This window comes from Adiantum capillus-veneris, chromosome 9, assembly GCF_014529385.1.
Source record: "Adiantum capillus-veneris isolate H3 chromosome 9, ASM1452938v2, whole genome shotgun sequence".
Taxonomy (NCBI): domain Eukaryota; kingdom Viridiplantae; phylum Streptophyta; class Polypodiopsida; order Polypodiales; family Pteridaceae; genus Adiantum; species Adiantum capillus-veneris.
Window position 1 is genome coordinate 39647735 of NC_140939.1, and position 126877 is coordinate 39774611.

Here is a 126877-nt window from a genome sequence, read left to right on the forward strand (position 1 = left end):
CCTTGACTCTCTAGGGGGTGCAAATAATTAGGTTAGGGTTCTTGATGATTTGATTGTGTTCAATAAAGGTTAGTGCCTCTTCCCACTGATGTGCCTCCTAGAGGTATTCCTTGTGTTTTCTAGTGTGTACAAGAACGCATGCCAGTAATTGCGACTTTGAACTTCATGGAATTCTTGTCTCGTTCGCTCTTTGAATCGAGCGCGATCATCAACACGAATAGGTGTTTCTTGATTATTAGCATTGCCTCTTGTTTTTTTTAGCATCCATGTTTGTCTGCTTTAACTGTGATTGGTAGCATAATATTCAGCACCTTGGCTTAGAATTAAACATTAGATTCAATATTATCTTATTTCATAATCCCTTGTCTAGGTTTAAGAATCAAGCAGTCACTAAGCTAGTTTGACCAAGATAGGCGTTAGAGATCTTCTCTTAATACCATACGAAATGCCTTCCTAATTTTCAAAGGTTATTTTAGGTTCTTAATCCAATAGGCACCATTGTGTGCAATGCAGTAGTGCTTTCTAGTGTCTTAATCCATATTGTCCTTTAATTTAACTATTATAAAGGGAGTTTACTATTGTGGTGAGCCGGGGGAGGGTAACAGTGCAATATGACCCCCCAAAGTTACAAAATTAAAAGCCAATGAAAAACAAACATACAAAAAACAAAAGTGCCAACAATGTAAAATCTTAATTTGGTACTTCACTCACATGTATTGCCTATGGTACTAGAGCCCAGAGGTTCCCAGTGTGGGCGCTTTTCCTTGAAAAACAAAAAGCCCAGGGCATAAAAAATAAGCACACACATCAAAAATTGAATCAATGTAAAAAAACTTTGGGGGGGTCAAACAAAGGGAATAATTCAAGTGATGATTTCATAAGAAATTCTTTTTAGCGTAGCTTAACTACAAGGTCTTTTAGGTATAGCTCTAGTCAGCCCTCGGACATGAAATACTTTGCTCTCGCGATTAAACAGCTTAATTGACAGAGAGAATTGAGAAGCTTGTCCATGGTATTAATAGTTGCCTCTAGTGCCTCTCGATCGATAAATTAGCGATTCCAGACTTGTTTATTTTTTGACCTTTACAACTACTTATGCGTTTGATTATATTATAGTTGAATGTTTACTGCTGACAAATTGTTTAATATTTTGTTACCAATCAATTTGTGTGCCTATTTGACGAAAGCTAAAGACATTCAACCTCAGATGCTCTTCCACCTCGACGAACGAGCTTCATCTCAATAGCTTCCAAGGATGAAATCTACATCAAGAAAGGGGGCATGTTAACCCTCATAGATACCGTATCACCTTCGACGAATGCCTTATTATTTATTTGATTGAGTCATGGATTGGGCTTGTCAATCCAATAGGTGTGTAGGTGATCGCCAATGAGAGATGCACCACTTATCTTATTTTACAATATTTTTGCAACTATCGGCCACTGTAGGCACCCATGTGTGAATGGATCAAACTCATATAAAAAGGTTTATTTTGACCTAAAATCCTCATTCTTTGAGGTGCAAGCTAAGAAGTGCTCTTGCTCTACCTCTGTCTTCTCCTCCTTTGTGTGCTCACGTATGTGTGTGTTTGTGTGTGTGTGTGTGTGTGTGCGCGCGCGCGCGCACGTATCTGTCACACGTGTCAATGCAAGGGACTTGCTGATACACTGTGTGCGAGCCACAAATGGCTCCAAGCACACAACTAGCCTAAACTAGTAAGCTCAAAGATGGCGATGGTGTGTCACTCACCTCTCTACGCTTGCTGTCGTGGAGGATTCCTCGCCGTGAAGAAGAAGGAGCCACCGCTGTGCCGCACTCAACCGCTTCGCCGTTGTCACAATGCTTGATCGTGCTCTCTCTCTCTCTCTCTCTCTCTCTCTCTCTCTCATACACACACACACACACAAGGAGATGAAGAAGAAGAAAATGGAGATGGAGCAACAACACTCTTTAATTGCACAAATGAGAGAATGAGAGATTTTTAGGTTTAGGTGACTTTTATATGAACTCGCCCCATTCACACTTGGGCGCCCATACTTAGCCAACTAACCCTTGAATGTTCTTGTTAGAGTGCACCTCTCATCGGCAATCACTCTACCCTTTTTCTATTGGACCGACAAGCCCGGTACCTAACTCAACCAAATAAATAAGCGTCTGTCGTAGGTGATAGGAATGTGCGTGATGGTTAACATGCCCCCATTCCTGATGTAGATTCCATCCTCGGAAGCTATTGAGTTGAAGTTCGTTCGTCAAGGTGGAAGAGCATTTGAGATGAATGTCCTTAGCCTTCTTCAATCACTGCAAAATCAAACAACATTGGCACAATAATTTCATTCTCATATACAATTAAAAAGCATATGCAGTTGTAGGCAGACAAATTACAAAATTTTAAACCATTCGTCAGTAATACACATTAAATTGTAATATAATCAAATGCATAAACAATTGTAAAGGTAAAACACTAAACAAGTTCTGGGTTGCTAATTCAACGGTCGAAAGGAACTAAAGATCGACTATTAATACCATGGGCAAGCTTCTCAATTTTCTCCGGTCAATTAAGTTGTTTAATCGCGGGAGCCAAGTATTTCATGTCCGAGGGCTGACTAAAGGCTATACCTAGAAGACCTTGTAGTTAAGCTACGATAAAAGGAATTGCTCATGAAATCATCGCCTGACTTATTTCCTTTTCTTTGACCCCCCAAAGTCTTTTCACATTGTTTCAATTTTGATGTGTGTGCTTATTTTGTATGCCTTGGGTTTTTTGCTTTTCAAGGAAAAGCACCCACATTGGGAACCTCTAGGGCTCTAGTACCATAGGTGATACATGTGAGTGGAGTACCAAATCAAGCTGAGGTTTCTCTTCCAGCTTAAGATTTTACATTGTGGCACTTTGATTTTTTTGTTTGTTCGTTTTTAGCATTTTAATTTTGTAACCTTAGGGGGTCATATAACATTGTTACCCTCCCCACGTTCATCACACTATTAAACTCCCTTTATAATACTTAAGCTAAAGGTCAATAGGGACTAAGCCCACTAGAAAGCCCTAGTACATTGCACACAATGCTGCCTAAATGGGATTAAGAACCTAAGTAACCATAGATTATTAGGAAGGCATTCCCCATGGTATTAAGAGAAGATCTGTAACGCCTAGCTTGGTCAAACTAGCTTAGTTGGACTGCTTGATTTTTAAACGTAGACAAGTGATTATGACAAAAAATTACATTGAATTTAATGTTTGATACTAAGCAAATGTGTTGAATATTATGCTACCAATCACAATTAAAGCAGACAAACATAGATGCAAAAAAGATAAGGGGAAATGCTAAATGGACAAGAAACACCTATTTGTGTTGATGGTTTCACTTGATTTGAAGTGTGAACGAGAGAAAGATTCGATGAAGGTCCAAATCCTAACAACAGCAATTGTTCCTTTACACACTATGAAACACAAACAATACCTCTAGGAGGCACATCAGTGGGAAGAAAGAACTTTGCTAATCACTAAACTCTAAAACAGAAACACTCCTATCCTACTAATCCTCCCTACCCTCCGTCACTCGAGTGATGAGGATCAAAGGTGCTTGATGACATAGGTTTTTGTTTCAGTGTACCGGATGTGAATGTGTAGGTTTGGGTCAATGTTTTGACTTTTATTGTGCATACTCGTTTGCTAATTGCTCTTGCTCTTTACTATTTTTTGTTTTTTGTGAGTATAAGGCTTTATATATACATTCCCTAAGATTGAGAGTTTAAGAGGTCAGGGAGGAAGGTTGAGAGGGGAGTAATTCAATAGGCTGACGTGAATGAAGACTTCTCCCCTTCCTTGGGTACGTCATACTGTTTGAAATGTGCTCGTCACCCTTTGAAACCAATTGTTCCAGTTGGTAATAGGTGAGGATTTTTGCCAATACCTTGTCCTCATGTCGAATACTAGCTCCCGATCCAGTGCATAGTGTTCTATGATTTTTCCTTTCCCACGATCTTTTCATCGGATTTGTCGTCACAAGGTTTGACTCACATGGGTCAGGTGACAGGTAAGAACACAATCTACGTTTTGGCACCCAGATTTGATCATTTCCTTGATAGTAGCCTTGGGCTTCCAATAGTCATTTAGGAATCCAATGCCACATTTCCTTACATTTCTTGGAGTGAGTGGAACGTTTCTTACAAGGCTTCTGTTTTTTAGCACTAGCTATGGTTTCTAAAGAAGCTTTAGGGACCCACTTGTATGTTTTCTTTGCTATATTAGGATGAGTCTTGTCAGAAGCTATATGCATTGCTTCTAGCATTCAAGGGTACGAGTGGTGGCATTTCATCCCCCTCAGGTGTTACCCAGGTCGTCCCCCTGTCTCCCCAAGTGTTTATGGTTGCTGCTAGGTGGACCCAATCCACATTGTATGACTCAGTCATCCCAAGTAGTACATCGATATAAGGAGAATCTTCCCCAACATTAGTGTCCGCTTTACAGGTGTAACAATACTGCAATGGGGCCAAGTGAACTGTGGTGTCAGATCTATGATCAATTATAAACCTGTTTCTTAGGGGATGTGCTCGACCAGTTACAAGATCCACTTGAATGACAGAATCTTGGAACTGCAGGTAGACATGGTTTTTAAACTAGTCATGTACCATTTTTGCTTCCCTCATAAAAGGACGTCCTAAGATCATTTTCGATGCCATAGTGTGCTTGGAGAAATCCATAACAATGAAGGTAGCTCTTATTTAATGTCCAAAGACCTTGATCTTCAGATCTTCTAGCATCCTAATAGGTTTAACAATAGACCCATTGGCCATCTTCACTACTATGGTTGTGGTCGCAAGGTGAGGTCTTCCCATAGTTTTCCAACAATTTTTAGTCACAATGCTAACCCTAGCACCACCATCAAGGATTCCCTTCACAGTTAATCCCTTAGTAGTGATTGGTATGGTCGCATTGGATTCATCACCCTCAAAGTATTGTCCCAACTTGTTCACAGGTATTTCTATAACAAGATTCTCATCTAGGTTGGGTTGTGGATCTAAGTGTTCCTCCTCTATTGGCATCTCCGCAGCTCCATCCATCTGTGCAAATTGTGGTAGCCCAAACTTAAGTTCTCCATTGAGGAAGGCTCGAAGAGTTGAGAATAGCTTAGGGTCTTTATGTAGTGTGGACATGATGGTGGTTCTAACTTTTGAAGACATGAAATCCAACAATTTGGCAATGTTTAACGGCACCTTTTGGGCTTCAGCCCCTTTACGTGGGGAAGATGGGATCTCCATTTCTTCTATAGGATCAGGTAGTCCCTCTGTAAACATTCTTTCCATCAAGAAGTGAGTACGCCCACTTTCCCATGACTTTAAGTCACTTTCTTCTTGGATAACACTAGGTATGGCTAAGGGTCTATGGACTTGGTGACATTGTTGTTGTGTAGGGAACACGGTGTCTATAATCTGGATCTGTCTAGCTGCTGGTTCTAGATCCCTTTGGGTATCTTCTACCAAACTCCTTAATTGCTTGACCCGCTTGATCTCCTTTGTAGGGTTTGGATAAGTTCCTATCTTCTTCTTGGATCCTAGCCATTGTGGCTCATGAAGATCTTCCTTGTTGGTTTCTATTTTAGTGGTCATTTTGGTCTCCATGGTTTCCCCTGAATCAGAATCCTCTTCAGCGTCGTTCATATATACGGGGTCATCACCAGTCCCTATGTTGGTCTTTGCACTGGGGTCTGACTTCGCTGCTTTTTGCGACCTCTTCCTTCGTGTTTTCTTCTTTTTTTGAGATTGGGCAATTGATGTCGTGTCTCTTTTCTCAAGAATATAATTTTGTCTTTGGAGCATCGATCGTGTGAGTACATTTACTGGTACCACAGGTGTACTTTGTGATGGCTCCTTGGTAACCTCAATCAATTTTAATGTCGTGATCTTCGGTGCATTTGGATTATTTGGACATTGGGCAATCAAATGATCTATGCCACATCGATTACACATGAGTATCGGCATTGTAGACATGCTCGCTTGATTGGTTTGCATAAGTGTGGCATTTTTTTGTAGCCTAATAGGACACACGGCCACATGATGCAAACCTCCACACTCATAGCATTGAAGAGGTGGTCTCTTAGCATTGTAATTGATAGTTTGGCCTCTTGCAGCAAGAGCAGCTACTTGATAGACAGGTTTGGCTTGTCTCAATAGTCCTCCATATAGTATTGTGGACTTTATTCAAGCACATCCATCCTATAGGCAATATTAGGATCTATATCTTCCTCACAGCCTTCCAAACACGCAATAGATTACTCACAACCCACTTAATTCACAGAAGTGATTCTCGTATGTGGTGGTTGCGGTCCTACCACTGGCGGTGGTAAGGGTGTTGTTTGAACAACATTTTGGGCCCTAGGGACCATGTGTTGTGATGTTTGTTCAAGAGGTGGGGACGACATCAATGTAGGCACTCGAGGTGTGTCTGTCCATGCTAAGGTTGGTCTATTGGCCATCGCGCACTTAAATACTATGCAATCCTTAGGTTGATGACCATACCTCCCACATGCATTGCAATTCCCGTTTTACTCTAAAAGTAGGGCATTCACTGGTACTATGCGGTCCATAGCATACTCAGCACCATTGTTGCTCCATTCTTGGATACATATGATTGTTTTGCAAAGCACAATTGTCTCTAAGACTCTCTTGAATAGCCTTGGTGAGATCTGCTAAAGTCATCTCGGATATCTTTGGCTCCTTAGAAATACGCTTTAGTGTCATTGGCTGATGCCCTGATGCTTGCGAGCTAATAGATTTAGGCTCAACAGACACTCTTTCTCCTTGAACCACTAAATTATCCACCAATTGGATCGCATTGGTGGTGACTGCTTCCCAAGTGGTGATACCTCTAATGATTAGGCCATTGTAGATATCCTCATGTCGTAAATTCCTAATGAATCTATCAAGCAATTGATTATTATTGAAGCGCTCATTTGGACTTCCTCATAGCCTAGAAAGATGCACTTTCTACTCTTTGGCTCAAGTTTGTTCCTAAATTCCTTTGGAACGTGAGCATATGCCTCACAGCCAAAGACTCTGAGATGTTTGTATGAGGGCATTTTGCCTGACCATACCATCTCTGGCACTGAATCCTTCTGAAAAACCTTGCTAGGAGATCTATTTACAAGATGAACAGCTGTTGATACAGCTTCAGCCCAAAACCCATTCGGCAGTTGTGCATTAGACAACATACTTCTGACCTTCTCTTGTATGGTCCTATTCATCCTCTCAGCAACACCATTTTGAGGAGGATTGTAAGGAGCAGTAAGTTCATGTTTTATATCTTTTGACTCACAAAAGTCCTGAAAGGCCTTTGAAACATACTCTCCACCATTGTCAGTGCATAAGCATTTAAGCTTCCTGCCACTCTGATTCTCCACAAGTGTCACAAACGTTTTGAAAACACTAAATGCTTCATCCTTGTGCTTGAGAAAGTAAACCCATACTTTCCTCGAGTAATAATCTATAAATGTCATAAAGTAAGAAGCTCCCCCTAGAGATAGGTTAGGCATAGGTCCACACAAATCACTATGAACAAGTGCCAACTGTGTATCTCTTCTACTGCTTCTATGCTTATGTGGCTGCTGTGTTTGCTTACCATACAGACAATGTTCACAGAATTCAAAATCATTAAATGAAAAGCCAGGCAAATAACCAGAACGAGACAAGATTTCCATTCCCTTCTTGGACATATGTCCTAACCGGCTATGCCACAAAGAAATGTTCGGCTGCTCGGTTACATTGATTACATTTTTAGAGACATTTGATACATAAATCATGTAAAGTCCTCCAGACTTTACTCCATGTGCTACTGTCATAGAGCCCTTGGATATCTTCCACATGTTCTGTCCAAAAGTGGTGACGTAGCCAGCATCATCAAGTAAACCTGTGCTGATCAAGCTCTTTGTAATTGCGGGAACATGTCTCACATTCTTCAGCGTGAAAGAAGAGCCATTCTGAAACTTCAATTGAACATCTCCAACACCTAAGATCTCACATGTCTGCCCATTGCCTAGCCGAACATGATCTTTAGTGGTCACATAAGAAGTAAACCACTCCTTGTTTGGAGACACATGAAGTGATGCCCCTGAGTCTATAATCCAGTCACTCATTGCATTTCCATCAGATGCTGTAAGAAGAGCTGAGTCCATTGTATTCTTCAAGAAGTAGATGTCTCCTAACACTAGAGTGTCATCCTCTGCAACAGTGTTTGTCACATTTATTTCTTGAATCTTCACTGAGGACTTGTTCTTCTCACCATGGTCTTCAGCTTTCTCTTTGCCTTTTTCTGCTTTCCATTCTCTGCAGTCTCTTTTCATGTGACCCTTCTTGCCACAATGGTAGCATTCTATGTCACTCTTGCCTTTAGCACTGCGGGACTTGCTACGAGACTGATTCCTCTTTCCACCTTTGTACTTTTCTTTGGTCCTTCCCCTGACAACTAAGGCTGTTCCTTTGCCTTTGTCCATTGTGAAGGGGATCGGGGAGCACCACAGATGGAGAGTGAGAGAGAGAGGGAAGGAGACACACACGATGTGGGTGGGGAGACTCAAAGAGTGAGCAGCCCCCTATACACTTATGCTATGTATAAGGTATACAAGTCAGTGGGCGCCCAGACTCTGGGCGGCCGGGCAAGGCACAGGTGCCTATACCCCAACAACCTCCCACTTAAAGGCGACTGTGCCTTTAAGCAAGAGAACCTAGTCTAAAGACTACAAAAGGCGAGAGAAAACCGCTCTCAATCGATGCCCACTGGCTGGCTGTGATCGTGTGCATCCGGATGTCCTGCTCCCGTGTAAGTTCATACACCACCAGACGTACCGCACACGTACTGCAAGTATGTACGCAATACCTGCATATCTCCCTCGTGCACTATGCCATCATCAGTCAACAGACGACTGACAACCCCAACTGCAAATGCTCCCACTACAGCTGCAATATCCGGTCTCAAGATCACCATCTCATACATGAGACCACCGAATGCCGATGCAATGCTAGCGGGCCCTGCTAGCTCTACGGAGCATGCATCAACATATATATCCCTGGCAATAGGCATCTCTGACTGACAAGGCGTGTCAGCCACATGCATCTCCTAACTGTCCGCAAAAGACGCATCAACCTGTCGTGCAACCTCAGAGCAAACCAGCTGCTCTAGGTGTCTGCTGGAAGACATATCCTGCACAACTATATCCCCATGCTCACTTTCGAGAATAGAAAGGAATGATTGCATAATCGCTGACATCTCAGCCTCCTCTGCAATCATCCACTGCAAACATGACCACTCAATCTGCTGTGACTCACTAGAGCTCTCATGCTCTAACTCCGTATGCATATACTCTTGCACAACATCCTCCTGACATGACTCACTAGAGCAAGACCGCTCTACCTGTCTATCCTGCATAGAAGTATCTCGCACAACTGACTCTCTGCTTTGCTCAGTCACTAACAAAGCATGCATGTCTGACTCTGTCACCTCTCTGTGTGACTGCTCAAGTCGTGCCCCAACTGTGTGCACAACGAGCTCACTACTCTACACTCCATGCAAAGTACCCTGCAACCCATGAGCAAAAGAGACTCGCCTGCTCTCTCGCTCTCTACCTGGCTGCATGATCACAGAGACAACACCGTCTCTCGCGTGATCCACATGCAATGGGTAACCTGTACCACTCCTGGCACCTCTCGCAATCACTAGCGAACCCAAATGCATCACAAAATCTCGCTCTCGTAGCGAAATCTGACATCCACTATCCCATAACTGTCTGACTGAGATCAAATCCCGTCTCAGATTTGGCACATAACGCACATGACGTAGGGTAAATCTCATACTACTGGGCAAGGACAAACATACGTCTCCTGTACCCTCAATGTCATACGCAGCACCATCAGCCATGTGCACACAACCAAGTCTTCCACTAGAAAACGTGCTAAACCACTCACGATGCGACGTGACATGGAAAGTAGCATCTGAATCTAGTAACCAATGTGAAGACAATGTGCAATCCGATATGCAATCCATAGACATAAGATCGTCTGAAGACAAGCTAGATGTAAATGTGACATCGTCGTCACAATCGTACTCAGTAACCACCATATTGATCTCACTAGCATTTGTCATGCCCAAATCTGCATCACGCATCTGTCGCCTCCGTTGTCTCAAACGCCTGAAACATTGACGCCTAATGTGCCCTCTATGTCCACAATGCCAACATGTCAAGTCTCTATGCCGTCGAGACTTGCGTGTGGGACCAATCTCTCCCATGGACATAGAAGTGGGACTAGACTCCCCTATAGACATGGATGTCTTGCTAACTCATCAAGATCCTGCCAATCATCATCACGCATAGACTTGGGCTTAGCCGATAAACCATGCAAGGGTTTATCCTGCCCCAAATTCGCCAATGCAACAAGCATATGCTCCTTCCAAGCAACAAAATCTGCACCATCAAACTGTGTCATATCATAACGCTGGAAGTCAAATGAAAGTTCAGCCATAATGCTCGCAAAAGAGCAACCAACAATGAGTAGCAAATGTCAACCAAATCAGTCCTAAAGTGGCTCGAATCGCATCAAAAAAAGTCTGCGAATATGGTTGTAAAATATGGCTGCAAATCAGCCCCAAAACAGCCCCAAAATTCAGCTCTTAAGCAACTGCATAAACAAGTCACAAACGTGTCCCAGATCAGCCTACAACTGAGTCATACATGGACACCTGCAAAGAGGAAACAATGGCTGGAAATTTAGCACCCAAATAAGCCCTCAAACCTACCTGTAAACTTGGAAACCTGTAGTTGAAACCTGCTGAAAAACCTCAAGCCATTAGTGCTCGAATTTTGCTACCTAGCTCATAGCCACACAAGCATACATCACAATACTCACTCCTGTGAGTGTGCCAAGATAGCTGTACGCCTGTCAAACCCGTGAGCTAATCACCAAGCCCACAATGTGAGGTATCGATGCATACACACGCACAAATCTCCCACCTGCAGAGAACACCGCACGCAAATGCTGAGTGCAACCTGCAATCTCTACCTAGATCACATAAATGATACGCATAAAACTCCTGGGAAAATTTCGCCAGAGTTTCGTTAGTAAAACAGCCACAAAACCAGTAACCAAACTGACTGCACGCTCAAAACCATGAGCAACCAAAGCGCATCAAACCGCACTCCAAATGCATGCACCAATCTCCACACTTTGCATACATCATTGCAAACACCTGCAAATCTAGTACACAAATATATGCTCTACCTGTGACTGCCAAAAAACATGCTCGAGGCATACATTGCCGAGCTCAAAATGCAATCACATTAGTCTCCCTGAGCATCAAACCACATAAAGCATACATCGTATCCTCCCACCTGTGAGGAAACTTGCAGCAAATACCACTCTCACATCTGAGAGCAAACCATGTGTGGAATCCTCGACACACAATAAACAACTGCTGCTGCAGAAAATTCAGCGTTCAGAATTTTAAAATTCTGATATGACGAGCGCGTCTGGAGCATGCCAAAATCCCAAGGTAGACTCCTGGATCACATGTATCCGAGTCCGGGTGTGAAAGCTATGCCAAAAAACGCTGTTTTCGGCCCAAAAACGCAGCATAAACTGCCAAAAGAGGGCTGAAAAATGCAGCTCCTCAATCGTAGCTCGAATGAGGTTTCTGATGGCTCGAATGGCTTCAAAAGGGGGGTAAAACGCAGGACACCTGCTGGAAACACTCTCGGAAAGCTGAATTTGCCGATGCCGAAGTCGAAACCCTGTTTGCACTCTTGAAAGTGCGCGCGCGGACGCGATTTCGGGAATGAAACTGGCTCTCCGCTGTCGTCGTGACTATGCACACACACGCTCCCTCCGCACCTACGCTCTAATACCAATTGAAGGGGATCGGGGAGCACCACAGACGGAGAGTGAGAGAGAGAGAGAGAAGGAGACACACACGATGTGGGTGGGGATACTCAAAGAGTGAGCAGCCCCCTATACACTTATGCTATGTATAAGGTATACAAGTCAGTGGTCGCCCAGACTCTGGGCGGCCGGGCAAGGCACAGGCGCCTATACCCCAACACATTGTCTTTCTATTGGTTTCTTCAGTAAGCAGACTTCCTTCTACACCTGCTATGTTCAAACCATCTGGAGGTGCAGAATTACTCAAAGCTGTGCGAAAAGTGTCCCAACTTTCCGCCAATGTGATCAACAGGAACATAGTGCTAAGAGGTTCATCAAACTTGACACCTTGAGCTTACAACTGACTGTAGATTGTGTTGAATTCATTCAGATGATTGGACATAGGTGTCCCTTCTTTCATCTTCAAGTCAACAAGCTTCTTAAGCCAGTATACCTGTGAAGCTGCACTCTGCTTCTCATAAAGATCACTCAGCTTTAACCATGCTTGATAAGCCAACATCTCGTCTGCTACATTGAAGTAAACGCTTTCTGCCAAAGTCAGCATAATGGTAGAAAGTGCCAATTCATCCATTTTGCTCCATTCATCTTCGTCCATATCTTTTGGTTTTATCCCCTTGAGCTTTATAGGTTTTATCTGCTTCTTTTGTACCAACACGTACCAAATCTGCTTCTTCCACAATGGGAAATTGGTTCCATCCAGCTTCTTGATATTGTAAAGAGCAGTGTCCTGTGATCCAGCCATAGCTACGCTTCACAGTGGTTTACTTTCCTGGGAAAAATTCAGCAGAGTTTCCCCTGTAAATTGACCTCTGAACCAATATCAACCTGTCAAATGAACCAAGAAAGCTTCAGATTCTGCATAAATTTCGGCAGAGTCTCCTTTGTAAAATGGCTCTGGTGTACTCAAAAAACAGACCAAAAAACAGCTCAAAAAACACTATCTCATTGACACTGTAAGCTGTGGGTAAACCTGTCCTGCACCTGTACTGTCTCTGACTGTCCTGTCACTGTCCTGTAAGCATAGACTGCGACAATGCCTCAATGGCAGTAAAGCAAAGATGCAATCCCAACTGTCTAACTCACAGTCAATACATCCTAGCTGCCTATCTAAGGGTGCTCGAGGGATCGCTCCAAGACCTGTATCACCGAAAGGATCTCAACATTCGAGAATCCCCCAGCTCAATAAAACCTCACTCGACCCTCAACAAAGACTGCAGTAAATCTGACAGTACATAGACTTCCCACAAATTCATACATCCACAAATTTCCCACTGTATGTTGTAACTGCTGCGGCGGTTGTTTGCTGCGTGACTCACAGCCAGCAAACCCTCAACAGACATACATCATCTCTGACAATACGTCCCATGTGGAAGTACCTGCAATGTCAGGATGAAATCTGGAATATCAAGCAGCAAACACAAGCTACCTGATGAACTAGTGGATGTCGCCTACAGTCTATGTGTAGATGCGCCCGTGTCGTATGTGACACGCCTCCAAGAACTGTGAGCCATCCTTCGATGTGTAGACAGCCACAAATCAACACTCTGGGAGTGTCGATATCCTCAGCACCTGCAGTCGTAGGCCGAAAACCCCAAATTTGCAGAGTCGGATATGCACCCGTCGAGACCACGTAGTTGAAAATGGCCTGCGCAGACCTTTGTCGAAGCCGAACGGTGGCCGAGATGACCTCAGAATGAAATTCTGACAACACCGAGTCCTTCGGGCCTTCCCACGAGATTTGGGGCCGTGTTGAAAACACACACACCTTCCTTCTCTACCTTTCCTACAATTGAAATTGCACCACAAAGACGCATAGAGTGCCATTCAAGCTTAGTGTATGGCTTTCCCCGGCAGCGGCGCCAAAAATGTGCGCGTCTGTCGCACATGTTAATGCAATGGACTTGCCGATACACTGTGTGCGAGCCACAAATGGCTTCAAGCACACAACTAGCCTAAACTAGTAAACTCAAAGATGGCGATGGTGTGTCACTCGCCGCTCTACGCTTGCTGTCGTGGAGGATTCCTCATCACGAAGAAGAAGGAGCCGTCGCTGCACCGCGCTCAACCGATTTTCCATCGTAGTCTTCACAATGCTCGATCTCTCTCTCTCTCTCTCTCTCTCTCCCTCTCTCACTCATACACAAACACACACACAAGGAGATGAAGAAGAAGAAGATGGAGATGGAGCAAGAGCACTCTTCAATTGCACAAAGGAGAGAATGAAAGATTTTTAGGTTTAGGTGACTTTTATATGAACTCGCCCCATTGACACCTGGGCGCCCATACTTAGCCAACTAACCCTTGAATGTTCATGTTAGAGTGCGCTTCTCATTGATGATCACTCTACCCTTTTCCTATTGGACCGACAAGCCCGGTACCTGACTCTACCAAATAAATAAGCGTCTGTTGTCGTAGGTGATAGGAATGTACGTGAGGGTTAATAGTGTGTGTGTGTGTGTGTGTGTGTGTGTGTGTGCGCGCGCGCTTGAGAGAGAGAGAGAGAGAGAGAGAGAGTGATCAAGCATTGCGGCCACATCAGTGGCAATGAGGCGGTTGAGTGCGGGGGCAGTGGTAGCTCCTTCTTCTTCGCGGAACAGGATCCTTCACAGCGGAAGCATTGAGCGGTGAGTGACACACCATTGCCCCTTTGACCTTGCTAGGACTGTCTAGTTGTGTGCTTGCAGCCATTCGTGGCTGGCACACGGTGTTTTGGCAAGTTCCTAGCCTCCGGTACGTGCGGCAAAGCGCACAAATATGGTCTAGGAACTCATCTTCTATTTAGCTAGTGTGGAGCAAGGTTCCTCTCACTCCTATTGTTGAATATTCATGGTTACCTCCACACGTGAGTACATCTCGTACTTGATGAATGTCATATTTCTTGACATAAAAAATGAGACATACTCCACATTTGGAGAATACGAGTCTCTGGGATTGACCACTGACACCTGTTTTTCCAATTATGTGTCACGACAAAGTCCCTAGAGGTGTTGGTCCAATCCATTTATTGGACCGTTTTGAGCACATAGTATCAAGAACAATTTTAGTGGCTAGAAATTGTCAAATACTGAGTAAGACCTGTTCAGGTTATATTAAACAATATCAATGAGTGGTTATTTACACATATAGCAAGGCTTTGTTTTATTAATGAAATGTTTCATTGTTTGTACCTAGATGTGATTTGTTTTCACATTCTATTATCATCCAAATGTGGTAGCAAGGATTCCAAGTAATTGCAGTGGGGAGTATTTAGTTGCTTTCCATAGAGAAATTTACACTTATTTTTTCCTCCTCTTCCATGTGTGATATGAGTATAACATCCTCCATAAGCATTGTCAACTATAGTCATGAAAATGAAGGTTCGGATCAATTTTTGCTAAATGCATGCACACTAGGTGTTATGGGTCCTAGTGTTTAGCAAAGGTAGATTTGGAGCGGCATGCACATTCATGAAATTGATAACTTATGAAGCATTTTGCACCGCAGGTGCAATGTCTCTATGAAATTTACTGAGGGTCTACCAATCACCATACAATATTTGATGGCTCGATATGGGTTCTTATAGATAGGTTGACTAAATGAGTTGAAGTTTCAAGGGAGCTTTTTTCAAATTTTTACTCAACTGAGCAATTAGAAAAAAAAAGCTCGCTTTGCTCCAAAACCAGTTTTTAGAGCAAGCATTTTTTCTTAATCCCTCTCTCACTCTTTCGCTCTCTCTCTCTCTCTCTCTCTCTCTCTCTCTCTCTCTCTCCATATGTGTATGTGTGTGTGTGTGTGTGTATTCCTCTCTACCCCCCCTTCTCTCTCTCTCTCTCTCTCTCTCTCTCTCTCTCTCTCTCTCTCTCTCTCTCTCTCTCTCGTGCGCGCTCATGTACTAGCGCCCACTTGTACATGAGAGAGAGAGAGAGAGAGAGAGAGAGAGAGAGAGAGAGAGAGAGAGAGAGAGAGAAGGGGGGAGAGAGGTATACACACACAGACACACACACACACACAAATCTGAGAAGACAGAGAAAGATATATATATATACATATCAAAGCTCCTTCCATTCCCATCCCGTTACTAAATTTTGTAAAGTTTATTCACTTCACTATTCACTCTCTAAATTTAACCAAGTTGGTCATTCATAATTTGTAACGATTACATCAATTACTTAGAAATATTGGGTGTAATTGTGATCCACGTTTACCAATCTTTTCTGAAGAACTGTTTGTAAATGGTTAGGGACACAACTCAACATCAGTCATGTCAATCATCTAGAAACACATATGTAGTTTTCAAGTGTTAATCTTGTGCTAGAGGATATGCTAAGATTATACATTAGCAAGAAACAATCCAATTGGAAATATTACCTCTCTACTTTGGAGTTTGCTTATCATGATGCAAAGCATGTGTTAACCCTCACGCACATTCTTGTCACTTATGACAAACGCCGTATTATTTATTTGGTAGAGTCAGGTACCGGGCTTGTTGGTCCAAGAGAAAAAGGCTAAGAGTGATCATCGATGAGAGGTGCACTCTAACAGGAACAATCAAGGGTTAGTTGGCTACGTATGGGCGCCCAAGTGTGAATGGGGCGAGCTCATATAAAAGTCACCTAAACCTAAAAAACACTCATTCTCTCATTTGTGCGATTGAAGAGTGCTATTGCTCCATCTCCATCTTCTTCTTCTTCATCTCCTTGTGTGTGTGTGTGTGTGTGTGTGTGTGTGTGTGTGTGTGTGTGTGTATGCGTGAGAGAGAGAGAGAGAGTGCGATCGAGCATTGCGAAGACGGCACGGCGGCGGCGAAGCGGTTGAGCGCGACGCAGCGGCGGCTCCTTCTTCTTCGCAGCGAGCAATCCTCCACAACAGCAAGCGTAGAGTGGTGAGTGACACACCATCGCCATTTTGAGTTTATTAGTTTAGGCTAGTTGCGTGCTTGGAGCCATTTGTGGCTCGCACACAGTGTATCGGAAAGTCCCTTGCATTCACACGTGCAACAAACACGCACATTTTTTGCGCCGATGCTAGGGAAATGCCATGCACTAAGCTCAAGAGGCACTCTGTGCTGCGTTGTGGTGCAACTTTAAAGGTAGGAAAGGTAGCGAAGGAAGGTGTGTGTGTTGAGAAGGAGTTTGTTTTGTTGTTGTGTATTGTTTTGTTAATAAAGTATTGAAAGGTACTGTCTTTTTTCTGTTCATAAGGTGTTTTCTTTGTGATAAGGTATTTAGATTAAGGTAGTAGATCCATAATGTTAGTTCTGTGTAAAGTACAGTAAGTAGTTCTACTAGCTAATGAGTTGCTGTAGTAGTGTGTTAGTAGTGTGTTAGTTGTTGTAGTAGTCCCTGAACCTAAGGTACAAACCAAGACCCAAACGTAGCGGCTAGTGACTCTTCCTCTGACGACGATGTCATGGAGGGTTACCCAATGCCTAATCCTGATAGCTCAATCCAAGACATGCATGCCATGGGCCCACAATCTGGGCCGAGCGTGCTTAGCCGCTTGAAGGAAACCTTTAATAGAGCCACTCGCTCCGAACATGGAGCTAACGATATAAATGAGGGGAGTGGGGAAGTAAATTCTCCATTCATGACCAACATAGACCCTATGTCTTTAGAGAGTGTGCACGTGAATACTCCACTCACTGCACCCCCTGACTCTTCAGAGTTATTCCCCTCCGATGTTATATTACCTGATGGTAGATGTCTTGCCGAAGTGCAAGAGCTTGAGCGGTATATCCTTGTAGCGAGGGAAAAAGAAATCGAGAGCTTACGCAAGGCGGAGCAATGAAGAGAGTTAAAAGGGAAAGCCCCTATGTCAATATCCTTGCTAGGAGAGCAAACAAGTGCTCCTGAATTAGCGACCACTAAGGGTCAACCCATAGAGAGCCACATTGCATCTAGTTCAAAGGACACCTCTAGCACCTCAAGCCTAGATAGAGCGTTCCTAAATGAGAACTAGAGTACGAACTACAAACGAAAACTCTAACCGACCTATACACAGGTCACACCTATCATGTGGGTTGGTTAGATGTCCTACGATCCACAACGGGTGCTACTAGTGTGGAGGATCAACAACAAAGAGTTTGTGAGGTCATGCATAGGGTCATTGAGTTAGAGAGACAGAACAAGGGGATCAACATGCCTTCAACGGATCCCATGATATTCTTGGATACAGAAAAGGCTAAACAACCGACCTTATCGCAAATGGAGACTCCCTCGGTAAGTCCGATGGATCCTCCATATGTTGTTTCGCCAGGGGTCTCAGTGCAATCTGAGCCCACAAGTGATAGCTTTACCTTTCCAAGTCTATTCTTTCCCTTGATGACACCATGGCTACCATGCCTACCCCAATGATGGGCATGCCGAGAAACACGCCATGGACCTTATTTGTTAGTAAAGCACCGCTACATGGTAGCTCAATGCCTACAACAGTACCTACAAGTGTGTACCAATCGTATACACCCATAAGTCCTCGTACTCATGTAGTTCCTACCCCTCCCATTGTTTCAACTACCTATGCTCCACAACCACAACACCCAAGCTCTTATTTCCATGGGACCATACCGGCTAGCATTAGCATGTCACATCCGACGTTTGCTATGCCTAGGGCCACACATATGAACTTTGGACCGCCACATGGCACAACACCGTACCAAACGTTGAACCCAAGGGCTTCCTATACGCCAAGCCCAATGCCAATACCTACTCCACATGTAGTCTCTGGAGCGCCTTCACCCACGGTACCTGCTCACTTAGGTGACTTGGCAACATTTGCTCAAGCTATCGGTCGATCTATTGCTGGAAATATGCATAACACGCCTGATAGAGAGCCTAGAAGTAAGGCAGTACAAATAGCCAAGCTCACACAAAAATTTAGTGGAGACGGGGATGTGAGAAAGCATATCGAAGTGTTTGAACAAATAAGCGATTCTCTAGGAGAGCACAATGACCTGCATAAGAGTAATGCTTTAAGCCTAACCTTAAGTGGGAAGGCTGGGGATTGGTATAGAACCCTAAGGGTGGAAGAAAAAACGATTTACCTTACTCTTAGGAGACTGTTCTTGAAAGAATACATACGAGAGGGAGTGCTCTGGGGTGTAGCCTCTCAGCTCCAGAAAGCCCAACGAGAGGAAGGAGAGTCGGTGAGAGACTTTACTAGTCACTTAAAGCATTTGAATTCTCGTTGTAATCCAAATGAGCACTTCAATAATAATCAATTGCTTGATAGATTCATTAGGGGATTACGACATGAGGATATCTACAAAGGCCTAATCATTAGAGGTATCACCACTTGGGAAGTGGTCACCACCAATGCGATCCAATTGGAGGATAATTTAATGATTCAAGGAGAAAGAGTGTCTGTTGAGCCTAAATCTATTAGCTCGCAAGCATCGGGGCATCAGTCAATGACCCTAAAGCCTATTTCTAAGGAGCCAAAGATATCTGAGACGACTTTAGCAGACCTCACCAAGGCCATTCAAGAGAGTCTTAGAGACAATCGTGCTCCGCAAAACAATCATATGTATCCAAGAAGGGAACAACAATGGTGCTCAGTATGCTATGGACCGCATAGTACCAATGAATGCCCTACTTTTAGAGTAAAATTCAATGGGAACTGCAATGCCTATGAGAGGTATGGTCATCAACCTAAGGATTGCATAGTATTTAAGCACGCGATGGCCAATAGACTAACCTTAGCATGGACAGACACACCTCGAGTGCCTGCATTGATGTTGGCCCCACCTCTTGAACAAACAGCACAACACATGGTCCCTAGGGCCCAAAATGTTGTTCAAACAACACCCTTACCACCTCCAGTTCTAGGACCGCAACCACCACATTCGAAAATTACATCTGTGAATCAAGTGGGTTGTGAGTCATCTATTGCTTGTTTGGAAGGTTGTGAGGAAGATATAGACCCTAATATTGCCCATGGGATTGATGCGCTTGAAGAAAGTCCACAATACTACATGGAGGACTATTGGGGACAAGTCAAACATGTCTATCAAGTAGCTGCTCTTGCTGCAAGAGGCCAAAATATCAATTACACTTCAAAGAGACCACCTCTTCAATGCTATGAGTGTGGAGGTCCACATCATGTGGCCAAGTGTCCTATTAGGCTACAAAAGAATGCCACACTCATGCAAACCAATCAAGGGAGCACATCTAAAATGCCAATACTCATGTGTAATCGATGTGGCATAGATCATTTGATTGCCCAATGTCCGAATAATCCAAATGTACTGAAGATCACGCCATTAAACTTGATTGAGGTTACGAAGGAGCCATCACAAAGTACACCGGTGGTACCAGTAAACGTACTCACACGATCGATGCTCCAAAAACAAAAATTATATTCTTGAAGAAAGAGACACGGCATCAATTGCCCAATCTCAAAAAAAGAAGAAAACACGAAGGAAGAGATCGCAAAAAGCAGTGAAGTCAGACCCTAGTTCAAAGACCAACATAGGGATTGGTGGCGACCCCGTATATATTAACGACCCTGAAGAGGATTCTGATTCAAGTGAAACCATGGAGACCAAAACGACCACTAGAAAAGAAACCAACAAGGAAGATCGTCATGAGCCACAATGGCCAGGATCCAAGAAAAAGGTAGGAACTTATCCAAACCCTACAGAGGAAATTGAGCGAGTCAAGCAATTAATGAGTTTGGTAGAAGATACACAAAGGGATCTAGAGCCAGCACCTAGGTAGATCCAGATTACAGACACAGTGTTCCCTACGCAACAACAACCTCAAAAAGTCCATAGACCCCTAGCCATACCTAGTGTCATCCAAGAAGAAAGTGACTTAAAGTCATGGGAAAGTGGACGTACTCACTTCTTGATGGAAATAATGTTTACAAAGGGACTACCTGACCCTATTGAAGAAATGGAGATCCCATCTTTCCCACGTCAAGGGATTGAAGCCCAAAAGGTGCCGTTAAATATTTCCAAATTAATGGATTTCATGGCTTCCAAAGTCAGAACCACCATCATGTCCAAACTATATGGAGACCCTGAGCTATTCTTAGCTCTTCGAGCTGTCCTCAATGGATAGTTGAAGGTCGGGCTACCACAATTTGCACACATGGATGGAGTTAGGGAGATGCCAATAGAGGAGGAACACTTAGATCCACAACCCAACCTAGATGAGAACCTTGTTGTAGAAATACTTGTTAACAAGTTGGGACAATACTTTGAGGGAGACAAATCCAATGCAACCATACCAACCACTACTAAGGGATTAACTGTGAAGGGAATCTTTGATGGTGGCGTTGGGATTAGCATTGTGACTAAAAATTTCTAGGAAACTATGGGAAGACTTCACCTTGTGACCACAACCATAGTAGTAAAGATGGCCAATGGGTCTATTGTTAAACCTATTGGGATGCTAGAAGATCTCAAGATCAGGGTCTTTGGACATAAAATAAGAATTACCTTCATTGTTATGGATTTCTCCAAGCACACTATGGCATCAGAGACGATCTTAGGACGTCCTTTCATCAGGGAAGCAAAAATGGTGCATGACTGGTCTAAAAACCATGTCTACTTGCAGTTCCAAGATTCTGTCATTCGAGTAGATCTTGTGACTGGTTGAGCACATCCTCTAGGAAACAGATTTATAATTGATCATAGATCTGACACCACAGTTCACTCGGCCCCCTTGCAGTATTGTTACACATGTAAAGCAAACACTGATGTTAGGGAAGATTCTCCTTATATGGATGTACTACCTGGGATGACTGAGTCGGACAATGTGGATTGGGTCCACCTAGAAACAACCATAGACATTTGGAGAAACAGGGGGACGACCTGGGTAACACCTGAGGGGGATGAAATGCCACCACTCGTACCTTTAAATATGCTAAAAGCAATGCAAATAGCTTCTGACAAGACTCATCCTAATATAACAAAGAAAACATACAAGTCGGTCCCTAAAACTTCTTTACGGACCATAGCTAGTGCTAAAAAACAGAAGCCTTGTAAGAAACGTCCCACTTGCTCCAAGAAATGTAAGGAAACGTGGCGGTGGATTCCTAAACGACTATTGGAAGCCCAAGGCTACTATCAAGGAAATGATCAAATCTGGGTGCCAAAACGTAGATTGTGTTCTTACTTGTCACCTGACCCATGTGAGCCCAATCCCGTAGCTCCAAAACGAATCAACAATCATGGAAACAAAAAAATTACAGAATGCTACACACCCGCTCCAAAGCTAGTTTGGGTACCAAAGAAAGAACGATTTGTTCCACCTAGCTCAGGAAGGGGGGAGTCCCATGAAGCTTCTAGCTCCTCATGTAATGCATCCATAGAGGTAAAAGTTTCTCCACAGCTTCCACCTACAATAGTAGACCTCCATGAAGCTACAAAGGAATCCACACCTCCCAGTGTTCAAGAATCACTTGATGAACCACTTCAAGTTTGATCCTGGGAGAGTACCTTACCACCCTTGCAACTCGACGAGGCACCTAAGGTAATAGAAAACTACTGGCAAAAATCCTCACCTATTACCAATTGGAATAACTGGTTCCAAAAGGTGATGAAATCCTTTTAAAGTATGATCTACCCAAGGAAGGGGGGAGTCTTCATTCACGTCAGCCTATTGGTTTATTTCCCTCTTACCCTTCTTTCCCTGACCCTTGAGCTTTCCGATCTTAGGGATTGTATATATAAAGCCTTATACTCACAAAAAACAAAAAATAGTAAAGAGCAAGAGAAATTAGCAAACGAGTGTGCACAATAAAAGTCAAAACATTGACCCAAACCTACACATTCACGTCCGGTACACTAAACAGAAACCTATGTCATCAAACACCTTTGATCCTCATCACTTGAGTGATGGAGGGTAGGTAGGATTAGTACGATAGGAGTGTTTCTGTTTTAGAGTTTAAGTGATTAGCAAAGTTATTTCTTCCCACTGATGTGCCTTCTAGAGGTATTCTTTGTGTTTCCTCGTGTGTACAGGAACGTGTTGTTGTTGTTAGGATTTAGACCTTCATAGAATCTTTCTCTCGCCCACTCTTCAAATCAAGCACGATTATCAACACAAACAGGTGTTTCTTGTCCATTAGCGTTGCCCCTTGTCTTTTTCGCATACATGTTTGTCTGCTTTAATTGTAATTGGTAGCATAATATTCAGCGCATTTGCTTAGTATCAAACATTAAATTCAATGTAATTTTTTTTTCATAATCACTTGTCTAGGTTTAAAAATCAAGCAGTCCGACTAAGCTAGTTTGACCAAGCTAGGCGTTAGAGATCTTCTCTTAATACCATGGGGAATGCCTTCCTAATAATCAATGGTTACTTAGGTTCATAATCCGATTTAGGCAGCATTGTGTGCAATGTACGAGGGCTTTCTAGTGGGCTTGGTCCCTATTGACTTTTAGCTTAAGTATTATAAAGGGATTTTACTAATGTTATGAGCTTGGGGAGGCTAAAGGTGTTATATGACCCCCCAAAGTTACAAAATCAAAATGCTAAAAACATACAAACAAAAAAAATCAAAGTGCCACAATGTAAAATCTTAAGGTGGAAGAGAAATCTCAACTTGATTTGGTACTTCACTCGCATGTATTGCCTATGGTACTAGAGCCCTAGAGGTTCCCAGTGTGGGCGCTTTTCCTTGAAAAGCAAAAAACCCAAGGCATACAAAATAAGCACACGCATCAAAATTGAAACAATGTGAAAAGACTTTGGGGGGTCAAAGAAAAGGAAATAAGCCAGGCGATGATTTCATGAGCAATTACTTTTATCGTAGCTTAACTACAAGGTCTTCTAGGTATAGCCTCTAGTCAGCCCTCGGACATGAAATACTTGGCTCTCGTGATTAAACAACTTAATTGACCAAAGAAAATTGAGAAGCTTGCCCATGGTATTAATAGTTAATCTCTAGTGTCTTTCGACCGTTAAATTAGCGACCCCATACTTGTTTAGTTTTTTATCTTCATAATTGTTTATGCATCTGATTATATTACAATTTAATGTTTATTGTTGTCAAATGGTTTAAAATTATGTTACCAATCAATTTGTCTATCTACAATTGCATATGATTTTTAATTGTTTATGAGAATGCAATTACTGTGCCAATGTTGTTTGATTTTGCAGTGATTGACGAAGGCTAAGGACATTCATCTCAAATGCTCTTCCACCTTGACGAACAAGCTTTAACTCAATAGCTTCCGAGGACGAAATCTACATCAGGAAGGGGGGCTTCAACTTCAATAGCTTCTGAGGACGAAATCTACATCAGGAAGGGGGGCATGTTAACCCTCAAGCACATTCCTATCACCTACAACAGACACCGTATTATTATTTGGTAGAGTCAGGTACCGGGCTTGTTGGTCCAATAGGAAAAGGGTAAGAGTGATCGCCGATGAGAGGTGCACTCTAACATGAACAATCAAGGGTTAGTTGGCTAAGTATGGGCGCCCAAGTGTGAATGGGGCGAGTTCATATAAAAGTCACCTAAACCTAAAAAACACTCATCTCTCATTTGTGCAATAGAAAAATGCTCTTGCTCCATCTCCATCTTCTTCTTCTTCATCTCCTTGTGTGTGTGTGTGTATGCATGAGAGAGAGAGAGAGAGAGAGAGAGAGTGAGAGAGTGTGTGCGATCGAGCATTGCGACGACGACACGGCGGCAGCAAAGCGGTTGAGTGCAGCGCAATGGCGGGTCCTTCTTCTTCGGGGCGAGGAATCCTCCGTGACAGCAAGCGTAGAGCGGTGAGTGACACACCATCACCATCTTTGAGCTTACTAGTTTAGGCTAGTTGCGTGCTTGGAGCCATTTGTGGCTCGCACACAGTGTATCAGCAAGTCCCTTGCATTGACATGTGCGACAGACGCGCATAGCATGTTACGACTAGGTTTAGTCCCTTCATCTTTATGCCAAATTTTCAATCTCGATCACCTGTTATGGTGGGGTTGGTTACTGATGATAAATGATAGTAAGCCAAGGACTTAATTTATGCTGATGAAATATGTCGGCATGTTACTTTCATGGAAAGTTGAGAAGAGGTAGTCTTATATGTTTCAGCACCTTCAGAAAGTTTGAACATTGTTCATTCATTTAGTCATGTCTTAGTTGTGGCAACTCATTTAAAATACTCAAGTGAGGTATAAATCAAGCCTACACAATATCGTAGATATAAGCCATTCATACAAACGTTTGTAAAGGGATAACAATGTAGAAAATCAAGATGTTTTTCTTGGTTTCATTGAACCTCCAACCTGTGAGGGGTACATACAACTATGGAAACCATTAGTGTTCTTAAGAAGATATCACCACTTTGTTTTCAAGGACAAAAAAGTCTTCTCCAAGGGGGGAGTAATTTCAACGAAGGACTAGGACGCACGTGGTTAAGGGTTCTATATATAGCTAGGGTCAAGGGCCTATATATAGGATGGTTGGGGGGTTATGAATATGTGGTTCTCCCCTACACAGTCCATGGCATTGTGCAGCCATCATAGACTCATGAATGATGATAATATCTTAAAATCTTTATGGTAACACATTAATGGTCACTTTTCCAATCTAAAGGCATATCATGTAGTGCAATGCTTCTGTTTTGCATCATCATATCAAGCAAGCCACTTTTGCATTGCTGGATTGTGAAGCATGTAGAATTGATTGATCTTTACTTCCAAGTCCGTGGTTATTTTCTTCTCGACACCCAAGACCAATATCACAATTGTAGTCAAGCATTCATCCCCAATTTTTTGTCAAATCATGTCATCTACACGGTCTGTCCAAGAGAGTCACTCTCACCAATGTGCGCTAGTGACACTAAAACTAGAAAACCATTTGTTGTGCTTTCCTCTAAGTATGCCCTTTGATGCACATATCCCTTAAGCATTTTCATGAAGCACTCTAGGAAAAACATCCATCTGGAATGCACAATAGCTGCTACTTTCACATCATCAACTATGTGAACAAGGAGATGTACTTGAATAGTAAGCACGGTGGTGGAAAAATGTGTTTCAATCATGCATACACACTCAGCAACATTCTACTTCATGAAAGGTATGGAGGCAATGTCGATTTTCTTTTGGAAAATCCAATGAACCAACGTAGCAAGTTTGTAGAATGTTACACAGATGGTGGAGAACAAAGAATCCTCAGCTACCATGGACATAATAAACTAAAAAATACATTACAAGTCTTACATAGGTAAAGCATGCACTTTACTATGATTTAGGGTCATCAATTTGAAGCATGCTTGACACATTTTGTACCAATCATGTGCTTCACTCCAGTGAGCTTTTCTTTCTTCATGAATGCCATCTTGAATAAATTTGCACGATTTGTATGATCTTTTTCACCTTGCATTCATGTTCCATTGTCAAAATCCAAGGCAATTTTGGCAACTTTATTGACCCGTCATTTACAATTTGTCGCTAGTACTACTCCAAATGGCCAATTTCTCTCAGTCCAACCCTAGCGGTAAGCATATCTTTCTTTTCAATGAGATTGTCCCACAATAAAGATCCCACATTCTTGAATATGTGCATCAGATCAAGCAAGTGATTGATTCTCAACCTTGTCAAATAAGGCAACTCATACCATATTGAGAATCTCTTTGTCCTTGGCGGAAAACACCAAACCTCTCCTTTTGCTCTAACAATTCTCAAGTGGACATCCTTTTTGGCTCCCTTCCTAAGAAACCCTCTCGCATCTCCTGGTTCTCTAGAAGATGTGCTTCATGACCTTCATACAATTTTTTTTCAATGTTGTCGATCGCTGTGATACTAGCCCTGGATCACATGTGATGCCAGCATTGTAGTCACTTTATTTAAGCCCTCCTAACAGCACAAATTACTTCACACATCATAAACTAACATGCGAAAACCATACTTCATGGGGTGAAGGGGTTTTAAGATTACTAAAGTATTCTTCACAAACCAAGATAGTAATGTGCATTGTCTACATTAGAATGTCTCTAATGTTTGCATTGTGTTGACCTATATGTCGGTTCATGTCCTTGACTTCTATGCATGTCCATAGTTGTTAATAAATTTTTAATTAAGGGATGAAGATATACATCCAAATTCTTCACTTTGTATCAACCCAACTCGATAAAACTTAAGAATAAATGTCCTTTCTTAGTTGCTAGACATGGTGGAATATTGTAGTTTTGACAATGATAACTAGCCATATATTGTAAGATGTTGATTGTTTTCAATATGGATTTACGCCATCCATATCCAAGACCAGGCGTAAATTCCTCGGATCTTATGCAAAATTTGGCCATGTTTCATCGATGTGCTTCCAAGCCGCACTATCCGCATGAATCATTAGCACACCATCTGAAGATTGATTCTCCTTATGCCATGATGCTAGAGCGGCCATTGATTTACATTGAAAGAAGTGCTTGATCTTTCAATGGCCTCTCTAGCATCATGGGATAAGGAGAAGCAACGTGTGTCAGCCTCACGTTACATATCATCATAAATGAGCCGTTTTGAGTTGTTTCAATCATTTTGTCAATTTATGGTTGATATATCTCTTGATCAGGATGGTGCTCTAAGTCATCACCGTTCGAGCTTGATGACACTTCAGACATAGTCGTGTTTTTTGCTTGATTGCATCTCACACAAACACACCTTGTAGATTGCAAGATTGTTGCATGATATTCATCATCTGAATCCTAAAGAATTGAGAACTTAGAACTTTTAGTACAAAGTAAGTCCAATAAGTAAGAAAGACTTCTTTTACTACTCTCATTTGTAATATAAGTAAGAAAGACATCTTTTAGTACTCTTGTTCACACTTACCGATAAATTGCAATTGGTAATAATTTGATCTATAACTGATGGATCGAACTTTCCATATTGTGAGACATATTAGGCAACACACCATGTTTGATGCACATTCCATTTGCATTGATTACAAGGATATGAAACCCTAGTTGAGAGATATGCATTTTGATCAGATGGTCCCACACTCTCGTCGCTACTCAAAATGCTTGTGAACACAACCGTAAACATAAAGTTAATTTCAAATCTATACTTGACTCGAAAAACAGTACATAACCCTAAACATTAACATAATTTTATAAACAATACAAGCAGGCTTAAAAAATGATTAGCAAAAATGTAAAAAACTTGTCAAATCATCAATACACAAGTTCACAAGCCATATGCAAAGAGACAAGTAGAAAAGGTAAGTACGCAAGCCATTTTTGTCGTCCAATTATCTTTTTTCTCTTAAAAATGCAAATAGACTTCAAAAGAGCTTACATACTTGCTATTTTTACTTGCCTCTTTACACATGGATTGCCCTTGTCCCTATTGATGAATTTAATAAGCTGTATGCAAAGAGACAAACACAAATGGCAAGGGAAAAAGTTGTTTCTAAAGTCTATTTGCATTTCTATGAGAAAAATACAATTGAATCTCCAAAAACAGCTTGCTTCCTTGGCATTTACTCTTGCCACTTAATACACGGCTTACCCTTGTGCCTATTGATGGTTTCGGTAAGCCAAATATAAATTTCATGCAGATTCAACAAGAGGGCAAGCCGTTTTTGGATTTTCCTTGTGTTTTTTCTCTTAAAATCACAAACAAATTTTAGAAATGGCTTGTATACTTGTCATTTTTTCTTACACTTTGTACACGGCTAACCCCTTGTCATTTATACTAACAAAAATAAATATAGCTTGTTCAAATAACCAATTTTCAAACTGATCGTCGCTCTCAAGAAGCTTTGCAACGACAATGAAGGAGAATATGTTTCTTGAGAGTTTGCGAGTAACTTTGTTGATAGTGGTATTCATCATGAATACACCATTCCATACCAGCTTCAATAGAATGGTGTTGTTGAATGAAAGAATCACACTTTTCTCAATGTTGTGAGATGTATGCTGATTTATTTTGAATTATCTTGTGTTTTTCTGGATTGAAGCTACTTTGACCACAATATTTGTTTAGAATCATCTTTCTACTATTACTCTTTCTGATAAGATATCTGTCACATCATGGATAGGTGAAATCTCTTTTATATCTGGTTTTCAAACCTTTGGATGTATTGCTTGTATTCATGTTCCCAAAGAAATACGAGCAAAGCTTGATGCTCCTAGTCTTAGAGTTATTTTTATTGGATATTCTAACACTTTCAAAGGCTACAAATTCTATGTCTCTTCCTCCAAGAAAGTAATCATTTGAATCATGATGCTACTTTTAATAAACAGCTTATGGGAGGCTCATGGTCCATGGATGATATTGATGATACTAAATCTTTGCTTCAAGCTTTTCCATTTCTTTTAGATGAAAAACCTCTTTCTAAAGAGTAGCTTCCCACTTCACAACCATCAATTTCAAATGTTACCAATGATGATGTTGACATTTTTGTTGATCTACCTACTGATTTTGAGCATGGATCTTGTCATGTTTATGATGACGATATTGTTGATAATGCTTGCTCCACTTCTGAAGATCTTGTCACTTATAGTGAAGGTATCTTTTTTTCACAAAGGTATCGATGGAAAGAGGCTATGGACAATTTTCTTATCTCTAAAGGCACATGGATACTGATTAAATTGCCTCTTGATCATACAACTATCAAGTGTAAGTGGTGTAGATGGTTCTATTGACAAATTTAAGACATGTTTAGTTGCTAGAGGTTATTCTCAAGTTGTTGGTGTTGATTATCAAGAGACCTTTTCATCAGTCGTTTGCATTACAAGTGTTTGAATCTTATTGGCATTTTTTGTTCAATTACATTTTTTGACTTTCCAAATGGACATGTCAAGTGTTTTTTGAATGGTGATTTGAATGAGGAAATATATATAGAGAAGCCAAAACGGTTTGTTGTTCCAAGTAAGGAAGGCCTTGTTGCTCAACTTCACAAGGCATTTTATGATATCCTAAACAAGATTTACGGGTCTACTATATAAAGTTTGATCTTCTTCTCACCTCCCACAGATTTATCTCTTGCTCTTTGGACTCCAACTTATATATAAAACACCAAAATGGTAGTTTTGTGATCCTTTCTCTTTATGGGATGATACCATCCTTGTTTTCAATAATTTGGGATTTCTTCAGTAAGTCAAAAAGTTGTTGTCTTCAACGTTTGATATGGTGGATCTTGGAGAGCTTTACTTGTGTCTTGGAATTTAGATTCAAAGAAAGCGTACGAAAGGTATTTTGTTACTTTGACAGTCAAAGTTTATTGTAGATACTATTCAAAAATTTGGTTTGGAATTTCCACATTCGGTCCATACTCCTTGTCTTGCAAGCTCTACAAAAAAAAATCTGAAAGTGGCGGTCAGCTTCTTATAAACAAATCTTATGCTAACTTGATCGGATGTCTTTAGTTTGTTGGCATGAACACTCATCTTGGTATTTTGTTTGTTGCTAATTATCTTGGGTAATATCTTGCACATTCTTCTCCTAAGCCTTGGTCTTAGCAAAACACATGTTGAAATACTTAAATGGCACTACAGATTTTGGTTTGGTCTATCGATGACAATTGACATCGGACTCTATAAAATCTCTCTCTCTTTTGGGTTACACACATGTACATTGGGTGAGCTTGCATTTATATATGCGATCTACTAGCGGCACTTGATTGTTCATTAATGGTTGTTTTGTTTCTTGGACCAACAAGAAACAACATTGTGTTGCAATTTCTACCAGTGAGAATGATATATGTTGCCACATCACTTATAGCTCGTGAGTTGATCTGGATTTGACAAATGTTGGTTGATATTTATCATTCTCCTCTTTCTAGCACACCCTTGCCATGTGATAATCATAGTACTATTAGTCTTGCAAAAGACTACGTTCAACATAAAAAGTCATAGCATATTGTTGTCCATTATCATTATGTCCAATATGAAGTATGCAAAGACACTATCATGATTGAACATTGTCCGAGTGACCAGATGGTTGCAGATATTCTTACCAAAGTCCTTAACGAGTCACACTTCATTCTCTTGGGATTGGAGCTTGGAGTTTCTTTTGCTTCACTCTTTCTACATTAGAATCTCTATTGTTATGATAGCTTTGTACATATGACATTGTAATCCTATAGGTACCATACATTATGCACACTCCACACTTGCACACTCTGACCTCTCAACACAAACTAACAATAGAAAATTGGGCAAACCATATATAAAGTGGCAAGCACAAATAGTGAACTTGTGCACAATCCATTTTCTAAAGTCTGTTTGAATTTCTTCTCTAAAAAATACAAATAGGCTTCAAAAATGGCTTGTGTACTTGCCATTTCTATTTGTAGCTTTGTACCTGGCTTGTCATTTTGCACACAGCTTGTCATATGTACTTGTGAATTTCCATACAACTCTATTATTTTTCTATTGATGGTTAGGGCAAGCCGTGTGCATTCTTGTTAGCTTAAACAGCTAGAGAGCAAGCTGTTTCTGAAGTTCGTTTGCGATTTTAAGAGAAAAAATACAAATGGACTTCAAGAACGGCTTTCCATTTCCAACTTACCATTTGTGCTAGCCACTTTGCATACAGTTTTTCCAAACCATCAATAAGTAATTGGGTAAGCCATATGCAAAGCATCAAGCACAACTGGTAAGAGGGAAATCTCTATTCAAAGTCTGTTCACTTTTTCAAGAGAAAAAACATAAACGGACTTCAAAAACGGGTTGCACACTTGTCGTTTGTGCTTGCCACTTTGCATTTTGCTTACCCACTATTCTATTGATAGTTTGGGCAAGTCGTATACATTCTTGTTAGCATAAACAAAAAGAGAGCAAGCCTATTTTTGATTTTGATTTGTATATTTAAGAAAAAAAACACAAACAGACTTTAAGAATGGATTTCCATCTTGCCATTTGTGCTAACAACTTTACGTATGGTTTTTCCAACTTATCGATAAGTTACTAGGTTAGCCATATGCAAAGCATCAAGAAAAGTGCAAGCAATATGCCGCGAAGTCTTTTTACATTTTTAAGAGAAAAAATAAAAATATACCTTTTGAAATTGCTTGCACACTTTCCGTGTGTGCTTGCCACTTTGCATATTGCTTGCCCACTTGCCTATTGATAGTTTAATAACGTAACAAGACATAAAAGTGTCATTTTAGGGTTTGAGGAAAAAATTCAATACATGTTTATGTGTGAAGTTTCGAGAGTTCTTACATGAGCTTGATGCTAAGAACCCATTCTACATAGGAAAAATAAGTATCATACATATTTCTTGATTGTTAGGTCATGACAAGATTTCAAAGGCGATGTAGTGCTGCATTTCATTAAAAACAACATATTTTCACGATTAACCCCATGCTACACCACATAGAGAAATTTTCATGCAACCAATCTATTTTTCCCATTAACTTTCAATGGGTTCCTAATGTAAGGATAAGGTTGCTATACCCCCATATTTTTTAAATTGTGCATACACTTAAGTACAAAAAAGTTGCATTTTTTGTATTCTACATACCTATCATTGGTGTTTGCATGACTACATCCATATTTACTCGTTTATATCAGGCAGAGGGATGGGGTAGCCAACAGGCTCTCTATGCTGTAGTTGAGGGGACAATGGATAGAGAAAATTTTGGGTCGTTATAGTGCAAACAGGCTAAGGGGCCCTAGGGGCAAGGATGGGGTCAATGTGGCTCAGCACTATATTGTAGCGGATGTGGAAGGAAAAATTAGCCACAAATGCACTTGCTTCATCTCATCTCCTTGCTTCGGTGTCTCCTGTCCTCATGCAAGACAAAGAGAAGAACAAGAAGTGAAGAGAAGTGAGCATGCAAGAGAGAGAGAGAGAGAGAGAGAGAGAGAGAGAGAGAGAGAGAGAGAGAGAGAGAGAGAGAGAGAGAGAGAGAGACATCTTCCTAGATTCTCTTTTATTTTGTATTTTCAAAATGTGTGTGCATCAAATTCCAAAGGGCCCTCCTATTGTTGAAGGCCCCTCCAATTTGGAGGGCCTATGGGGAGGCCCCCTTAGGAGCATATGTGATATGTGACAAAAGTAGATATACTTAGTCTTGCTTCCCTTACTCAGGAATGCGAAAAGCCTTTGACACTGACGCTACTTACAAGCTGCTTTTTCTGTCTGCCCCCTGCGAGCTTCCTGATTACCTTCAGTAGCTCCACGAGAACTCTAAAATCTTGTATCTGTGCATATCTCATATCGCCCACGAGCGGATAGTGTCTTGAGAGCTCGGATTTTATGGAGCACACCGATAGAATGCATCATCTATGGTTTTCTGCTCCGATTTCGTCTCTAGATACTGAATTGGAGAAGTAGAGGAGCTTGATATTGGATCTTCAAGGGGAGCCACAGTACTGAAGCATCCATTCTTGTGTTTTATGGCCTCATGGTGGACATCATGCTTACTTCTGCAGCTTTCTCACCAGGTGCCAATCTGATGGGTGTTTGAGTTTCAATAGCCTATGTTTTCAATTCATGGACATACGTTCCCACTCACTGATGGGTTCACATGAATCAATCCTCACATAATGTCCTACAGGCCACAATAGCAAATGCCTTGATAATAACGTGGTGGCGTCAATGCACAGAATAAGATCTCATGACTGAATTTTTCGAGCTCTCTAGCTCGTGAGAAAGCTTGAAAAATAGCAGTGTAAATAGGTTCAACATCTAATGTTCAGACCCTTACTTAAAAATGAAGTTTTTTCAGATATTTACTTGTCAAATCTGGTGTACGGTCTTCATTACCATAAAAAAGTCTCAGGTTCTGGTCCGATTTCATCGTGAACTTACGGTTAAGACTTCTATAAAAAGCTTTTGATCCAGATCAAATGAGGAAACTTATTGGTTTTCTCCTGGTGTTGACTTGTAGTGTATTAAATCATCAATCCATTCATGGCCTATAAAAAGACAACATTACTGTTGATTGACTACTATAAAAGTGGATTTCAGACCTCCTAACTTGCAAACTGCAACAAGTCATCTACCCCCCCCCCCCCCCCCCCCCCCCCCCCCTCCCTCCCTCCCCCCCGCGGTCCTTTCCCTCCCCGGCGCCGAAGTGAGGAGGTAGACAGCGATGAGCATTATGTGTGCAGATGCAAAGTATTCACTCCCATTGAAGAGAGACATCCCACTCTTTTTGGGCAGAAATGCTCTATTTTCCAGCTCCTACAGTCAACAGAGCAGTGCATAGTAGAGCTGTTTCTACTAGATATTCAGTGCCAGTCGGAGACCTACTTACAAGCCCTGACAACATGGGGGGCAGGACAACAGTTGCAGATCCTTGACTTTCTTCAAAGGTCTACCCCTGGGCCCCCATGTGTACCAACATAGGGCGGAGTTACACTCTGGCAGGTAGAGAGCGTTTGAGCAAGCACGAGACATGGTCCTAGGACTTTATCATAGAGACAATACTGAGATCCGAGCACCACACTGTTGAGAGTTGGAAGAGACTGGGTCAGCTCTATTCAAATCTAGACATCTTTTGCAAAGAGCTCTTTACGCCCCCTCATTGATATATAACAATTTACACCTCTACTATGGAACAGGACGGAGTGTATGCTCCAATGGTCAATCTTTGCAAATTTAGCTTTAGTTTTGTTCATTTTACTTTAGGGATATTAGAGGATATTGTTAAGAGTTTTATCTTATGTCGAGTGGTGGCTCCAGTATCTCCCAGGAGTAGATTAGGGAGGGAAGGCTGTTTTGTGGTTGAGCTCGGCCGTATTTGAGGTAAACATACTGTCACTAGGAGGTGTATTTTTCCTGTTGTGTTCTTTAAATATGTACTATATATTATTATTTATTTTATTTTTGCTTGTTTCCCTAAAACCCTTGAAGAGGTGCAAGTGGACATTGCATGGCCAGTGTGAAATAGTTGCAGCCAAACGGGTTTCTCACATCGGGAATCTAGGTTGGTTAGTCGGGGACTGGTTGTGTAACGGGGAGAGGCACCACGTGCCAATGGAAAGAAACAGATTGAACAACATTAAGCACTTCAAATAATAATTGAATTGAAAGAGATGCACGACATACGAGATGGGGAATGGCGGAGCTCAACCCCAAGAGAGCATTGGCCCCAAACCTTGGCGTCCCCTTTCGGTATTTCTTTATATTGCTTCAACTCAGTACAATGCCGGTACTCGCGCTCTACACCTTCACCCGCAAGAGTGCCAAAGTATGAGCCCTCTGCACATATTTAAAGGCCCTTGGCCTATGAAACGCAGCTACATGAAAAGCATCAAACTCTAAAAGCATTTGGCCCAAAAGCTGGCGCTGAAAATCAGCGAGCACAAATTATCCGTATAGGTGCCATGTCAGCAAAGTCAACGTAAAACGCGGAATTCTGTACTGTCTGCCACGTTAGCAATCCAACACGAATTGCGGGGTGTCTGTACAGTTGCTATGTTAGGTGCAACGGAAGTGTTTATGGATTTAGCTATGATCTAGTACACTGCATACAAACACAAGGGACACTTTACTTCACTTGAAGGGACTGAAGTGAACTGAACTGAAAGAAAGAGAGAGACAAGAGAGAGAAAAGAGACGACATAGGAATGTCGGGTCCCAACCCTCGAGGGCCCCCTTGCTCTGCTGTCAGAGTAAGTACTTTCTTTATTCTTGCACAAATGCTCATACAATGACAGGATGATGATGCTAATGGGTACTGATGCTGTGGTACTTGACGACGCGACGACAATGATGACGATGACGATGGTGTCGAAGACGTGGTCAAGGCTGAAATCTGAAATCTGCAACCGCCAATGCATGCGAAGCTGAGATGCAAAAACGCTTGCTGATCTGGGCTGAATCTGCAAAGTGGTGGCTGCTTTGGGCTGAAGCCAAAAACGCTAGGCCGATCTGGGTGCTCATGGTTGATGCGGCGAGGATCTGCAACCAGGAAGGGTGCGGTACGGCAAGGTTCTGGGATGATTTGAAAACACAGGTTCTATGGGCTGAAAACATTGGTCCTCTGATGCTGAAAACACTGGGCCGATCTTGAGAGAAACGGAAGCCTGAGCTGCTGTCGATCGGGTGCCTGCCTCCTTGTGTCTATGCATTCATCTGCTCTCTACTGGCGCCCCATGTTTCCCTTTATAGTTTCTTTAGCCATTTGCCCTACCTACATTCCAACAAGGGTAAATGAAAAGTCACTTATTAATAAATGACCTATAAGAGGTGGGTCACACGGTAAAATGCCTGCATGATGAGATGTTGTCCTGTGCAAGAGAGGGTATGCAAGTGTGACCGGCTTGGACATGCTTGTCCTGCTAGAGGCTCACAAAGGTGCCAGGCTCAGTCCTAAGCTATTGGATCATGCTAGACTGTGGCAGAACATGTCCACGCAGCCACGTGAAGTGCGCACGTGACATCCCCCCCTGTTAAAGGCGAGGCACAAGTGCCGAACTTCTATTTGTACTTCTGATGCTGACTGATTCTGATGCATGTGGATGCATAACCAATGAAGCTTCAAACGGGTGGATACTGCGGATGTAGATAGGGCGCGATGTAAACACCTACCATACGAGTTCCTAGGTAGCCTTACTACTGTCGCAGAATACCAGCCTTCGTGCTGACTCTACCTTGCGAGAAAACATTGCGGGTGAAAACATTGCGGGTCGTGAATAGTCTTGTCGTGAAAACATTGCGGGTGAAGCTGAAAGGTAAGGGTGCTCAGAGGTATTTCCAAGGGTTTCTTGTCGACATAGGTGGATGTATGCTACATGCGAATGCGAATGCAGAAGAGGTTTAGGGATCTTGTCTCCAACTCCTTCCATATCTACATAAGAGGCAAGTAGATCTTGGTACTCAAGATCCGGGTTGTCGTGAATGCGATGTCGATCTTCCTTCAAAGACATGGTAATGATGATGGGATCTGTTAAGTCCATGGTCGGGACTCTAAGATTCTTTCAGGGAAAAAAAATTGGGAGAGGTTCTTTGGCTCTTGGGTTCTTGGTGGTTCTTGATGGTTCTTCCCTTGAGTTCACGAAGCCGAAGCACGCACAGAGCTCTGATACCAATGTCAGGTGCAGCGGAAGTGTTTACGGATTTGAAAGGGGGGATGTCACGTGCACATCTAACCCTATGTGTATGTGGACAAGCTGTTCCTACTGCTAGGGTTTAGGAAGCCTAGGAAGTGTTCTGGCACCTTTGTGAGCCTGTGTGCAAGCCGTGCATGTCCAGGTACTTAGAGTAGCTGCATACCCTCTGATTGCACACAACATGAGCATTAGCATGACATTCAGTACCCATCATGAGCATTTTCCAGAGCATAGAACCCTTTTTCCCAAAATACACATTTTTCACTTATTATTTAATAAGTGACTTTTGTTGGAAAAGTAAGTAGGGCAATTTTCTAAAGAACTATAAAAGAAACCATTGGGTACTCAGTAGAAGTAGAAGAAGCAGGGACACAAGGAGGCAGGCACCCAACAGTCAGGGAGCACCTAAGCAGGAGCCCTAGCGTTTTCTCAAGAAGAAGAAGATCAGTGTTTTGAGCCACCACCACCAGCGTTTTCAGTTTTCGGCCTTAGCCTCGCGAGAACCTGCATCCTCTGGATGCAGATTCTCGCCAGATTCCCCATCTAGTACCAGATCAGCCTAGCGTTTCCAGAATTCAGCAGATCAGTCCAGCGTTTTCAGAATTCAGCAGTTCAGCCAGCATTTTTGCATTTCAGCCAGTTCAGCCAGCATTTTTGCATTTCAGCCCTAGTCCGGTGAAGCAGTTGCAGATTCAGGCCACAGTACTGCCACAACAATAGATTCCCAATAGAGCATCTAGCATTTTCAGTTTTCAGCCTTGATGCCGTGGTCATCGACACCATCGCCGTCGTCGACATCGTCGTCGTTATCGCAATCCCTATCTTGACGACGACACATTCGTCGCCATCCCGAACTTGACAACAACACCGTCGTCGTCATCGTCATAGTCTCCATGGTCGTCGTCGACATCGTCATGATCGCGTTCATCTAGACCATTGTACCAGATTTGTGCAATCCATAGCATAGACCTCTCTCGCCATAGAGAGGGAGGCCCTTGGAGGGGGTTTTGAGAACCATCTGGTGTCGTATCTCTCTCTCTCTCTCTCCCTCTCTCATTCTCCGCACTTCCATTCACAGTAGCATTCACTTTGTTTGTGATCATTGCACTTGCACTCTCTCTCTAAGAAGAACGGAAGGCTCTCCCTTCCGTAAGTAAAAGGAACCCTTGAGCACAGTTCGAAGCACTCATCTTGAGCACTTTTAACATTCACTTCCACTGCACCTTCAATTGTGGCTTCTTGATTCTGTCCAAAACCTTTTGGACAGCTGGCAAAAAAATAAGCTGCTGCAATTCTGCGAGTTGAGCTCGCACTTGCTGAAGTTCGTCTTCAGCGGTTCTTCCGTTGTTGTCATGGTTCTTCCCGTTCCTCCTTGGAATCGTCCTCCTTTGCAGAGAAAGAGAGGAATCCGAGCTCTGATACCACTCACAAACGGGAGCGCACATGAATAATCAACAAGCTGAAAATAAATAAACTTTCAACTAAAAGAGTCGAGGGAGAAGATCGACACAGTATTTGGGACCAGAAGATGGTCTGGTCCCCCCCTCCCCAAAGAGAATCTTTATTAGGGAGAATCTTTTTACAAGCACAAGAACCGGAGTGACCCACCTCCGTTCTAGACCTTCTAACTCGATGGTCAATTGCCTTCTTGTGTGGGAATTTTAGACGAGCTCTCAGATCTGTTTCCGTCTGCTCCCAGAGGCCTTGTTGCTTCTTCTCCATGATGGAGTACCGGCAAACACACAAACACGAGACAACAATTCGTATTGCGAATTCATAATTGATACCTGTCGCTCCTTGCACGGAAAAACGACCTCCGTGCTCCGTAATCCCGCGATCACTTGCATCTCCTTTCAAACAGGATCTCTTCCAAACTAGCGTTGGCAAAATTTGTCTGCAGAAATGAAGGAGGTGGAGGCTACGGGCTGTTTTTGCAAGCACTGAGGGAGAGAGAGAAATCATACGTTGCTTCTTCTTTTCAGCCAGCGCTGATTTGATTGTTAGGCCTTCCTTTAATTTTAGAGGGGTATTAAGTGGGCGGCCGGTCACTCTAAAAAAACATGTGAACCTGGACAAAACTCCATAAAACTTAGTGAGCTGAAAATTGATGCTATGCACTCACATTCCAGGTGTCCCCGCGTGCAGTTCTCAGGCATAGATGCAATGCAAGCACAGATTCCTCGCGGGAAAGGATTTGTGCTTCGTAGAAAATACTTAAAAATATTCCGCTTTTTCAGAAAAAGCGGATCAAAACCCATCTTTATTCTTGTGCTTGCGTCTTTACCCTTGTTCCCTTTTCCAGTTCGGGTTTCCTACCAAACCAATGAAATATTCCCTTTTCGATGCTCTCGTCACCCCATCACGTGACGCATCAGGATTATTCGTTTCCTGGTAACGGTACAACCCCTTCGTGATGCTTAATGTCACCCATCATATGACACATCAGAGTTGTCCGTTCCTGATGGATTTTAATAATTCCCGTAGATATATAATTCCTAACCTTACGGTTCAAGTGCACACATTCAATATCCTAATTTCAATAAAAAGAAATTACTCAAAAAAATAAGAAAATAGTCCATTTAGCAACATCTACGTCAAATACCCATCAATATCCTAGCAGTACCACACATCTGCATCAAGTTCCTGTCAGCATTCTAGCATTTAGCCATTGTATCAACATTTGTGGCATGTGCAAGTAATAAAGCAAGTACTTGCTCTGGCAACAGAGCAAGGGGGCCTTTGAGGATGGTTGGGATCCGACATGCGGTGTCGTCTCTTTTCTCTCTCTCCTTCATTGTTTTCAGTTCAGTTTCTCTTTTACAACTTGTCCATATGCACATAGGGTTAGGTGTGCACACTGCATGTGACATCCCTTCTTTTCAAGGTGAGGTATCGATAGTGAGCTGCATGGCTTCCTTGTAGTCTACCAACAACTCTGGGTAATCTATGAAGAATTCTTTGTTGACCCTTGGGTTCTGCGATCCTTGGACTTCAAAATGTACTGCCGTTCTTCAAGACTTAATCATCTTCCTACTATTTCTTTAGCAGATTTTTCATGGGCCGGGGGTCAACACAAGGGTTGCTTGAGTTTTAGCCTTTCCTTTGTTATCACTGTTAGGTGAAGACATCTGTGTTTTAGGTGTAGTGGAAGCTTGAGAAGAAGAAGAGTTGCCGTTGTTCTTAATATCGATCTTACCATTCTGTTGGTTCGGAGGGTCTGCGGGGTACTTGTAGTTGCTTTGTTCCTCTCCTTGGGCTTACCTTTGTTGCGCTTTATTTCTTGCTCATAGCAATCTTGACGTTGTCATTGTAGTCAATAGGGCGTAAGACTTTCACGTCGTATTTGATATACTCGTCCATACCAAAAATGAAAGTCTCCTTGCAATCCTCGTTCGACTTATACAATTGAATGCCAATATGCAAAATACAAGTAGAGAAAGACACAACAGGAGTCGCATTATGCTTGAGATCTTGCCAATCCTCTTTCAATCGATCTAGGTATTGTGGTGGCATTAAGCGGCCCAGCTGTAAGATAGTGGAACATCATCTTCGACCTGCTCAAGGTGTTCGGCCATTTGTGCCTCGTGCCAGGATTGATACCAATTAATGGCATCACCGACAAATACATGGCAGCTGTCAAAACTTTACTGTTACTTCTTTTCTTGCTAGAAGCAAAGTAAGCATTAAATTGATGTAACCAAGAATAAATCACGAAGCATCCATCTTACCATCATACTTATCAAAAGCCAACTTCTCAGTGACTGAATTGTTGGAGTCATCATCTCTACCCGGTCTGCTTGATGATGACTCAACGACTGTCCTTGGTGGATCGTCCTTCGAGGAGAGAGACCTGCAGACCAACTCTTGCATACGCACGTCTCTGAGTGCCTCATGCTCTAGCTTCATAGCTACCCTCTTTTCTTCATTAGCTATCCTTTGAGCTTCGTGCTCCCTCTCTAGAGCCAATCTTTCCCTTTCAATTGCGGCCCGCTGAGCCTCCTGCTATAGCATCACCTCCACCATTGACTTCATCAAAACCTCCATAGAGTTTGTGCAATACATGGGGACCGAGGAGCAGCTGTAAACAACCCTCCTAGTTACGAACTTCTTCTCCAACTTCAGACACATCACGTTCAGGCGAAGTATCCATTCTGCTTTGGGTGATGACCATGCAATGAATACTAAGGTACTTGGGTACTTGGGAGAGAGAGAGAGAGAGAGAGAGAGAGAGAGAGAGAGAGAGAGAGAGAGATATTGTGAGAAGGTTGTGTGAGTGATAGAGAGAGAAAGAAGACTTAAGACTGGTTGGGGTCCCAAACCCCACCTCCAAGGGTCTCTCACCCTAGTACTAGAGTGGTATTTGCTTTATATTGTACAAATGCTGGTACAATGGATCTAGATGCTAAGATGCTGATGGACCTGATAATGAATGCTTGGACTCGACGATATGGAGAGGCTAAGGTCTGAAATCTGAAAACGCTACTGTGACTGACTCGGATCTGCGACTGCGACGAATAGGCTATGGCTGAAATCTGCCGCGGGCTGATCTGCTACCAAAACACTAAGGAGCTGATTCCTTGCTGGCTGAAAATGGAAGTGCTAGGCTGATCTGAGGCAAGAGCTGCAGATCTGCAGAGCGCTGGTATATTTATTGCCTGAGGGCGATGAAAATGGTGATGGCTAATGCTCGGCAAAAACGCCAGGCTGATGGAAAACGCTGGTGGAAGATGCTATTGCCCATGAGGTGCTGGGTACTGAGTTGGTTGTTGAAGTGGAGAGCCTTGATACTGAAATGAGGGTGGGTCATGCAGGAGAAGTGCCAGCTTTAGCCTAGGCCAGATAGCTAATGAACCCTCCCTAGTGCCTACACCTAGCAGACACTGGAAGATGCTCATGTGCAATCAGAAGGTATGCAACTAACTAAAGTGCCTGGTCATGCACGCCCTACGAACAGGCTCACAAAGGTGCCAGGGCCCAGAACACTTCCTAGGTTGTCCTAAACCCTAGAAGTAGTGCACATAGGGTTAGATGTGCACGTGACATCGACACAAACTAGTTTGACTTTAAGATAATTTTTTAAATATACTATCTTACTAAATTGCTAAGTGCATAGTGGGACTCGGAGTAAAAAACATACCTTTTTCTAACACATCTCGATAAGAAATCCAAATATGTTTCTTACTTCATACTTTTTCCCAAAATTTACAAGAAGCTCGTTCTTCGTTCTTCCTTTAGCTCATACCTTGAGTTTTGTGACCTCTTAAGGGCAGAAATGTAGCCAGTTTTTCAGGAGGCTTGTAGCTTTTAACATGCTTATATGATCTTTCAAAATCACATTATATGGAAAAAGAAAGTTGAATTGTACTATTTTTCGATGTGTTTTTATGCCACTAATCCATCATGGGTACAGAATGAATGATGTCACTTTTTTTTTTTCTCTATGTGCTGTGAATGAAGTGGCAAGACAAACTGTTGTGTTATCACATGTAGTACTTACAAGTAGGACATTTTGGATGATTTCTTGGTAGATCTAGCTAGAAACTCACACACGATATTGTGATATTACAGGTGGCAGCAAGTGAGACTGATGGCACCCATTGAAGGACTCTTATTTCATTTTCAAATCTTTTGCATTGCAACTTCAGGTTATTTTCAGGTGCTCAAGAAGAACACTTGATGGATGGGCACACATGTTTCAATTTGACTGTGAATGAAGCATTTAAATGCATTCAACTTTTTAATGTTTGGAGGAATATGATCTGTACAGATTACGGGGGGTTAGATTCCCCTGCTTGGACAGTGGGCTAAGTTAATAGTTTAGAAGAATACAAAGCATCAGCAAGGAAATAGTTGACTAGTTAAAGAAAGATAATGAAAGTTGATATCAGTTACTGATTGATTCTTTGCACAAGCAGTTCAAACATGTGGCTCTTAACGAGTGGAATTACAGTGAAGGGAATGTCATATTACCAGACTCAAGTGGTCACTGCATTAGCTGTTTGTTAGTGAGGGACTTGAAAGGTGGATCTTTAACAGCAACAAGTGGATCTTTAACATCAAAGAGGGGGCAGGAACAACTCTTAAAAGAAGCATGGATGTGGAAGAGCATGATATGCTTGTAGAACGGGTATCTCTTTTGTCTATGGGCATGTATTGCAGGGCTGTATTGTAGTTATTGTTTAAAACTGGTGATCAAAACATGTAGGTCACTACAACTTGGTTCTTTCAGCATCATGAATTACCACTGGAAGGCATCCAGAATATATCAGTAGCAGATGTTGATACATCACGGCATCACATTGATGATTTTTTGACGAGCCATACTGTGTACGAAATACTGCCCAACTCTGGAAAGGTAGCTTTGTGCATTTTAGTATCGTAACACTCAAGGTGGTGCTTCCAGCGAGGGCAGGTTCACATCGTTTAATTGTTGCAGGTTGTGGTGCTCGATCTTTCTATGCCAATCAAGCGGGCATTTCATCTGCTACATGAGCAGGTTATATGCTTTTATCATACAAATGGGTTGTTTTTGGTCAAGTATATTCTCTGGCCTCTAACACAAAATGCATTAGTGCAGGGGATCCCTTTGGCTCCCTTATGGGATTCCAACAGACAACAGTTTGTAGGGATGTTGACACCATCAGATTTCATATCAATCATAATGCAGGTAAATGAGTTTCTTGCTTTCCTTGAATTATCCAGATAGTCTAGGTGTGAAATTATTTATGAACAACCCCTTAGCTTCAACTATATATTGAAACGGAGTGGTTGATCCCCACCATAGGTAGCGTCATAGAGCTGAGTGGGCTTCTTGAAATTTGAATATGCGGTTCAAGGTAAGGTCATCCAACGAGGTACCAAAATCCCCATCCATCATGGTCCAAGTCCTAAAAATTGCAATCGAATAGTTTAAATAGGTTTCCCTAAGGTCTAACAACACTCTCCTATGGTCAAAATGTTAAAAAACAACCATTTAGGCACTCAAATTTGCGGATATAGCTTATAGACACATAGTCGCGAACCACAACAAAACTAGGAATAATTATACTTAATTGAAAGAGCAAGAGACAAAGAACACATTGCACTTCACGAAAGTGGATTTTGATTACCAGATCATGAGAAAGATTGATTACAAGTTGCTATTTGAGTAGCCGCTCACAGTCATACGTACAAAATCTCTTCAAAATCTTGAGATAATGTTACAATGTTTGTTCAAACTAAGGGTTTTTTTGAGCTTTATACCTAGGGCATTTCATTTGGCCAATGGCCGGCTTACAAGGCTTTGAGCTCATGACAAAAGAAAACAACTCAGAGTGTACAATATTTGACTCAAAAATCATAAAGACTCTTCTGCAATGCTTCTCGTAAAATAAAATGAACTACTTCAAAATTTGTGACTTGGGTAAGGTGTGGTTGTCTAGGAGGGTTCCCATCAACTGCATCAACCAAGCACTCCCCCTTCTCACCGCTACACGTCCTCGTGCAAGTCTTTGTTGTTGTTGCCTCCCGTTGCTCTTTCGTAGTGAAACTGCCTTTTCTCCAATTTCTTGGCGATTTGGTTGAACCTTGCAGCTCTAGAAATTGCATTGGCCTTGACTGATAGATCTTTGAATGGGTTATTTAGCAGTGTACTTTGGTAGGCTATGTGTTAGGCCTGCTAATCCTTGGTGAAAGGGTTGAAGATGATTGAATCCATCTCAAAGAACCCTGTCATGAAGGCCTACTCAAATGTTTGCATGCAATGAGAGGGGAGGAACATCGGCCTAGCATAGATCCCCATGAGTATGTTCCTTGAGGGGGACTTTGGTTTCTAGGTTCTAGTTGATGCCCTCAGTGCCTTCAAGGAACACCTACAAGGGGTGTTCCATCGTGTTGATATCTTCAAATGCTTGGATGCAAGAGATGATCACCTTTGCAATCTTTATCAACATTTAGCATGTAGGATCTGGTACATCTCTCATGCGAGCGACTACTCCCTTCATTGTGCGGATTATATATGCTTTAGTGGAGATTATATATGAAATTCAAGAAACGCGGACGAATGTGATGTTGCACCTGTACGGACAAGACGCGAAACGTGGAAGTTGGATTTTGGGCTATCTTTTTGGTTTCTGAATCTTTTAGCAATAGAGCATTTTCATGTTGTATGCTTTTAGGCCAAGGGCCATCAAATACGTCTCTGGGAAACTCACTCTTGCATTCCAGTGTGTGGAAGCAGAGGACAAGTGCCCCGGCTATTGTACCTTTGTGAAGAAATAAAGAAAGAAACATTGAAAGGGGCGCCAGACTTTGGGGCCAGTACATTTGGAAAAGAAACTCTGCTGCTTCATGTCGACTTTCCTCTTCTCTCTCTCTATTTTCAAGTTCTATTGTAGCAGTCTCTCACGTGTTTCTATTGATTTTCTTGCTTGGAGTGTCCCAACCGTTTACAGTGATATTAGAGCCCAGACGATTCTTCTCCTACGAAATCTTCTGCAGCACGCACAGGTTCTAGCAATGAATCTGCTAGCGAGGACAATGTTCCACCAACAACCGGACTCTGAGAAGATGAAGAGCACTCCAATCGCAGCGAGGGAACGGAGAGAACCAATGGGGATTCCAATGGAGAAAGCCTCCTTTCGAGGAATCGAGAGAAGATTAGGGAAAGTTTTTGGCGAGAGATCTCGACAAAACGGAGTACTTACATCAACTGCAGCTTGACACATGTGCCAAATGAATGATCAAGTATTCCGAGGACCCGAAATATGTGAAGTATCTGAAGAATCACCCGCTTGACGAGGTTCTTTCTTGATGGCAAGATGCCGTCTACTCGCCTCTCAAATTGGCCATGAAGACTAACGCAAAGCCGGGTGTAGAAAAGCAAAAATTGTACTCGCAAGAAGAGTTTGACGATGCTCTTGAAGTTAAAGTCAATAAGTTAATGAAAACCAAAAAGCACCCTCAAAAGAAAGGCAAATTAAAGGATTACCCAAGTTGCTAAATGGACTATTTTCTTATTTTTCTAAGTAATTTCTATTTAATGAATTTAGGATATTTAAATGTGTACACTTGAGCTATTACAGTTAGGAATTGTAGATCTATTGGAACTGATAAAAGCCATGAGGAACGGACAACTCTAATCTGTCGTATGATGGGTGACTTCGAAGGAGTTGTTCCGTAAGTTCGGTGGAAGAGACGGTGGAATGGGTGAGTGACGGGAGCATTGGATAGGGAATATTCCATTAGTTTGGGAGGAAATCTGAAGTGGATAAAGGATTATGCATAAAGACACAGGCACAAGAATAAAGATGGGTTCTTCTGCTTTTGATAAAAAATATAATAATTTAAAGTGCTTTCCGAGAAACCAAATGCTTTCCCGTGAGGAAATCTATGTGTGCATTGCATTTCTGCATCGAGGTTGCATCCAGGGACGCCTGGGTAGTTGCTGTGTAGCAAAAAGTTTTCAGCTCACTGAGCTTTTCTAACAGGTTTACATTTTCTAATTAAGTGACCGACCGCCCGCTTAATAAGTGGGCAGCCACTTAATAAAAATAAAGCAAACTAAGAAGTGCTCCCAAATCTGCCAAAATCAGCCAAGGGCAGCGTGATCTCTCTCTCTCTCTCTCTCTCTCTCTCTCTCTCTGTGTGTGTGGCAATTCCAACGCTCCATGGGCTTTGCTATTGTCGTGGGAAGCTCTCTCTCTTCCGAGAATAGCCAGCACGACCTAAAGGATATTCTGCCTTTGGGAAGTCGAAAGTGATCATGAGAAGTCGGAGTACGTAGGTTGCTTTTCCGTACTAGGAGTGACATGTGAAGCTTATGGATACGCTCTATGAGTTGTTGCTTTTGTGTTTGTGCTTGTTGCATGTACTTTATCCTGGCAAAGGAACGAGGAGGTTCGGCCTACGCTTAGGGATTTTGGAAACGGAATCTGGAACGGTCTCTGGAGTTTTATGCTTCGAGTACAAACAGGAAAAGAACTGTCACAAATCGGTGACGTGGCATGACCGGATACACCCCTAGAATGTGCAGCAGGACAGCCTCGTGAAACGCGGAACAATTGTTGACGTGGCACCTCCCGAAAATTGCGGAAATCTGCTGACGTGGCAAAGGAGAAACCCACCGCTGTGTCCAAGGCCTCACTGCCTCTAGCTGCAAGAAAGAGGACGTGGACTCGAAAGCTGGCCTCCTCCAAGTCGGGAGAGGAATCACCCAGAAACCGAGTGAAGTCGTAGTTGAAGAAATTCCAACGTCTGCGAATGTCGAAGCTGGTCAGACCTCTGGGGACCGTTGCATAGGGAGAAGTGAGCACCAAAAAAGGCGGCCTCAAGTGGGCTGTCCCTCTCGAGCCACACGGCTCCTAGCGAGAGCAGTACCAAGAGAACGCCTCGCGGTAGAAGCGTGTCCAGTACCCTGCGTCTGAGGAGGAGCGACGGAAGGGTCGGGAGACGAGGCTGTGGGCCCCATTGGGGATAGAGGAGGGGCAGGGGGCGAAGGTGGAGGTTTGGGGTGGGGGGGGGGGGGGGGGGGGGGGGGGGGAGGTAGGGGAGGCGGGGCAGCAGCGGACGAGGCCTCCTCAGACAGGCCCTGCTGAAGGGGGTCAAAACGATTACCAGTCGAAACCCAGTGCTGCTGAGCTGCAAAAGGTCGGCCACCAGGAGGAGCCAGCACGACCTAAAGGATATTCTGCCTTCGGGAAGTCGCAAGTGATCATGAGAAGTCGGAGTACGTAGGTTGCTTTTCCGTACTAGGAGTGACATGTGAAGCTTATGGATACGCTCTATGAGTTGTTGCTTTTGTGTTTGTGCTTGTTGCATGTACTTTATCCTGGCAAAGGAACGAGGAGGTTCGGCCTACGCTTAGGGATTTTGGAAACAGAATCTGGAACGGTCTCTAGAGTTTTATGCTTCGAGTACAAACAGGAAAAGAACTGTCACAAATCGGTGACGTGGCATGACCGGATACACCCCTAGAATGTGCAGCAGGACAGCCTCGTGAAATGCGGAACAATTGTTGACGTGGCACCTCCCGAAAATTGCGGAAATCTGCTGACGTGGCAAAGGAGAAACCCACCGCTGTGTCCAAGGCCTCACTGCCTCTAGCTGCAAGAAAGAGGACGTGGACTCGAAAGCTGGCCTCCTCCAAGTCGGGAGAGGAATCACCCAGAAACCGAGTGAAGTCGTAGTTGAAGAAATTCCAACGTCTGCGAATGTCGAAGCTGGTCAGACCTCTGGGGACCGTTGCATAGGGAGAAGTGAGCACCAAAAAAGGCGGCCTCAAGTGGGCTGTCCCTCTCGAGCCACACGGCTCCTAGCGAGAGCAGTACCAAGAGAACGCCTCGCGGTAGAAGCGTGTCCAGTACCCTGCGTCTGAGGAGGAGCGACGGAAGGGTCGGGAGACGAGGCTGTGGGCCCCATTGGGGATAGAGGAGGGGCAGGGGGCGAAGGTGGAGGTTTGGGGGGGGGGGGGGGGGGGGGAGGTAGGGGAGGCGGGGCAGCAGCGGACGAGGCCTCCTCAGACAGGCCCTGCTGAAGGGGGTCAAAACGATTACCAATCGAAACCCAGTGCTGCTGAGCTGCAAAAGGTCGGCCACCAGCAGGAGCCAGCACGACCTAAAGGATATTCTGCCTTCGGGAAGTCGCAAGTGATCATGAGAAGTCGGAGTACGTAGGTTGCTTTTCCGTACTAGGAGTGACATGTGAAGCTTATGGATACGCTCTATGAGTTGTTGCTTTTGTGTTTGTGCTTGTTGCATGTACTTTATCCTGGCAAAGGAACGAGGAGGTTCGGCCTACGCTTAGGGATTTTGGAAACGGAATCTGGAACGGTCTCTGGAATTTTATGCTTCGAGTACAAACAGGAAAAGAACTGTCACAAATCGGTGACGTGGCATGACCGAATACACCCCTAGAATGTGCAGCAGGACAGCCTCGTGAAACGCGGAACAATTGTTGACGTGGCACCTCCCGAAAATTGCGGAAATCTGCTGACGTGGCAAAGGAGAAACCCACCGCTGTGTCCAAGGCCTCACTGCCTCTAGCTGCAAGAAAGAGGACGTGGACTCGAAAGCTGGCCTCCTCCAAGTCGGGAGAGGAATCACCCAGAAACCGAGTGAAGTCGTAGTTGAAGAAATTCCAACGTCTGCGAATGTCGAAGCTGGTCAGACCTCTGGGGACCGTTGCATAGGGAGAAGTGAGCACCAAAAAAGGCGGCCTCAAGTGGGTTGTCCCTCTCGAGCCACACGGCTCCTAGCGAGAGCAGTACCAAGAGAACGCCTCGCGGTAGAAGCGTGTCCAGTACCCTGCGTCTGAGGAGGAGCGACGGAAGGGTCGGGAGACGAGGCTGTGGGCCCCATTGGGGATAGAGGAGGGGCAGGGGGCGAAGGTGGAGGTTTGGGGTGGGGGGGGGGGGGGGGGGGGGAGGTAGGGGAGGCGGGGCAGCAGCGGACGAGGCCTCCTCAGACAGGCCCTGTTGAAGGGGGTCAAAACGATTACCAGTCGAAACCCAGTGCTGCTGAGCTGCAAAAGGTCGGCCACCAGGAGGAGCCAGCACGACCTAAAGGATATTCTGCCTTCGGAAAGTCGCAAGTGATCATGAGAAGTCGGAGTACGTAGGTTGCTTTTCCGTACTAGGAGTGACATGTGAAGCTTATGGATACGCTCTATGAGTTGTTGCTTTTGTGTTTGTGCTTGTTGCATGTACTTTATCCTGGCAAAGGAACGAGGAGGTTCGGCCTACGCTTAGGGATTTTGGAAACGGAATCTGGAACGGTCTCTGGAGTTTTATGCTTCGAGTACAAACAGGAAAAGAACTGTCACAAATCGGTGACGTGGCATGACCGGATACACCCCTAGAATGTGCAGCAGGACAGCCTCGTGAAATGCGGAACAATTGTTGACGTGGCACCTCCCGAAAATTGCGGAAATCTGCTGACGTGGCAAAGGAGAAACCCACCGCTGTGTCCAAGGCCTCACTGCCTCTAGCTGCAAGAAAGAGGACGTGGACTCGAAAGCTGGCCTCCTCCAAGTCGGGAGAGGAATCACCCAGAAACCGAGTGAAGTCGTAGTTGAAGAAATTCCAACGTCTGCGAATGTCGAAGCTGGTCAGACCTCTGGGGACCGCTGCATAGGGAGAAGTGAGCACCAAAAACGGCGGCCTCAAGTGGGCTGTCCCTCTCGAGACACACGGCTCCTAGCGAGAGCAATACCAAGAGAACGCCTCGCGGTAGAAGCGTGTCCAGTACCCTGCGTCTGAGGAGGAGCGACGGAAGGGTCGGGAGACGAGGCTGTGGGCCCCATTGGGGATAGAGGAGGGGCAGGGGGCGAAGGTGGAGGTTTGGGGTGGGGGGGGGGGGGGGGAGGTAGGGGAGGCGGGGCAGCAGCGGACGAGGCCTCCTCAGACAGGCCCTGCTGAAGGGGGTCAAAACGATTACCAGTCGAAACCCAGTGCTGCTGAGCTGCAAAAGGTCGGCCACCAGGAGGAGCCAGCACGACCTAAAGGATATTCTGCCTTCGGGAAGTCGCAAGTGATCATGAGAAGTCTGAGTACGTAGGTTGCTTTTCCGTACTAGGAGTGACATGTGAAGCTTATGGATACGCTCTATGAGTTGTTGCTTTTGTGTTTGTGCTTGTTGCATGTACTTTATCCTGGCAAAGGAACGAGGAGGTTCGGCCTACGCTTAGGGATTTTGGAAACGGAATCTGGAACGGTCTCTGGAGTTTTATGCTTCGAGTACAAACAGGAAAAGAACTGTCACAAATCGGTGACGTGGCATGACCGAATACACCCCTAGAATGTGCAGCAGGACAGCCTCGTGAAACGCGGAACAATTGTTGACGTGGCACCTCCCGAAAATTGCGGAAATCTGCTGACGTGGCAAAGGAGAAACCCACCGCTGTGTCCAAGGCCTCACTGCCTCTAGCTGCAAGAAAGAGGACGTGGACTCGAAAGCTGGCCTCCTCCAAGTCGGGAGAGGAATCACCCAGAAACCGAGTGAAGTCGTAGTTGAAGAAATTCCAACGTCTGCGAATGTCGAAGCTGGTCAGACCTCTGGGGACCGTTGCATAGGGAGAAGTGAGCACCAAAAAAGGCGGCCTCAAGTGGGTTGTCCCTCTCGAGCCACACGGCTCCTAGCGAGAGCAGTACCAAGAGAACGCCTCGCGGTAGAAGCGTGTCCAGTACCCTGCGTCTGAGGAGGAGCGACGGAAGGGTCGGGAGACGAGGCTGTGGGCCCCATTGGGGATAGAGGAGGGGCAGGGGGCGAAGGTGGAGGTTTGGGGTGGGGGGGGGGGGGGGGGGGGGGAGGTAGGGGAGGCGGGGCAGCAGCGGACGAGGCCTCCTCAGACAGGCCCTGCTGAAGGGGGTCAAAACGATTACCAGTCGAAACCCAGTGCTGCTGAGCTGCAAAAGGTCGGCCACCAGGAGGAGCAGTGGGGTGAGCTCTCCCCTGACGGCAGCGGCTGGGCACCTGCTGCCAACCATCAGCTAGCTGGTCACTGGTCTCTGTCGAAGTACAAGCCTATGCATCCTGTGTACCTGGCTCCTTGGCACGCTCAGCCTTGGGAGGCTGCGCATGTGCTGTGGGTCGAGGTCTCCTGCGAGGACAGGCCTTTGCCATATGGCCCATCTGCCTGCATATGAAACACTAGTTCGAGAGACTCGAATACTCCACACTCTGTCTGATCCATCCCCCACTTACCCTAGGCAACAGTACCACCTTGGGGAGGGAGTGCGTGTCAGGAACGAGAACCCGCATAGTAGGTAGACCTGCGGGCTTGGCCACAACTGAAGCTGCCGTGCGTGGAGACTCCAGAACTGTCCCGAACATGGAACCAATCGTAGGTAGGAGTGGATGGTACTCAGTACTCTCGCCTTGGCCAGGGAAACAGACCGAAATCGGTAAGTCTACCTCCTCCTTGAGCACGTCTGTAGTCGGAAGTAAGCTGGAGCTGCTTTGATTCCGAGTGGGCTCATCGAAATCACCTTGGTCGTCATATCTGCAGACTCGAACTCGACCTGGTAGTACCCTCTCCCGAGGATCTGGACATCGGTGATCTTGCCCACATCGGAGAGAAGACGGGCCTGTAGTAAATCCCGAACCTCACCCCGACTGGGCCGAGTGCCAATGATCTTACAGATAACCGAAGTGGCTTGCAAGCGCTCCACTTCGGCCATCAAGCTCGCTTGCTCTTCTGGCGAAAGAGCAAGTCGAAGGATCGGCTCCGCGGTGTCGAGCGAGGGGGCTTCAGTGGAGTCCCTCTGAGGTGGAGCAGAAGCCGCCATTCTGTGTTTGCTACTGAGTCGAGGAAGGCGAAAAGGACGCGAAGCTCCTAGAAGGTCGTGGGGACAGATTCCTGCGAGCGAAGGGGGGGGGGGGGGGGGGGGGGGGGCAATGTATGCGGAAATGCAAGGGGCAGGCGAGCGGGGGGGTTGAGGCGCAGAGGTCGGCTGAAGGCGGGAGAGCTAGGGGCCGGCAGGCTGAGGCGGGCTGGGGCTGGCTGAAGCGGGATGGGGGCTGAGGCAGGCAGAGGCAGCGGGCTGGGCTGGATGCGCGCTGGCAAGCGTGGAGTGAAGGGTAGGGCAGCGCGAAGGCAACCGGGGGGGGGGCATGGGGGGGGGGAGGGGGGGGGGGGCGATGGCAAGTGAGAGGGGCTGAGGGAGCGTGCGCAAGAAAATGGGGGAAGGCAGTGGCAGCGAGCTCGTCAAATCCACCGAAGTTTGCAGATTCAGCCCAGAAAGCAGATTTCAGCATTTGCATTTTCAGCGCAGCGTCGTCGCATCGTCGTCATCGCCGTCATCACCGACATAGAGTCAAAATTCAGTAGATACAAGATTTGCAGATTTCGTTGTCTTCCTCATCGTCATCGACAGGGCAAGTCCATAGCATTGTAGAGATTTGTGCAATCAATAGTAGACCGCTCTCGCCATAGAGCGTGGGGCCTTCGGAGGAGGGTTTGACAACATTCTGGTGTCATATTCTTCTCTCTCTATCTCTCAGTTTCAGCACCTTCATTCAGAGTGTTTATCCACTTTGTTTGTGACCACTTGCACTCTCTCACTAAAAGAACGGAAGGCTCTCCCTTCCGTAAGTAAAAGGAACCCTTGAGCACAGTTCGGAGCACTCATCCTGAGCAAAGTTCAACATTCACTTCCGCTGCACCTTACATTGGTATTACAGCTTTGGCTGTGTTCTGTATGACTCAAGGAAAGAACCACATAAATTTTTTTTGCTTGTTGCGGTCGCATGTAACCCAAGTCCTCTTGGGCGTGTAGATTCCTAATCGTGTTTTTGAAGAGTGACAAGAATCTCAACAAAGAAGGGCTTGTCCAACCTCCCCTTGTTTCTCTTTTCGCTCATTGAGAGCGGACTGTGCACTTAGTGGCCGGCCAATCGACGTGAGGTGGGAAAAAGCAACCTTGGTGTGAGCGCAAGGCCGCCAAGGAGTGTGCCCGCGGGAAAGAGAAGAGCTCGGGTAAGAGAAGATCCTTCTCTAACACAAATTGCAAGCTTAAGAAGAACCTCAAGACTCAAGGCCCTCAAGAACCTCAAGAACCAAGAACCACAAGACCCCAAAGTTCCTCCTGAACTTAAGAACCAAAGATCTCAGTGTATGGTCATCACCCGAAGCGGAATGGATACTTTGCATGAAGCTGATGAGCATGAAGAAGGTGAAGAAGAATTTTCCCCACCAATAGGTTTTTCCGACCCTCCCTCTTCCCCATCTACGCCAAGGATTGCACTAACTCCGATGGAGGCTTTCGACAAGATGATGATGGACAGGAATTAGAACGCGAAGCAAGAAAGGCAGAATTGGCTCGTGAACGCGAAGAAAGAAAAGCAAAACGGGATCGTGAGCACAAAGAAAGAATGGCAGCCATATAGCGTGTGCGGGAGCAAGCACGCTTGGCGGCCGAAGAAAGAATGGCAGCCCTAGAGCGTGAGCGCGAGCAAGCGCGCTTGGTAGTCGAAGACAGAAGGGTAGCCTTGGAGCGTGAGCGTGAGCAAGCGCACTTGGTGGCCGAAGACAAAATGGTAGCCTTGGAGCGTGAGCGTGAGCAAGCGCACTTGGCGGCCGAACAGAGAAACCAACACATGCAAGAGTTGGTGCTACTATTTTCTAATGTGCAGGCGCAGATTAAAGAGATCCAAGAGAAGGAGACTCTCTTAGTCTTGTCTTCTCCAAAGCACGACACACATGATTTGCATGATAATGATAAGCATGATGATTTGCATGATCAAGATGTGATTACTCACGAGCATGATGATTTGCATGATCAAGAAGTGATTATTCACGAGCATGATGATTTGCAAGATAAAGATGTGATTGTTCACAAGGATGATGGTTTGGTTGATGCTTTTTCTAATGAAGCTAACCTCGTTGCAGATCCGATCAATCACGAAGAACTGATCTTGGCTCTCGAGTCGAGGTCCAAAGAACCCCCACAGGAAGATTCGATCAATCACGAAGAACCGTTCTTGGCTCTCGAGTCGAGGTCCAAAGAACCCCCCCCCCCCCCCCCCCCCCCCAGGAAGTATTACGTGTTCGAATGATTAGTCAGCACGCATTGTTCGAGTGTTTCATTCGTGATGCTTTCCTGTATTTTAGTCACCGTCCGTATGTGATCCCTTTTCATAGGCATGACATATTGCACGATGAACATGAGTCACTCATGAATGAGCACGGATGTATGTGGATTACTCATGAAAAGATGAAATGTTTGCACCCAAGGAATTCACATTCCATGTCTCTTCCTTGGCATGACACAATCTCAGAAAGAGCACAAGAAGGATTGAGCATCAAGCATTGGCATTTCCATTGTGATTTGCCACAGTTCATTGATTTAGATCAAAAAGTCAAGATTCGATTCCATTGTTTCCGTATGTTTGATGAACGGTTTGGCACTCCATCTATATGTTTATCTGTATTGCATGCACAGTCTTTAAAGAATACTAGAATTTTTCCAATCACTTTACATGGAATGGATATATTCATGTTTTTGTGTTGGAAGTGGTTTCAGGAATTTTCATCCTTGGAGATTCTTGAAGAAGGTAGACACATGACTATAGACGAAGTCGAAGCATTGAAGGTGTAACAGACTTGGACACTCCAAGTCAAGAATCTACCGCGACACCACAAATATTTGCTTCAAAACAGTTCACAGTTCACAATTGATTCGACACTGGCCCAGCGGAGTTTCGTATTTAGAGATATTGGCCCCAAAGATTGGCGCCCCTTTCGGTATTTCTTTTTGTATTAATCTGTTGCAAAGTACAAGCGAGTAGCCGGGACTCACTCTCAGACTCTGCGTCCAGATGCTCTGAGAAGTGAGAGCCCAACTACTAATTAAAGGTTTACAAGGGATGCTAAAAGCAGAGCCCCAAAAGCTAAAAATCAAAAGCTTGGTAAAATAAAGCATGTACAATCTTTCTCTCTCTCAAGCCATACTTGGCAAGATAAAGCAAGCTTTTAAATATTAAAGCTCCCTCCCTCTATCTCCTTGCGTAAAATAAAGCAAAGCCAAAAAGCTGTCCTGGGCTATCGTAAACAACGCCGCAAAACGCGGACGTCCGAACAGCCTGCCACGTGTCCACCCGTGAAATGCGCCGCAGATTCCGAAAGTCCGTACAGTCATGCCACGTGTCAGCAAGCCAGCCGGGGGTCATTTCCTGCAGGGTGTGTGTATCTATTGGAGCCACGTCACCAGTTTGTGACATACCGCCCTCTTGAAAGCACTGTAATCGCCCTTGATTACGCCTGCAAAAGAGACAGAAGCCATAAACTGCCTTAGCAAACATTGACTGTTAATACCGACGCACTAGGAACACACACCTAGCACATGTACCAATCGACAGTCACATCACATGACATCACAGGACAGCACATGACAAATCACATTCAACATCATTCATTCGGATCTTAGACCATGATTTATCGGCAATGCAGTTAGCAATCGCATCTAGATCCACTCAGGACCTCATAGATGCCCGATTGACTAACCTTTATTGCAACCATGTCTATTTGAGATCATTTAGACCAAAATGCTGCAGTCATTTCGTCTATCAGTTCCTGCACTTAAAAACAAGTCAAGAACAAATCAGTTTCATATTTGAGAATTCCATTTCATTAAGTCATTACAGTAGAATACTGTCAGCTCTCAGTATCCCTGAAGCTCATGGAGACATCAGTGACTCTAGTATCAAAAAACTCGTGGCATCTGTTGACAATAGGAGTGGAGTAACTCCCCTCTTGTGCATACCCACTGCACCAGATTTCCGGCCAAGCTGAATACGAGGTTCCAATTGGAATAGACTATGCTAAACCAAAAGCTTCAAGGTAAAGTTTCACAATCTGAGGAGTATCTGCTAGGTCCTTCTCCTCCATCCACTTCGCATCCAATGCAAGATAGTTCTTGAATTTAACCAAAAACCGCCTTATCACTTTACCCTTAACCTTTCTGTCTTTATGTGCCAATATCTGTTCTGGAACAAGGATCTCCTCGTTTTCTTCCACTTCGGGTTGCTGATCAGGCTCCCCATCTTCCAGTACATCACCTTTAAAAGGCCGCAGGAGACTCACATGAAAAGCATTGTGAATCCTCCAAATTTCAGGCAGCTTCAGTCGGAAGGTGTCACGTGACACATCCAACCCTATGTGTCCGTGGACAAGCTACACCATAACAAGGTTTCCATCAAGTCCAGTCGGTTTAGATTAGAAGTGATTTGGCACTTTTGTGAGTCTATTCGTAGACCGTGCATGCCCAGTCACTCAGTGTAGATGCATATCCTCTGGTTGCACACTGCATAAGCATAAGCATTTCCATTAGATTCCATCAGAGTCAGTTTGGGAATTTTTCAAGTGACTTTATCCTATTTTTCCCTATTTTTGACATTTTTCACTTATTTATTAAGTGACTTTTGTTGGGAACTAAGTAGGGCAAATTGGGTAAGTTAATATATAAGCAAACCCAAGTTAGCACAATTGGGCAGATGAGCAAGGAGCACAGCAGGCTTTTCAAGCAACATGTACTCCCTCCCTCTCTCAACAAGATCCTCCCCAAGCCATCCTTGGTGAGCCATCCCCATCCAAGACCTAGCGCCACATCAAGTGCTCCCTCCTTCTCCTTGACGTTTCCGCCAACAGCCCATCGCCAGCAAAGCCAGTACCATTGGCGTTTTTCCCTACTATAGGCAGCCCAACCATCAGCGTTTTTGGATCGCCAGACAACTGCTGAATTCAGCGTTTTTGACCTCAGTATTTTCAGCATTGCAAAACGCAGCAGTACAGCGTTTTATAGCAGGTATAGCAGTGATCAAATTCAGCCTCAAAACCTGCAAAGCTTCAGCGTTTTCAGCCTACAACAGCAGCAATAAAACGAAGCCAGAGACTTGCTTTCTCAGCGTTTTTTATCAGCCCTAATACCCTCGACAAAACCAGGGATTTTCAGCCATATGAAGCAGCCCCAAGTTCTCCCAGATTCTCAGCCTTTACCCCCTTGTGAACAGCAGATAGAAGAGAACCAAAGTCAGCCCTAAAGTCATCATCGTCGTCATCGACATAGTCCCTGTTTGCATCAGTCCATGCATCATCATTGCACACCTTTGTGCAATCAAAAGTAGACCACTCTGGCCGACGAGAGTGGGGCCTTCGGAGGAGGGTTTTACAACCTCTCGGGTGTCGTATCTCTTTTCTCTCCTTCTCTCAGTCTCATACACTTGCACGCACAATATCCACTCACTTGTTCATGATTATAGCATTCTCCATTAGGACGGAAGGCTCTCTCCTTCCCTAAGAACTAAAAGGAACCTTGAGCAAATATAGATCACTAATCTTGAGAAAATACAAATTCATTTTGCTGCACCTTACATTGGTATCAGAGCTTTGGAAGTGTTCTGTATTACTCAAGGAAAGAACCACAAGAGCCACAAGTTTTTTTTTTGCTTGTTGCGGTCGCACGAACCCAAGTTTACTTGGGCGTGTCAATTTCTAATCGTGTTTTGTTGAAGAGTGACAGGAATCCCAAGAAAGAAGGGCTTGTCCAGCCTCCCCTTGTGTCTCTTTTCACTCATTGAGAGCGGACCGTGCACTTAGCGGCCGGCCAATCGACGTGAGGTGGAAAAAAGCAACCTTGGTGTGAGCGCAAGGCCGCCAAGGGGTGCGCCCACAGAAAAGAGTAGAACTCGGGTGAAGAGAAGATCCTTCTCCAACGCGATTTGCAAGCAAAAGAAAACCTTAAGAACTTCAAGAACCTCAAGAACCTCAAGACCCTCAAGAACCAAGTTCCTCGTGAACTTCAGAACCAAAGATCCTAGTGCATGGTCGTCATCCGAAGCGGAATGGATACTTCGCATACAGGTGATGAGCATGAGAGAGGCGACAAAGGATTCTCCCCACCAGGAGATTTTTCCAACCCTCCCCCTTCGCCATCTATGCCACGAGTTGTTCTAACTCCTATGGAGATGATGTTCAAGTCAATGATGGACATGATGCTGGCACAACAAGAAGCGACTCGCGTCACTTTAGAAGCGAATCGCGTTGCGTTGGCACAACAAGAAACCAATCGCTTTGCTTTCGAACGCGAGCACGATGAACGAAATGAACGAAAAGCAGAAAGGGAGGCCGAGCGTGAAGCTCAAAGAGAGCTATGCACTCAAGCATTTATTTCCCAAGTGCTAGCCTCGAAGACCGAACCACCTAAAGATCGTGGGAGTTCCTCTAGTGATGCAAGCCACGATGCGGATTCCAACAACCCAGTCACCAAAAAGTTGACTTTCAGTAAGTATGATGGTAAGATGGATGCTACGGTGATTCATTCTTGGTTGCATCAATTTAATGCTTATTTTGCGACAACTAAGAGAACAGGAAATAGCAAAGTTTTGACGGCAGCTATGTACCTTGCCGGTGATGCCATCAATTGGTACCACGCATAGCAAGAGGCACAGCTAGCCGCGCACCTAGAGGAAGCCGACAGATTCATGCCCCTCTTTTAGTTTGGCTGATTTTGTGCGCGTATGTCGCACGTGTCAATGCAAGGAACTTGCCGATACACCGTGTGCGAGCCACAAATGGCTCCAAGCACACAACAAGCCTAAACTAGTAAGCTCAAGAAGGCGATGGTGTGTCACTCACCGCTCTACGCTTGCTTCGTGGAGGATTCCTCGCCGCGAAGAAGAAGGAGCCGTCGCTTCGCCACGCTCAACCGCTTCGCCGCCGCCGTGCCGTCGTCGCAATGCTCGATCGCTCTCTCTCTCTCACGCATACACACACACACAAGGAGATGAAGAAGAAGAAGATGGAGATGGAGCAAGAGAACTCTTCTATTGCACAAATGAAAGAATGAGTGAATTTTAGGTTTAGTTGACTTTTATATGAGCTCACCCCATTCACACTTGGGCGCCCATGCTTAGCCAACTAATCCCTTGAATGTTCCAGTTAGAGTGCGCCTCTCATCGGCGATCACTCTTATCCTTTTCCTATTGGACCGACAAGCCCGGTACCTGACTGTATAAGTAAATAATACAACGTTCGTCGTAGGTGATAGGGTGTCCATGAGCCGTGAGGGTTAACATGTCCCCCCTTCTTGATGTAGATTCTGTCCTCGGAAGCTATTGAGTTGAAGCTCGTTCGTCGAGGTGGAAGAGCATTTGAGATTAATGTCCTTAGCCTTCTTCAGTCACTGCAAAATCAAACAACATTGGCACAGTAATTGCATTCTTATATAGAATTAAAAAGCATATGCAGTTGTAGGCAGACAATGTGATTGGTAACAAAATTTTAAACCATTTGTTAACAATAAACATTAAATTGCAATATAATCAAATGCATAAACAGATGTAAAGGTAAAAAAAAATTTCAAGTCTGGGGTCGCTAATTTAACGGTCGAAAGGCACTAGAGATCGACTATTAATACCATGGGTAAGCTTCTTAATTTTCTCTGGTCAATTAAGTTGTTTAATCGCGAGAACCAAGTATTTCATGTTCGAGGGCTGACTAGAGGATATACCTAGAAGACCTTGTAGTTAAGCTACGATAAAAGAAATTTCTCATGAAATCATCGCCTGACTGATTACTTTTTCTTTGACCCCCCAAAAGCTTTTCACAGTGATTCAATTTTGATGTGTGTGCTTATTTTGTATGCCTTGGGTTTCTGGTCAATTAAGTTGTTTAATCGCGAGAACCAAGTATTTCATGTTCGAGGGCTGACTAGAGGCTATACCTAGAAGACCTTGTAGTTAAGCTACGATAAAAGGAATTTCTCATGAAATCATCGCCTGACTGATTACTTTTCTTTGACCCCCCAAAGCGTTTTCACAGTGATTCAATTTTGATGTGTGTGCTTATTTTATATGCCTTGGGTTTTTTGCTTTTCATGGAAAAGCGCCTACACTAGGAATCTCTAGGGCTCTAGTACCATAGGCGATACATGTGAGTGAAGTACCAAATCAAGCTGAGATTTCTCTTTCAATTTAAGATTTTACGTTGTGGCACTTCGAATTTTTGTTTGTTCGTTTTCAGCATTTTAATTTTATATCTTTGGGGGGTCATATGACACTGTTACACCTCCCAAGGCTCATCACACTAGTAAACTCCCTTTATAATACTTAAGCTAAAGGTCAATAGGGACTAAGCCCACTAGAAAGCCCTAGTACATTTCACACAATGTTGCCTCAATCGGATTAAGAACCTAAGTAACCATTGATTATTAGGAAGGCATTCCCCATGGTATTAAGAGAAGATCTCTAACGCCTAACTTGGTCAAACTAGCTTAGTCGGACTGCTTGATTTTTAAATCTTGACAAGTGATTATAACAAAAAATTACATTGAATTTAATGTTCGGTACTAAGCAAATGCGATGAATATTATGCTACCAATCACAATCAAAGTAGACAAACATAGATGCAAAAAAGATAAGGGGCAATGCTAATGGACAACAAACACCTGTTTGCGTTGATAATTGCACTTGATTTGAAGTGTGAACGAGAGAAGGATTCTATGAAGGTCCAAATCCAACCACAGCAACACGTTCCTGTACACACGAGGAAACACAAAGAATACCTCTAGGAGGCACATCAATGGGAAAAAGGAACTTTGCTAATCACTCAACTCTAAAAGAGAAACACTCCTATCGTACTAATTCTACCTACCCTCCATCACTCGAGTGATGAGGATCAAAGGTGTTTTATGGCATAGGTTTCTGTTTCAGTGTACCGGATGCGAATGTGTAGGTCTGGGTCAATGTTTTGACTTTTATTGTGCATACTCGTTTGCTAATTGCTCTTGCTCTTTATTTTTTATTTCTTTTGTGAGTATAGCCTGCTTTATATATACATTCCCTAAGATTGGGAGATTAAGAGATCAGGGAGGAAGGTTGAGAGGGAAATAATTCAATAGGCTGACATGAATGAAGACTTCTCCCCTTCCTTGGGTAGGTCATACTGTTTGAAATGTGGTCGCCTTTTGAAACCAATTGTTTCAGTTGGTAATAGGTGAGAATTTTTGCCAGTAGTTTTCTATTACTTTAGGTGCCTCATCGAGTTGCAAGGGTTGTAAGGTACTCTCCCAGGATCGAACTTGAAGTGGTTCATCGGGTGATTCTTTAACACAGGGAGGTGTGGATTCCTTTGTAGCTTCATGGAGGTCCACTATTGTAGGTGGAGGTTGTGGAAAAGCTTTTACCTCTATGGATGCATTACATGAGGAGGTAGAAGCTTCATGGGACTCCACCCTTCCTAAGCTAGGTGGAACAAATCGTTCTTTCTTCAGCACCCAAACTAGCTCTGAAGCGGGTGTATAGCATTCTGTGATTTTTTTCTTTCCACGATCATCAATTTGTTTTGGAGCTATAGGATTGGGTGCACATAGGTCAGATGACAGGTAAGAACAAAATCTACGTTTTGGCACCCAGATTTGATCATTTCCTTGATAGTAGCCTTGGGCTTCCAATAATCGTTTAGGAATCCAACGCAACATTTTCTTACTTTTCTTGGAGCGAGTGGTACGTTTCTTATAAGGCTTCTGTTTTTTAGTACTAGCCATGGTCGCTAAAGAAGCTTTAGGGACTCACTTGTATGTTTTCTTCGTTATATTAGGATGAATCTTGTCATAAGCTATATGCATTGCTTGTAGCATATTTAAGGGTACGGGCATTTCATCCCTCTCAGGTGTTACCCAGGTCGTCCCTCTGTTTTCCCAAGTGTCTATGATTGCTGCTAGGTGGACCCTATCCACATTGTCCGACTCAGTCATCCCAGGTAGTACATCCATATAAGGAGAATCTTTCCTAACATCAGTGTCCGCTTTACACATGTAACAATACTGCAATGGGGCCAAGTGAACTGTTGTGTCAGATCTATGATCAATTATAAACCTGTTTCCTAGGGGATGTGCTCGACCAATAACAAGATCCACTCGAATGATTGAATCTTGGAACTGCAAGTAGACATGGTATTTAAACCAGTCATGCAACATTTTTGCTTCCCTCATGAAAGGACGTCCTAAGATCATCTCTGATGCCATAGTGTGTTTGGAGAAATCCATAACAATGAAGGTAATCCTTATTTTATGTCCAAAGACCTTGATCTTGAGATCTTCTAGCATCCCAATAGGTTTAACAATAGACCCATTGGCCATCTTCACTACTATGGTTGTGGTCGCAAGGTGAGGTCTTCCCATAGTTTCCGAGCAATTTTTAGTCACAATGCTAACCCCAGCGTCACCATCAAGGATTCCCTTCACAGTTAATCCCTTAGTAGTGATTGGTATGGTCGCATTGGATTCATCACCCTCAAAGTATTGTCCCAACTTGTTAACAGGTATTTCTATAACAAGGTTCTCATCTAGGTTGGGTTGTGGATCTAAGTGTTCCTCCTCTATTGGCATCTCCCCAACTCCATCCATCCATCTGGGCAAATTGTGGTAGCCCAAAATTTAGTTCTCCATTGAGGAAGGCTCGAAGAACTGAGACTAGCTCAGGGTCTTTATATAGTTTGGACATAATGGTGGTTCTAACTTCTGAAGACATGAAATCCATCAATTTGGCAATGTTTAACGCTACCTTTTGGCCTTGAGTCCCTTGACGTGGGGAAGATGGGATCTCCATTTCTTCGATAGGATCAGGTAGTCCCTCTGTAAACATCTTTCCATCAAGAAGTGAGTACGTCCACTTTCCCATGACTTTAAGTAACTTTCTTCTTGGATGACACTAGGTATGTCTAAGAGTCTATGGACTTGGTGAGGTTGTTGTTGCGTAGGGAACACGGTGTCTGTAATCTGGACCTTCCTAGGTGCTGGTTCTAGATTCCTTTGGGTATCTTCTACCAAACTCCTTAATTGCTTGACTCGCTCAATCTCCTCTGTAGGGTTTGGGTAAGTTCCTATCTTCTTTTTGGATCCTGGCCATTGTGGCTCATGAAGATCTTCCTTGTTGGTTTTTATGTTAGTGGTCGTTTTGGTCTCCATGGTTTCACCTGAATCAGAATCTTCTTCAGTGGCGTTCATATTTACGGGGTCGTCACCAGTCCCAATGTTGGTCTTTGAACAGGGGTCTAACTTGGCTGCTTTTTGCGATCTCTTTCTTCGTGTTTTCTTCTTTTTCTGAGATTGGGCAATTGATGCCGTGTCTCTTTCCTCAAGAATATAATTTTGTTTTTGGAGCATCGATCGTGTGAGTACATTTACGGGTACCACATGTGTACTTTGTGATGGCTCCTCGGTAACTTCAATCAAGTTTAATGGCGTGATTTTCGGTGCATTTGGATTATTTGGACATTGGGCAATCAAATGATCTATGCCACATCGATTACACATGAGTATCGGCATTGTAGACGTGCTTGCTTGATTGGTTTGCATTAGTGTGGCAATTTTTTGTAGCCTAATAGGACACTCGGCTACACGATGTGGACCTCCACACTCATAGCATTGAAGAGGTGGTCTCTTAGCAGTGTAATTGATATTTTGGTCTCTTGCCGCAAGAGCAGCTACTTGATATACATGTTTGACTTGTCCCCAATAGTCCTCCATGTAGTATTGTGGACTTTCTTCAAGCACATCCATCCCATAGGCGATATTAGGATCTATATCTTCCTCACAGCCTTCCAAACAAGAAATAGATGACTCACAACCCACTTAATTCACAGAAGTGATTCTCGGATGTGGTGATTGTGGTCCTAGCACTGGAGGTGGTAAAGGTGTTATTTGAACAACATTTTGGGCCCTAGGGACCATGTGTTGTGTTGTTTGTACTCCCTCTCGTATGTATTCTTTTAAGAACAGTCTCCTAAGAGTAAGGTAAATCGTTTTTCTTCCACCCTTAGGGTTCTATACCAATCCCCAGTCTTTCCACATAAGGTTAGGCTTAAAGCATTTCTCTTATGTAAGTCATTGTGTTCTCCTAGAGAATTGCATATTTGTTCAAACACTTCGATATGCTTTCTCACATCTCCGTCTCCACTAAATTTTTGTGTGAGCTTGCTATTTGTACTGCCTTACTTCTAGGCTCTCTATCAGGCGTGTTACGCATATTCTCGGCAATAGATCGACCAATAGCTTGAGCAAATGTTGCCAAGTCACCTAAGTGAGCAGGAACCGTGGGTGGAGGTGCTCCAGAGACTACATGTGGAGTAGGTATTGGCATTGGGCTTGGTGCATAGGAAGCCCTTGGGCTCCACGTTGGGTACGATGTTGTGTCATGTGGTCGTCCAAAGTTGATATGTGTGGCCCTAGGCATAGCAGACGTCGGATGTGACATGCTAATGCTAGCCGGTATAGTCCCATGGAAATAAGAACTTGGGTATTGTGGTTGTGGAGCATAGGTTGTTGAAACAATGGGAGAGGTAGAGACTACATGAGTACGATGACCCATAGGTGCATACGATTGGTACTCACTTGTAGGTACTGTTGCAGGCATTGAGCTACCATGTAGTGGTGCTTTACTAACAAATGAGGTCCATGACGTGTTTCTTGGCATGCCCATCATTGGGGTAGGCATGGTAGCCGTGGTGTCATAAAGGGAAAGATGAGTTAGACTTGGAAAGGTGAAGCTATCACTTGTGGGCTCAGATTGCACTGAGACCCCTGGCGAAACAACATATGGAGGATCCATCGGACTTACCGAGGGAGTCTCCATTTGCGATAAGGTCGGTTGTTTAGCCTTTTCTGTATCCAAGAATCTCATGAGACCCGTTGAAGGCATGTTGATCCCCTTGTTCTATCTTTCTAACTCAATGACCCTATGGATGACCTCACAAACTCTTTGTTGTTGATCCTCCACACTAGTAGCACCCATTCTGGATTGTAGGACATCTAACCAACCCACGTGATAGGTGTGACCTGTGTATAGGTCGGTCAAAGTTTCCGTTTGTAGTTAGTACTCCCAGTTCTCATTTAAGAACACTCCATCTAGGATTGAGGTGCTAGGGGTGTCCTTTGAGCTAGATGCAATGTTGCTTTCTAGGGGTTGGCCCTTAGCGGTTGCTAAGTCTGGAGCACTCGATTGCTCTCTTAGCCAGGATATTGACATAGGGGCTTTCGCTTTTAACTCTCTTCGTTACTCCGCCTTACGTAAGCTCTCGACTGCCTTTTCCCTCGCTGCAAGGATATATCGCTCAACCTCTTGCACTTTGGCAAGGCTTCTACCATCGGATAATATGACCTCGGAGGGAAATAACTCTGAAGAGTCAGGAGGTGCAGTGAATTAAGTATTTACGTGCACATTCTCTAAGGGTATAGGGTCTACGTTGGTCATGAATGGAGAATTTACTTCCCCACGCCCCTCATTTACATCATTAGCTCCATGTTCGGAGCGAGTGGCTCTACTAAAGGTTTCCTTCAAGCGGCTAAGCACGCTCGGCCCGGACCGCGGGCCCATGGCATGCATGTCTTGGCTTGAGCTATCGGGATTAGGCATTGGGAAACCCTCCATGACGTCGTAGTCAGAGGAAGAGTCACTAGCCGCTATGTTCGGGTCTTGGTTTGTACTACCTTGGGTCCCCGCCGAGGGCTCGGAACCTAAAGTAGGTGGATATTGAGAACTCGCGTAAGTCGAAATTCTCTCTAGTTGCTCCGTCTCTAGCACATGACCAGAGCACAGATGCATGTGCCTTTGGCACCCTACAAGCGTCGGCGAATAACCTCGAAGGTTAACCGCTTACCTTTTTTAAGCGTCCGTTTTCACTCGTGTTTTTTACGTTTTTAATGTTTGATTTTTTTTTATTGAAGTGTGTGATAGCTCGAAACAAGCGTATCACTTAGAGGGTCGTCGTGTGCTTTACAGCACAATTTTCGGGCATCTAAAGTTTCGTTGCTCCTCAAAAAATCGATTTTTAGCTACGTGTGAAGCTAAAATTTATAATTTTAAAAGGCGACTGAGGCTTAGGCCTGAGGGTGAGCTTGGGCTTGGGTCTGGGCTTGGATCCGGGAGATATTCCCGATCCCAGTCCTACCTTGTTTTTTTAAATTTAAATTTTTTTTTAAAAATATAAAGGATAAGGTCGCCGCGGCCTGCGTGAGAGCACACACACACTCTATCTACCTACTTCTAACTAATACACCTACTGTTACACACTAACACACTCTATTAACTCTCAGAGATCTACTTCCTACTTATTGTACACAGAAAACTAACAACCTTAGTACAGAGAGAATAAACACAGTACCTTTGAAAACTCCATTAACAAAGAAAACTAACAACCTTAATACACAGAGAATAAACACAGTACCTTTGAAAACTCCATTAACAAAAAAAACATACAGTATAACACCAAATCCCTCTTCTCAACACACACACACTCCTTTCCTACCTTTCCTACAATTGAAATTGCACCACAAAAGAAGCACAGAGTGCCATTCAAGCTTAGTGTATGGCATTCCCCGGCAATGGCGCCAAAAATGTACGCATATGTCGCACGTGTCAATACAAGGAACTTGCCGATACACCGTGTGCGAGCCACAAATGGCTCCAATCACACAAGCCTAAACTAATAAGCTTAAGAAGGCGATGGTGTGTCACTCACCGCTCTACGCTTGCTTCGTGGAGGATTCCTCGCCGCGAAGAAGAAGGAGCCGCCGCTTCGCTGCACTCAACTGCTTCACCGCCGCCGTGCCGTCGTCGCAATGCTCGATCGCACACTCTCTCTCTCTCTCTCTCACGCATACACACACACAAGGAGATGAAGAAGAAGAAGATGGAGATGGAGCAAGAGCACTCTTCTATTGCACAAATGAGAGAATGAGTGAATTTTAGGTTTAGTTGACTTTTATATGAGCTCACCCCATTCACACTTGGGCGCCCAAGCTTAGCCAACTAATCCCTTGAATGTTCCAGTTAGAGTGCGCCTCTCATCGGCGATCACTCTTACCTTTTTCCTATTGGACCGACAAGCCTGGTACCTGACTCTACAAGTAAATAATACAACATCCGTCGTAGGTGATAGGGTGTCCGTGAGCCGTGAGGGTTAACAGATTTCCAAGACAAGCTTAAGGCGCGGTTTATGTCACCTCAGTACCTCGCACGATTGAAAGAGGAGTCGCATCATTCTTGTCGTGCCAAGACATGCCCATGCCCAAGAGAACGTCGTAATTGCCCAACTTCATAATGTGGAAATCAACTTTTCCATTATAATCTTGGATAGTCACTGGAAGAGCACCAATGAGAGGTACCACTTTCTGAGTTTGCCCCATGGCTAGCTCGGCTTCAATTTCTCCTCCCTCTGTATCATAATCAAAGTGGATCTGCTTTAACAATTCTAGATGGATGAAGTTCTCTGCAGCTCTAGGGTCAAAGAAAATAAGGGCTTTGAAGCCGTTGACTTTGCTATATGATTGACACAATTCATTTGTACTTTCAAGGTGTATACCATAGATATCAGGGACTAGTCCAATAGCGGGTCTAGCTCTCTTAGTTGGAGGTGGTGTTGGGGTTCTATCGACCGTCGGCCTTGCTGGTCTATCAATGTCACGTGACACATCCAACCCTATGTGTCCGTGGACAAGCTACAACATGATCAGGGTTCAGTCAGTCCAGTCAAGTCTAGATTAGCACTGATCTGGCACTTTTGTGAGTCTATTCGTAGACCGTGCATGCCCAGTCACTTAGCATAGATGCATATCCTCTGGTTGCACACAACATGATTATCAGTATTCCCTTCAGAATCCATCAGATTCAGTCGGGGGAATTTTCCAGTGCATTTAGCCTATTTTCCCTATTTTTGGTATTTTCACTTATTATTTTTAAGTGACTTTTCAACAAAAGTAGGTAGGGCGATTTTTCTAAGTTAATATATAAGCAAACCCAAGTTAGCACTTTCTGGCAGAAGAGGCAGCAGGAGCTCTCCGCTCAACAGGCAACTTCTCAGCAGAACCGCAGAAACCCTCCCAACCTTGGCGCTACCTTCTCCATTGGCTAGCGTTTTTGGTTCCAGCAGTGACCCTCCAAGATCTGGCGTTTTCAGCATTGCCTGGATCGTCATCCTCGCCAGCAATACCTAGCGACTGCAATCCCCCATATCGTCGTCAGATTCACTAACGATAGCAGAAGGCACTTCAGCGTTTTTGGATTTCAGGCCCAGATCAGCCTAGCGTTTTTGGCTAAGCGACAGAGCAACATCAGCGTTTTGTTTTCAGCCTGCTCTACAGCCGAGTAGTCAGCGTCATCACCATCGTCGTCATCGGCATAGTCCAAGTTGCATCAGTCCATTGCATACGCTTGTACCACTTTGTGCAATCAAAAAGTAGACCACTCTTGCCGACGAGAGTGGGGCCTTCGGAGGAGGGTTTTACAACGTCCCTGGTGTCGTATCTCTCTTCCCTCTCTAGTGTCCATTCACTTTGTTTGTGATCATAGTACTTTCCATTAAGAACGGAAGGCTCTCCCTTCCATAAGAACTAAAAGGAACCTTGAGCACAATTCGGAGCACTCATCTTGAGTAAAGCACAAACAATCATTCTGCTGCACCTTACATTGGTATTAGAGCTTTGGCAGTGTTCTGTATCACTCAAGGAAAGAACCACAAGAGCCACAAGAATTTTTTTGCTTGTTGAGGTCGCACGAACCCAAGTTTACTTGGGTGCGTCGATTCCTAATCGTGTTTTGTTGAAGAGTGACAGGAATCCCAAGAAAGAAGGGCTTGTCCAGTCTCCCCTTGTGTCTCTTTTCACTCATTGAGAGCAGACCATGCACTTAGTGGCCGGCCAATCGGCGTGAGGTGGGAAAAAGCAACCTTGGTGTGAGCGCAAGGCCGCCAAGGGGTGCGCCCGTAGAAAGGAGTAGAACTCGGGTGAAGAGAAGATCCTTGTCAAACGCGATTTGCAAGCAAAAGAAAACCTCAAGAACCTCAAGAACCTCAAGATCCTCAAGAACCCAAGAACCTAAGAACCAAGACCCTCAAGAACCCAAGTTCCTCGTGAACTTAAGAACCAAAGATCATAGTGCATGGTCGTCACCCGAAGCGGAATGGATACTCCGCATCCAGGTGATGAGCATGAGAGAGGCGGCGAAAATTTTTCCCCACCAAGAGACTTTTTCAACCCTCCCCCTTCGCCATCTACGCCACGAGTGGTACTCACTCCTATGGAGATGATGGTCAAGTCGATGTTGGACATGATGGCACAACAACAAGAAACGAATCGAGTTGCATTGGCACAACTCGCAAGCAAAGCAGAACAACAAGAAGCTAGGGATCGTGAACGCGACGAAAGAATTGCAAGACTTACCGAAGAACAAGCAGCTAAAGACCGCGAACAAGCAGCTAAGGACCGTGAGCAAGTAGCCAAGGACCACGAGCGCGACGAAAGAAACGCCAGACTTGCCGCACAGCAGGAAGACAAGCGCCTTGCTTCGAACGTGAGTGCGACGCAAGAAAAGAAAGAAAAGAACTAAGGAAGGAGGAAGCGGCAGCACGAGCCGCGCTCTTGGAGGCCGAGCGTGAAGCTCGAAGGGAGCTACGACGTACGCACTTAAGAATTGCTTGCCCAAGTCCTAGCCTCGAAGACCGAACCACCCAAAGATCGTGGGAGTTCATCAAGTGGCGCAAGCCACGATGCGGATTCCAACCATCTAGTCACAGAGAAGTTGACTTTCAGTAAGTATGACGGTAAGATGGATGCTACAGTTATTCATTCTTGGTTGCATCAATTTAATGCTTATTTTGCGACAACTAAGAAGACAGGAAATAGCAAAGTTTTGACAGCAGCTATGTATCTTGCCGGTGATGCCATTAATTGGCACCACGCATGGCAAGAGGCACAGCTAGCGGCGCACCTAGAGGCAGCCGATGATTTCACGCCCCTCTCTTTTAGTTGGGCTGATTTCCAAGACAAGCTCAAGGCGCGGTTCATGCCACCTCAGTACCTCGCACGATTGAAGGACGATTGGCGCTCTCTCAAGCAAAATGGTATGCCAGTTATGTCTTTTTCTAATCGAGTTTTGCAGCTAGGCACTCAATTACGAAAGTCAGATGATGAGCGCAAAGAGGCTTTTCTCTTTGGATTGGACGAGTATATCAAGTACGATGTCGAGGTAGTCGATCCAATCGATCTCAACAAGGCGGTAGCGATTGCTCTCGCACAGGAGATGAAGCACAACAAGGAAAAGCCTAAGGAAAACAAGACTTCCACAAGTACCTCGCAGACTTCTCAGAACCCTGAGAACGGTAAGAATGATCACTCTTCTAACCAATCTTCCAAGAGTCTCTCATCAAAGAATTCTTCCAATGAATCTAAGGGTAAGGCTAACACAATTGCTAAACCTAAGCTTACTCCAGATGAAAAAGTAGCACAAGGAATTGTAGGAGGATACATCACGTCGGAAGAACAAAGCACTTATTCTAAGGAAGGTCGTTGTTTTCATTGTCACATTAAGGGTCACATAAAAAGAACATGTCCTAAGCTTGAATCGAATGAATCTAAAGAACCCACAGCACCCACTTCCTTTGTCAATGCAATGAATGATAATTCGAGTGTGCCTCAAGTTTCTCAGGACCCTCCCATTGATGAATCTCTCATTAAATGTTATGGTCGTACGTTGGGGCACCGTTTTGTCATATTGTTTGACCTAGGTAGTGTAACAAACTTGGACACTCCAAGTTAAGAATCAACCGCGACAGCACCAAATAACCACTTCAAAACAATTCACAGATCACAATAGATTTGCACTGGCCCGGCGGAGTTCCGTGCCTAGAGATATTGGCCCCAAAGACTGGCGCCCCTTTCGGTATTTCTTTTTGTATTAATCAATCATCAAAGTACAAGAGAGCGGTTAGGGTTTCACTCTCAGACTCTGCGTCCAGATGCTCTGAGAAGTGAGGCCCTCACCACTAATTTAAAGGTTACAAGGGATGCCCAAAAGCAGAGCCCCAAAAGCTTTTAAAATCAAAAGCATCAGTTCTCTCTCTCTCTTAGAGAGTCTTTTCTCTTTTTTTTTTATAAAAAAAAGCAAAAGCAAAATTCGCGTCGCTCATCATTTTCCAAAAAAAAAATAATAATAATAATAATTTTTTTTTTTTAATAATCCGCCTCCGCGATTTCCGGAATTTAGGGTTTTTGGCAAAAATTAGGGTTTGCAGGAATTTTAGGGTTTTTGGCAGAAATTAGGGTTTCTGCTGTCCGCCACGTCATCACTTTGTGACATACCCCCCTCTTGAAAGCATTGTAATTGACCGCGATTACGCCTGCAAAACCGACAAAAGCCATAAACCGTCTTAGCAGACACTGACTGTTAGTACCTACGTACTAGGAACACACATCTAGCACATGTACAAAATCGACAGTCACATCACATGACATCACAGGACATCACCAGACATCACAGGACATCACATGACATTCAACATTCATTCGGATCTTAGACCATGATTTATCGGCAATGTAGCTAGCAATCACATCTAGGTCCAATCGGGACCTCATCGATGTCCGATTGACTAACCCCTATTGCAACCATGTCTATTCGAGATCAATCAGACCAAAATGCTGCAGTCATTTCGTCTATCAGTTCCTGCACTCACAAGAAGTCAAGAACAAATCAGTATCATAATCAGGAATTCCATTTCATAAAGTCATCCAGCAGAATACTGTCAGCTCTCAGTATCCCTGAAGCTCAAAGAGACATCAGTGACTTTAGTATCAAAATCGAGGCATCTGTTGACAAAGGAGTGGAGTAACTCCCCTCTTGTGCATCCCACTGCACCAGATCTTCGGCCAAGCTGAATTCTGGGTTCCATTTGGAGTAGACTATGCTAAACCAAAAACATCGAGGTAAAGTTTCACAATCTGAGGAGTATCTGCTAGGTCCTCCTCCTCCATCCACTTCGCATCAAGTGCAGGATAATTCTTGAACTTAACCAAGAACCGCCTTCGAACTTTACCCTTATTCTTCGTATCCTTATGTGCCAAAATCTGTTCAGGAACAAGGATCTCCTCGTTTTCTTCCACTTCGGGTTGCTCATCAGGCTCCCCATCATCAGGCACATCACCTTTAAAAGGTTTCAAGAGATTCACATGAAATGCATTGTGAATCCTCCAAGTATCTGGCAGTTTCAATCGGAAGGAGACTTCATTTATCTTTTCAGTAATCTGGAAAGGGCCGTAGTATCGCATACTAAGCTTTGGAAAAAGCCTCTCCTTTCCCTTGTTCTTTCATAGGCGTGCCTTCTCAAAACGTAAGAGCACCCAATCATCCTCCTTCAATTTCATGTCGCGACGACGGCGATCGCTGCCTTTTTCTGTCGTTCTTGAGACTTCTGCAAAGTCTCGCGAACCTTGGCAAAAGCCGTATCCAGATCTCGCGTATATTTATCCGCTTCAAAGATCTTATCTTTCGTGCTCAGGAAGGGTGGAACCTTCGCAGCACCTTCAACAATCTCAAATGGCGCCTTACCCGTCGACGAGTGTATCGTGTTATTGTAGGCAAATTCCACCAGAGGTAAATATCTTTCCCATTGAGTCTTCTGATCTGAGATATAAGACTTCAATAAATCTAGAACCACTGAATTGGCAATCTCGGATTGCCCATCAGTCTGCGGGTGGAACGATGACGAGAACTGTAACCGCGTGCCAATGTTCTCCCAAATTGCCTTCCAAAACAAACTCGTAAATCTGGGGTCTCTGTCGGAGACAATTGTCTCAGGCATGCCATGTAATCTGAAAATCTGGGCCACAAACAGTCTCGCTAAGTGATCCGGCTTGACTGTTTTCTTCACTGGAATGAAATGAGCCTGTTTGCTAAATCTGTCAATAACAGTCCAGATACCATCGTGACCACTCTGTGTTCTCGGGAGATCAAAAATGAAATCCATCGCTATACTTTCCCAGGGGCGGGTGGGTATGGGTAAAGGCTGTAACAATCCCTGTGCTTTATGCCTATTAAACTTAACCTTCTGGCATACCAAGCAACTGCGCACAAACTCTTCCACATCTTTCTTGAGTCTCGGCCAAAAGAAATATCTCTCTACCCCTTTCATGGTGGTAGCAATGCTGCGGTGACCCGTAAAAGGTGGACAGTGGCAATCAGTCATAACCTTTTCCCTCAACGGCTGTGTAACGCACAACATAGTCTTTTTCATCAAGTAGCCTTCCCGAAGGGAGTATCCAGCTACTGTCTCCCCATCCCGTATCCGTGTGAAAATATGTGCAAAATCTGTATCTGTGGCACACTGATCGACCGTATCCTCGAAGCTCCTATGATGTATCGCGGAAATAGCCAGAACCAACGGTTTTCGAGACAAAGCATTTGCCACCACATTCTTCTGTCCCTGCACATGGACAATCTGGAAGTGGAACTGTGACAAGATGTTCACCCACCGCATCTGCTTTTCCGAAAGCTGCTTCTGTGACAAGAAGTAGCGCAAACTCTGATGGTCTGTATAGACAATGAAATCCGCTCCGAGTAGGTAATGCCGCCACTGAGTAAGAGCGTGGATAACCGCCAAAAGCTCTTTCCCATAGATCTGTGCTGTCATCTCCGGCTTAGAGAACAAACGGCTCTCATAAGCTATGACATGGCCTTCTTGCATCAAGACCGTACCCAGACTACGACCACAAGCATCACAAAATACTTCAAATGACTTCTGCAAGTCCGACAAAGTCAAAATAGGTCCCGTAGTCAATTTCTCTTTCAATGTCCGAAAGGCAGTCACCTCTGTGGGTCCCCACGAAAAAGGTACTCCTTTCTGTGTCAAGATATGCAAAGGGGAAGCAACCTCTGCAAACTTTCGTATGAACCGCCTGTAGTATGAACATAGTCCCAAGAAGCTTCTAACTTCATGGACATTCCTCAAATCGGGCCAATCACGGATAGTCTCTATCTTGGCCGGGTCCATATGCACTCCTGCTGCTGACACAATGTGTCCCAAAAAGTGTATCTCTGGTAGGAAAAAAATTCACTTTTCTTTGCATTAATCACTAACGTGTGATCTCGTAATGCCTGAAAGACTTGAAGCAGATGATCTCTGTGTTCTGCCTCATTCTTGGAGAAAACAATGATATCATCAAAGAAAGTGCCAACAAATAGCCTGTACTCTCGAAAAATCCTGTCCATCATCCGGTTAAATGTCGCAGGAGCATTGGTTAAGCCAAAAGGCATCACCAAAAACTCAAATAACCCAAAAGTCGTCCGAAAAGCTGTCTTGTAGACATCTCCTGGCGCTATCCTGATCTGATGATATCCACTCTTCAAGTCAATCTTGCTAAAGCACGAGGATCCCTGTAACCTGTCGAGTATATCATCGATCCTAGGAATCGGAAATCTGTTCTTGATGGTGATTTCGTTGAGAGTGCTATAATCGATGCACATTCTCCAAGATCTGTCTTTCTTCAAAACCAACAACACTGGAGAGCAATACGGTGAAGTACTAAGCTGGACAAGACCCTTTTCCAAGAGGTCTTTCACTGAGTTCATAATCTTTTCATTCTGTACTCGGCTCACACGATAAGGTGGCCGATTCGGTGGCGTGCTTCTAGATATCAAATCAATGGTATGATCTTCAGGCCCTCTCAAAAGCAATCGGCATGAGCGTGGAGAAAAAAAAATCTTGGCGTTCTTTTCTTCAGGTCAAAACATATTCAACCTTTATCCATCGTTCAGTTCTCCCAAAAGAATGAGTAAGAAAACTGAAGTTCATCAAGTACAATCTCTAAGCCCTTCATTTATCAAAGTCGCTTTCTCGGCCCGGTAGTCAACCACGGCGTAGTTCTTGTGGTACCAAGGGATCCCGAGTAGAACGTCACTCACGTGCCCTGAACACCCCTGTCATTGCAAACGAAGTTTGCCAATGCTCGGTGTAATGGCAACATCCCATCCGGGTGCCAGTCGAACTACCTCCCCCTGTGGCGTCAGTCTGTCGGGCGCAGTTCCAAATCGAGCCGCCAATTCCAAGTGAAAAGAAGTTGGCCTTGGCTCCTTCAAAAGAGCTTCCTGATCCTTCACTTTGCCCCGAAAGCGGCAAAGTTTGTACTTTCATTCATTAGATTCGGTGCAGGTCCCACGCCATGTGGTACCAGTTCTGCTTTTCTATCTGCCTTTTCTGCCACATTCCTCAGCTGCTCTCGAACTCTCAGACCTGTCGTCGTCTTTATCATTCTGTTCTTTCTGTGCCTTATCAGGGCACTTTGCGGAAATATGTCCATGTTCCCCGCATCCAAAGCACTTCCCCTCTCTGATGAAGCGAGCTCTCTCCTCATGAGTAAGCTTGGGTCGTGCATCCTTTTTTTCCTCTGGGTTGCTCTTTTTCATTCTACTTTCATTCCCAGAAGTCTGTTTGGCTCGTTGTGTCATGGCCTCATCTGTGGGGTAGGTCAGACTGCCAGAGTGAATGGCAAAGCCCCGCTTCGCATGACTCATCAACTCCTGAATAGAAGCTGACTTCTGTTCCAAGCAGTGATCTCGGATCTCTGTAGGTAGACCCAAGGTAAACCGCTCAATTTGTTCTCTGAACGAGATCTTCTTGAATGAAGAGGCGGGTAGAAAAGAGCTCCAGAATCTTTCACAATAAGAATTCACTGTATCGCTCTTGGTCATCCAGAGATGGTTCCAAGCAGCTCGTATATCTCGCTCAAACTCTTGAGTCAACCAAGAAGAAATAAAAAGCCTCTTGAATTTCAGCCATGTAACTGGCACAGTCTTGCTTAATAGAAGCGTGGACCACCAAGTACGAGCATTCCCCTCAGAGTAAGAGGCAGCTCTCCGAATCTTGGAGTGCTCTGAATAGCGTCCTCCCGCGAAAGCGATGTCAAACTGCTGTATAAGAGACAAAGCCTTCGAAGCATCTGAGTATCCTGAAAAGTATCAAACTTGATCGAGTGGCCACCTTCCTTAAACTCTCGGACTTTCTTGCTGTTATCTTCGAGAAAGTCATACTGGTTGGCTTTGTAAAAATTCTTCTTGTTCGCATAAAACTTTCCGTCATCGGAATCTGAGCTGTCTGTAGACGAGTCCTCAGTAGAACTGTCAGTCTCTGGGCGAGATGTAGCCTTCTTTGCCTTTTTCTTGCCCGTTCCGAAGCTTTGTGTCTTGCTTCGCTTTTTGCTTTTTTTCTGTCTTCTTCGCTCTAATCCGAGGAGCTAGAAGAACTGTCAGAAGAAGAAGAAGAAGAACTGGGTACTCCTTCAAATCGAACACGCTTCTTCCGTTTCTTTGCTTTGTCGAATGTCGACTGACGACCCAAATATCCCGGGAAGTCAGTACCTTTGTTCTGCTTTTTGCCGTGCTTTTTGCCTTTCTTTTGCACGTCGAAAAGCTGAGCAATCCGTGCATCAACCACGTTCTCCAGTTCCTTCTCCGTATATTTCTTGGAGGTAGAAGGTTTCTTGAGAGCGGGTTTCGGGAGTGGTGTTGTGGTTCTCTGCCACTCCATCTGTACCTCTTTCAAAGAGGTCTGGTTCATATATTTTACCATCTTCGGGTCCTTGGCAAAATTGAGCATCATCTTTGTTGCATCGCCAATCAATTGACGACGCTCCATCTCTGTTTGCTCCGCCTGAGTAGGCCGAGGCGGGCCATACTCTTTGTCTGAATCTTCGTTGTGATCCCAGCCCGCATCTCCAGATGCAGAGGGAGTCGACTGATCATTGCCTGAAGCCATAGGTGCCGCGGAAAAAAAAAATTCGGGGATCGGATTTCCCGTAGAAGAGAAATCGGCCGTGCTCTGATACCACTGTAACAAACTTGGACACTCCAAGTTAAGAATCAACCGCGACAACACCAAATAACCACTTCAAAACAATTCACAGATCACAATAGATTTGCACTGGCCCGGCGGAGTTCCGTGCCTAGAGATATTGGCCCCAAAGACTGGCGCCCCTTTCGGTATTTCTTTTTGTATTAATCAATCATCAAAGTACAAGAGAGCGGTTAGGGTTTCACTCTCAGACTCTGCGTCCAGATGCTCTGAGAAGTGAGGCCCTCACCACTAATTTAAAGGTTACAAGGGATGCCCAAAAGCAGAGCCCCAAAAGCTTTTAAAATCAAAAGCATCAGTTCTCTCTCTCTTAGAGAGTCTTTTCTCTTTTTTTTTTATAAAAAAAAGCAAAAGCAAAATTCGCGTCGCTCATCATTTTCCAAAAAAAAAAATAAAAATAAATAAATAAATAAATTTTAATAATCCGCCTCCGCGATTTCCGGAATTTAGGGTTTTTGGCAAAAATTAGGGTTTGCAGGAATTTTAGGGTTTCTGGCAGAAATTAGGGTTTCTGCTGTCCGCCACGTCATCACTTTGTGACAGGTAGTATGCATGATGTGATCAGTTCCTCTCTTGTTGAGAGAGCCCGCCTCGAAGTTAGTCCGAGATCTCCTATCGAGGTCTTTGGCTTTCGTCCCGGTATGGACGCTCTCATCACGGAGGAGTGCCTTGATGTGTTGTTTGCAATTCAACAGACTGCCTTCACTAGAAGATTTGTTGTTTCTTCTCTCTCAGGATGTGATATGATTTTGGGCATTCGATGGTTTCGTGAGACTAACGCTCTAATGGATTTTAAGACTAACACTATAACTCTCAATGCCACAAGTGATTCTCCAATTGTCATTCATGGAGAGGACATTGCTCGTTCTCCATCTCTCATTGCTAATATGCAGGACAAGATTGAAAGGATTCAGGAGAAGGAGACTCTCTCAGTCTCTTCTTCTCCAAAGCATGATACACAGGATTTGCATGATTGTGTGAAGCATGATGATGATTTGAATGACAATGATAAGCATGATGATTTGGATACCAATGATTTGCATGATGATTTGGATGACAATGACAAGCATGATGATTTGCATTATAAAGATGTGATTTCTCACAAGCATGATGAGTTGCATGAAAAGGATGTGATTGTTTACAAGAAGGATGTTGTGTTAGTGGATGCTTTTTCTAGCGAAGCTAACCTCGTTGTAGATTCGATCAATCACGAAACAGCGATCTTGGCTTTCGAGTCAAGGTCCAAAGAACCCCCACAAGACGATTCGATCATTCATGAAGAACCGATCTTGGCTCTAGCCTAGGTCCAAAGAACCCTCACAGGAAGTATTATGTGTTCGCATGATTGATATGCACGCATTGTTCGAGTGTTTCATTCGTGATCGTTTCCTGTATTTTAGTCAACATTGTTATGTGATCCCTTTTCCTAGGCATGACATATTGTATGTTGAGCACGTTTCTCTCATGGATGAGCACGAATGTATGCGGATTGTTCATGAAAAGTTGAAAAGTTTGTATGTAAGGAAGTCACATTCCCTGTCTCTTCCTTGGCATGACACAGTTTCCAAACGAGCACATGACACTATGAGAACCAAGCATGGGCATTTCCATTGTGATTTGCCACAGTTGATTGATTTCGATCAAACAGAAAAGATTCGATCTCATTGTTTGCATGTGTTTGATGAACGGGTTGTCACTCCATCTCTATGTTCATCTACATTGCGTACACAGTCTTTAACGAAGACAAGATTTTTTTCCTTCACTTTACATGGAACGGGTATGTTCATGGTTTTGTGTTGGAGATGGTTTCAGGAATTTTCAGCCATGGAGATTTTTGCAGATGGAAGAAGCAAGACTCTCGACGAAGTTGAAGCATCAAAGGAGCCAGAGAAGACTTTGTGTTGCTTTCGGCGCGGCCCAAAGAAGCAAGCATTGCAGACCTTTATGAAGTTCAAGTACCGCACGACCCACACATCAGAGTGGGCCGGCGAAGAGTCCCTTCCAGGATTCCGGATGCTATTGGGGATCTCCCTCGACGCCGTACAGTTCGGTACCAGTACCTCACTTTGAAAAGGAGGGGATGTCACGTGACACATCCAACCCTATGTGTCTATGGACAAGCTACAACATGATCAGGGTTCAGTCAGTCCAATCAAGTTTAGATTAGCAGTGATCTGACACTTTTGTGAGTCTATTCGTAGACCGTGCATGCCCAGTCACTTAGCATAGATGCATATTGAATATTCTCTAGTTGCACACAGCATAATTATCAGTATTCCCTTCAGAATCCATCAGATTCAGTCAGGAGAATTTTCCAATGCATTTAGCCTATTTTCCCTATTTTTGGTATTTTCACTTATTATTTTTAAGTGACTTTCCAACAAAAGTAGGTAGGGCAATTTTGCTAAGTTAATATATAAGCAAACCCAAGTTAACACTTTCTGGCAGAAGAGGTAGCAGGAGCTCTCCGCTCAACAGGAAACTTCTCAGGAGAACCGTAGAAACCCCCCCAACCTTGGCGCTACCTTCTCCATTCGCTAGCGTTTTTGGTTCCAACAATGACCCTCCAAGATCTGGCGTTTTCAGCATTGCCTAGATTGTCATCCTCACCAGCAATACCTAGCGACTGCAGATCCCCCATATCGTCATCAGATTCACTAACGCCTTAGAAGGCACTTCAGCGTTTTTGGATTTCAGGCCCAGATCAGCCTAGCATTTTTGGCTAAGCGATAGAGCAGCATCAGCGTTTGGTTTTCAGCCTGCTCTGCAGCCGAGTACTCAGCGTTTTCAGCATATACAGAAGGTAGCAGATACATCCCAATTGGTTGCAGAAGTTCCCCCAATTTCAGCCCATAAAAACGCAGCCAAACAGTCATTTTCAGCCACCGAAACAGTCCCGAAATTCAGCAGTTAGAAGATCTTAGATTTCAGCCATCAAGTCGTCGTCGTCATCACCGTCGTCGTCATCGGCATAGTCCAAGTTGCATCAGTCCATTGCATACGCATTGTACCACTTTGTGCAATCAAAAAGTAGACCACTCTCGCCGACAAGAGTGGGGCCTTCGGAGGAGGGTTTTACAACGTCTCTGGTGTCGTATCTCTCTTCTCTCTCTATCTCTCAGTCTCATTCACTTGCACGCACAGTGTCCATTCACTTTGTTTGTGATCATAGTACTTTCCATTAAGAACGGAAGGCTCTCCCTTCCATAAGAACTAAAAGGAACCTTGAGCACAGTTCGGAGCACTCATCTTGAGCAAAGCACAAACAATCATTCCGCTGCACCTAACAATCAATGCTATCGGGACAACCAAAATGGTTATGCCCTGTTTGAAAGCATCGAAAGCATCGGCCTTCTTGTGATAAGGTGTCTTGTTGTTGAGGCGTCAAACGAGGTCTTTGCGCTTGACTTTCACGAGACTCGAGAATTTGTTCGTTTTTGTCGAGAGTTGTGGTTAGTGGCCAGAGGTTCTTCTATGGTAAACTCCAGCTTTCCCTTCATCAGTTTGTAGCCGACCGCGGCATGATCCATAAGCTCTTGCATGAGACTTGCTTGGAGGGACAATATTCCTGCAATGGTGATAGTAGTCCAATGGTGTATCGCTCGCACTGGTCCTCCAAGGGAACGAACTAAAAGGACACCGGAAGGTACACGTTTGGTTATAGTCATCCATGGTTTCCGTGGCAAGCATTTTCAAGTTGCCCCATTTTGCCAAGATCTGGGCTTCAAAGCGAGAAGTCGTATAACCACGTGCAAATATTGTCTTGAAAACTTGCCAGGTCCTTGGAGCATGCGGTTGTGTCACGATTGAACTCCACCACTGCATAGCGTTATCTTTAAGAAATCCCGCTGCTCGAGACACAGTGAAAGAATGTCGCGAAGCTCGTCGAGGAGAACTACAAGTATTCTGTTGGATCCATGAACGCCATGTCTTGGGTTCTTTATGGCTTATGTCCTGTAAGACAGAGAGGTGAAGATAGGAGCACGCCCGATGCGCGATGAAGTAAGGGTAAGAGTGAGTGGATGGAAGCGTTGGTTTGCTTTGTCTATGCTTCGAAAAAACACACGCCTGAAGCTTTGATACCACTGTCACAAGACGGGCACCACGTGCCAACGGAAAAGAACAGATTGAACAAACGTTTAGCACTTCAATAACAACTAAATTGAAAGAGATAGACGACAAGGGGAGTGGCAGAGTTCCACCCCGAGAGAGCATTGGCCCCAAACCTTGGCGCCGCTTTCGGTATTTCTTTATATTACTTCAACTCGGTACAATGCCGGTACTCACGCTCTGCACCTTCATCCAGAAGAGTGCCAGAGACTGAGCCCTCTGCACATATTTAAAGGCCCTTGGCCTATGAAAAGCAGTTACATGAAAAGCTTCAAACTCAAAAGCATCTTGCCCAAAAGCTGCTAGCACAAAACAGGGTATTCCGTACACTGCCACGTCAGCACTTGTCAGTACAAAACACGGAAATTCGTATTGTTGCCACGTCAACATGGTCAGCGCAAAATTCGGAAATTCTGTACAGGTTGCCACGTCATCAGCTTCTATGCTGTGTGTGTGTGTGTGTGTGTGTGTGTGTTGTGGTCTGCTTTACTCTAGGCCCCATCGAACGCGAACCATAAGTTGGTTGGAACTTCTTCTGCTGTTGCTTCCCGTAGGGTTTAGGCCCCTTGGCCGCGATGCAGGTTGGCTCCGTTCTTTAGTGGTTAAACACGTCACTTCATGCTTACACGCTCAAAAGGGCAGGGTTGCCCTCTTGCCCCTTTCTTCTTTCTTTTCTACACAGAGGCGATGAGCGAATTTTTGGCCTCGTAGGAGGTTGGTTTGCGTGGCCTACAATTACCCATTCGGGGAGAGGAGCTTCTGTAGGCTGAGTTTGGTGATGATTCACGCATGTGAGGCCAACTTGCACGTATGTGAGCAGGCTTTGGAGGTGTTTTGTTGTGCATCGGGAGCATTGATCAAATAGCGAAAGACAATTGCTTTTTGGTTTGGTGATGCTCCCATGCCTCACTGATTTCGTTTAATTTCTCCAGGGAAGCTTGTTCGCTAGTTGGATTGTCAGGTTGGCTTGGACTTGTCACCTTAGTAGCAGACTCCCCCGCCCCCTCTACCACAATACGGGCACCTCGTGCCAATAGAAAAGAACAGAGTGAACAAACTTTTAGCACTTCAATAAAAACAGAACTGAGAGAGAGAGACGACATGCGACACAGAATGGCGGAATTCCACCCCAGAGAGTATTTGCCCCAAACCTTGGCGCCCCTTTCGGTATTGCTTTATATTGCATCAACCTAGTACAAGCCGGTACTCCAAACTCTGCACCTTCTCCAGGAAGCATGCCAGAGAATGAGCCCTGACCTCATATTTAAAGGCCCTTGGCTTGAAAAGCAGTTACAGTGAAAAGCCTTCAAAACTCAAAATCTTGTAGTCTCAAAAGCAATGCCAAAAGCTGCCAGCGTAATTTACGGAAATCCGTACAGCTTGCCACGTCATCAGCCAGTGCAAAATGCAAAAATCCGTACAGCCTGCCACGTCATCAGCCAACGTAATTTCCGGAACTATCGTACAGTTGCCACGTCATCAGCCAGCGGAAAACGCGAAAATCCGTACAGCCTGCCACATCACAGTCAGCGTAATTTTCGAAACTACCGTACAGCTACCACGTCATCAGCTTTGCGTGAGTGTGTGTGTGTGAGTCCTGCTTTATTTTAATCCCTTGAAGTCAGTGGGGCCCCATCGGACAAGGTCCCCATAAGTTGGTAGGACTTCTTTTTCTGCTACTTGTTCTTCTTAGGGTTTAGGCCCCTCGGCCGGCATCTGTAAGTTGGCTCCATTCTTTAGGCGACACGTAAGCATTTTGTGACATCTCCCCTTCTTGAAAGAGAGTAATCGTTCGCGATTACAGCATATCTGCAAAACAACTCAAGTTAGCAAAAAAAAAAATCCAAGGGTCATTCCGAGGGACCATTCCGAGGGACAATCAATTTTCTCTTTTTGTTAAGGAGTTAGCTTCTCCTTTCGGCTCTTTTGATCAAGGAGTTAGCTTCTCCTTTCGTCCAGATCGGAACTCTCGATATTCCGGCGTAGTAAAATTAGCCATCACACTCAGACCGTATTGATCTTCCACGGGTGTCTTGATGCACTAAAATTACATACCTAGGCAATCTCATCCAATTAGGAATATTCAGTGGTTGGCACATCACAATGCAACACAAATGCTCACATATGCATGTTACAAGACATAGAAACATAAAGCCGTCGATGAACACTCCTCCCACATAACCTAACAAGGTCCGGGCCGGGAGATACTCAACGACTCCCTCATCACTCCTCCCGCATAACCTAAAAAGGTCCGGGCCGGGAGATATAGAGGCCTTTTACAACCCAAATGCTCCCCAGACCGCAGCCTGCGTCGTTTGCAGGTGCTAAGAGTAACCACTGCTCAGACTTCTTAATACTCCTCCCGCATAATCATCCAGGTCCGGGCCGGGAGTCACAACAACAATACTCCCCCCGTAGAATAACCACAAGGGTCCGGGCCATGAGTAAAAACGACACTTTTCAATCATCATTTCTTACTACTCCACCCGGGAGTAAAATCACCAATCATTGAAACCAGTATTAAAAACAGAGTCAAACATATTAAATCGGCACCAAAACAAGTTCAAAACAATTACCATCCATTTCAAACAAATTTCAAACAAATTTTCACAAACAATACTTTCTAGCTATAAAGAAAAACAAGTAGAGAGAGTTTATTCGAGGTTTTGTTCGGACAACCGAACTTTGAGGACGACTGGCTTGTCCTTCTGCATCACGGTGATGGTTCGGTTCCGAACGTGGAGAGTCGCATCATTCTTGTCGTACCAAGGTATGCCCAAGAGAACGTCGCAATTGCCCAACTTCATGATGTGGAAATCAGCTTTTCCATGGTAATCTTGAATAGTCACTGGAAGAGCACCAATGAGCGGTACTACTTTCTGAGTTTGCCCTGTGGCTAGCTCAACTTCAATTTCTCCACCCTCTGCATCATAATCAAAGTGCATCTGCTTTAGGAATTTTGGATGGATGAAGTTCTCTGTAGCTCCGGGGTCAAAGAAAATAAGGGCTTTGAAGCCATTGACTTTACCATATGCTCGACACAATTCATTTGTACTCTCAAGGCGTATGCCATAAATATCAGGAACTAGTCCAATAGCGGGTCTAGCTCTCCTAGCAAGAGGTGGCGCTGGGGTCCTGTCGACCGTTGGTGCGGGCGTCGGCTCTTCTAGTCTATCAGTGCGTTTGGGACAATTAGAATGATTATGCCCTGTTTGAAAGCATCCAAAGCATCGGCCTTCTTTTAGTAAGGTGTCTCGTTGTTGCGGTGTCAAACGAGGCCTTTGTTGATTTTCACGAGACTCTCGAGAATTTGTTCGTTGTTGCCAAGAGTTGTGGTTAGTGGTCGGAGATTCTTCTGTGGTAAACTCTAGCTTTCCCTTCATCAGTTTGTAGCTGACCGCGGCATGGTCCATAAGTTCTTGCATGGTGGAGACTTGCTTGGATAGACAATATTCCTGCAATGGTGATGGTAGTCCAATGGTGTATCGCTCGCATTGGGCCTCCAAGGGAACAGACCTAAAGAAGGACACCGGAAGGTACACGTTGAGAAACCTTTGGTTATATTCGTCCATGGTTTTGGTGGCAAGCATTTTCAAGTTGCCCCACTCTGCCAAAATCCGGACTTCAAACATAGAAGTCATGTAACTACGTGCAAAAACTATCTTGAAAGCTTGCCAGGTCCTTGGAGCATGCAGTTGTGTCGCGATTGAACTCCACCATTGCATAGCATTATCTTTAAGAAATCGTGCTGCTCGAGAAATATTGGATTCTTTTGTATAGTTCCCTAAAGCATAGATGCTGTCGAATTGCTGTAGGAACTGCAATGCTTTCTTGTGATCTTTCACCCCGGAAAAAGTGAAAAATTTGACTTTCGTGCCGCCATCTTTGAAATCTTTGGGTTGGTTAGGCGCATATCCCGGGTATGGATAATAAGTGTATCCATATGGGCTCCAACCATTGTAGCCTGGTGGCGGTGGTGGAGGTGGGGGCAATGGCGGTGGCAAAGGCGGTTGTACTGGATCAAGGTCAAATGGTTGCACGATATTCTTGAAAACTCCCCCGATCGGAAAAGACGGCTGAGAAATTTGCCAGTTGGAAGCTCTCGTACTTTTTGATGGCGGAGGAGGAGGTACCACCTGGGTTTCAGAGGGGGTAACATGTAGTTCAAAAATTGTTGAAAACTTTGGAGCATCGGAGGATTCTATTGAGGATGCCGCGAAAGAATGTCGTGGAGTTCGTTGAGCAAAAACTGCAAATGTTCTGTTGAATCCATGAATTCCAAGTCTTCGGTTCTTTTGGCTTATGCCCTATAAGACACAACGATGAAGACGGGAGCGCGCTCGATGCGCGATGAAGTAAAGGGTGGGAGTGGCTAATGAGTCCAGGGTCAGAGCCCAAAGATACCTCAAATAAAATTCGAATAGCTCGATCCTGGTTTTGCAACTGTACGCTCGCTACTGGTGCTCGCCCCCCCCCTTGCTGCGCCATCGCTGCCCTCTCCCCCCCCCCCCCCCCCCCTCTCGCTGCCCCTGCGCGCTAACCTCTCCCCCCCCCCCCCCCCCCCCCCCCCACCCGTTGCCCCTGCACGCTGCTGCCCGCCCGCTGCCCCCCCCCTATTTTCGCGCTGCCCCACAGGCTGCCCGCTGCCCTCCTCTCGCGTTGCCATCCCCACCCCACCCCCCCCTTCCTCTTTGCTCCCGAAGGTCTTCTGCACGTGGCTCGGCAACGCTTTCTCTTCGGACAAGTGCTTGGCGTACTCGTTCGCAGATTTTCTTCATCGCCCGCTTCTCGACTCAGCAGTAGACACAGATGGAGGCTCCAGCTCCACCTCAGAGGGACTCGCCTGAAGCCCCCTCGCCCGACCCCGCTGAGCCCACCATTCGACTTGCTCTTACGCCGGCAGAGCAAGCGAGCCTTGCCACAGAGGTAGAACGCTTGCAGGCGACTTCTGTCATCTGCAAGGTTCTCGGCACTCGTCCCAGCAGAGGAGAGCTGCGAGATCTTCTCCAGGCCCGCCTCCTCGCAGAGGTGGGCAAGATCTTGGATATCCAGATTCTCGGACGGGGGTACTACCAGATTGAGTTCGAGAGTTCCGAGATGGCCTCCAAGGTCATAGCTATGAGTCCATTGGCCATCCGAGCAGCACGCGCCCACTTTCGACAGTGGCGACATGGTTTTGACCCGTCTTCGGATGTGCTAGTAGAGGAGGCGGACATCCCTATATCAGTCTGCTTTCCGGGTTTACGGAGGGAGTAACTTCCACTTCTCTCCAGGATTGGCTCCGCCATCGGAACTGTCCTGGAGACACCTCGTACGGCAGCATCAGTAGCTGCCAAGGCGGCTGGCATCCCTTCAGTTCGAGTTTTGGTCAGAGATACCCACACGCTCCCGAAGGTCATCCTTCTGCCTCGGGTGAGTGGGGGTTGGTTTAGACAGAGTGTGGAGTACTCGGGTCTCCCGAACCAGTGTTTCATTTGCAGACAGATGGGCCACCTAGCGAAGGCCTGTCCACGGAGGAGACCACGACCCGCACCGCAGCCTCAGCCCCAGCCTGCCAAGGCTGGGCCGCAGCCACAGCCAGCGACGCAGAGCACAGACCCAGCGCCACCCTCCGAGCCTGGGGCTCCAGCGGAGGAGGGGTGGCAGCAGGCCCGTGGCCTTCGACGCCAGGGGCCACAGCGACAGCCTGGCACTCAGAGTGGCCCCCTGGGGCCTACTCAGCAGCAGTGGGTTCCCACGGGGAACCGCTTTGGTCCTCTTGAGCAAGAGGAGCCCCCTTCGCCAGCCTCCACCTCCGCTTCACCCTCGCCAGCCGCTCCGCCTTCCGATCTCCCCTCCTCCTCCTCATACCCTCCCCCGCCCTCTGCTACCGCTCTCTCCCACCTCGCCCCCCCCATGTCTCTGCCGCCCCACCCCGCTTCTCCTCTCCCCCGTCCCCCCCAGCCCCTTCTCCCCCTCCTCCTGCTTCAGTACCACAGTCGGCTCTGGAGACTGGACCCTTGCCGGCTGCCAGGAGATCTCTTGGCAGCGCCTTCGCCACGAGTCGCCTAGCGAGAGAGGGTCAGCCCTTCTTGCGGCCCCCACTGCAGATTCAGACATCTCCTCTTGCAGCTATCCCTCGTGGTTTGACGAGCTTTGACCTCCGACGCCGCTGGGATTTCTTCGATTACGGGTTTACTCGTTTTCTTGGCGATTCCGCAGCAGACCACGAGGCAGCCTGCTTCAGAGTCCACGCTCTGTTCCTCGCCGCTAGGGGGACAGAGGCCTTGGACTCAGCAGTTGGTTTCTCCTTCCCCCTCTGTGGCAGGACTGAGACAGAGTGGTCCCTCGACTCAGTGGTGGGATGGTTGCATACACAGGTTCTCGAGTTCTCTCACCACATGGGAGAACTTGGCGTTACAGATCTGCTGCAGACTTTGTGGCCACTGGCCAAGTTTGCGGTGACACCCCCAGATTCAGCAGGATGTAGACACATTGTGGTATACTTTTTTGCTGATACGCAGTGTTTGCCTTGCTATGTATTCATTCATGAGGACTCCTGGACAGAGGAGGTTGCTTTACGCACGGCTCGCTCTACTTGGGCTTGGACCAGGCACTCACTGCAGTCTCGCCTATCTAGAGGACGCTCGGATGCGGATTACTCCCCATCCAAGCCTGCTTCGAAGATAGCTCGTCTTCTGCTGCGGCAGCATCTGTTCTCTCTCGCTCCCCATGAGGATCATCTCGTGGAACGTGCAGGGACTCGGTGGGCCCCAGTTTCAGCGACAGTGGGACCGATTGCGTCAGGAGCTTCAGCGATGCCTTGTGGGAGGAGAGATTGATCTCCTTATGCTTCAGGAGCACCATTTGTCTGAGAGCCGCATTCGGCGATGTGGTCAGATTTTGCGTGGACGCTATGATACCTTTTGGTCAGCTGCTTTTGGACCTGGAGGCATCCAGGGTGGGGTATGTATGACTATTGCAGACTCATTACAGCAGGCCATTGTGGGCAGAGGGATTATTGTACCAGGCAGGGCTCAGTGGATTACTATGCAGGTTCAGGGTAGCCTTGTGGGTTTCCTGAACATCTATGCGCCCAATGTGGCGAGTGCTCGTGCAGAGTTTTGGTCACAGATGGTTGAGTCTTTGCCACAGGTTGACCAGTGGTGTGTAGGAGGGGACTTCAACATGTTGGAGGACCCTGCTGACAGAATCGGAGGCAGCCATGATACTGTGCATGGAGTCGAGTTAGCAGCTTGGGAGAGGTTTTGTATGACGTTGAGGGTCTCGGATACATGGCAGCATTCTGGCTTTGTGAGGCCTCCTAAGAGTCTTGCCTTCTCTAGATCGGACCGCCGAGTGGGAGGAGTGAATCTATCGCGCATAGATCGCTTCTACACTAGTGACCACTTCAGTGACTTGGGGGGATCAGTGGGCATCCTGGCAGGGACATCCTTCTCGGACCATGCACCAGTGATCCTCACAGTGGCAGACAGGCAGAGGAGTGGGAGCACAATGCTTCGCATCCCAGAGCGGGTCTTGTTGGACTCAGCACTCAGAGAGAGGGTCGAGGCTCTATGGACAGAGGGCATGGACAGCCAGGCTCCACCTGCAGACAGAGTGGCCTCAGGCCTAGCTCAGCTTAGCCACTTCTTTCTCCAGGAGTCTTTGGCTCGACGGGCTGCAGCGAGAGGAGGAGCAGCGTCTCAGACGAGGCATTGCTTCACTACAGAGGATGCAGGAGCAGCATCCAGACAGTCCATGGTTGGAGGAGCAGCTTCAGCAGGCTCGACAGGAGCTTGCTTGCACAGAGGAGAGGCGCCATGAGTTTGCCTTCCACCGGCATGCATCTCAGTGGACTCAGGTGGGTGACAGGGTGACAGGTGTTTTTTTTGAGACAGTGGGACCTCGGCACTCGCATGCCAAGGTCAATCAGTTGAGGAGACCCGATGGGTCAGTTGTTTGTGAGCCAGAGGATATGCGTGTAGTTGCTACTGACTTTTACCGTGAGCTTCTGTCGGCTGAGCCTGAGTCAGAGAGGCAGGATGCATGCATGGAGCAGGTTTGGGCATAGATGCCTTGTCTTGTGACTGAGGAGATGCGGCAGAGGCTTGAGTTACCTCTTCAGCTTGAGGAGCTGCACACGGCTCTTAGGGCCCTCCCTCGTGGTAGCTGTCCAGGTGAGGATGGGCTGACTCCCAGCTTCTTCTTGGAGTACTGGGACCTGCTTGGCCCAGATCTTTGTAGTGCCTTTCAGTACATTCTGCACACAGGAGTGATGCCGGACAGCATGAGTGAGGGCCTGATTTACCTCATTCCTAAGGAGGGCGGCTCCTTGGATGAGATTCGACAGTGGCGTCCCATCACCATTCTCAACTCAGCCTACAAAATTCTTGCCAAGGCTCTGAGTTTGAGGATTCAGCCACTTTTGGAGAGCCTTATACATGGGACTCAGACAGGTTTTGTCAAGGAACGCAGTATCCTTGACAACATCTTCACTTTTTGGGAGGCTTCTGCCCTTGCACGGCTCCGTGGGGAGGACCTTGTGATTCTTCTTCTCGATTTTGAGAAGGCATACGACAGAGTTGACTGGGACTTTCTAGAGGGCACGCTACGTAGGATGGGCTTCTCAGAGGCTTGGATCAGAGGGGTGTCAGCTTTGTACAGACAGGCCCACAGTCAGGTGCTTTTGGCAGGAGGTAGAGGTGAGCGCTTCATGCTCACACGATCGGTCAGACAGGGTTGTCCTCTTGCCCCCTTTCTCTTTCTGTTCTATGCGGAGGCGATGAGCAGATTTTTGGTGTCACAGCAGGTTGGTTTGAGGGGCTTAGCACTCCCTATACGGGGAGATGAGCTTCTGGACGCTGAGTTTGCCGACGACTCAGCCTTGTACTTAGAGGGCCAGGAGGCCAATTTACACAGATGTGGGCAGGCTTTGGAGACCTTCTGCTGTGCATCGGGCGCACTGATCAACTGGAGAAAGACAGTGGCTTTCTCAGTTGGTAGTGCTCCTGTGCCAGATTGGATGCCAGGAGAGGGTTTCAGGTGGATTCCTCCAGGGACTGCAGTTCGGTACCTGGGTTGTCAGGTTGGTTTGGATTTGTCCCCCAAGCAGCAGATTGCTCCTCTTCTCCTGTCCATCAGGAGAAAGCTGTTACACTGGAGCTCAGCACGACTTTCGCTGGCTGGTAGAGTAGTAGTTGCCAACCAGGTTTTGTTGGCGACTATGTGGTACATCACTTCTTGCTGGATCTTCTAGAGTTCTTGTATCAGCCAGGTAGAAAGGCTGATCAGGAACTTCCTTTGGTCTGGTCGCGACACTCAGATTGCCCGAGCCAAGGTGGCTTGGTCGGTCATCACACTTCCTTGTTCTCAGGGAGGGCTTGGGATCATTGATCCAGCACAGCAGAGCAGAGCCCTTCTTGGGAAGTTCGTCGTCAGAGGACTTCTTCCGGGCGAGGAGCCCTGGAAGGAGTTCTTGTTGCAGAGGCTTCGTGCCAGGGTGCCTCATGCAGGAGGCCCTTGGCAACCTTCGACCAGATGGATCTTTACAGAGTTGCGCCGAGTTGGTTTGAGCAGGAGACTGGAGGACCGATTCGCTGTGAGTTTGCTTCGGTCTTGGGAGCTATTGCGGCGTGGCCTAGAGCAGCGACAGCCGACGTGCACGGAGGAGCGCCTACGGCAGCCCCTCGTCTGGAACCCCATGGTTAGCACTCAGAGAGGCCACTTGGTTGGGAGTAGGCCTCATGTTTCTTGGGGTCCCATGGCAGCAGGTCCAGCGCGCTCTCTAGGTGACTGGCTAGAGTTCACAGGTCTGTCAGAGGAGGTGCAGGTTGTCCAGCTACAGGGCATGAGAGGGGTTCAGAGCATGTGTCAGGACATCTCAGAGTCAGTTCCAGTTGATTGGCTCACGCCTCTCGAGCCAGTAGCACCCCGGTGGATGGGAGCCTTCACACGACTGGAGGTTCTCATTTCAGTCAGGGCTTGCTCAGAGACTGTCCCAGCCCTGTTCTTCGAGCTTCAGGGTGGGGGACGATTACAGAGAGTTGCAGTAGAGGCCCCGCAGGTAGCAGAGTGTTGTTTCCAGAGGATCCGAGTTGTGGGCATCTGTGGGAGGACTTGCGTCATAGACCCTGACCCAGCAGCTCTTGAGGCAGGACACTGGAGGCTATGGGCTTGGGAGTGCTGTCCACTGGCACGAGTACAGTGGGATCCTGGTGAGTGGCTATGGAGGGACCCATTCTCTTCTGCAGACCGCCCAGGAGTCCCTTTCTTTCAGTACACTGTTCGGCTTGGACGTCATATACTTGCAGCACAGAGAGAGGCCCGCCCCGCTGCAGCACGTCATTGGCAGGAGGAGGGTCTCACAGTTGAGTTCTTGGCAGCTTTTTGGCAGAGGCTGTGGGACTCCAGACAGCCGAGGCGCGTCACCTTGTTCCAGTGGTTGGTTGCACACAGAGCCACAGCAGTAGGGAGCTGGCTTGTACATTGTGGTCTCTTGGCCGCATGTACAGCCTGTGACCAGTTGGTGGAGAGTCAGCGACACTGTCTTTGGGACTGTCCCTCGGCCCAGCAGGTGTGGCTACGAGTTCTTCGGCTGATGCCTGCCCTCTCCACGGCTCGACAGTTCACTTGGGGGGCGGCGGCTTGGTCCACCCTCACGGGCCCTGCACTTCAGTTTGAGCTATCTTCCACCAGCAGGATGATAGTGATATAGGGGGGTCGACCTACACTCCAGCCTGCTACAGACCTTACTCCACAGTAGTGGAGCAGTGAGAGAGCGGAGTGTTGGGAGCTCATCAGCGGCCTAGCTCTCTGGTTCATCTGGCGGGCCCGTTGTTTCCGCATCTTTGAGGCTCGCCTTGTACCACCAGCAGAGACTGTTCGTGACTTTTGGCTAGAGCTGATCCATACTCTCAGAGGACAGCTTGAGGGACTACAGGGCTGCTCCGACCGCATGCGGGAGCGCCGCGAGGCTTTCCTTCGTCTCTGGCGCCCTGGGCCGTTTTACTCCATGGTCCAGGGGGTGCTCAGATGGCACTACTGTCCACCTGTGTGGCTTTTCCCTCCTCCCATCTCTTGATTTAGCCCTATTGTATATATGTTGTTTTTTCATTGGGAGAGTCTCCCCATCATGTTTGTTGTAGCCCTCTCCTGCAGAGGTGGATGTAGCCCTATGGGCAGCTTTCATTAACTAATAGAAGGATCTTTTTCTCGAAAAAAAAATAAAATTCGAATAGCTCTGTCTGCTCTTTTGTAGGACCAGTATGCTTTCAGAAAAGCACAGGCCTGATGCTTTGATACCATTGTCACAAGACGGGCACTACGTGCCAATAGAAAAGAACAGATTGAACAGACTTTTAGCACTTCAATAAAAATGGAATTGAGAGAGAGAGAGACGACACCTTACACGGAATGGTGGAATTCCACCCCAAAGAGTATTGGCCCCAAACCTTGGCGCCCCTTTTAGTATTGCTTTATATTGCATCAACCCAATACAAGCCGGTACTCCAGACAATGCACCTTCTCCAAGAAGCATGCCAGAGAATGAGCCGTAACCTCATATTTAAAGGCCCTTGGCCTAAAAAGCAGTTACAGTGAAAAGCCTCCAAAGCTCAAAAGCTTCTAGTCCCAAAAGCAATGCCGAAAGCTGCCAGCGTAATTTACGGAAATCCGTACAGCCTGCGTCAAGTCATTAGTCAACGTAATTTCCGAAACTATCGTACAGCTGCCACGTCATCAGCCAATGCAAAACGCGAAAATCCATACAGTCTGCCACGTCATCAGCTTTGCGTGAGTGTGTGTGAGTCGTGCTTTATTTTAATCCCTTTATGTCACTTGGGCCCCATCGAACGGGGTCCCCATAAGTTGGTAGGACTTCTTCTTCTTCTGCTACTTGTTCTTCTTAGGGTTTAGGCCCCTCGGCCAACATCTGTAAGTTGGCTCCATTCTTTAGGCTTTGACACATCAGCAGTTTGTGACACCCTCCTAGTCATTAGGCGAAAGCTATTACATTGGAGCTCATAGAGGCTTTCTCTTGTTGACAGGGCTTTTGTGGCCAACCAGATGCTTTTGGCCACCATGTGGTACACATCACTTCTTGCTGGATCTTTTGGAGTTCTAGTATCAGCCAGCTAGAGAGGTTGATCAGGAACTTTCTGTGGACAGTGAGAGACATAGGCTCAGGCCAAAGTTTTTTCGGAGGTCATCACCTTACCTTCCTCTCGGGGGGGCTGGGTATCATCGATCTAGCACGATAAAGTAGAGCCGTCCTTGGGAAGCTCATTATCAAGGGTCTTCTTCCAGGGGAGGAGCCCTGGAAAGAGTTGTTCGAGTTGTGGGTATGAGAGGGAGGATTTGTATGCTTGATCTCTACACCATAGATCTTGAGACGTGACATTGGAGGCTCCGGGCTTAGGAGAGTCACCCTCTGTCGTGAGTGTAGTGGGACCCTTGGGAGTGGTTTTGGCAAGACCAGATGATCACCTAGGGATTCCTTGTTTCTAGTACACAACACGACTAGGGCGCCATATTCTGGCTACTCGGAGAGAGGCCCACCCAGCTGTAGCGGGTCACTGGCAGGAGGAGGGTCTCATTGCTGAATTCTTGAGCAGGCAGCCGAGGAGAGTCACCATGTTCCAGTGGCTTGTCGCCCATTGAGCTATCAGAGTGGGGAGCTGGTTGGTCTACAGTGGCCATCCGTGGGCTGTGCCGCGTGTGACCACCCACTTGAGTCACAGAAGCATTGTCTATGGGATTGCCCCATGGCGCAACAAGTTTGGCTTTGCCAACCTTGTTATGAGCTAGTCAATACACTTGGGGTGCTGCTGCGTGGTCCACCCTCATGGGCCCAACACTTTGTTTTGAGTTGTCCTCAGCTAGCAAGATGATTGTGATACAGGAGGGCCGACCCACACTACAACCTATCACAGAGCTTACGCCCCAGGAGTGGAGCAGTGATAGAGAGTTTGCCTAGGAGCTTATCTGTAGCCTAACCCTCTGGTTCATATGGAGAGCCCGGTGCTTCGGCATCTTCGAGGCCCGCCTCATGTCACCAGTGGAGACTGTACAAGATATATGGTTGGAGCTGATCCACACACTTTGAGGTCAATTTGAAAGGCTGCACGGCAGCTCCGATTATATGCAGGAGCACCACGAGGCATTTCTACGATTCTGGCAGCCAGGGCCTTTCTACACCATGGTCCATGGGGCTCCTAGATGGCATTACTGGCCACTAGTGTGGTGGTTTCCACCCACCATATCTTGATTTAGTCGTCATTGTACATATCTCATTTTTCATTGGGGAGTCTCCCCTCATGCTGATGTAGCCCCCCCTCTTGCGATGGGGCAGTTTGTAGCTCAATGGGCAGTTTTATTAACTAATAGAAGGATTTTTCTTGGATTTTTTTTTTTGGGGGGACTTGAGGGCGATTTGCTTCCATAACAATCCAATTGAGAGCACTTTGTATGTCAAACGTGAGGGTGATCTATTTCTCATCGTTGTTTTATATGTAGACGATTTGCTCATTACTGGTTTGAATGAGATGCACATTGCTGAATTCAAGGCTAAATTGAATGCTACTTTCAAGATGAAAGACTTGGGGTTTTTGCATCATTACATGGGCAAACAGTTTAAGCAGTGTGATGGAGGTATTCCTTTGTGTCAAGCAAGATACATAGAGACATTACAATGTAAGTTTGGACTTGAGGGCTACAAATCTATTGCTACCACAATGGAGATAGGTTTAAAATTGAGTCTTCATGATGCCAGAGATCTGATGTCACTCTTTATTAGACTGTTGTTCAATGCCTTATTTATGCATGCAATACAAGGTCGGATATTTAGTTTGCAATTTCACAGGTCAGCAGATTTATTCATAGCCTAGGGTCTAAGCATTTGCAAGCTGTTAAAAGGATCTTTCGCTACTTGAGTGCCACTTTACATCTTGGGTAGTTTTATCCCAAGGGGGGATCATTGCCACCAGATTTGCATGCTTTTTCCGACTCAGATTGGACTGCTGGTTATGACACACTAGTATCGACAAATGGTTTTTGTTTTATGCTCGACAACTCATGCATATCATGGTTGAACAAGAAGCAACCTATTGTGGCCACTTCTGGTTGTGAAGCTGAGTACAGGGTAGTCGTCACAACTACGGTTGAGTGTGTATGGCTCAAACGCCTTATGGCTCATTTGGGCGTTGGACAAGACACTGCGAATATCATCTACACTGACAGTCAGAGCGCATTGGCAGTTGCAAGGAACAGAATTTTTCATGCTCGCACAAAGCACATTGAGGTGCATTATCACTATGTCAAGGAGAGACTTTCAGCAGAGAGACCATCTTGGCTTATGTGCCGACATAGAACAACCTTGCATATCTTTTCACGAAGGCATTGCCTCGTGAGAAGCTAGCTTTGTGCAAATCTTTGGGTTTGCCTCCCTTTGTGGATTGATCATGTCCTCAGGGCATGGCAATTCTTTATACACTATGTGCCAGCTCTCGTTCACCGCATCATCACTAGGCAGGATTTGTTACCATATATGTGGTAGTGATGTGTGTGAACACACTTAGGACCGCCGGGGTACTTTTTTCCTCCCTAGGAGTTTTTTCCCTCTATGCATTCTATATATGCCCATCACTCTAGGGATAACTAATCTTTCTATTTTGCACACTAAGCAATACACTGTCTGTTATCTGCCTTGAGCTTCTTCATCTTCTCCAAGTTGTGTGCACATTCCTGCAACCCTAATTCCAACAGACCCTAGTTGAGTACTCGTTGTGAAATGTGTGATGATGGACAAGTTTCCCCTCGTGAGCGATATAGAGTAAATGGATGATTTATGATACTTAACATTAGGAAGATGATGGGGTCTGAGAGGGTCTCTTAATTGCCATGAGACTATGGAGGTAATTAAAATTTTTACAAATAGATATACAACATGTGTGCAAGAATGTTGGGTGCGTAATGTAGGTCTAGGAGAGGTCATAAGATGCACTTTTTCCCTCCAAAAAGGAGGTTGACAGTTTTGCGACTTTTGGCCGTTCATAACTTGTACATACAATGTTTGATTTAAGTAGAGATTATAGATTTAGAATCTAAACACCTAGCTCTTTTCGTAGATTTGCTACATGATATTGTTTTTCTTGCTAGATTCGAACTTCATCTTGGAAGGACTTAAGTTAACTAACCGTTTTTGTCCGTTAGAATTCAAAAGTTTTTCTTTGGAGCAAGGTTTGACTCTTGAAACTGCCAAATAAAAGGTCTTTCTAGACCCCATTCTCTTTGTAATGAATGTAAGTGCACATTTACATGTTAACGTGTAAAAGTCGTCATGTATTATTATACCTGAGCTGTCAAAAATTGTTGTGTATTGTCTTTGTAGCAATGTACAGGAAAAGGTAAAGCCTTAAGAGAGTTGTTCATGTACCTTTTGTCCTTTTTTTTTTGGGACATCCAGAACACCACACACACACACACACCACTTATACGTACGTGTAATATATATGTTTTTCAATGTTTAAAGACATAAATCAATACATGTCTGCGTAGTGCACTCTCAAATTTTGTTACCTTCATAGCCGTGATCTGGTTCCGTTTAATGTAAGGATAATCACTAAGAAAATAGGGGTTTGGTAGAATTGATTACTTCATATGTTTGTTAAAAATTTATTACGTGAACAAGAAATTTTATCAATGCTGTAGGGCACTCATTTAAAAGGCTAGCTTATGTGGTATATATTCCTTTTGAGCTAGATTGGAGATCAAAGAGCTATATTATCAGAAGAGGAACTGGAATCCCATACCATAGCTGCTTGGAAGGTTGAGAAAAGCAGGTTGGCAGAGACTATGCAAAGAAGAAGAGTACCTTTTCAATATGTATGAGCTTCTGGTTTGACATCCTTGACACATTTATGACAATACTGTAACTAACGTGGTTTTAGTTCGCAAGTCGTATGGTTAAGTTTCTGTTTCATGATATTTGTATTTTCATGGAGCTAGTGTTATTTAATTCAATTACGGCTACTTATGTACGGTCACAGCATTCAGGGCCAGTTGGGGGAAGTAACCAAGTACTTTAGCACCACCTAAGTCAAGTTCGGTTGTGTTTGTATCTTCAAAGAACAGCAGGTTCTCATCAAGTCATGTTGGAGACTTTTGTACTAACATTCTCAATAATCACCTATACCCATATTCTTCCTATTACATAAGTACTCTTACATATGCTCCTTTCCATGAATTCAGCAATACTTTGACTTCCTTACACATGACTTTCTCGCGCGGATAGGTACAATGCCGTACAATGTGACTCGATACATGATGATTACATCAAAGAGACACGGATGGTTCCATCTTAGCCGCTGCCCCTCCGATACAATTGGTTCCCTATAAGAGCATAGTCTCTTGCTTCAGTTTGAATTCCTCTTTGCATGTGTCATGATTCACATGCTATGAGGATGGCTATAGGGCAGCTTAAGGTATCCTTGCATTAGCTGGGACCAAGGCAGGAAGAGCAGCAGGCACCATGGGAGATGAGGATTTTACAGATATGGAAGCAGCACAGATAAGAGTGAGAGGAGCATTTGATTAGGGGCACATGTCGTTCTCTCTCAAGAGAATTTTGGTTTGCTTGGGGGAGTGATGGAATGCCGCAACAGCAGACCAGGTCAGACAGTGTCATTCTTGAGTATTCGGCTTGCATTGGTCAGCATATTCTCTTGAGGCAGCGGATTCAGGATTCTAGACGCACATAGCTACTCTCTTGACTGGATGCCGGTCTGTCCCATGCTTTTACTTTTATAGGTACTGGTCTTATTTATGGAGCTTGCGTAGCAGTTGCATATATTGTACTGTATGTGGATGATTGCAGTCACAAACTGCTATGTGTCAAAGCCTAAAGAATGGAGCCAACTTGCAAATGCTGGCCGAGGGGCCTAAACCCTTAGAAGAACAAGTAACAGAAGAAGTCCTACCAACTTATGCGGACCCCGTCCGATGGGGCCCCAAGTGACATGAAGGATTAAGATAAAGCAAGACCCACACACACGCAAAAAAAACTGATGACGTGGCAGATTTCCAAAAATTGCGCTGGCATGATGACGTGGCAGGCTGTACGACTTTCCGCGTTTTGCGCTGGCTGATGACGTTTCAGCAGTACGGATTTCCATGATTTACGCTGGCAGCTTTTTGGCTTTGCTTTTGGACGAGATGCTTTTGAGTTTGAAGGCTTTTTATTGTAAATTGCTTTTGCGGCCTAGGGCCTTTAAATATGAGGTTAGTGCTCATTCTTTGGCATGCTTCCTGCCAAAGGTGCAGAGTCTCGAGTACCGGCTTCTACTGTGTTAATGCAATATAAAGAAATACCGAAAGGGGCGCCAAGGTTTGGGGCCAATACTCTCTGGGGTGGAATTCCGCCACTCCGTGTCGCGTGTCGTCTCTCTCTCTCTCTTAGTTCAATTGTTATTGAAGTGTTAAAAGTCTGTTCAGTCTGCTCTTTTCTATTGGCACGTGGTGCCCGTTTTGTGACAGTGGTATCAGAGCATCAGGCGTGTGCTTTTCTGAAAGCATACCGGTCCTACAAAAGAGCAGACAGATTTTATTTGAGGTATCTTCGTCCTTCAACCCGGGCTTATTAGCCACTCCCACCCTTACTTCATCGCGCATCGGGCGCGCTCCCATCTTCATCGCAGTGTCTTACAGGGCATAAGCCATAAAGAACCCAATACTTGGAATTCATGGATTCAGCAGAATACTTGCAGTTTCTGCTCAATGAGCTTCACGACAGTCTTTCGCGGCATCCTCAATAGAATCCTCCGATGCTGCAAAGTTTTCAACAATTTTTGAACTACATGTTACCCTCTCTGATGCCCCAAGTGGTACCTCCTCCTCCGGCACCAGAAAGTACGAGAGCTTCCAATGGACAATCTTCTCAATCGTCTTTTCCGATCGGAGGAGTTTTCAGGAATATGGTGCAGCCATCTGACCAGATCCAGTGTAACCGCCTTTGCCACCGCCATTGCCCCCACCTCCACCACCACCGCCGCCACCAGGCTACAATGGTTGGAGCTCATATGGATACCCTTATTGTCCATACTCGAGATATGCGCCTAACCAACCCAAAGATTTCAAAGATGGCGGCACGACAGCAGTTAAATTTTTCACTTTTTCCGGGGTGAAAGATCGCAAGAAAGCATTGCAGTTTCTACAGCAATTCGACAACATCTATGCTTTGGGAAACTATACAGAAGAATCCAAGATTCTCGAGCAGCGGGATTTCTTAAAGATAATGCTATGCAATGGTGGAGTTCGATCGCGACACAACCGCATGCTTCAAAGACATGGCAAGCTTTCAAGACAGTTTTTGCACATAGTTACATGACTTCTATGTTTGAAGTACGGATTTTGGCAGAGTGGGGCAACTTGAAAATGCTTGCCACCGAAACCATGGACGAATATAACCAAAGGTTTCTCGACGTGTACCTTCCGGTGTCTTTCTTTAAATCTGCTCCCTTGGAGGCCCAGTGCGAGCTATACACCATTGGACTACCATCACCATTGTAGGAATATTGTCTATCCAAGCAAGTCTCTACCATGCAAGAACTTATGGACCATGCCGCGGTCGGCTACAAACTGATGAAGGGAAAGCTAGAGTTTACCACAGAAGAATCTCCGGCCACTAACCACAACTCTCCGCAACAACGAACAAATTCTCGAGAGTCTCGTGAAAGTTAACCACAAAGGCCTCGTTTGACACCTCAACAACGAGACACCTTACTACAAGAAGGCCGATGTTTTGGATGCTTTCAAACAAGACATAACTATTTTGGTTGTCCCCAACCCACTGACAGACCTGCGGAGCCAACTCCCGCGTCGACGGTCGACAGAAACCCAAGACCATCTCGAGCCAAACGAGCTAAACCGGCCATTGGATTAGTACCTGACATCTATGGCACGCCTTGAAAGTACAAATGAATTCTGTCGAGCATATGGCAAAGTCAACGGTTTGAAAGCCCTAATTTTCTTTGACCCAGGAGCTACAGAGAACTTTATCCATCCACAATTCTTGAAGCAGACGGACTTTGATTATGATGCAGAGGGTGGAGAAATTGAAGCTGAGCTAGCCACAGGGCAAACTCAGAAAGTGGTACCACTCATTGGTGCTCTTCCAGTGACTATCCAAGATTATCATGGAAAAGCCGATTTCCACATTATGAAGTTGGGCAATTGTGACATTCTATTAGGCATGCCTTGGCATGACAAGAATGATGCGACTCTCCAAGTTCGGAACCGAACCATCACCGTGATGCAGAAGGGCAAGCCAGTCGTCCTCAAAGTTCGGTTGTCCGAACAAAACCCTGAATGAACTCTCTAGTTGTTCTATGGTTAGATACTTTTGAACTTTGTTTGAGAAAGTATTGTTTGAAATTTGTTTGAAATGGATGGTATCTGTTTTGAACCTGTCTTGGTGCCGATTTGAATTGTTTGACTCTGGTTTTAATACTGGTTTCAATGATTGGTGATTTTACTCCCAGGTGGCGTAGTGAGAAAAGATTTTTGAGAATGCTTGTTCATACTCATGGCCCGGACCCTTGTGGTTATTTGCGGGGGGAGTATTGAATGATTGAAAAGTGTTGTTTTTACTCATGGCCCGGACCCTTGTGGTTATTTATGGGGGGAGTATTAAGAAGTCTGAGCAGTGGTTACTCTCAACACCTCCAAATGACGCAGGCTACGGTCTAAGGGGCGTTTGGTTGTAAAAGGCATCTATATCTCATGGCCCGGACCTTGTTAGGTTATTTGCGGGAGGAGTGATGAGGGAGTCGTTGAACAGCTCATGGCCCAGACCTGGATGGTTATTTGCAGGGGGAGTGTTCATCGGCGGCTTTATGTTTCTATGTCTTGTAACATGCATATGTGAGCATTTGTGTTGCATTGTGATGTGCCAACCACTGAATATTCCTAATTGATGAGATTGCCTGGGTATGTAATTTTAGTGCATCAAGACACCCGTGGAAGATCAATACGGTCTGGGTGTGATGGCTAATTTTACTACACCGGAATATCAAGAGTTCCGATCTGGACGAAAGGAGAAGCTAACTCCTTGATCAAAAGAACTGAAAGGAGAAGCTAACTCCTTAACAAAAAGAGAAAATTGATTGTCCCTCGGAATTTTTGAGCTAACTTGAGTTGTTTTGCAAATATGCTGTAATCGCGGACGATTACTCTCTTTCAAGAAGGGGAGATGTCACAAACTGCTGACGTGTCAAAGCCTAAAGAATGGAGCCAACTTGCAAATGCTGGCCGAGGGGCCTAAACCCTAAGAAGAACAAGTAACAGAAGAAGTCCTACCAACTTATGCGGACCCCGTCCGATGGGGCCCCAAGTGACATAAAGGATTAAAATAAAGCAGGACCCGCACACACGCAGGGAAAAAAAAAAAGATGACGTGGTAGATTTCCAAAAATTGCGTTGGCATGATGACGTGGCAGGTTGTACGGATTTCCGCGTTTTGTGCTAGTTGATGACGTTTCAGTAGTATGGATTTCTGTGATTTACGCTAGCAGCTTTTTGGCTCTGCTTTTGGACCAGATGCTTTTGAGTTTGAAGGCTTTTTATTGTAAACTGCTTTTGGGGCCTAGGGCCTTTAAATATGAGGTTAGGGCTCATTCTCTGGCATGCTTCCTAGCGAAGGTGCAGAGTCTCAAGTGCCGGCTTCTACTGTGTTGATGCAATATAAAGAAAGGCCGAAAGGGGCACCGAGGTTTGGGGCCAATACTCTCTGGGGTGGAATTCCGCCACTCCGTGTCGCGTGTCGTCTCTCTCTCTCTCTCAGTTCAGTTGTTGTTGAAGTGTTAAAATTCTGTTCAATCTGCTCTTTTCTATTGGCTCGTGGTGCCCGTTTTGTGACAATTGCTCATGCTGGTCTACCTGTAGGGACATGGGCTGGTAGTGCTGGTCATGATCCAACTTGTACCAGATGTACTTTGCATGTGAATGAGAGCATCTGCTAGTGTCTTTGGTGTGGAGTCTGCGCAGGCTTGGGGTGCAGTCTGTTGGTTGGTACAGTTTCCGGGCTCTCACCTTATTTATGAGGGGGAAGGGGGAGACCCGGTCTGTGTTGATGGATCTTGATTATAGACGAGGTACCTTGGAAATACTGCTAGATACTTCTCACGCCTTTGAGATGCATCCTTGTGAGACAGTTTTCTCTATTTTGGCTTCTCTAGCCCTATGGATGATATGGCAGGCCAAATGCAGGCATGTCCTGAGGGGTGAGCCTTCTACCTCCATGGACACTCTCAGCCGTATATGGACAAAGATATTTCTCACTTCACGCAGCCAGTGGGATATTTTAGGTGGGTCTTCAAGGGCAGTGGAGGAGTGTCCAGCAATCACATCCACCTACAGACAATTCATCTTTCTAATATGTACTCAAACATTTCATATTTTAGGTGGGTCTTCAAAGGCAATGGAGGAGTGTCTAGCAATCACATCCAATTATAGACATTTCATCTTTCTCAAACAATAACACATGAGAGAGCACATGTAACAAATTCATTTTAGGAATTCCCAATTCAAATGTACATCTTTTCATAAAGTCATTCAGCAGAACATTGTCAGCCTGTTTGTATCCCTTTAGTGACTTTATTCCATTCGAGGTAATCTGTGACAAAGGCCCCTCTTGTGCAGTCCACATCCCACCAGATTCAACCTAATGATTCAGCGCTAACTTTTGGAATAGTTAGTGCTAGACCAAAAGCCTCAAGGTAAAGCTCTAGTATCTTAGGAGTATCTGCTAAGTCCTCGTCCATCCACATGGTGTTTTCTCAAGCATAGGCCACTGTCTTACCTCACTTACCTTGCCAGGATCGAGCTGAATGCCATTGAGAAAGATGATGTAGCCCTAGTAGCACACAGTAGTCAGGAAAAATTCTGACTTCTTTGTTGCAATATAAAGACGATTAGCATCCAATTGGGCCAAAACTTTCTCTACATCTATAGCATGTTGCGCCCAAAAAGTGCAGAAAACGAGAATGTCATGCAGAAAAATAAACTCGCATTTATCGACCAAGTCAATGAAGATACGCACCGTCACACGATTAATTGTAGCAGGTGCACCCGTTAGACCAAACGGCATAACAATGAACTCGTAATCCGTGCGCTCGGTTCTAAAGGCGGTCTCGATGTCTTGCTTTGCGATTCTTACTTGGTGGTAGCCACTCTTCAAGTCGATCTTCGAAAACACGATAGCCTCACTGAGATGCTCCAAAATGTACTCAATGCGAGGGATAGGAAACTTGTTCTTGACCATCATCTTATATTGAGGGCCTTGTAATCCACACACAACCGCAATGAGCTATCTTTCTTAGGAACAAAAAGAATTGAAGCACCAAAAGGACTTACATTGGGACGTATAAAACCCCTATCCAACAACTCACCTAGTTGGCGCTCTAGCTCCTCTTCATTAGCGTGTTTAAATCATATGGAAACTTACTTACGGTTTTTGCTCCATTCACTAGGTCGATGACATGATCGTCAAGTCGTTTGGGAGGAAGTGTAGGGGGAAGATCGTCTTGGAGGAACAAGTGTTCAAACTTGGCAAACAACTCACCATACCTTTCAGGAATACCCAAGTCCCTTGATGTGGGGTTGACATAGATGATCATCGCTTGGGCTCCTTGACATAGCAGTCTTTTAGCCTGGACGTGAGAGATGAGAGGGAGAGAGGGAATACCGCTCTCGCCTCGAATGACAACTGGCTGCGACACATTATCGTTGATGAGAAGAGTAAACTTCTCCTAATCAATAATGGGCTTAAACCTGTGGAACCACATAATGCCCAAAATGATATCACATCGTGCAAGTTTAGAGACTACAAAACGACGAGTGAATTGGGTTTGTTGAATGACCAATTTGACATCATCATATTCTTGAGAGATCGAAGCGTCCATGGCTTCAAAGAACCGCTGCATGTTTCATATTAGATTCACTTATGACATCTTGAGAACTTCGAGAATCAAATAACACAATGACCCTTTGACCAACATACATGTCCGTAACATTTTATGAGTTCATCCTCTTCGAAAGTGCCCTCTTGCTTAGCTTCTTGCTCTACCACACTCATAGCATTCACTTGAGGGGTAGAGTCAGAAGTTTACGCTTGGGTTCCTTTTTAGATTCTATCCTTTTTTCATGTGACCTACTACGTGACAAGGGAAGCACCTATGTTCCTTTGCATACAATGTCTGTTCTTCTCTACTTAATTGACCACCTACGACCTCTTGAGCAATTTTCTCATCGGGTGTGAGTTGAGGTTTATCAGATTTTCCTTTACCCTTATCCTTAGATTTGTCGCTCTTAGCTTGAGACGTAGACGGAGAATTAGATTGAGAGTTTGGAGAGTTCTTTTTATTTTTACCATTCCCATTAGAAATTTTGTCCTCGTCTCTAGAGGAGTCACAAGAGGAAGAGTTACCATTACCGTTGGCTGACTTGAGCTTACCCTTGTTGCGCTTCATCTCTTGAAGTTGAGGCAAGCGTATCGCCTCTTGAATGTCTTTGGATCATCGGCTTCCACGTCAAACTTGAGAGAGTGTTCCAATCCAAAGAGAAAGGCCTCCAACCTTTTTTCATCCGATTTCCTCAATTGTCCGCCTAACTGAGACACACGATAAGCATACGACATCTCAGACCTTGTTGAAAGTTCGAGAGGGGAATGAGGAGAGATGCGGAATGGGCCACCTTGTGGACCTGCTCCTTCTTCTCCATCCACTCATCCTTCGAGGTGATGGCATCACCTGTAAAATGCATGGAAGCCAAGAGAACCTTCTTATTATCAGACTTTTTAACAACCACAAAATAAGATGTAAATTGACGCAACCAAGAATAAATGACAATAGCTTTCATCTTATTGTAATACTTACTGAACGTAATCTTCTCTGCAATGGGTTCGTTGGTCGTCTGTGTAGCATTGGTGGCCTCCGTGATGGTCTTGGCAAGCCTTGCATAATCCGGCTCCAAGGAAGAGGTATCAGAGCGGACCACCAAAGTTGTGATGAGATCACGCATGGGTTCCCTTTCCTGTCTACGAGCCTCGGCGTTTGTCTCGCGCTCCCATTTGCGAGCCTTGGTTTCGGCCGCCAAAACGATGTTCCTCTCGCTCCGCCGCTTCCACACGCTCTACTCGACGTGCTTCTTCTTGCCTCATCATCTCCATCATCATTCTCATCATGGAATCCATGGGATTTGGCAACAAGGATGAAGAGATAAGGGAAGGACTCATCGGAGGATCCGGATGTGGAACTTGCTCACCTTCTGAATTGGTGGTCTCCATACCGCTACGAGTCTTAACTATGCAAGGATTTCCACTCTTGGTTCAAGGAAGGTCGCAGACTAATCTTCGGGAGAATATCTACCCCCTCGTTGGCTAACCTCCCATGCAACACTCAGTATGCAATTGGTTGCTATTTTTTGATGCTCACGGCGCACAGTCCCACGTGCAATGGCAGGCCTGTTGTTTCAAGAGTGGGAGAAGTATCACCAAAGAGTTGGCAACACAACCAAAAACACAAGGGAGATTTTTTTTTGGGGGGGGGATTAGCAGATTACTGCAAAATCTTCAAAGCTCTGATACCAATGTCAGGTGCAACGGAATTGAAATGGTGAAGATTTAGGTTTTACACTTAACACAAACCTTTACTAATTTCCTTGCAACACAACCAAAAACACAATGGAATTTTTTTTTTTGGGGGGGGGGGATTAGCAAATTATGCAAAATCTTCAAAGCTCTTATACCAATGTCAGGTGCAGCGGAATTGAAATGGTGAAAATTTAGGTTTTACACTTAAGCACAAACCTTTACTAATTTCCTTGCATCAATGATTGCTTTTAGCTTGAACGATGGTTCCTTTTTCCCCTGAAAAAAGAGAGAGAGAGAGAGAGAGAGAGAGAGAGAGAGAGAGAGAGAGAGAGAGAAGAATGACACCCAATGGGGTCCAACCAACTCCCAAGGGCCCTCCACACCATTGCCGATGTGGTATTTGCTTTTGATTGCGTAAATGGAATGTACATATATGCAATAACTCAAGTGCAGACTCTACTAACTCGAATGGGAAATGTTGCCTCAGTAACTCTTCAAGATGAGCACCTCTGGGGCTGATTTGATGCACCTTTGGATCCTTCTCAATGTGAGATTGCGGATGGCCACCAAGGGGTAGATTTGGGGCTGATTTACACTCCCGATGTGAGAGGAATGAAGGGCTGAAAACGCAGATCTCGACGATGCCGATGATGGGCAGCAATGAAAGCATTCAATGCAGCGAGCAAATGGCCGAGGAGAGGCTCAATGGGCCGCCGAAGCACCGGACCGCAACGGGAAGACAGGCGAGAATAGATCCAAGCCGTTTCCGGGGATGGGAAGGGCTGAAATCTGAAAACACTAGGGCTGATTACTCAAACAGCAAGCACTAGGACTGATCTGCAGCTGTAGAGGGAAAATGCAAAGCTGATGCAAAACGCTGGCTGATGTGGGACAAAACGTTGGTTGGTTGCTCTGCAACGCTAAGGCCAATGTGTTGCTTCCTCCTCATGCTGCGATTGCTAGACCTCTAGCTCCCTTTATAGATGAAGTATGCAGGTTATAAACCTAGGTAGGGCAAAACTAAAAGACATAGTTATAAAATAAATCATTAAAATGATTTATTAATAAACTTGACTTCGGCAAAGTTTCTGGCTGAAACTGTCGCACAATCGCCCACCTGGGAATCCGATTGACGCACAGAATGGCTCGTTGGATTCCTCTAACCTAAAACTACATGCACGTCATGCCAGATGCTCACCATACACTGTAACAGGGAACGGGGGGAACACAGCCCAAACGGCGTTCCGGACGAGTCCTGTTCCTAAAACGGAGATGGGAACTGAACGCCGTTCCGGAACGGGGTGTAACCGGAACGGTGTTCCGGAATGAGGCGGAACATGAGGCGGAACGGCGGAACGCGGGGCAGAACGGGAAAAAGCAGGCATTTGTGGGAAAAAAAAGTCGGCTTTTGAGGGCAGATTTAGGGTTGTTCGGGGAATATATTTGGTGCAGTTTGAGGGCAAGTTAGGGGGCAGATTTGGGGGCAGTTTTGGGGTTGTTTAGGAGTTTATTTGAGACTAAGCTGAATGAAGGTAATTCAATTCTTACTTTAGGTGGACCGTTCCAACCCCGTTCCCATTCCGGCCTCCCCTTCTCCTCCCCGTTCCCGTCCCATTCCGGACACCCCCCCCCCATTCCCGTTCCGGGTAACTATGCCACCATAGTGTAAAAACACCTGTCAAAATGCTTGTACAATCCATTTATGCAAGAGGGTTTCAAAACTGGAAAACCTAATCTAATGGACTCGTTCGGACATGCAGGTCCTACGAACAAGCTCACAAAATTGCCAATACTAATCCTCCTAGGATTCTAGACATTCCTGTCTAGGGATAGGTGGAAATTGGCTCTGGAAGTCGATAAAGCATGTCCACGTGGCACATAGAGCCATGTGCACGTGACATTTTGCAAAGTCGCGGTTTCTCTTGTTGCTGTGCTTGACTCAACAAATTAGCCCTATAAAGGTGACCCGAGGGGTCACCTTTTCCACATGAGAACCCTAGTAAAAATGCCTTAAGTACCTTAGCACAAGGATGGCGTTTTTGCGTGGACCAGCGTTTTTCCACTCCATCTCCAATCACCAGTAGAACTTCTGTTAGGAAATAAGACGTAGCTAAATAGATAATGGAGTAGATTACTTAATGGAGAGAGACAGATTTACATACACGAGATTATAGAGTAGAGAGAGAGAGAGAGTGTACACACGATATACGTGGTTCACCCAATGTGGGCTACGTCCACGGGAAAGCAGCCACTCAATGGCTTTAGTACTTCAAAACAAGAAGTAGTTTACAAAGGGATTATACCCTTAATGGAGCTCCCGCCTTGCTTCACTCTCACCACCTCACACTCACTTTGTTGCATCAACTTCACACTATATAATGTGTGTAGAAATGGCCTCCTTTTATAGGCCAAAAGGGTTGCCCTCTCTAATGAGAGACAGCCATGTGTAGCCGCCCTTGTGCGAATAAGTCCAAATCGGACCCTCCAATCCGCCCATGTGTGGCCGCCCTTGAGAAGTCAAGTCCGCTTTTGAATTCGGCCACCGGCCACCGGCCATTGACTTCCGACCACAGGCCACCGGCCATTGACTTCCGACCACCGGCCATCGGCCATTGACTACCGGCCACCGGCCAACCGACCGGTTGTTTTCTGACCACTTTCCGGCCGCCGTCCGGCCATAATATTCCGGCGAAAAGGAATATTCCGGCGAAAAAAAAGTCTCGGGGGCGGCCTTTAAAGTTGCCCCTGATTCTTGTCCGTGAAAATTTTGGTTTCCGGTGAGTGATTTTCCTTCACGCACGATGGCTTCTCCTCATAATGGGGGCCTTACAAATGTACGCTTTTACCACAGAAAATTACAAGGGTAAATCAGGCTCCATACTTAACAACTTCAGCATTTTACCCTCTACTCAACAGCGTTTTCATATGCAGATTCCAGCCGCTTGCACCGAATGAGCCCAACGTTTTGCAAATTCAGCCATCATCAGTACCATTGCAGATCTCAACCAGCACCACTAGCGTTTTCAGATTGCAGCCCATAGCCTCTTAGATCCCAGCATCTACCGCAAGGACCCATCATCATCTTAGCATTTAGGACCATTGTATCAACATTTGTGCATTCTAAAGCAAATACCTCTCTAGCGATAGAGAGGGGGGTTTGGGACCCCACTCGGTGTTCTCTTTCTCTCTCTATAACTCACAAAACCTTGACTTACAGTATTATTCTCTCTTCGCTCTCTAGTCTAGCGTACATTTCTCTCGTGAAGTGAAAGGAACTCTCTTATGAAGGAAAAAGGAACCTTGTGCATCGTGAGTATTCACCATCAATCACTTCCTTTGCACATTACATTGGTATCAGAGCTCTTTGGCAATGTTCGGTATCATCACTCAAGAAAAGAGCCTAAAGAGCCTCTCTTAGATTTTTCTAACAAAGAAGTTTCGTGTCCGAGCCCTAGACTTATTAGCCACTCCAATCCTCCGTCCATTGCGCATGGGGCGCACTCCCGTCTTCATCGCTATGTCTTAAGGGCCTTTAAGACAAAGAAACAGAGACAATTTTTTCTTGTTTGAGAGTGCACGTAACCCAAGACCGCTTGAGTATGTCAATCTCTCTAACTTGTGTTTTTGAAGAGTGATATATAACCTAGAAAAGAAGGGCTTGTCAAGCCTCCCCTCATTCCTCTTTTCCACTCATTGATAGTGGGCCTTGCCCATTGCAGCATACCAATCGAAGTGAGGTGGAAAAAAGCAACTTTGGTGTAAGGCCGCCAATGGGTGCATCCACAGGAAGGAATCAAGCTTGGGTAAGAGAAAAGCCTTCTTAAACGTAGATTGCAAGCAGTACAAAGTACTAAGAACCCCAAGTACCCAAGAACCAGGTACTCGAAGTACCCTAGTACCCATTGCATGGTCATCACCCGAAGCGGAATGGATACTTTGCGTGAAGGTGATGAGTCTGAAGTTAGAGACAAAATCCTCCTCCGTCCCCATCCTCGCCACGGATTGCAATAAGCTTAGTGGAGGCTTTCATGAAGTCCATGGTGGAGATGATGCTATAGTAGTAGGCTCAAGGGGCCGAAGTCGAACTACAAAAGGAGGCTCAGCGGGCCGCAATTGAAAGGGAAAGAATGGCTCTCGAATGGGAACGTGAAGCTCAACGCATAGCAGTTGAAGAAAACAAAGCAGCTATGTAGCTAGAGCGTGAGGCACTCCGGGACCAACACTTGCAAGACTTGGTCCTTCACGTGCTCTCTTTGAAGAGCGATCCACCCAAGGGGGTTGGCGTGTCACCATGTAGACCAAGTAGAGACGACGACTCCAATAATCTAGTCACTAAAAAGTTCACTTTCAGTAAGTATGATGGTAGAATGGATGCATTTGTCATCTATTCTTGGTTGCATCAATTCAACACTTTGCTACTAACAAGAAAAACAGTAACAACAAATTTTTGACTGCTACCATGTATCTGTCGGCGGGTGATGCCATTAATTGATATCAAGCCTGGCAAGAGGCACAGATGGCAAAGCACCTTGAGCATGCCGCAGATGGCGAGCCACTGTCTTTTAGTTGGGTCAACTTCCAAGACAATCTCAAGGCTCGTTTTATACCACGGCAGTACCTTGACTGGCTGAAAGAGGATTGGCGAGGCCTCAAGCAAAATGGGACTCCTGTTGTCTTTTTCTAACCGTATTTTGCAGATTGGTATGCAATTGTGTAAATTGGATGAGAATCGCAAGTACGCTGTTCTTTTTGGTTTAGACGAGTACATCGAATGCGATGTAGAATTCTTAGACCCTATTGACTACAATGCGCCCGTTAGAATTGCTCGTTAGCAAGAAATGAAGCACAACAAAGGTAAGCCGAAGAAGAACAAGTCAAGTACCCCGCACAACCACTCAGAACCAACAGAATCAAGAGAATGGTAAGAGCAATGGTAAGGACCACAGTACCTCTTCTTCTCAATCTTCCACTACACCTTGAGCACAAAACTCTTCACCTAACAATGATACGTCAGGAAAGCCTAAAACTCAGGAAACCCGTAAGTTGACACCTGATGAAAATTCTACTAAGAAATAGTAGGAGGTTGGTTAAGTCTTGAGTATGGAAAGAAAGGACGATGTTTTAAGTGTCACACTAAAGGTCGGGCCCCAAGTTTCTACATCATCTAGATGAGTCTCTCATGAAGTGTTACGGTCATGTGAATGGTCAACGCATTGTGATTTTGTGTGAACTTGGCAGTATGCATGATCTGATTAGTGATTCTTTTGTGAAAAGCGCACGTTTAGAAGCAATTCCAAGGGATCCCATTGTGGTTTTTGGATTTGCTCATGGCGTGAATGTCCTAAAGTAATAGTTAAGTTCAAGACGTAGGTTTTTGTCGTCAGTTTTTTGTGTCACCTCTCTCTAGATGTGATATGATTTTTGGCATGAAGTGGTTTCGTGAGCTTGATCCACAAGTTAATTGGAAAGAAAACTCTCTCTCTCTCTCTCTCTCTCTCTCTCTCTCTCTCTCTCTCTCTCTCTCTCTCAGGTGCCTCTCCTGTGGTCATTCGCTGTGATCAGAGTATTCCATCTTTGTTTTAATCTCTCAATCTCATGTTTTGAAAGAGGATAAAACCCATAGTCCAGTAGCATCACTCAGTACACAGTCAGATAAGGAACCTCTCTGTGTCATTCATTCTCTAAAGCATGAAAGGCATTTTAAGTATGGTAGAGATTTTAGTGTCAGTATTGATCACCAAGCCCTCAAGTGGCTCCATCTGTCACGAGATTGTGGCAACCACTAACCTTAGTTGTTGGTTTCTTTCCCTTTATTTTTCTTTAATTTTTGGGACCCTCACAAATGACCGGACATTGTGTGGCGAGTGTGAAACGGCTGATGGCTGAGAGTTTCAGCCGCAGTCGGGAAGGGCAAGCTGCCACGAGCGGGCCAATCGGCACTGGACTTCAAGCAGTAAAAGGGTGTCTAGGCTCAGTTCAGGCCATGCCACATCATAAGTTTGTGACACGGATTACTGACATGCACGATTTATGTGATGGAGTAGCTTTTGGGGCACGAGTTATTAAAAGCAGTTGACATTTTAATTTTCAGGTGCACTTGTTGAAAGCAAAATCTTTTCAGGCATTGTTTCAAACGTGATTCTTAAGTTGCTTTTTGTGAAGGTCAAGTGCCTATAAATATGAGGCATAGCCTTTGTTGTAAAACTCAGATCAGTGTGTAGTCACACAACAATCTTAACTCTCTTGATAATGAATGAAGAAATATTGCCGGGGGCGCTCTACTGGAGGGCCACCAGTATCTGAAGAGGAACTTTGTCTCTTCTGGCTTGTCCCACAAGTGCAAAGTGTTGTGTCTCAGTTTAGTTTCCATCTATTCTATTTCAGATGAAGTGAAAGATTGAATCATCCAACCAGCGGGTGGTTACATCAAAGGCTGCCATTGGAGCCAGCGTGGGTTGCACTCTGAGCAATACTTTTCGAGAGGGGGTGCCGGGCGCCTATGTCTTTCAGGCCTTTATTCAGGCCCTATGGGCTCTTTTCTCCATCCATTACTCTCTAGAAGGAGACCAAGGTGCAAGGGACTCGCACTTCGTCTGCAGAGTTAGAGGATTATTTTGTTGTATCACAACATCAATCAATTAAAGAAATACCCACCGGGGGTGCTAATGTGGCAGTTTTGGCCTCCACATCTTTTGCATAGGACCATCCAAGTCCTCCCTCTTCTCCCTCTCCCGTGACTGTGAGAGTTGTGGGGATTATTCAGATGCTTCCAGATTTAGTCACTTGTGATTCCCAGTGCACTGTCTTTACCGTTTCTGCAGGAGCAGAAAGCCAGTTACAGTAGTTCCTAATCAAAACTTTACAAATACGAGGAACTAAATCTCTATCATATTCTGGAGGGGATAAGATAGCCTGTATAGCCGAAGGAATTGCATCATATCCACTTTCTATATGAATTGGACACGTTTGGTAAATGATGTAGTGTGTGTTAGCATCTCATTTCACTTCTCCCTGTCATTGTTTATTAGGTCCATGGATGCATGTATTTGGCCTTTTTTCACAGCATCCCTCCCTCTTGGTGCAACATCTCCACATCATTGTGCAATTTGTGTCATCTTTAAGGGACTTTCTTTTGACTGAAACAATTCTTTTCTCAGGCTGGTCCTGATGATTTGTTGAAGGATGTGGTAAAGAAATTGCTGTACCATCATGTTACTACAATACCAGTGCTGTATTCTACGGAGGAGGAGAGGGAAATGCCGCAAATTTTACATCTGGCCACTCTTTGTGGCATTTTAAACTGTATGTGAAATTAAGGTTGTACCATTTCCAATAATGCTGCAGATTGATGCGCCTTATAATGAAAGGTTTGTGCAGATTTGTGCAGATATTTTGATCACTCTCTTGGTATGGTGCCGCTCTTGAAGCAGGCAATAGGATCTTTGCCATTGGGCACCTGGCGAGGAGACATGTCAAATGGCCGTCTTCTAGTCCTTGCAGCAAATATGTCATTTAGTACTGCTCTAAAACTGCTTGACCAAGGTAAATTGCTCTTGAAATCCAGCTTAGACAGCTCCATGCGTTCTAGTGCGATGGCAGCATCTGTACATCAATCAGTTTGAAATTTGATGTGGCTAGCATTGTTTTTGAAAGTGCATTTTTAATGTTTGAACAGCAGGAGTGAGCTCAATACCAATCATAGATGAGAGTGGGTCTCTTCTAGATGTTTATGCAAGAAGGTGCTCTCTTTTTCTGTTTCTAAAGTGGCATTTTGTTGTTCTTTAGACACTTCGAGTCTAAAGCAGAAAGGCTGAGAAAACTCAAGAGTGTCTTCTCATTTTTCAAGATCGAAGTGTGGCTTGTTTGTTAGTGGCAAGTGCTTTGGTATGAGGAATGAAAGATGTTGGTTTGCCTTTGTTTCTTCAATGCTCGCAGTGACATAACAGCATTAGCAAAAGATAGTCTTTATGCTCATGTGCAGCTTGACCAGCTTTCTGTTAAGCAGGTAAGAGACGCCTCTTATACGTTGCTAATTACCTGTAAGATTAAGATTTAAAGGTTTGAGGTGTGAGAGATAAGGGCAGTGAGTTATCCAATCCTTCCGTCTGACATCTGGAAGCATCTCTTTCATGTTCTATGTATCTTTTCTCTAGGCTTTGCAGCTGGTTCACAATCGAGATTTTCAAGCTGGAGGAGCTCTTGTCCGCAGATGTCAAATGTGTGTGCGTACCGATAGCTTGCAGTCCGTGATGGAGCGTTTGTCTATTCCTGGTACAGAAAATCTTCTTTGTTGAAGCCAAAGACTATCTCCATAATTTCATAACTTCGTCCACTTTCACATTCACAAAGCAGACGCTAATTCTGAACACACACACACTTTGTTTTTTAGTAAGGGTTCTGAGCACACACGCACACTTTTTTTGTAAATCTTTGGGATTAATTTACAAAGTGGGAAACCTCAAGGCGAGGAAAATCCACAGAAAATATCATATACATAATCAGGAACACAAAACTGTTCATTTGTGGAAGAGGGCTAAAAGCATTCATAGGAAAGCTGATGCATCTCTGAGGTGATATCACCAACTTCCCAAGTGAAACGTAAAGATTGCCGAAGGGAAAGCTTGGAAAACTGAAAGGGATCTGCATCAAAGTGAAGGAACATGCAGCCGTTACAATAGAGCATTACAGTGGTCAGCAATCCAAGACCGCAGTAGAAGAAGAGATACACCTATCTAGCAGACATAGCCTCAAAGGACGTGTCCTGAAAAAAACAATCAGACATGCGCGTCCTGTCACTGCCGCGCATTCTGCACAGGCTGTGAACCCTACACGTCCTGCTCCTGCGCGACCTGCCTTGTGAGTACGTCAGCCTCTGTGCAACAATCAGTCCCTACGCAGTCAGCTGTCAACGATTGCTCCCTCAGTGTCGCGGGTTGCCTTTGTGCAGTAACTAGCAGAGATCTGTCATCTTACGTTCTGGTTGGAGTGTGCATGTCCAGAGCAGTCAGCCATCAGTGTCAGCTTCAAATTCGCTACAGGATCAAAGTGCATGGTGGTCTGGTAGAAATACAGCGATATTGTACAAACTAGTGGAGGGTGCAGTTTGATGTATGCGAATTGCGGAATCATGTACATAGTTTTGTGGTTTCTGTATATAGAGCTACTATATGAGGATTTTGAAGAAGCCCGGAAAGCTTGGAACGGACTGGCACTTGCTCTTGAGTGTGTATTCCTGTTCAGGAACTCATGGACCCGGTTGCGCAATATGCCATGGATTCAGTTATTTTGTTTTTTCTGAGGAAAATGCCTACTGTGCAGGATGTAGGGCAATGGGTTGATTTTCTTCTCAAACGCCAGGCTATCCGTGGTGTTTATGGTGCTCGTGGATTTTATAAAGTCCTGTTGGCGGATATTGAAGCCAGAACTCTTCTTTAGCACGCAAATGACTCATGTTTTTCGGTGGGCATTGACAAAAGATTATCGAAGTCTTATCTGCCATAAATGCCCAGTGTCGGTGGAAATAGTGGACTTCCCTCGCACATGGAGACATTTTGTACCGTTGTTGGTTGCATAGCTGGGAAAGGTGATCTGTCCCTCAAAATTGGATGCGATCACCAACAAGTTTTGCATCCTTTGGGTTACTTACAAACCTACCCCCGAAGGCATTATGGTTGATTCGGGAGACCCGTGGGTGGGCAAACGCCCATTCAAACTCAAATGGGGCAAGTTTGCAAATTCATGTTTTCAATGTGGTAAATTTGGGTACATGCAAGCCCTGAACTTGTATTGCAGCTCCCTCCTTCAACATTCTGTCATCTGCTCCAGTCTCTACGGACAAACCTATTGGAGAGGCAAAGCAGAATGGAGGTTCAATGGTTAGTGTAGCTCAAAATGTGGAAAAAGGAAAAGCCAAGCTTTCCCAGTCTGCAGTTCCTAGTAATGGCAATGCAGTGAAGGTAAGAATGTGGGGTCCTCTGTTTCTAGCGCTTGGAGGTGCCCAAGAAGTCGATGAAGATTCGTACTCCACCCTCCTCTCGCAATTATGTTCCACATGTCAATGCTAATAAGAATGCATCGTCCAAGCAGCTTCCATGTAATGATAATCGCACGTTGATTGACGCATGGGAAAAAGCGATACATTCTTTTAAAAATGTACTTGTTGGTGAGCCTTCCAACTCATGCGAAAATTATGTGCATACCTTTTGTGCATTGAACCAACAGATCGGGGGTGGCACGAATGTGGTGGAAGAAGACATGCACATGGACACGTCTACCTAATTTCAAATGTTTTTTTGCCACTTGTACATATGATTTCTCATGCATAATCGCATTAGATGCATCTCGTACAATGTGTGTGGGTTATGCAACCTTGATAAATGGCGGCTAACTTGGCACTGTGTAAATACATGTAGGGCTGGATAGCATATGCTCACTTGCATGTTTACTCCGGAGTTTTAATGATGGTTCAGCATGAGCTTTAGCCAGTTCTTGTGAGCAATGATCCACTCGGTCGGTGGATGATTGTACAATGTCTACTGAGTCTTATCCTTTGTGGAGATTTTAATTATACTCCTAATATGCATGATAGCACAACAGGCAATTCACATATGTTGCTCGTGGAGAAACAAGCATGGGATATCTCGTCGCTTCTATGCACATGCTTGATCTATGGCGTTTTATGTACCTTGATGTGTCGGGATTTACTTTTCAACATGCTTCTCATTGCTCTTATTACTCACGGCTAGATAGATGGTATGCAGCAATATATGATGATTTTGTATGCGATATGAGAATAGATTACACTTTGTAGTTATCGGATCATCACGCTGTTTTATTGAATTTGTACTTTGGGCAATCTCTTTGTGATAGACCTCTTTCTCGAAAGCGTCTGCAGCATATCAAGAATGAACAAACACGTGGATACGTGCTGCAGCTAAATAGGAGCACTGCCATGAATAGAAAGGAAGAGATAGTGCTGGCTCTCATGAGAGTAGGCGGACTCAAACTGGCGGATAGTTGGAGGCGTGGACATAGTATTTGCTCGCTGTGCTCCCAGTTAGAGGGTCGTTCGCTTTCACATTTGCTGGTGTCTTGCTCGGCGATTGATGATTCTAGGGGGACGTTGGCTAAACCAATTCAACTCCACCTTCAACGACATCGACCCGCTGTTGGACCCTGAAGAAAGGAATGTTATCCTCCTTGGTGGGGAGGCTCGCGGGAAGCGGCTGCCCTTCTGGGTACGCCGTGATCCACATGTGAGGAATGGAACCGCAGGGCACGTGCCTGTGGCGAAGTTCCTCAGTGAGGCTGTACCCCGGTACTTGGGTGCTCTGCATAGGCGGATGGAGGGATAATGCCCTCCTTCCTATGCTTTTATTCTATAATCTGATCCCTTCTGAGGGAAACGATGTCATTCTCGCCAAGCGAAGCCAAATGAGCTACAAGAGCGTCCAAGTGCCTTGTCCCCGTAGGGGGGTCAACATCGCCAAAAAGGGGGGTTGGGAGGTGCAAAGGGAGACACCACCAACCTCAGCGGATGCCACCTGTGAGCCGACGCCCTTCCAAGTGGGTATGGCATTTCCTAGGGGAAAACCGCCAGGTTACAAGGGCATTTTAGCGTGGTGAGCGATAAGTTACCTGGAGGAGGAAACTCCAAAGGGAAGAGCGAAGCAAGTCCCGCAATACCTCGGCCTCTGAACAGAGGTACTTGATCGTTGTCACGCCCATAACTAGTCATCGAGATGGGTCTCTCAAGGGCACTGTCCTAAGAGTGTAGATAATTCTAGCCTCTTGGGGAAGAAAAGCCTCACGTAGTCCAGAGGAAACTAGTGACAAAAGCGTCTGCCCTAGGAGCCTGGGTGCATAGTCCTAGTCGTTCTTGTGCACTTTTTTGGTGTATGAGGGGAACGGCTAGGAGTGCCCAACCCGACTCCTAAAACAAAAACAAAACAAAACAAAAAAAGCTTATCTTACTCATGAGGCCTTTCGAGATTTGATCTATGGACTTGTTCCCCCTTTGCTTGCTCACATGCATCTTGATATTGATATTTCTTGGTTTTGCTTTGTTATGCGAGTGCAATGTGCTATTTAGGATTATGGTAAATAGTACATGCATCAGATTCAAAGCAATGTTAAGGATGCCAAGCAGGCCTATCAACAGTTACAGGAATTGGTTGACTCGCGGTCGTTATCTGACTCTCAATTGTCAGAGTTATGTGCAACTCGAGTATGCATACAACTTAATGACAAGTGGAAACTTGACAAATGGTAGGCGTGTGCTCGTCAAGAGGCCTATGTGGATAAAGGCGGTGCTTTGAAACAATTTTTTAAGCATCCGCATCACTCAAGGGTTTCTCGGGACATAAAGCGTGTAAAGCTTCCTTTCAAGTGCTTGGACATCATTCAAATAGGAGCTTGTTGATGCTATGGTCTCGCATTATAGAGAGGTGTTTGCTGCTGCTCCTCAGCCATCTATAGCAGTTTGTCAAACAAGGCAGAAGTTGCTCTCTCATGTACAACCAATCATTTCTTCTCAAGATGCACAATGCTTTGAGGAACCTTTCGCGTATTCTCAATTGCATTGTGCGTTGCTTGGATTGGGCTGTTGGCGATCCCCTAACTGGGATGGGCTTACTGTGGAATTCTTCCTCTCCTTTTGGGAGATTCTTAAAGAGCCTTTGCTTTTCATGATGAATGCGGCATGGGAGAAACAAGACCTGCCCATATCATGGAAATAGGGTTTGCTTAAATTGTTGCCTAAGCAAGAACTTTGCGAGCAATTTTCTCATTGGCGGCCTATTACTTTGATGCATGATCTTACCGGACGGCGGAATTCATCAAGCTCAGAATGGTTTCATACGACGTCACCAAGTCTTTGACAACTTGGCTAATGTTTTAATTGTCATTGAGTATGCAAAGTATATGCACTAGGATGTACTTGTTATGCAAGTCGACATTAAGAAGGCTTTCGACACTGTGCAATGGGACTACATTGTTGCTACGATGCGATGTTTTGGGTTTGGGTCCAAATTAGCCAATATTGTTTATGTTTTGTAAGCTCACAGCTCGTCTTCGGGGATTCTTGAAGGTGAACTGACAGAATCTTGGCCTCTTGGTTGTTTAGTTAGGTAGGGCTGCCCCCTTAGTGCATTGTTGTATGCTATTGCCACACACCTTTGATTGATGCATCTTGATCACTTGACTTCTGGTGGTCGTCTTCATGGCTTGCAGTTACCATCGGGTCAAAACTTCATTGAGCAAGCTTATGCCGACGACTCTTTGTTTATGCCTCGAATTGTCAGACTGATTTTCAAGTGATCATAGAGGCGTTGGAGTTGTATGGGCTTGCGGCTGGGCTTAGAGTCAATTTTCGCAAATCGAAGCTTCTACCAATGAGTCCCTATGATTGGCATGCTTTGTTTTGGCGAGGAGAGATTGTTCCTTTAAATGTGATTCTCAGGCATTTGGGGTATCCAATCGGATGGAATGTCACTCATGGTCAAAAAGTGGATTGGGTTATGCAACGGTTGAATGTTAAATTGCATTATTGGAAATTATCTACATGGCCATTGCATATTCGCTTGCGGATCGTTCAAAGTATTTTGATGGCTTATGTTCAGTTCTTTTTTCCATTAGTGCATTGGCCTCGCCATTGTCTCACTTCTCTTATGTCATCGGATTTTGCCTCATTTGTGGCGAGCTCATGCTAACAAAAAAGGCCTGCGTTTGATGTCGATGGAAAAACTTCGTACTCCCAATCGTTTTGGCGGTCCCAATATCTTGGACTTGCGCCGGCATGTTCTTGTAGGAAGACTATGTTGTTGCCTGCTCTTGTGCAACAATCTCAGCCTTGGGCTCTTATGGTTGCCTGCTTGTGTCGACATGTTGTTTCTTCTTCCTTTGGTCACTGACATCCTTCTCTTTGGGAGGCTGTGTTTGGCAAGATGGAAGGACACATTCCAGGATGTCCTTTTACTTCGAGTTTGATTTCTGTGTGGAAAGATGTTACTATTTATCTATCTTGGCATGGTCGACAACATCGGGAAGGGAATTCGTTTAGACTGGAGAGTCTTCATTGGAGTCGGGCATTCTGTCTTACTTTGGTTGACATATATTACATATATACATGATCAAAACACAGTACACAGATCTTTGTATTGGTGTATGCTCGTGTGTGTGTGTGTGTATGCTCCCACACCACGCACACACATGAGCATACACCAATATAAAGATGCACACACACACGCCCGCATGCGAGCATTCACCAATACAAAGATCTGCGTACTGAGTTTCTATCATGAATATATGTGTATATATACCTAGTTCTACATCTACTACTGGGCACTGACAACATTAGTGGGGACGTCGTAGTATTTAGTCAATACTATGCATGATGGAGCTCATGGCTATATTGTGTTCTAGATGACTACCATAAGTCTGTACCGTGCACGCTCCTTTGAAGGTGAATCTGGGCTTATCCTAGATTCACCTAGTTATATATTATAGATATAAACATGTGTGTGTGTGTGTGTGTGTGTGTGATAGAGATATCTATCTTACAGATTGATACATGTACATATATATACTTATTTAATAATTCGTTTGAATATACTTATTTTGCAGGTGTGCGACGCATTGTATGTGTTGAGGCTGGGAGCAGGCGAGTTGAAGGCATTATTACATTGAGTGATGTCTTTAATTTCCTACTTTTGTAGATGGAGAAATTGGTAATCTTTTGTTCTTTGTAAAGTTCTGATATCTTTGGAAGTGGCATAGATCGCGCTTTCCAATCAATTCACATATACCTTGGTTTCTCCTCTCAACAAGTGGAAAAAGAGTCAGAAGACAGAGTTACACATAGACCTCTATTAATTTTTGACCAAAGAATGAACATTCTTGAGAAAATTAAAAGTTCAGAAGTTTTGTAAAGGTTAAGAAATTATTGTATGAGAAGTTCTGGGTGTGTTACCCAGATATGTGCTTGATTGCTATGCTATCCAAGCTTTGATTTGCCATTGGCTTTATTCTTTAAAAAAAGCTAAAAAAGAGCAACTTACCAATTTTGACAATGCTTGTAATAACTGAGCCTATCGTTGCCCCCCCCCCCCCCCCCCCCCCCCGGCCCTCCATCATATGTCCTCTAAAGATGCTTTTGTGTGGTCCACCCCATATAATCAATACCAATCCCTTAAAAGTAGCGCACTTTCCAAAGCACCTTTTGGATAGGAGGTCCTTCGACCGCCCTTCAATGCACAAAGGCCCTCTTTATCTACAAGTGACTTGATATTCCAGGCCACTCCACCTTTTTAACCTCCTAAAAATGGCAAGTAGTGGCTATGGGGCTGCACTAATTTTTACAGGATGCTCTTAGAATTTAAAGGGTTTTGGAATAAAGATGCTCCTAGAGTTTAAAGCGTTCTGAAATAAAGAGGGTCTATGGGGGAACCGTTTGAGAAACCTAATTTTGAGGGTTTTGATTAAGGGTATAATCGTCTTTTAAGCATAACTCTGGAATTATTTTCTTGTATTTTTCTTAAATGTGTACAAAATCAAGGTGCTCTCCTCTCTACCAAGGTGAATTTTCATTCTTTGTACTCGGTACCTGCCATATATAGTCCATTGGGAAGTAGCAACAATCTTCTGATACTTGTAGCGAACGGCGTTCAAACACATGCCACTTTTGTAACTACAAGTAGCATCTATGTAAGCTCTCTTTCTTATAAACCAGAAATGATCTCATAAAAAACTGAGGTGTACAGGGTGTTGATTAAAAGAAAGGGGAATATTTTTTCACATGAAGATGCTATTTGACAGGGTTTTTCTTTAGTGGAAGGCTCAAGATAGCACCTTCAAATTAAAACGATAGCCCCTTTAAATTAAGTCGGTTACCTTTAGCACGATACATGGAAGTGTATAATGACTATCCACATACTATTGGTAAAACAAAGGTGTCTAATCATATTGGGCATAAAGTGCCAAATTTGGAAGTTAGTTTTGTAATTTTGTTCTTAAAAACATTATTTGAATTTTGATTACTTTTTCAGTACCAAATTGTTTCTCTATGTCACATGATAAACTAATTTCTTGGTTTCTAATGAGCACTAGATTTTATAGTCTATCATAGAAAGAGGTAGTAAGCCATTGGTATGGCTAAACCACTTGAAATGGTTCACAGGCATATGCCAAGGGTTTATGATGGCTCTCTTTATTTTGAATGATCTTATTATGAAGTGGTAGACCTGGTACCATAAGAACAACGTCGTGGTCGTAAATCTGACTAAAACGTGGACAATACTTCTTTATTTTGTGAACATTTTGTAAAAAATCTTTCTTTACAACCTAAAATTATTTTGTCATTTAGTTTTCTGTTTTATTTTGTATGTATTGTAGAGGAGAAATGTTGCTTATGGTTCTGAGAATGTTAGAATTGTGGTTCGTTTGCTCGCATTCCATGGATGATTGAGGTTTAGTTCATAGATTTAGGGTCTCTTTTCTTAAATGGAGACTTAGCAGATTGCCAACATTCAAGGTCCTCTATTCCAATATCTTCCTTGAATTTTTTGTATTCTTATCTTGTGAACTTAATTTGTGATTGAAGCTCCTTTGAATTTACAGTTATAGGTAGCTTCCTAAGGTGAGCAAGTCTTTAACTTTTGGAGTATGAAACAAGCTTAGCCATTCATACAAGGCACACAATCAAGCAATACACACATGCATATAAAAAGCTGTAGATAATAGATTTATTCCAAGAGAAATTTGAAAGAAGTTTGAAAAGAAAGTTAACAAAATCAAAAAAATATAAATGAAAGAACTTGCCAGAAACAAAATTGAGTAATTTTTGCCAAAACATGCATATTAGCTTTGTGTGTTAAGACTATTAAGGCAGACCATGGTACCTCTACAAATATTACCAAATCTTTGTTTGGCACCTGTGTGGCTCGCATGACAAGGCAATTTCATTAAATGAATACAAATTGTGTGTGTCATACTTTGCATAATGATTGATGTCCTTGTTTTGGATTTGTGGGTGTATGTTGATGTCAACATGTAGCTTGGAGCACGTGTCATGTATTTGGTTGAGAAAGCCCGAGACTTTGTACTATCGTCTACTAGAGCAAGATGTGCTTTTCTAAAGGGAGGAGGGTTTGTCTTTGAGACTAGGACCTCCTATCTTGCACCTTCATATTCTTGCATTTTTTGTAGTGGTATCTATTAATAGAAATGATTCCACATTGGTTTTGGTACCTTGGCTAGGGGTTGTAGTTTGATGTTTAAAGGTGTAATTTCAAGCCTAGGTGGCAGTAGCAAGACACTCTTCCTTTTGGAAAATGGAAATTGTCTATGTCACCCAAGCTTTGGGGCTTGGGAGATTAGGGATTTAGTTTAGTCTCTTGACCTCCCTCATCGAGGAGATGCCCGATTGCTGGAGTTTCTATGTTGATTGCAATGTGAAGGAAACATTGAGTTGGCCAATCAATTAAGGTCTTTATTGTAGGTACCCTTGCACAAAGATTCAAGTTTTATGTTTTTTGTACTTTTTAGTGTTTATAAAACGGAGAGAGATTAGAATTTTGATAGCAAGCCAAAGGGATTGAGTTGGGTGATTGGATCCCAGGCAGTGTTTTATTTGTTCCTCTCTCTATCTCTGCCCAAGTCATGTTCACCTTTTGAATCTCTCTTGACTTTAAAGGAGGAAAGAAGTCTATACCTATATGAAGGGGGAAGGAACCCCCCCTCGGCCCCCTCCCCTCATGACTAAGTGACACGGAGCATTTAAGGGGGAGGGGGGGGATTAATGGATGGGAAGTCCACGTGCAACCGTCGAGGCAATCTGCACCGTAGAACGCTTGTTAAAATTAAACCCCGCCAAGAGCTGAACCCAGACATGGGACCTGTCCGGGTTTAGTTCTAGGCCCGTCTAGATTTATCGTTTATAAGACTATGTAAAATGGCATTCCTTTCACTTGCACGCGGACTGGCAACGTGGTTAGCTCAAGCCTCAAAGGGCATTGGGACACGAGGTCGTGGGTTCCAATCCCAGTTCCCAAATGACGCCCCCATTTTTTGGATAGGCGTGTCCACCTCGAGATGCTCGCCAAACTTCCCTCGCCGCCGATCCCCTTACCCGCCCCCACGTCCCATCCTGTGTCACTTGATGCCACGAGGCCCCCTTCCCTCCCCCGCGGCCATGTGGCGGCTTCTCTTGCATCCGGCTAGTACACTTTGCAACCCAACAATACATGCAGACACAAAGAGAGAGAGAGAGAGAGAGAGAGAGAGAGAGAGAGAGAGAGAGAGAGAGAGAGAGAGAGGTGGCACCTACCAACTAGGGTCCTCTTAAAGAAGAAACCAATGTAAAGAAGGGATTTTGATTGATTTTGAAAGTACTTATCACAATGTTGACTCTCTCGCTTGATTTTTTTTATTTAAAAAATTTGGTGTTGTGTGCCTTCGACATCAAGCTTCCCCATAAACCCTCTAAAAGAGCCATTTGGGAATGGGCCCTATTTCCATTTAATGGCCCCTTCTAAAATGAAAAGGAACCACATATTTAAAAGCATGTAGGTTCGGCAAGATATATATATATACTAGTACGGCTAGCCGCCTTCGACTCACTCTCTCTCTCTCTCTCTCTCTCTCTCTCTCTCTCTCTCATGCATGCATAGGGGCTTCTCTCAGTTTGGAGTTTAGCCTTCATGTCATAGATTTCGACACATGTAAAGGGCTCCCTCTTCCGCCATATTATGTTAGTTTAGATATATATATTCAAAATTAGTATGGAGTCTTTTCAAAGGGCCACTTGCCAATGTTTCCACTCGTTGCTTCAAGTCAAAAGGTGGATCTTTCATGTAAGGTAAGGGGGCCAATATAGTGGCGGCCCCGTTAGGAGTGTTACTAAAGGCCTATAATGTTGCACACGCGCATCCTTTGCACAAAGGACTTGTTAAGGCAGTGGTTGACGCATCGGCCCCAGGTGGGATAGACTTGAGTTCTCAACCGCACTCTACTGGTTCCTTTGTGCAACGGTATTGTTTTGCTTTAAAATTATCCTCCAATGTGCTCCATTCAAGATAATCAGCTCACAAGGTTTTTTTGCTTGGGAGTAAATCATCTCGTGAAGTAGGCAAAACAAGCGAAATAGGAAAATAGCATCTATGGTAAAAAGCCGCTTAATCTCCATTTTGTTGCCACAGTATTGGCCCCAACACCTTAGGGAGTACTTGAAAGTAATTTAGGTAGAGGGCCCTTGTCTTTTCTTGTGAGAATTATTTATTGACACTGCCTTTTGGTATAAAGGGAGGGTAAATGCAGAGGGAGAACTCAAAGTATGTTTTTTTTTTCTCCTCTTTAATCTATAGGATTTTTTCTTTGCTTCCCTCCCCCCCCCCCCCCCCCCCCCCCCCCCCCTTCTCTCTCTCTCTCTCTCTCTCTCTCTCTCTCTCTCTTCAATCGCAAGGAAAGGAACGTCTGCCTCAAGATACCTTGTTTTAACTAGTCTTGCTTGGTGGGCCTTTGCCGTACATAATCTGACAGATTTTGGAGCGAAGCTGGTTACTTGGTTAGTTGGTTGTGATTGTTGTCGCCTTGGGTTTTGTTGTGGTGACATGAGAAAATGAGTAGAACCTATTGATAGGCACCAATAATAGCTCAGCTTGGGAAGAAGCAAGTTGTGTCCCAGAGTGCTCCATATATGACAGAGCTATTAAAGAGGGTAATTGAATTGAGCAAAAGGGTTGCAACTTAACGTACTTTGTAGTTATTTGCAGATTGCACCATACAACCTAGTAATATCGACCATTTAGTCTCTAAATCGTGGAACCATCTTTGAGACACCCACCTTATTCTCAATCAAGCATAGTCAATTAACAGACTCCCGACATGATAATCATGTACGAATGTCATCAAATTGTGCAAGCTGACAAACAATGTTTGAATCAAGTTACAAAAAAGCAATGTGAATAGTTAAACATATCGTCTTGCAACGCAGACTGAAACTGCAAAGTATACAGTGCACATCATACAGAGGTGCTATACAAAAGTATGGTCGAGAGCTGGCATTGTGATCTCTCCAAAAATTATAAGGCACGAGAGTCGTGCCCTGCCCCGTAGCGTTTATGTGTTGCGCCAAGCAAACACATAGTCATGGGGTGCTGGATACAAATAACAAACCTTGTAGTGTTGTTGAGTTGAAGTCACGCCTGTGCAATTGAAATATCCGTTGTTGTGAATATATGTCCTCCCTATCAGACACAAAACACACGTTAAAACAAATAGAAAAGATGCAAGATATAGATTAAACTTAAAGAGAAGCAAAGCTAACTTTATAGTCTATGTCATAAACGTATTGGACTCCTACGTAGTGCGAGAAGTGCCCTAGTCCTTGTTGGGAATATCCCGCAATCAATGCATTTCAAGAGACGACATTTCAGACATACATGTCAACCAAGGGAGTGCTATATGTCTTCGAGGGGATTTGACATACAGCCAAAGCACTGCAAAGGTTAACAAGCCCTTTCCCTCGAGCCCCCAACTAGAAATCTCCTTGTGTTTAATTTTTCCATGTATGTGTGTTAGGGTGGTAGAAGGTGACCTCCTCGTACTGTGGGACCAGCAGTGTGCTTGGTTAGCTTTTGGTTGGAGAACAAATACAGCCTTCAAGAGAACGACAACGCTTCAACAAGGTCTCCTAAGGCAAATTCGCAGTGGTGATGGAACAAGGGGACATCATCATGTATGCCTCCACACCGGTCCCTTGTCTTACAAGCTGGTGGGCTTATCATCCATAGACGAGAACAACATGGCAATCGTCTCTGTCCACTACCCTTCTCGCTGCACGGGCATCATCTTAACATGCAAAGTGAAGGGGGAGTTGTGATCTTTCAATAGAAGCGTAGCAGAAGAACGCTTGAATGCTACAACTCCTTCAACATTTATGTAAGATCCAACAACAACGACATTGACATTTTCTTCAGGCTCAATTAGGATAGGAACTTTTGCTGTATGCATTGCCAACAGTCTCATAGCATCGGCAAAAACATGTGCTGAACGGACCTGCGAAGGCAATGAGTTTTGGTGATTCGACTCCACATTAGGCCAAATGATCATCGATTGAAATCTGATATGTTCTGTTTCAGTAGCACTAG

General features: G+C 44.9%; 1 protein-coding gene across 5 annotated transcripts; it reads left to right on the forward strand.

Moving 5' to 3' along the window:
- The first annotated feature begins 32876 nt into the window (after positions 1-32876).
- LOC147450378 (sucrose nonfermenting 4-like protein) lies at positions 32877-120802 on the forward strand. Of its 5 annotated transcripts, none has more exons than XM_086519623.1 (13): positions 32878-33244; positions 42428-42515; positions 42775-42986; positions 43065-43214; positions 43296-43355; positions 43437-43526; positions 96851-96973; positions 112892-113036; positions 113112-113276; positions 113410-113473; positions 113670-113739; positions 113888-114005; positions 120357-120802. In XM_086519623.1, exons 3-13 carry the CDS (start codon positions 42951-42953, stop codon positions 120446-120448), a joined length of 1113 nt encoding a protein of 370 aa, XP_086375749.1. In that variant the 5' UTR covers positions 32878-33244; positions 42428-42515; positions 42775-42950; the 3' UTR covers positions 120449-120802. The 5 variants fall into 5 exon arrangements, with proteins under 5 accessions (XP_086375754.1, XP_086375749.1, XP_086375751.1 ...); XM_086519625.1 differs by having other exon boundaries at positions 113413-113473; XM_086519627.1 differs by having other exon boundaries at positions 43089-43214.
- The last annotated feature ends 6075 nt before the right edge of the window (positions 120803-126877 follow it).

Coding starts and splice junctions, on each gene's coding strand:
- LOC147450378 (XM_086519623.1), top strand. CDS start 42,951: ATGGATGTGGAAGAGCATGATATGCTTGTAGAACGG. Junction 42,987..43,064: donor ATGATATGCTTGTAGAACGG/GTATCTCTTTTG, acceptor CAAAACATGTAG/GTCACTACAACTTGGTTCTT. Junction 43,527..96,850: donor TCATATCAATCATAATGCAG/GTAAATGAGTTT, acceptor CTTTTGAGCTAG/ATTGGAGATCAAAGAGCTAT.